Raw genomic sequence first — 121896 nt, forward strand, 5'->3', positions numbered from 1 at the left:
AGCAGGCTCTGGGGTTGACATGCCAGGCCTAGGAACCGGAGGGGCCAGAAGACCTCCGTCTGTCTGGCAGCCAACATGGGGCGGGCTCTACAGGCTGATGGGCTCTCAAGGCCCAGAGCCCTCAAGGCAGTTGGGCCCCGTACCTGTCGCACGATGGGGCGCAGCGCAGGAGCGTCACCACCACGTCATGGGGGTGCGCATGAGTCAGCTCCGCAAGGGCGTTGGGCAGCCTTTGCGTGGCAGACACATCCGTGTTGGATGTGAGCCACCGGTAGATGCACCTCACGACGCTCGGCACCTGGAGGAGACACGGCTGGGAGTTGAAGCTGTCTCCCCAGCTTCCCCCAAGAAGTGCTTCCCCTCCCACCACGCTGTGCTGGCCTAAAAGGCTGCTGGGTGCCCAGCGGACCCAACTCCAGGGGGCACACGGTCCCCAGGGGGCTTGAGCCCAGCCACAGGCTACGTACATGCTCCAAACTGGAGACATCACTTTCCGCCAGCAGAGCCTGCATGGCAGCACAAGCCTCCGCATCATAGGAGCCTGAGCCCGCCATGCCCTCAATGGCCGTAATGGTGGTGTCTTCAGGCTCAGTGGGCTTGAGGACACAGGTGGGCTCCTGCTCCTGCTGCTGCTCCTGCTCCTCTTCTGGCAGGTCCCTGTCTGGATGTGACAAAAGACCAAGCATAGGCAGAGCTGAGGGCCTGCAGGAGAGGCTGTTGAACACAGCCGAGCCCCGCGCTCCCCAGGCAGCGCCAGCCCCAGGACAGGGGCTGGTAGGGACACTACCCCCCACCTCCCCGGCTGCAGGTTGGGGCTGGGGGTGCCCAGTGGATGGAGCATGGCCGGAGCCCAGCCGTGGGAACCCTCCTCGGCCCCTCCTGCCCTGGGAATGCCCACAGGGGATGGGATGGGGCCAAGGCAGCTGCAGCCGCTAGCCCTGTGGCCCAGCTCAGCCACTCTCACGCCTGCAGCAGCTGAATCGCCTCCACCTCATCGGGCTGCCAAACCGGGGCAGCCCCAGTACCTTTGTCCTCCTCCTCCTCCCCCCCTGCCAGCCAGGCCAGCCTGGGCACACTGGGGGGTCTCTCCGCCATGCTGCTGAGGCCCGGCCTTGAGGGCTGCGGTCGCAGGGGTGGGAGACACGTCGGAAAAGCGTCGCAGGTGCGGTTCAGAAGGGACCGAGGTGGCTGCTCAGGGGCTCCCCGCAGCCCCACTCCGTCCTGTCCTGTCGCGTCGTCCGGGCGCTGTGGGGTGGCCGCGTCACCACCACTGCTCATATCAGGGCAGGTCACAAAGGGTCCTGTGACACGCCGCCACGTGCCATCCAATGGGCAGTGCCCATGTCACGGCGGGTCACCTGCTGACACATACCTGTCCCCTAGCGCCTCCAGATGCCCCGTCCCCTTAGGGCCTCCCACCAGCCCGTCCCTGGGGCAGCCCAGTTTTCAGGGCCACCCATCAGCAGCGCCTTGTTACAGGGCCACCGAGCTTGGGCAAGAAGGAGCTCCGAAGCCGCCTCGCAGCACAAACCCCCTTCTGGCTTCCACTAAAAAATATTTATTGTTGGGGTATTCATCAGTTTTCTATACAGAGTATTAATAATGCTTGTTCAGTGAGAGCAGTGCTATCGAATAGGCTTCATTCATGTCCATTTTGAGCATCTTGCTTTCATGCTCCGTGACGCAGCGATGCGCAGGTCCGGTTTGGGGTTCAGTGTATTTGGGTACCTGGTTTAATGGCCGCCGTCACTGGAAAAGTGTCCTCCCACAGACACGAAGCCAGCACGGATTTACTGAGGGCAAATCATGCCAGACTAGCCTGATCACCTCCTACGACAAAATCACATCTTCTCCTGAGACGGGGAGAGCAGTGGGCGTGGTTTACCTGGCCTTCAGGAAAGCATTTAACACTGTCTCCCACAGTCTCCAGCTGGGCAAGCTGGCAAGGTACAGACTGGATGGGTCGTCTGCGAGATGGGCGGGAAATTGGCTAACAGGTGACTCTCAGAGGCTTTTTCAGCATTGTTGCTGTATGCTTCTATGGGAGAACTTATCTTGGGCTGCATATCTCCGGGACACAGGGCCCTACCCACCCTGGGGACAGTGATGCACAGACATCAATATGATGGATACAAAATGTCCGTTTATTTAGCTGCGTCACACGCTTACATAGCTCTTGCGCTTCCTGTTCCTGCCACTCCTATGGGGAGGAGTCTATCTTTCCGTCACATCCCGTGATCTTCCGGTCGCCGATCCCTGTCTATTCCCCTACATCTCCCCCTCCCCATGCTACTAAAAGTTCTACAAAGCTACTTGCGTAAGCGGATACATATTGCGGTCAGGTCTATATTCATGTAACTCTTGCAGGCGCTCTTTGATTTGTCTTATAACACAGCATAACAATGGCAGCCCACAAGTAACCATTGTTACTACACACAACAAGATCCCCCCAATTATTACTATCCAGTCCCAGTTCATATCTCTCTTTTGCCGCCCTTTCCCAGTGTCGCTCTTGTTGCAATATTGCTTGCGATCTTGTCAAGGAGCTCATTTCTTTTCCCAATGGCACGGCTAGCATGAGGATCCATGTCAGCAGACCCTGCAAAGAGACAACTCAGAAAGGGATTATTCATTGTACATCCTTGCACAGTTCTGCTTTCACACACTTTGCAGGCACCCATTCTATGCGCCCTTCATTCTCAGCCGCAGCGTAGCCCGTCCCCAGGCATCTCAGTTTCCATCCTCTCTCCCATTGCTCACTGCCTGGGAACCTTACTCGTACCTGCGGATAGCGCTCGCCTGCTTGAGCTTTGCCAAAGTGCTTCTCCACTGCTGTAACTTGCTCCTGCCCGCGTATAAAATGATTAAGCGAATATAATGCACGCATTAAAATAGTTTGCTGAGCTGCTACGGGTATAGCTCCCTTATACCCCTCCCCCTCCCCAAGCTGTATTATTTTTGCTTTCAAGGTGCGATGAGCGCGTTCAACTATTGCCTGCCCCATGCTGTTGTAAGCAATGCCGTGTTTTAATACAATATTCCAACCTTTACACCATTCTTCGGTACTTTGAGCCCGAAAGCATGGTCCATTGTCTGTTTTTATCTCGGTGGGCTTTCCAAGCCACGCCATCACCGTGGTCCAATGCGCAGTCAAGTGCGTTGCAGTCTGCTTCCGATGTTGAGTAGCCATGATGACTCCACTATATGTATCAATTGTAATTGCCAGGTGCCGTCCGGGGGCCAACTGTGGACATTCAGTAAAGTCAGTCTGCCAGATAGCATTTGCTTCCAGTCCTCGAGGGTTGACTCCTGCCTCCCACAATGGCGAGTGCTGACAGTAAGGACAGGTGGCTACTACTTCTCTTGCTTCTCTTATTGAGATGCCACACTCCTTTGCCAAGGCTTTAGCACCCAGGTGCAGTTGTTCATGCAGTTTCTTTGCCTCCGTCAATGTCCAGACTCCTGCGGCTGCCTCATCAGCCATGCGATTCCCCTCAATCAGTGGTCCAGGCCCCGTCTGATGACTGCGAATGTGAATTACTGTCACAGTTGCTCCTCGCTGCGATAAAGCAACCTCTAGCATCAAGGCAATTTCCGTGTGTGGTACACCCTCTCGTTTCATGGACATGACTACTTTATACACATATAAGGAGTCCGTGCACACATTTATATGCCGATCTATATCCTTTCGCAGGGCCATCTCTAGCGCTTTCGCTTCTAGCCGCTGCACACTTTTACCCTGCTCCTCATACAGCTGGTGCATCCAACTATCCTCTTCTTTCCACACTACCGCCACTCTGTTCGTCTTCGAGGAAGCATCTGTGAAATATGTTGGTCCTGGGTGAGGGGTATCCAAAACTCTACTATCCACACTCAGATCCACCACTTTGGCTGTCTCGGCCCACCTCTGGACCGTGCCTGTGACGATTTTCCCTGGGTATGAGTATACTGCCAATTGTATATCCTCTTCTCTCTCTACCACCTTCCGCCATTTCTCCCCATTCCACGGCACTGGGAGCTTATCTGGCTCCTTCCCAAAGATTCCCTTGCTTTCCCGTTGCAGACGCCAAATCATTCCCCTGGCTACCTTGACTTTTGTGGAGAATGCATCCTTGGGAACCTTCTGATATACCCATCGCAGTGGCTTTTCTTCCCCTGTCCGTATTTGATATAGCAATCCTAATCCTCCACCGGCGGTCAGAATCCAACCTGCAATTAATTCCTCCTGGGGGTCCCACCGCCATACTCCTTCCTTTTGCATTCGACGTTCTATCATCTGTAACTGCTGGACTGCCTCAGGGTCTAAACTCCTGGGCTCCCATGGGTCGGTCCCTTTCAGCAACGCATAGAAAGGTTGCATCTCCTCACCGGTGACGCGCACGAATGTCCGCAACCACTGCAGTGCTCCTACCAGCTTCTGTACATCGTGTAAATTTTTAACCTTAGGTGTAAGTTTAATAGGCTGAGCTTGTATGCAATCCCCTTGTATTCGAGCACCCAGAAAGCCACACACTGGTCCTCGCTGTACCTTTGCCTCAGCTACCCTGAGGCCCTGTCCTGCAAGGCCCCTTTGGGTGTCTGAAAAGACTTGTTCACACAACGCCTTGGTGGGCGCAGCTATGACGACATCATCCATGAAGTGGATCATGTAGATTCTCTCCTGATACTGTTGCCTTACTTGCTGCAATGCAGAAGCCACATACCTCTGGCAGATCGCTGGAGAATTTTTCATCCCCTGCGGAAGTACTGTCCACTGCCATCTACTACCTGGTTCTGCGCGGTTCACCGCGGGCAGAGTAAAGGCAAATCTCTTTCTATCATCTGGATGTAGCGGAATACTGAAGAAGCAGTCTTTGATATCTAAAACAATGACTTGCCATCCTTTCGGGACAGCACTCAGATCTGGTAGGCCGGGTTGGAGAGGCCCCATGTCCTCCATTTGCTGATTTACTGCTCTAAGGTCATGCAGCATCCCCCATTGGTTTTTATCTTTCTTTTTTATAGCAAATATAGGGGTGTTCCACGGGCTCATCGAGGGCTCTAGGTGCCCTGCTTCGTGCTCTCGTTTTACTATAGCTCTTACAGCCTCTGTTTTCTCTGTTGTCAGGGGCCACTGCTCCACCCAGACGGGCTGTTCGGTTTTCCACACTAACTTGTGGTGACGAAGCCCCTCTGAGGCAGTGGCCCTTATGCTAAATTTTTCAACCCGATCCCCATCTGGGCAAGGGCGTCTCGCCCCAACAAGGGGCTTGCTACCCCATCTGCTACTAGTATGGTCACTACGGCCGTGAGGAGCTTCCCTGCCTCCTTGCCCATGACTTCGAGTTTTACAGGGCAAGTACTAGTCCTCGTTTGTTGTTCTCCGCCTACCCCTATTATACGTTTTCCCACGGCAAGGGGCCAAGTTGGTGGCCACCGTTCGAGTGGCATCACTGTGACATCTGCCCCGGTATCCACTAACATTCCCAGGCATATCCGTGCCGGGCAACTCGGCTCTTGCGGGGTAATCATCACCGCTGCCATGGGTCGCTCGTTACAGCCTATGACCAAGGCCACGCGGGGGCTGTAACCTGCAAATCTTGCTGGTTCTGCTCCCCTGCCTGAAGGTTCACTCCCCCTTGGCCCACTACAGTGGGCCAAGCTCCTGGCACTGGCACCATGATGGGGCCATTTGACTCACAGGAGGCGCGAATCCCCCTCGCTTCGCTCTCCTTTGGCCGTTTCCCGGCTTTGTGGTTGGACAATCTCTTGCCAGGTGTCCTGGCTTCCCACACACCCAGCACCTCCCTACTGGGTGCGCTCCTCCTCCATTACGTCCTCCCCTTTCCGCTAGCGGGCACCCAGCTTTAAAGTGCCCTAGCCGTCCACACAAGTGACATCTCGGCCCCACCCCGGCCGCTTGCACCATCACCCTTTCTTCGCTTCCACAGTCAGGGTTCTGGCAGATGTGTGCTCCCACACCGCCATGCTGATTCAACGCCTCCTGGCGCAAGACATGCCTGATGGTTTGACCCAATGATGCCCCCACCGCCAGGGTGCAGAGGACATCTTGTGTTTGCGGATTTGCTTGATTTCGGAGGCAATCCATAAGGACTGCCTCCTTGGCTGCCTGTGGCAATTCTGATTCTATAATAGCCTTCTGCAACCTGTCACAAAACGTTGTAAATGGCTCTGCTAGTCCTCGCTGTATCTTTTGCCAAGGTTCCGCTTTTTTTTTTTTCATACTTGCCCACTTGGCTATACGCTCTGCGGGAACTCTCCGTTACCGCTTGCAGCTCCCTGCCCCTCCTCCAGGAGCTATCCCGACAGGGAATATCCCGGGCATCTCTATCCTTACTCCATCGAGGCTACAATCTCTGGCTATCAGCCGCCAGTTAGGTAACTCGACTGACTGTCGCTGGGGCGCACCCTTCGTTAAGAGTCCTGCCTGCCGCCGAGTTACTCCCCCTAGTGCGCGCATAACCTGCTGCAGCTGCCGCAACACATCCTCCGCGGACCCCTCCGGAGCTGCAGCGCTCCGGACCTCCCCTTTTGGCGGTCCCTCTCCTCCCTCCTTCTGATTGGTCCTCCGAGTCCCTGCTGCCTTATGCCTCTTTTTTGCGCGCTGCAGGCAAGCTGCCCCCTCTTCCCACATGTGGGCATCGGTTTCTCCCCCAACTTCTGATTCGCTGCTACTCGAGGTTGATCTATACCCACCCTGTCCTCCCCTCCAGGCACTCCAATCCCCCTCCTCGTCCGACTCCCATCTCAAGGGTTGCCCCGGGAGCCAGTCTCGAGGGTCGGGCAGAGGGCGGTGCCGCTGCCGGCGCCGCTTCCGGCGCTGATCATCTTTCTCCTTCCGCTCCGTCACTCCCGCTGCGTCCGCTGCCACGTCACCCTCCCCGCGCGCAGGTACCCGCGCCTGCGCCAAATCGTCCCAGGGGTATGCAGGGGGGCATTCCAAAGGTCCTGCTGGCTCAACAGGGAACACCGCCGCTTCCCGATCCACCTCTTTGGGAGCCTCAGACTGAGTAGTTGGCTAGGCTACTCCGTCCGAACTCTCCGCTTCTTCCCCACCCCCCGCGATGCTTGCCCCTGTCTGGGTCCCCACTGCCGATCCTGGGTCTATTTCCGGGCTACTGTCGCCTGTAGCACCGTGCAGGCACAGCCGCGCCTGCCGCCACGTCTCCTGATCATCCCGAGCTTTCAATAGTAACCGGTGTATCTTTCCCCAGAGCTGTATGTACTGGGGTTTTCCCATCATAGCCCTTTCGGCTAACTCCTCTTTAATTCTCACCCAATTATCTGTATTAAATATGTCTGCGGGGCTCCGTATGAGCCCCTGCGTACTCATCCATTGGATGGCCTTTGAGCTAGGCGCCTTCGAAATCGAAGTACCGTATTCCTTCCCCAATCCTTTCAGTAGCTTTACGACTGATTCCATGGCGTGCCCGCCGACCTGCGGCTCCCCGTCCCGCCCCTGCGTGCCTCAAGCTATCTTTTCCCCCCGGCGAACTTGCCATGCCGCCCCGCCGATCACGTCGGGGTCACCACTTGTTGCTGTACGCTTCTATGGGAGAACTTATCTTGGGCCGCATATCTCCGGGACACAGGGCTCTACCCACCCTGGGAACAGTGATGCACAGACATCAATATGATGGATACAAAATGTCCGTTTATTTAGCTGCGTCACACGCTTACATAGCTCTTGCGCTTCCTGTTCCTGCCACTCCTATGGGGAGGAGTCTATCTTTCCGTCACATCCCGTGATCTTCCGGTCGCCGATCCCTGTCTATTCCCCTACACAGCATCTTCCTAAATAATCTGGACGATGGGATTGAAAGCACCCTCACCACGTGTGCTGATGACACCAAGCTGGGTGGTGAGGCGAACACACGAGAAGGGAGAGCCGTCTTACTGAGAGGCCTGGACAGGCTGGAAGAGCGGGCTAGCAAGAGCAGGATGAACTCGAACAAAGACAAGTGCAAACTCCTGTACCTGCAGTGACATAAGCAAAGAGCTCAGGACAGGCTGGGATCCGTGTGGCTGGGAAGCAACCTTGCTGAAAGGGACCTGGGTGTCCTGGTGGACAACAAGCTGCACGTGAGTCGGCAGTGCACCGCTGCGGCAACAAAGGCAAATCAGGTCCCGGGTTGCACCCACAGGGGCATTGCTAGCAGAGACCAAGACGTGATCATCCCACTCTACTCAGTGCTTGTCAGGCAGCGCCTGGAGTACTGCGTCCAGTTCCAGTCCCCACAATTCAAGAAAGATGCAGGCAGTCTGGGGAGGCCACAAAGATGATGAAAGGGCTGGAGAACCTGCCCAACAAAGAAAGACTGAAAGAGTTGGGTCTTTTCTCCCTAGAGAAGGGCAGGCTCAGGAGGAAGCCAATGGCACTATCCCGGTACTGGAAGGGCAGCTACAAAGAGGGTGGAGGCGCTCTGCTCAGAAGGAGCCACAAGGAGAAGACAAGGGTACAAGTGGCGCCGGAAGAGGTTTCCGCTCATCACAAGGGAGAAATCTTTTACAGTGAGAACAATCACCCCCTGGAACCACCTCCGCAGGGATGTGGTGGAGTCCCCATCGCTGGAGCTTTCTGAGACGTGACAAGGGGGCCCGGGTGCTAGGCTCCCTTTCCCGTGAAAGGTTGGACCAGATGATCTTCTGAGGTCCCGTCCAACCTGGGCTCTTCTATGATCCTGTGACTGAATTCCTTCTTTTGCTTCGCTTGCACGCGCAGCTTTTGCTTTACCTGCTAAACTGTCTTTACCTCAGCTCAACGAGTGTTCTCACTTCTAACCTGCTGATCCTCAGCCCCAGCCCTCTGGCGGGGAGGGAGTGATGGGCTGTGTAGGGCTGACCTGCCTACCGGCATTAACCCACCAGACGCTAGCAAAGGAAAGACGTGTTAAAGTAAGGGATGGCTTTTCCTTTGAAAGGGATGGCTGCTCACAAGAATGTACCAAATCCAAGCCGGATTGAAGTGTCCCCAGGACAGACCAGGACTGAGAAAAGCCCGTGCAGGGAGGCACCTCCGCTTTCTACTCTTGCAGAACCTGCACATCTGGGATTTTTCATGGCTGGGAATGGGGGGGATTACCTAGCTCTGAACAACACCCTGCTGTGTCTTTGCTGCAAGATTGTAAAAGCTGATGCATCCCACCTCAGACCAAGGGAGGCCATGGGCCTTCTGAATGACCCCCCATCGGCCCCTATTTTCAGCCATCTGGCCACTACGCTGGGGGACCAATTGATAAGCCAGAGCTTGTCACCGCTACCCATCCTGGGCCTTCACTGAGTCGCTTCTCAGTCACAGCTGGGACATGCTCTCCACGCACTTCTCCACAGGGCCGTCAGACAAAGACTCAGCCTGGCAGCAGGAAGCGGTCTCGCTGGATGCTGGTGGGTAATGTCTGGTGTTCAGGCAATGCTCGGCTCTGACAGCCCAGAAGAGGAGGACGGAACCCTTGTGGCCCTCCACAGCAATCTCTTCTTTCAAGACAATCTCTTGCTAGCGAGTGTGGATGCAAAGATTAAGCTGATGGGCTTGACTGAGATGGTTTTGCTCCCCAGCAGCAGGAGCTTGCAAGGCCTCTGCCTCATTGCTTGTGAAGAAGAGGCGGGTGGCACTAGGAGTGCGTTGAGAGCGCGCGGAGGCATTACTTACGGCCAGCTAAATACCCCATGGGCCAGGTGGGCATGAAACTCTCCAGCACACCATCTAGTAGTTGTGAGAATGAAGACAGGGACGTGAGGAGGTGGATGATCATCCGTCTCTGCTAGGGGAGTCACCAATTTCCGATCAGCCTATCCCCCGCATCACAACCACCTCCACGATGAAAAAAATGGCTTTTGAGGGGAACAGAGGGCCCAACCTGTGGACCAAGGCCACCCGCAGGAGTAAAGATTAACGGCTAGCAGGCACGTCCATGGCTCTGCTGCGTGGCATTGTAAGGCCTGGTGTTTCTTTTTAGATGGGATTAGAAGAAAGTGCCCGTGCATTTCCTTTCTCTCCTCTATAAAACTGAACCCCAAATGTTGCACCCCCAGCCCCCAGCACCTCGCTGGCCGGCTCCTGACATCCGTCTCAGCTCCCACTGCCCTTCCAAAATGGGTGCAACATGGGGCGGCTCTGCTGCTCCACCATACTCTCTCTCTGGACATGACAGCATTTTGAGGGGGCAGCCTCCTGGGGCAGGGGCAGCTTCCTCGCTCCTGGGGCCAACATCCCTCTCGGCTGCTGCACCTGGGTGCCCCACATGGCATGTTTTGCCCCGGGCTTCCTTCCCTGAGCGGTCCCACGTGCACCAAATGGGCCGCTGCAGACCACGGGGCCTCTTGGCTGTAGCGCTGGCGTTTGGGAGGCGGCAAAGCAACAGCCAGGATGTGGCTGTTTAAAGGAGGTGAAAGGCTGAGGGAGCATTCCTTTCCTGTCTGTGTTTCCCTGTGAGGGTCCGTGGGCATTTTTGGATTGAAGGGCTGGAGGGGGGTGTCCATGTTGTAAGGGAACAACCCCCACGTTGGAAAGAAGAGGCATTGCCTATGTCTAATTAGAGTGAATCTAAACTCCGTTTTGATCGAGCATTCCTTAAGTAGCGCTTGATGTTTTAATATTGAAGCAGCCGATGGCTGCTGGAAAGCGGGCACAGGTGGTCACCCTCTCCTGAGGGTCCTGGTTCCTTCAGGGCTGACTTTTCCTCCATTGTTCTTTTTCCACAAAGGAAAGACACGCAGGCTAGGAGGAGGGGCAGGACAGCAAGCTCGGTCCCAAAGAGTGGTGCTGAAGGGAGTTCAATCCAGTGGGCAGCCGGTCACAAGTGGTTGTTCCCCGGGGCTATTTGATGAGAGCTGTCCTGTGGGCAGGGAGAGGCCGGGAGCCACCCAGCCTTCCCCGCAGGCTCAGGCGGCCCCAGCACACAGAGCTCCCACGATCAGCTCTGCGCAGAGCTCCAGCAGCACAGCCAGCCACTGCCCCGGAGAGAAGGCCTTCTCCTCCATGCGCTGCGGAGGTGGTCGTACATCCCCAGCAGCCTGAAGCCGGTGGAAGAATTTCTCTCTGTGCCTCTTAGCAGGAACAGGGTTTGAGCTGCCAGGTTTGAGACGGAGATGCTGACATCATTTGTCATGCCTTGAAGGGCTGGAACAGAGAGGAACAGGGGCGCGGTCAGAACCTGGATCTGCGGAGACCCAGGAACCCCTCCTGCCAGGGCCACCCCACCCAGCGTTTCCCATGGCCAGGAGGGAGCAAGGGCCAACGGGATGAGCTGGAAGGCGCTGGCCACAAATACCCAACGTGCCCTTGAAATCTCTCTCCCCTCTGCCCATGTCGCCCCTCGTCCGTGCAGGGAGCACAGCCCTCTCCAGCCGGGGCAGGGATTGCAGCTCCCTGCTCAGGGACTTTCCTCCTCCCCACCAGACCCCGCTGACACCCCGCTGCCCTCACTCACCCTCGTAGATGACCTGCAGCTTCTGCTCCTGCTGACCCCTCACGGGCCGCCCAGCGAGCCCTGGGAGCACACAGCCCATCACAAATCCCGCTAGCCTCAGCAGCACAGCCTCCCCACACCAGCTCAGCTACACGCTTTCCTCCCCTCGGCAGGGCCGAGCCTGGGGCGATCCCCGAGGGTGATGCCCGAGGGCAGGGGTGGGAGAGGGCAGCAGGGAGCCCCGTGGGCACCCTTGACCCGGCATCAGGTAGTCGGGGCTCCACAGCCACCGGGGCAATTCCTGCTGCCGGTGCAGCAGCCGGGGCTGGGGCTAAGCTGCAGTGGGGCAGGGAGGGACCCCCGGGGGGTTGTGGCTCACCAATGAACCTGACGGCCGCCTCTCGCACGGACTCCTGTGGGCTCTGCAGGTACAGCAGAGACTGGCGCAGGTACTCATCTGCTCTGCTGCTGTGCTCTGCCAGCTGGAGAGAGCGGAAGGGGACGGAGGGAAGGGTTGGTGCAGAGCCTCCCCCTGCACCCAGGACTGGCCTTTGCTGCCAGGAGACCCGTCATGCCCAGGCAAGAGCCGGCTGGTGCCGGGGTTTGAGGGGAGCAGAGGGCTGGGTGCTCCCCGGGGAGCTGTGGTGCCGCTCTGCCGCCAAAGCGCAGCTGGGACAGGGCTCCGTCAGTACACTGGGCACTGGTGGCAGGGGGCTTGTCCAGGCTGGCTCTGGGTGCTTTGGGGCCATCCTTACCAGGCACTCGGCGACCGCCCATGTCTGCTCCATCTCCAGCAGCTGCCTGAGCTTCCCCTTATTCAGGAACTCGGTAGCTTGAAGCAAGGTTTCCCGAGAGGCCTGCAGAGCAGCAGAGACTGGGAGATGGCACCGCTGCCCAGGGCACAGGACCTGCGTCCTCTGCACCTGGCCAGGGTTAAGGGCCTTTCCTGGCCCCTGCTGGGAAGACGCAGCAGCTAGGGAATGCGTCCCTTGGCATCCCTTGGTTCAGTGCCTGGGCAGAGGAGTGGGTCAACCCCCGTTTCAGGCACCTGGTGCGGCCAGGGCAGCAGGACAGACGTCCTCCAGAGCTACCGCTCCGCGGCCAAGGCCGGGAGGAGACTAGCGCGGCAGCCCGCCAAGCGCCAGGGCAGAAGGCAGCTGAGCCCCCTCTCACAGGGACACCAGCAGGACAGAAATCCTCACCTCTGCCACGCGCTCGTTCTCATCGTGCAGGCGGCAGAGCAGGGGGATCAGGCTCTGGTAAATGTGTGCCCTCAGTGGCTTTTCTCCTGATTCCACTACAAACTCCATCACGTCTTGGAAGAGGCGAATGGAAAGCAGTTGCACATAGCTGGCATCCTGGTAGAAAGGAAGAGGGCAAGACCTCATCGCCAGCTGCTCCAGGCTCACCTGGGTACAAGCCTGAAAATCCACAGGGCACAAAGTTTCCCGGCAGCACCCAGCACCCGCGGTAGGGGGCACAAAGCCTTACGCTGTCAAAGAGTGGCAGGAGCCTCTCAGCCAGCTGCAGAGCAATGGGGCTGGCAAGGGGGAGGTCTCTGGCCTGGAGCACCTTCCTGAGCACACAGAGGGTCTTCCCGACCACCTCCCCATCCGCATCCCGCAGTAACTCTATGAGACGTGGCAGCAGGAAGGTCATTCTTTTGGCCTGCGTGGAACACAATGCTGTGTTGTGAAGCCATAAAAGGCTGCAGTGCCAAAACTGCTCTGGCAGTTCAAGCCCACACTGCTGCCTCAGGGCTCAGAAGCCAGAGGCTTGCCCCAAAGGACTCGAGCAGGTGAACCCCCGGGGAGGCAGGAGAGCTGGGAGCAGCTGCCACCGCTCCCAGAGCCCAGCCAAGGCCAAGCAACTGTGCTGCCCAGCACCCCTTACCCAGCCCCATACTGCCAGCATGGCTTTGGCTGGCTGCCCCCTTCTCACCATTAAGGGTCTATCGATGAGCAGGATGAAGCATCTGAGCACCAGGCGATGCATCTCTCTGCACTCACTCCGCAGGTACCTTGGGCTGAACTGCAGGACGTGGACACCCCATCCCCTTATGTCAGGGCAGGCGGTCAAGAGCTGAAAGACACAGAGCAGTGACAGGGGTACCTGGCCGGCAGGACCCCAGCACCGTGTAGGGCTGCGTCCAGCCAGCGGCGCAGGGCGTGGGCACCTCCCCAGGCAGCCAAGCCAGAAGGCGGCAACCGCCGGCAGAGAGCCCCTGGGCTCCCTGCCCTGTGCCGCGGGGCACACGGTGCAGGTCGCTCGCCCGCTCTGCTGTGCCCCCCAGGCCTCGGCAGCCTCTGATTCCTCGTCCTTCAAGGAGCCGTGATGGACGAAGGGTGAGAGCTGGCACAAGGGGGACACGAATTGCAGGGGTGGACATGTGTCACCCCAGCAGCAGGGCTAAAGGCACGCAGCGGAGCCGACCCTCTGCCCCAGCTCCACCGACAGGGCTCCCCTTGCAGCTGTGGCTACAGGAGGGCAGCGTGGTGGGAGGAAGGTCAGCGAGGCAGCACTCGCCATCACGCTCACCTCGAGAAAGAGCGCCATGGCAGGGACCTCCCAGCGTGGCTCCTTCCTGTTGAGCTGCTCGACCAGGTATCGTGCAATGCAGTAACGCAAGCACCTCGAGATACCACGCATTTCTCTGGCAGGGAGAAGAAAGCACCGTTGACCCTGAGCAGGGTGGCAACCTCACTTGAGACTGACTCACACAGGCCTGCTCTTTCCCCACCACTCCTCACCAAGGGAAAGGTAGTGGCCAACACCAGCAGGCTCCTTTTGTGGAGGAGACCGGAAAAATACCCTTCCTGCCCTGAAGCCTTTCCTTCTGAGGAGACCCCTTTCCTGCCTGGGGGAAACTCATGTCCCCCAGGCTCTGTCGCTGGCCTTCAGTGCTTCCTGCCCTGCCCCGGTGGGCTGCCCTGGCTGGGGCTGCCTGCAGACAGACCCCCCGCTCTGTGCCCTCAGCCCCTCAGGCCCCATGGGAGGGGATGCTGGCGCTTTGGGGACATGGCTGCTCCTGTGCACCCCTCTCGCAGGCTTTTCCAGTCTGCTGGGCCATCCCTTGGTGGACAAGGCCCTCTCAGCCGCGACCAACGGGACTGTGTGGAGGGCCCTGCCTGCAGGGGAGAAATGGCAGGGGGAGTGGGAAGAAGGGGGATCTCACCTGGCCAGCAGGCCCATGGCGTAGTGGTGGGTCTCAGCATTGAGAAGTGTGTCCCAGCCACGCTTACGTTCCACTTCAAACACCACATTCTCATACCCCAGACGGCAGAGCAGTGCTTTCATGGTCAGCACTGCAAAGCTGTGTGCAGAGCAAAGCCCAGGTCATGCCAGTTCCCTGGCCACCGCTCCGGGGCCATAGCAGGGACCGGCAGACTGGGATGGAGCACCTGTTGGGGTTGGTGGGAAGGCAGCCTTCCTGCTGGCATCCCCTCCAGAAGGTGTCAACCTCCTCTGGCATCTGCTCGGTGCTGAAGAAAATTTGGGAGAGTAGAGCCAGGAAGAGGCATGGGAAATGCACCTGCAGCCTCCGTGGGCACCCGGGTAGCCGGAGAATCTCCCACAGTGCCCTGGTTGCCTGCAGAAAAGAAAACACCCGGAGTTAGCGCTCAGTGCCAAGATGTCTCCATGGCAGGGCCTGAGCTGGGTGACAGAGGCTCAGGCGCTGCCCTGGGCCATGGGAGACGCAGGGGGAGCACCCAGCCTGGCTACCCCTGAACCTGCCCCTCAGCGAGGTTTGCAGCCCAGCGCGGGAGGCAAGGGCATGCAGTGGCGGGGGAGGATTGGGAGCCTCCTGGAGAGGCGACCCTGGGGGTGATCAAAGGCCATCTCCAGAAACTCACGGCCAGGGCAAAGACGTCCTTATTGTCCCCGTCGGAGGTGAACGTGCTGTGCAGCGGCCAGTCTGCCAGCACAGGGAGCAGCTCCAGTAGCACCTTGTCTGCAGTCCTCATTGTGGAGACCATCACCCTCCACATGGCCGCAGCAGCTCTGCAGACCCAGAGCTCTGTGTCAGCGGGGTCTCAGCCACAGCGCCGCAGCCTGGGCACCCCCGGGGTCCTGTGCTGGCTGCCAGCCCTGCCTCTGCCCACTGCCCCTTGCTGGCAGCAGCCAGCAGGCCTGCACCTGCGGGCAGCAGGTGGCCAAGCAACGGTGCCTCGAGGGGCAGGGAGGGAGCGTAGCAGCAGGCTCTGGGGTTGACATGCCAGGCCTAGGAACCGGAGGGGCCAGAAGACCTCCGTCTGTCTGGCAGCCAACATGGGGCGGGCTCTACAGGCTGATGGGCTCTCAAGGCCCAGAGCCCTCAAGGCAGTTGGGCCCCGTACCTGTCGCACGATGGGGCGCAGCGCAGGAGCGTCACCACCACGTCATGGGGGTGCGCATGAGTCAGCTCCGCAAGGGCGTTGGGCAGCCTTTGCGTGGCAGACACATCCGTGTTGGATGTGAGCCACCGGTAGATGCACCTCACGACGCTCGGCACCTGGAGGAGACACGGCTGGGAGTTGAAGTGCTGCCGGCGCCAGCTGTCTCCCCAGCTTCCCCCAAGAAGTGCTTCCCCTCCCACCACACTGTGCTGGCCTAAAAGGCTGCTGGGTGCCCAGCGGACCCAACTCCAGGGGGCACACGGTCCCCAGGGGGCTTGAGCCCAGCCACAGGCTACGTACATGCTCCAAACTGGAGACATCACTTTCCGCCAGCAGAGCCTGCATGGCAGCGCAAGCCTCCGCATCATAGGAGCCTGAGCCCGCCATGCCCTCAATGGCCGTAATGGTGGTGTCTTCAGGCTCAGTGGGCTTGAGGACACAGGTGGGCTCCTGCTCCTGCTGCTGCTCCTGCTCCTCTTCTGGCAGGTCCCTGTCTGGATGTGACAAAAGACCAAGCATAGGCAGAGCTGAGGGCCTGCAGGAGAGGCTGTTGAACACAGCCGAGCCCCGCGCTCCCCAGGCAGCGCCAGCCCCAGGACAGGGGCTGGTGGGGACACTACCCCCCACCTCCCCAGCTGCAGGTTGGGGCTGGGGGTGCCCGGTGGATGGAGCATGGCCGGAGCCCAGCCGTGGGAACCCTCCTCGGCCCCTCCTGCCCTGGGAATGCCCACAGGGGATGGGATGGGGCCAAGGCAGCTGCAGCCGCTAGCCCTGTGGCCCAGCTCAGCCACTCTCACGCCTGCAGCAGCTGAATCGCCTCCACCTCATCGGGCTGCCAAACCGGGGCAGCCCCAGTACCTTTGTCCTCCTCCTCCTCCCCCCCTGCCAGCCAGGCCAGCCTGGGCACACTGGGGGGTCTCTCCGCCATGCTGCTGAGGCCCGGCCTTGAGGGCTGCGGTCGCAGGGGTGGGAGACGCGTCGGAAAAGCGTCGCAGGTGCGGTTCAGAAGGGACCGAGGTGGCTGCTCAGGGGCTCCCCGCAGCCCCACTCCGTCCTGTCCCGTCCTGTCCTGTCGCGTCGTCCGGGCGCTGTGGGGTGGCCGCGTCACCACCACTGCTCATATCAGGGCAGGTCACAAAGGGTCCTGTGACACGCCGCCACGTGCCATCCAATGGGCAGTGCCCATGTCACGGCGGGTCACCTGCTGACACATACCTGTCCCCTAGCGCCTCCAGATGCCCCGTCCCCTTAGGGCCTCCCACCAGCCCGTCCCTGGGGCAGCCCAGTTTTCAGGGCCACCCATCAGCAGCGCCTTGTTACAGGGCCACCGAGCTTGGGCAAGAAGGAGCTCCGAAGCCGCCTCGCAGCACAAACCCCCTTCTGGCTTCCACTAAAAAATATTTATTGTTGGGGTATTCATCAGTTTTCTATACAGAGTATTAATAATGCTTGTTCAGTGAGAGCAGTGCTATCGAATAGGCTTCATTCATGTCCATTTTGAGCATCTTGCTTTCATGCTCCGTGACGCAGCGATGCGCAGGTCTGGTTTGGGGTTCAGTGTATTTGGGTACCTGGTTTAATGGCTGCCGTCACTGGAAAAGTGTCCTTCCGCAGATACGAAGGTCCAACTCCACTTGTAGTGTTTTGAGGGTGCGCTGAGGCATTACTTATGGCCATCTAAATACCCCATGGGCCTGGTGGGCATGAAACTCTTCAGCACACCATCTCGCAACTTTGCCAGTAGCCAGGAAAATTCTTTCTCGAACAGTAGCCAAGATTGTTGTTCTTCTGTATGTTTATAAGGACACCTGTAGCTGTGATTATGTTGAGAATAATTTTAAGTTTCCTTCCCATGGCTTCTTACGCAACAGGTATGGGACTCTGGAATGAGAATGACAAGGATGTAAGGGGGTGGATGATCATCCATCTATGCTATAGGAGTCACCAATTTCAGCTCATCCTACTCCTCACATCATGACCACTTCCATGAAGAAAAAAGTGGCTTTTGAGGGCAATAGATGGCGCAATCTGTGGACCAAAGCCACCCAGCTTTTAGGGAATTTTGCTGCCATCCGTGGGGCTCAGATTAAAGACGCTAGTAGGAATCTTCCTTGACCTGTAGTGCCCTAAGATTATTATCCACTGTTGCTTTTCTATGTGGGCACTAAGCAAGTCACTATGAGAAGTCCAAGGGTAATCAAAGAGACTTTAAGGCTGTGGGGAGATTGTTAAAAGTTTCAGGAGTGCAGGTAGTATTCTCCTCTATCCTCCAGTTGTAGGGAATGACATTGAAAGAAACAGACAGATCCAGTTTATCAATATCTGGCTCTGAGTCTGGTGTCACCAGCAGAATTCTGGTTTTTTTGATCATGGGATGGTCCATGCTACACCAGGTCTGCTAGGCCCAACAGCATTCACCTTTATCAGAGAGAATAATTGAATGAGGAAATAATTTTTTCTCATAAGTTAGCAGGGCTGATTGAAGGAGCTTTAAGCTAGATTTGGAGGTTATAAGTTATAAAATCAGGCTTACTAATGATAAGCTATGGGATGGCATGACAATGTTTGAGGCATGGTGTGCTAGTGAGGGCTTTCATGATGTACAAAGTACACTGGTGAGCATCTGAAATATTGTGCACTAATGTATGCAGTATGTGGAATAAACAAGAGGAACTAGAAGCTTTGGCTCAGTCTCAGAGCTACATCATCATTGGCATATGGGAGAGTTGGTGGGAAGGGGCCTGTGACTAGAGTGCTGTGATGGCTCTCCAGGAGAGATAGGCAAGTGAGGAGATAGCACTGTATGTAAAGGAGAGATTGGACTGTACAGCACTTGCAGTTGGGGACAACATGGTTGAGAGCCTCTGGGTAAGGATTAGGGACAAAGCTAATAAAGCAGATGTTGTTATGGGAGTCTACTATAGATCACTCAGCCAGGATAATGACACCGTTGTACTATTCTACAGGAATTAAGCAGAATCTCTAGATCAGTTGCCCTTGTCTTTATGGATGACTTAAACTTCCCAGATGTTAACTGGGACTATCATACCACAGACTTGAAACAGGTGTAGGAAATTAAAAGAGTTGTAGTAAACAGGGTAACATCTGGCTGGCAGCCAATCCCAAGCGGTGTTCCCTAGGGCTCAATGTTAGGGCCAGTTCTCTTCAATGTTTTTATCAATAACCAGGATGCAGGAGTTGAGTGCACACTACATTTGCCAATTATACTAAATTACGGGGAGCCATTGATTCCCTCGAGGGTAAAGAGGCCTTACAGAGAGATCTTGGCAGGTTAGTGCACTGGGTGACCACCAACTGTATGAAATTTACAAGGACAAATGCTGGATTCTGCGCCTGAGATGGCATGATCCTGAATGTACATATAGACTGGGGGACAAGAGGGTGGACTGCAGCCCTGCAGAAAGAGATTTAGGGGGTTTAATTGATGGTAAGCAAAATATAAGTCAACAATGTGCCTTGGTGGCTAAAAGGGCCAGCTGTGTCCTAGGACGCGTTAAGCACAGTACATCCAACCCATTGAAAGAAGTGATTGTTCCAGTATATGCAACATTTAGTGCAGTTTCACCCTGTGCAGTTTCAGGCTCCACAATATAAGGAGTATATAAAAATATTAGAGTATGTCCAAAGAAGGGCAACAAAGATGGGCATCACTTATGAGGAGCAGCTGAGGATACTAGGTTTGTTCAGCTTAGAGAAGAGTAGACTGAGGGGCAACTTCATCACTCTCTACACCTTCCTCATGAGGGGGAGTGGAAAGGAAAGTGCTGATTTGTTTTCTCCAGTGTCCAGGGATAGGACATCAGGGAATGACCTAAAGCTGCACAGGGGGAAGTTTAGATTTGGTATTAGGGAAAAATTCTTCACTGAAAGTATGGTCAAACACTGGAACATGCTCCTCAGGGAAGTGGTCATGGCTGGTTTGTGTTCAAGAAGTGTTTGGACTACATTCTTAGCTATATGGTTTAACTTTTAGATTGCCCTCTGTCAAGTCAGGAGTTGGACTCTATGATCTTTGTGGGTCCCTTCCAACTCAGAATGTCCTATAATTCTATGAACTTCAAATACTATTATTAAAGAAATTTCTGGCCTTGTAAGTGGGTGGTGAACAAACACCAGCAAAATTGCTGCAGCCTGATTTTGAGAATGGCTGCTGTATGAGAGAATACAACCCACCTCTTTTGGATGATCAGCAGCTGTTTGAAAGATCATATAGCCTGTTGGCTGACAGGGAGGAGTTTGCCCATGGATGTACCCCTGTTCACCTTTGACCTGTCTCCAGGCCAAGAATGTGCTTATCATTATTTGAATTATATGATGCCATAGGCATATGGTACCATTGCTATGTGTCAGAAGTACTGCAGCAGGAGTTACCTGAACCAATGGAGGCTGAACCTTGTAAGGAACTGGGCAAGTACAGCAGTGATCCAACCTGAGCTGGTTTCAGCACCTAACAGTCCAACACAACACACTGTCCTGAATGACCATCTCAACAGATGAAGCTCGAGTCACAGACCAAATTAACTAAACAGACATTTGAATGGACAGTTGAATAGGTGGTCCCATAGACTAAGGAAATTATACCTGTGTATATGACAAAGGACAGGGAAGGGGGTAATCATGGTTGATGAAAATGTATTGAATACTGTAGGACATGAGCATGATGCAAACAGTACAGAATAAGAGGTGGAGATTGTACTGGGTTTGGCTGGGATGGAGTTAATTTTCTTCACAGCAGCTGGTATGGTGGTGCATTGTAGATTTGTGACCAAAACAGTGTTGACAACACACCAATGTTTTGGCTATTGCTGAGCAGTGCCTGCACAGCATCAAGGCCTTCTCTGTTTCTCACTCTGCCCTCTGCAAGTAGGCTGAGAGTAGGTGAGAGGCTGGGAGGTAGCTCTGTGGTTTTGTTTGGATGATGAAGGAATAGGGGGCAATAAAATCATGATAATAGCTCTTTTCGCCAGGGGCTGCTTTGTAATACAAATGACATTTGTCCTGCCACTGACCAGTGGTCCTGGCTGAGCACTCTACAAGCTCCCCAGCTCACTGTGCTGCAGCAATCCACTCCCTGTTCCCGTACAGGCCTGATGCTGAAAGACACTCTCTTAATATGGTTCATTGTTGTGTTGTGTAATACAAATATCTAACAGTGGCCCTGCCAGAGGGTTTCCATCATTTCTGTGGCAGCATTTGATACAGCCATGGAAAAAGCACCCATTACCTTCAAAAGCCATTGGCACCTCATCGCTGACTGCACAGCCATCCAAGTATGATTCTACTTGGTATTCACCACCTTGTAAGGCATGACAGATTTCAATATTTTCAGCCATGTACATAAACCATTGAAGAGAGGTGGCTGAGCATCTTTTTAGTCTGAAAAAGATGGGAGAGAGGAGTGCAACCCTGCTAGGGTATAGGATCATTCACCAGCATGTGGCCATATGAGTAGAGGCCAGCACAGTGTACTGAGAGGTGCCTGTACAGCAACAAACCTTCACCTTTTTGCTGTCCTCTGTCTCTCAGAAAGTGTAATGGGTTATCATCGTAATCTCATTCCTGTATCCATAGCCTCCCTCAAAGCTTTTACCTCGTCAGCAAAAATAACTCAGAAGAACAAGTAACTTCCCCACTGCTCCTATGGCAGGATGAAGGCTCTCTCCTTCACATCTTTCTCCCATGTTGCCCACATGATGAACGCATGGCAGGGCTAACCAGTTCCTTTTTACCTGCACCAAGTGGCACATGGCAGGAGCCCAGAAACACAGCTGCTGCAATGTGGGGATGGGGAAAGCAGATAAAAATCCCCCCCAAGCCATGGCATGGGACACAGCAGCTCCATGTAGCAACATGCCAAACCCTGCAGATGGCTAACAGCGAGCTGCAGAGGCAGACCCAGCTCTGCTGGGTGGCAAATGCTGACCCAGCCTTTGCAGCACCAGCAAAATCACAGCTGCAAACTGAGCCCTGTCCCTGAGCTTGTGTCAGGCAACAAGCGGTGTTGGGGATGCTGTCTCACAGACAAGGGCTGACCAGGGACCCTCTCCCACACACTGTTGCCCTTCTGGGAACTCAAATGAGTTCCCATCTTGCCACTTTGAGGTTTAAAAAAAATTGCTCCAAAGGCTGTCTGCCACCAGAGCAGATGTCCCAGATGCCCATGGATGTGGCAGTGATGCTGCAAGCTGTCCACTTCAAATGCTGGTACACTTGCTAAGCTTGGTATGATGCTTCTCATGCATGGGAATATTTTTGCTTGTTTTCAGAAGGCATGCAACCGTTTCTGCATAGCACATAGAACAGTTGCCACCAGTAACTGTTGCTAGGAACCATTATCTTTATGTAAACAGCTCTAATGTGAGCATTAGCTAGTCCATGACATTTGGCAGATGGATATGTCCCAAACACTTTTGCTGTCATCATAAATACTGAATTTTCGCTGACATGCAAACTCATTGGGAAGCCTGATTGTTAAGCTGGAGAACACAATGACATTCAAACATGAAAAGCTTGACCTTGATGGTCAGTGGTTGCCTCCAAGGGTGGTAAGGAGTTTCCCTTACCTCTGGGTCCCACATCCCAGTTAGGCACCACCTTCCCAGGGCAGCAAGTGCAGCCCCTCCAGGCCCTGCCTGTCGGGGGGGGTCACACAGGTGGCCACTCTTGACCTCCAATCACTGAACCCAGGTGCATTTGCAAGCATCCCCACATGCATGCTCAGGAGACTGAGTTTCTGCTTACCACTTACCTTGAATTCTGTAAGGGAGCATGTGATGCTTCCTCTCTGTGCCATAGCCAGCACTTCTGTGAGACGCACATGCCCCGGCTGGGGCAGGGGCCAAGGGCTGCCATGGCCCTGGGGCTTTTACATGCCCCACTTCAGTGCAGGCTGTAGGTGGGACAGAATTTATATTTTTAGCAGCTAAGGTCACCAGGTCTCGGCTGATCTCTCATTGGGAAGAGCTGGGTCAGCAGCAGCATCAACAGTCTGTGCCTCTGTGTTCACACTGAGGCTGGGGCATGGGTGAGTCACAGTGATTCTGGCCATTTACGAAGCCTGGAAATGAAATTCAGAGCCTAGCTTTTTTATGAAGCTGCCATAGAGATGAGATAGGGAAGGAAACAGGAAAAAAAAAATCCATTAAAACATCCTATTATATCTGCAGACTGGTGCTTCCTATAATACACCAATGCACAAAAAGCTACTGATTCACCTCTCCCATAACCTTCCCATGTGCCTCATAAAGGAATTTGCCACAAGGCACTTATTTCCTAGACAAGAAAACCAAGTAAACATAGCTTCACCTTCAGGGAGAATGGCTTCTCCACCAGCCCTTCCTGCCTCCAGCTCCCACAGTCCTGCTTTCATCGTACAAGGAAACACCTCCGGAGGATATCACTGCCCTCCCCTAAGTACCTATCGCTGAGTCTGGTACAATAGGTCCCTGAGCCAAGATGGTCCCAGCAGGTGACAATGTCACCTGGCTGGATAAAGCCCAGTGTCACCAGGATGTGGGGAAACATGTCTTAGCCAGGAGCTGCTCTTGGGTCTGGCACCTCTTGACCTGGTGCCACTGGCTGAGCAGGGAGGACAGAAACAGATGCCAGGAGAAGGAATCTCTCTCCACTCACTGGCCTTGTCCGCTGGAGGGATGCAGCCCTGTTGTTACACGGCAGCTCAGTTGCTAGATCCAGCCAGCTCACTCATGCTCATGACAGTGGGCAAAAGTGCTTGCTCAAAACTCACGTCCTTCATCCACAAAGCTATTGCCTTTCTTGATGAAAGAGAAACAAGCCATGCCTCAGAGCAAACTGCCAGGAGCAGAGTGGGTGGGTTGCACAAAACCACCATTTTCCAAAAGCAGCAGCAGTCACACAGCCCTCCCACAGCCAGCCACAGGCCACTCATCTATGCTGGAGACCTGGCGCCTATTTTTGCATCTATGCTACAGACCTGTTGCATATTTTCTTGCCCTCCCCTCTCCCGTACTCTGGCCAACAACAACACCATACGTCACCCACGGTACCCAGGCCACAGGTCGGTGTCCCAGGGGCAGGGAGGGCAGCTCCCAACTCCAGAGCTTCCCATTTCCAGCTGCAGGGATCCACACATCCCAGGCGCTCCCACTTCCCCTCCAAGGTGGTGCCCTGCATTCCCAAGCGTGCAATCCCTCCCTCCCTTTCTCTTTGCAAAAGCTGCAATTTCAGAGATCAAGTTGGCAGCTTCAGAAATATACCCTCAGTGTACTTCCTCGGTAGCTCTTCAGGATGTAACCAAAACCACCGTTTTAAGGACATGCACAGTATTTTGTGGCATTTCGCTTATTTTTTTGCTGCCACTAGCTATAACAACATACAAAAACAATTATGAAACTTTTAGCAATTATATAGCTCTCTATATTTTCAAATCTGTGTACAAACATTTAACAAAGCAAGGTAGTATGCAGAACAGTCATTGCTTAGAATAATCAACCAATGCATTGTACTTCAGCAGTGACACTGGGAGAGGAACAAGTGTGCTGTAAGGAAAGCGACAAACCAGAGGTAAAATGAGGTTTCATCTTCAAACTTGGGATTATGAATGGAGAAAGTAAGCGCTGAGGACAGCATCTGAGAGTGTTCTTTAATATCCTTACATCAGGTAGGTAAAAAGCTAATGTATTCACACTTCTACACAGGAAGATTGGGGAAGAATAACTGCTTAATGCAACTACTATACAGCAATATGTATGTATGTATAAATGTATATTCACACACACATTTGATCTTAAATTTGTTAAAGATGTCTCAGCTGAACTACAACAAAAATTATATTGGTATGATAACAATGAAGATATTAAAAATGTAAATAACATTGCAGTGACCTCGACTGGGGATCTTTCCCTCTGGAGAACAGAAATTCTTTATATCATTACACCTGCGAGGCCAGCTGCCCTCAGTACTGACAACAAACACGACTCTTAATTCCTCTTCTCAGGAATGACTGAAGAAAACAAAACATAGCTACCCATAATACTAATTTCTGCATGTGCAAATGCTGTTGGCACAATTAACAGCCAATTTATTAATCAGCAACAGGACAGACCTTTGGCTGCAAAGATTCTGAAAAACACCATACGTTGACAGGATCCAAGGAGAAACTCAGGTCCTATCTGCTCTCCACCAGCTTTGATAGGTTCAGGATTTCAGCCACAGCTCATTTTTTGCAGCCCCCATAGGTTTGCATTGTTCCTACCACAACAAGCTCAATAGAAACAACGAAAGAAGTTTTATCAGAAGCACCTTAACAGCTTAGGCGTGTGACGCTAGAGGTTGTACTTAGGGGCCTTAGTTTTATCTGCCTGGGTATGTTTCTGGGACACTTGCCAGGTGATGAAACACCTTGCATCCTGCAGCTGTAAATACCCACCCTGCCCGCCACAGAGACCCACGCAACCTTCTTCCTCAGGGGTCAACCCAAAATTGTTTTGAATAGTCCAGACCAGTTGCTTCCATAAAGGGAATGGTGGCAAGCCCAATGCACCCTAAAAGCCTCAGATTTGCACACGTCTGGGGCCCACCTGTGCTGGGACGTCTCTGGGGAAGGCCGTGGCTATGAAGCGCCTGCTGCTGAACAGACAATTCATTTAGCTCATGCTCCTTATCTCCTGCCCAAGAGCCTCTCCAGCAGACATCCCATCCCAAGCCATTGTTTTGCTTTAGGAACTAGAGAAAGCAGCAATTTCTCTCTCCTCCTCCTGCTTCAGTCAGATGTCAACCCAGCAACAACTGCAGCACATCAGACTGAGCCACCAGCAGGACAGGGATCAAGCCCAGGCCACCGCACCAGGGTGCAGCGGGGACCTGCCCCTGCAGCAGTCCTCTCCCAGCTCTGCAGCAGAGACCAGTGTCCCCTCCAAAATCTACTTCATGTCCCTTTCAAAACCTGTGGCTCTGTTAGCTCAAGGTAACCCTGGGATAAACACCAACTCCTCTCCACACAGGAGCATGCTAAGCAAAGATGTAATCTTTTAAACTCAACTGAAATCACTTGGTGTTAGAAAAAAAACCCACAAAACAACCCAAAAATAAAAAACACATGGCGATTCTGAGACAGGATAATTACATTTTATACATTTTATTTCTCAGGATTCTTAGGTTTTAAGTAACATTAGACATTTTTGTTCTGTGTACCTGAATTGCAGCTCTTCTTCTTTTCCATTAAACTGTGGGATAATTTTTACAGTGGACATTTTATGATGATAAAAATGCGAAGAACTGAAAGTGCAGCTTCTCTGTAAGTATGAGCCTGCCAAGCGTTAAAGCCTAATTTAAGGAACAGCAATAATCTTCGCTATTTAGAAAACCATTGATATTTAAAAAAAAAACCAAACCACCCCCACAAAAAACAAACACAATTACATGGTGAACATGACCAAGCAATTCTTAGAATTGATTCCCAATTTGTGGTTGGTTATTTTTTAAAGCCAGCTTGGTTTCGAAAGGCAGCACTGCTCTTCCATGAGACACATGCTCTGCTTTGTGCTACCAAGCGCTCTGAACCAACAGCTTTATTTCATGCATGTTTTCACTGAGAGCTGGATCCTATTTATTTTTTTCCCCTTGGGTCAACAGCACAGAACCAGACTGATGAAATGCAACACCAGCTCCGAGATCCTTAGACTTCCAGCTGCAAGTTATTGTAGATCTAGAGGCTGTACAGAGTAATAGCACACAAGTGTCTTCTACGCCTGAGTTTCCTACGCAGTAACCAGTCATGAAAAGATTTCTCTGAGAAGATCAAAATTGCCAACTGTACAGAAACAGTACAGTTTCTGCTGTACATTCCTAAGTATGCAGTGTCATGATTACCATTACTAGCTACTTGAGGGTGAGTTGGGGCCGTGAGTGCGACATCCATGACACTGGGGAAGAACGGTTGCTGACAAGCTCCTACACACGATATGTTTCACACACAAGTGGTAAGAAATAATCTATAGTTATTACCAGGTCCTGAGTACAGCCACAACCAATATCTCAAGTGCTAACCTTTAGGCCCAAATTTTCTTAAAATAACTCTGCAGAACTTATATATTTCAAACATCTATATTTAAAATTATCTATCTTACTAACTTCTGAACTTTATTATAGCTAGACTGCCATCTGGAGAAAAACACCTTAAATTAGATTTCAAGTATTCAAACATTTAAGTTGCTACTCTTTATTTTAAGTCCTTTGAAGATCCTGAGATGAACACTCATATTCAATCAAAAATAAGAAAAGAAAACAATTAAAAGAACTGAGGCAGATCCCAGAGCAGCATTGCAAGTCCCTGTGTAGGCCAGCACCCATCCATCCACCCCAGGCTTTTCAGACAAGACCACTCAGCCTCCCAACCCAGCAGGGAGACTCACAGTTCCTGACAGAAAGGTCAGCCACAAAATTCTGCAGCTGCCGGAAGCTGAGTTGTCTTATCTTTTGCAGTCGCTTGAAATTATATACATTGCTATCCATTCTTGCTCGGTGATGGTGATTTGTGAGGAATACGGGAGCATCAGCAATCACAACTCTGCCTCCCAACTTCTGTCCAGGTATTAACTGCACAAAAAGGAACAAGCAAGTGAAGGAAGCCACGCAGTATTTTATTGACTCCTAGAAGATAGATATGGATTGCATACAACCCTGGAAAACTTACTTTTTAAAATCCCAGAATTATAAACAAGAGAACTCATTCCTCATAAATAACCTGACACCATTCCTTCATCAAAAGGTTTTGGCATGGAACATATTTCCTTTACAGTTTAATTTTAATCATTCATTTGAACAGCTTAAAAAACTATGTCTATAATAATACTTAAATATATTGCTCATATTTGTGACTTCATAAAAAAAATAGTTTGAGCTAATACTTTCCTAGTCATCAAAAAAATCCAGAGACACCAACTTTTGAATGAGCACTTCAGAAAGATGGGTAAAAATAATTTGCTGGAAATTATCAACGGACTTCATTTATCAATAGACTGAGCCCCTTAAAAATGTGCATTTCATCTAATAGCAGTACTGATCTCAAGAAAATGCACACAGTGCAACCAGCTTTCCCTTGATCCTGCAGAAACATATACACGTATTCAACTACAGCCACAATGGAATTTCTGCAACATGAATGAAACAAGGTTGATCTCAAAAGGCAGCTGCCCGAGTGCTTGCAAAATCTGACCACATATGATTAAGTTTCTTCTAGTTTTAGAAGAGGTCAGTCTAATCCTTAGTCGGATGACAACTGCAAAAGCCTTCTTGGGATGGTGGAGGCCATGGGAGCACTCTTGGTTTTAATGAGAAGTGGACAGGATAGCTTAAGTCACCAATGAAGCTGAATTAACACAGCCTGTCTATTGCAGCTTGTAACATTTCTTCCTCTGGCATCTGGAAAAGGCAGCAACCTCTGGAAGCATCACAGTCTTTTCTGAGGCAATTGCTAGGACACAGAATTGCTCACCTTCCCACAGCAGTGCTTGCTATTATCCATAATACTGCCAAAAATGCATTGTTTGCACCTCAGTGCATTACTTCCAAGACACTAACCCAGAGGCTTCAACTCATGCACAAGTCATTTTCAGGCTTGATCATTTTTTGAAGTTGAACATGGGCTCCTACTTGAGCAATCACAAAGTAGTACGTCTCCTTGGCATTCACGATTGGCCAGAAGTGGTTTTTCATCAAAGTCTCCAACGCCCCAAGTATTTGCTAACCCCCCAGAGATGGCTGGGGCTGAAGTACAGTAACTCCAGTTACAGCTTCATGATACAGGCTTTGGCTGTGAAGCTGGCTGAAGGGATCCACGCTCCACTCCACTGCCTCTGCAGATGAGCCAGCACAACTCTAAACTGGATCTCTGACCCAATGTGGGTCTAAAAGTAATACTTGACTTCAAAGCATGGACCAGCCCACTGATCTGATGTCCCATACGGCACAGGCAAGGGGTGGTGGAGTGGAGGGACAGGAACCAACAGCTGGAAAAGTGGGTCCACCGATTTGGTTTTGTCAGGCGAACTCCCATGTCATGAAGCATCACCTTCATCACTTGCAAAGGGAACACAGAGGATCTCCGAGATGGTCTTCAGAAAGCACAGGTGACACCTGGATGGGTATGAGCCAAGGGATGTGTTTGGACACACACCATGTGAGCAGATAAGCGATACTGGACACTGTCTCCTCGCTCCTAAACATCAGGTACTAAAAAGTGTTTTTAAAAATGCCTTCTATACACCAGTTAATCAAAGATTTCACAATATTTCCCCTATATCTCACATTTTTACATAAAGCAGAAGAGTCTACACCTTTAGGAAAAACACCTTTCTAAGTAATAGTCAAAGCAAACAAAAGCACATTTGAGAGCGACTTACCTAATTAGCTTCATGAACACATGTTAAGCCAAAAGGCAATGAAATCTCAGAGACACAACAACTTGGGTGAAAGCAGGTATAACTCACAGGAAAGAAGTTTTAGCAACTTTTTGCCTGTACAGGAGCTTAGAGGAGAACAATCAATACCCAGCAAGTGACTGGTTTTGGCAATTCAGGCTTAGTGCCCTTAAAATCAGCATTTTTTTTTTTTAAGTTGTCATATTACTGTTATAGTTACAATTGTATTCTGATGAGTTCCTGGGATATACAAATCACCTACTTCTAAACAGGTTTCTGCACACTGTAGTCTAAACTTCTTAAGTTACAAATAATTATTTTGCTGTTTCCAGTTTACAATGGTAAAAAAATGAAGACTTCACAATGTGTGTAAATGGGAGGTAAATGTATTTTTAAAAACAGAATTAAAAGCTGCATGTTAAAAACTGGGTCACAGACTAATAAATACATACATCAAAGACATGAAATTTTCAGCAGCTGGTTTTAAAGAGCAAGGAAGTGGGGAGAAACTAGCTGTCCAGACTCCATTCTGGCTCTGTGGTCTATATGCTAGAAATATCTGCAGTTCAAAAACAAGTTAACAGAGGAGTAGAATCAACTTTGTCACCTATTTTCTTTTTAAAAAATTAAGCTACTTCCTAAAAGTGTGGTGTAAAACCTAGAGAAACTTTCATTTCTTCATGCACTTGATGACATTCAATTAAAAAAACCAAATTATTTTAACCCAGAAAAAATGAGTCATTGTATACTGTAAGGACAGCCTTACTGCAAGTTTTCTACAGTAAAAGTATTTCTAGAAATACAGCAGAAATTACTTTCCCATAACAAAATATACAATTATGTGCCAGATCATCACTGAGTTTCAAAACTTAGGCCAAACAAAAACAGTTACCATGAAGTTTAAAAAAAAAAAGGGAAAAAAAACAACTCCAAGCAGTAAAAAGATGCTTTGATGGCTGTGGAGATGCCAGAAAGCAATGCTGGACATCAGGAATTCCCCTTTTCAAAATGATGTGCAGTCTGTGAATCAGACCGTCAGAGAAAACTGATCCTGTTCTATGGGCTTCTCCACCCAGGCTCCAAGTCCTGCCTTCAGGAATGCTTTAAACAAACACTCTTTGGCAGTTTGATACTCAGTGGCTCCTTGCTTGGTTTCATGGTACAGGTTAGGCTTGAGGATCTTTGCACGCAAGCTGGAGGAAAGCTGTGTGGATTACAGACAAGAAAACAACTGTTATTAAAAGTTATTAAAAAAAGGTAATCAACTACTAAACCAAACGTTCAGGCAAAGGCAGACAAGTACACAGTACTGCTCCTTCCAGCCGTCATGGCTCTGTACCCAGCTTCACTGCACCCAACTGTAACATTTGCCTCTTGCAAACCGAGCCCTTCTGCAGCACCACACCACAGCACACCACGGCAGAGACACTCTTTGGACTAGCCTCACCCCAGCGAGCCTGCCTTTTGCTCTCTCTGGATTATTAACTTCCGTTGATGGAAGAAATCTAGACACTGAAAAGCCACTGACAGATACTTTCTTGAAGTTCTTCATTCTAAAATGACTGAGTGAAACCTCAGAAGGTTCAGCTGCAGGGAAATGGGATTATCCTTCCAAATAAATCAAAATGAGAAGGCAAACTCAAAGGAAATACCACCCTTTGTTTACTTAGCTATAAACCAAGGATTATTAGATCCTTGCACATGTTTTGGACCTTTCACCATCAAATTCAAAAAATAAGCTAAACAAAGGTATTGCTCTTTTCCATTACTACATGGAGCAGTAACTAACATCAGGCTCAGCTTAAAACAGGCTCAGCAAGCGCCTTCTGAATACGGAAAGCAACACCCACGATATTCCATTAAGAATTAAGAAGTGGAAAATTTAGCACTCTGGAAGATATACCTTTGCATGAATACGCATCCAGCGGCTGTAAAAAGCATGCTTACAAAGGCGAGATGCACGACCCATTTCATCTTTGCCAGTTGTGGCATTAATAACTTCAAGACCAGTGTCTCCTACTGTCCAGTTCACGCTGAAGTTTGGTGCTTTCCCTGGTTGACGGGCTTCTGCATTGCTAATGCCTGAAAGAAAAGCAATGTTTAATGACAACAGCAAATACTAACTCTTGATTATTTTTGGTTTTTTACTGGGGAGTAAATGATACAGCAGAGCTACTGAAATCACATCACTAAGCAGTCTTACAAGTGGATCTTTTATTCTCCTGCAGATTTTTCACTGACTTACAGAGATATCGCCATGCACATTTCATTCTCATCCTGGCTAAAGCACTCTCTCCTTCTGTCCTTCCTAGCAGGGCAAATGGCATTGCTGGAGCTGCAAGAAACCAGCCTCCTCAGCAGAGTGGTCTGTGGAGAGGTCTGTGGCAAGGGTCCATGTGGACAGTACTGTGAGTGCCTTGCCACATCCATCTCAGGAGGATCTGGTATTGCTTACAGGGCAAACCAACGAATTATTAACCTGCACATAATTATGAAACAGAAAAAGAAGTTGCTCTGCTCCTGCACAAGGAACTGCTGCTCTCAAAGCCCACTCAGGAGTGGAATGAGCTGAGTGTAGGAAGAAGAAGATACTGTGAGGTTTTGACAGTTATAACTCTCCAGTCAATTCCCTTTCACTCTTCTGTTGTAAAAACTCAGGTGCATGTTGCTTATGTAATTTCAAAACTGGTGTGAAACTATGAACCCTGGTCACGTTTCAACAGTTACAATTAAGCTAGCTATGTTGTACTGCAGCCCTATTCAGAGTGGTCGTGCTCATGCCTAAGTGCCTACAATGTACTTTTTCACTTTCCCTCATAAAAATGGAGTTAGGTCAGTGACATGGGATGGCAGGATGCCTTGCAAACCAAGGCATGAAGGTGCCCACATTTCAGTAGCTGTTGAGCGCATTTCATTAAAAGTTACCAATCTATTTCCTCCTTCTTATGGACTACACCAGGGCATGGCGTGACTAGCACAGGCAGCAGCACTGACACTATGGGCATCTGAGTTAGACAACGTGAGCACCATCCTCAGCATCCTTCACAGAAAGGCAAACTGGCAGACATTTGAATCTTTCAGCATAAATATGGCTGTGCTTCAGCTGCCTCCCCACTTAACATGCCCATCACTACTTACAATGCCCAAAACAGCGAAATGCAGGACTCGAGAGAACACAGATAGTTTTGCTCAGAAGTTAAACTGTGTGACACCTCTCAACCTCAGCTTCATGTCTACTCATGGAGAAACAAAGCCACCAGAAGTCTAACCCAGGTGTGAAGCTAGGCCAGTTGCCTGCCCAGGGCAGGATTCATTCCCGCACGGCACCCCAATGCTGCAGAGATGCACTGTATATAATGACCACAGTACTGTGCTTGAAGATCATGGCAGCTGCTGCCATTCACATGCAACTCCTCTCCCGCATGTGCAGCACGGCAGCGCTCGGTGATTGTAAGTAGCAGCCAGGGCCACGAGTTTGGGTTGTGCATGCTATGGAAAAGCTGAGGAGCACATCGCTTTTGATCCTGTGGACATTACAGGGGTGGCAAAACCCTGCCTTTAAGATGCCTCAGCTGTCTCACCAGGAGTGAATAAACAAATGGGATTTTTTTCTTCCTAATAAGAAATATCCCATTTTTACTTTAAAACAACTTTCACCAAGAGCCTATTTTAAAGGTACTCCAAGATTACGCTAGGTCCTACAATTTATAAAATCTAGTGAATTTGTATAAATTGAACATAAGTATTGCAGCAGGATGCACTTCTTGCTGATATTTGAAACACAATCTAATAAACAACAGTAAGCCAACCTCAGGCAGCCGAGCACAGGGCTGGCTCACTTGGCCCAGGTCTCATGGCACCTCTGGGCCCAGTGCTGAAAGCGTGCAAGACCTACAAGGTCTGAACAACACGGCAAAATTCAGTTTGCTTACTGTAATCAATTCATCATTTACTAAATAAACAAACATTCTGGAATATCCATTATATTGAACTTCCTGAAGCTGTTGTATTTTTATGCTTGGTTTATGTCAACCTGGTCATTATGACAGATAACCAGTAATTAAGTGAATAATAATAAAAAATTACCTTACCATTCCCCCTTTTCTTAAAATATAAGCTGAAAAAACTGAGAATTGGAACAACAGTTTCCTGAAGAGCTCTTCTCTGATTTCTTCTAGGAGACATGCATCCAAGATCTAAAAAGCAGCAGGATGCCATGGATCTACACCCACCTATCTGTAAATCAGTGGGCAGGGATATAGGACCCACATACTGACCTACCTGGGAGGGTGGACAACAGTCCCTGCTGAACAGGTACCACCAAGAATATCATACAAGCAATACTTGAGGAAGACCCAGCAAAAAGAAGGCTTTATGACAAGACGACAGTTGGGAAGGCCTCATCACAACTTCTGTGGTCCTTCTGAGCAGATGGCAATGAACACGTGCATCACGCCTCCTGAAAACTGGAGGTGACCACGTGCAATGCCTGTGTGTGTCCTGTGCCACTGAAGTCCAAACACTGGAGAGCAAACACTGCCGCTCCATGAGTAACACAACACAAGGCCTGCACCTAAACACCTAATAAATGGTAAATTTTGAGTGCAGACGGAACAAATCTCAGCTCAGTCTCTAAATGCATATAAATTCAGGCTGCTTTTTGTAAAGCTTATGTGTAACAGACCTACGCTGACAAACCTCAATCAAAAACTGGTTTTACCAAAACTACTGAGGTAAGAGGGCTAAGAAATTGCCACCACATGACAAGTAGGTCAGTCATATTTTTTCTTTAATTTAATGATATCTATTACTTTTGCTTTTGTTCCAGACACTGTGGAACAACTACAGCAATAAAGACAGTGTTCGTCAAGTACTGCAGAACACCATTTGCTCCTTGAACCTGCTCCTGCTCGCTCAGCTACTCAGCCACCAATGATATCACAAGCACCTGCACAAGCAAATCTAATAAAAATGAGGACGCTGAATATCCCATATGCACTACATTTCCACAGCAATTATACAATTGCATTCCTTAGGTTATCTGATGAATTAAATTAATTAAAAAAAAAAAGACTCCGAATTACAAATAGACTTAAATAACAGCACCCTATTCAGCTGCTTAATTATCCGCACAAACCCTGGAGAGATGACAAAGGAGTCCCTGCAGGTGGATCACAGCACAGACAGGGAATAAAGGTCACCTCAAAAGCAAAGTGTCTGATAACACGTTAGGTGGATCATACCTTCCCCCTCAAAATCTAGACATGAACACAGCACAATAAGCTTGAAACCAGTAATGGGACAGTAAGCTAAGAAAGAAAGTAAAATATTTTATTCTCCTTTGAAAACTGATACAACTAAGCTATTTAGAGAACTGCTCAGAGCCTATCATTGAATATTATTACAATGGGGTATAATAAGCAAAAGCAAAGGTCACAGCTCTTTATGTAGTGCTTATATAAATAATAAAGCTTGACAGTTCTGTGAGGACAGAGCTCAAAAAAGCTTAATTAAAAAGGAGACAGAGAGCTGAAAAACACCAGTGTGAATGGGAGGATAAGGTACCAAGGAAACAGCCAACAAAATCACCAAAGGTTCTGCTGAAGGATTTATTTTTTGTTGATGTCATGGTTTTAGCTGGGATAGAGTTAATTTTCTTCACTGCAGCTGGCACAGTGCTGTGCCTTGGACATAGTATGAAAACAATGTTGATTACACAGATGTTTGGGTTGTTGATGGGTAGTGCCTGTACTAGTCAAGGACTCTTCTAGCTTCCCATGCTCTGCCAGGTGCACAAGAAGCTGGGAGGGGAGGGGGCACAGCTAAGAGAGCAGATTCAAACTGGCCAAAGGGATATTCCATATCATGTAACGTCATGCCCAGTATGTTAACTGGGAGGAGCTGGCTGGGGTAGGGAGGCAGCAGTTGCGGCTCGGGAACAGGCAGCGTTGGTGGGCAGGTGGTGAGCGGTTGTATCGTTTGTGTTTGCTTTTTTTTCCTTTTCCTTTTTATTATATTATCATTATTGTTATCATAATAATTATTTTATTGTAATTATCAAACTGCTTATCTCAACCCACAAGTTCTTTTGCTCTTCCGATTCCCTCCCCTGTCCAACAGGGGTGGGAGGAGTGAGCGAGCAGCTGCGTGGTGTTTAGTTGCCGACTGAGGCTGAACCATGACAGTTAAAGGCAAATGTAGACAGCAGTTAGAGGAGTGAACATTTATAATAACCACTCTTGCTGTGGTGGCTGAAGTCTTCTTGTGTACAAAACTCAAATTAATGTTTTGCAAAAAGGGTGGGTGGGTTTCCAGGCCAGAGCCCCTCTTCACGGGCAACGTGCCAGAGGAACCTTCTCAAACTGAGGTGCCAGTAAATATAGTTCTAGGATATGCATATGAAGTAAGTAAACACTGGTTACGGTACCCAGACAATATTCAATTGTGTTCAAGGAAATTAAAGATGAGGCAACAGGAACAGCAGTCATGGCACATAACCTCTCATCACAAAGCACACACATTCTCCAGGCTGAAAGGTGGCCAATGCGACTCCAGTTTTTAAGGTGTTTTAGAGGCATGCCAGGGTACTACCAGTCAATACACAACATCTGCACCAGGAAGGCTGCAGGAGCTACAATACCACCCTACTGGGCACAGATGTTAATACAATAATATTGGGAAAGACTCAACAAAAAACTGCCTTAGTAACTGAAGACTGGATGCCCAGTGTGACACTAATTCTTAGAGATCCCAGGGAGTAGAAGGCCCATCTGTTCGATGCCTATCTTAGAAACAGACTTAATGGAGACCTGGATGAAGATGGTCTTTCCTGGAAAGCGATAACACAGCTGGACACCCTCAAGCTCTGTGCAGACCTGGGAAGTACGTGTGTGTGGTAAAAATGAGGTGAATAAGATTGGTGATGATACCAAATTATTTAAGAAGGTAAATAAGAGTATCAATTTCAAAGAGTAGCAGAAAAAAGCTCACAACATCAGGTGACTGGGCAATAAAAAGGCAGATGAAATTCCTCACAGATAAATACTAGGTAATACATATGTGGAAAAAAAATGAGCAATTTTGCCTATGGAGTACGGGACTTAAAGCTGCATTCAGGAATGAGATTTTAGTTTCTAATATTCATTTCTACCAATAGGTTAGGTCAACGATCAACAGTAATCAAGGAAAGCAAAGTGAACGTTAGGAATTATTACTGAAGGATCACGGAACTGAACAGAATATCATGATGTCACCATATAAACCAATACTGCTGCTTTATCTTGAGTCTCAGATGCTGCTCTGGTCTTATTAGCTCAAAAAAGTGATTGCAAAATGGCAGGCATGATCCTTACATGGAAGGGTCTCTATGCAAGGAACAACAAAGCAGACTAAGACTTTTCAGCTTGCAAAAAATAGGACTTACGTAGGAATATCACAGAGGTATAGAAAACATGACAAAAGTGCCATGACAACTGCGTATAGCCTGTATCATACAGAGCACAGAGGAGCATCTAATTAAACTAGCAGAAAGGAAATTCCATTGCACAAATCTTTACAAGTCATACAGCCCTCCTTACTAAAGGAGGCTGCAGATGGTAAAAGTTTAAACCAGTTCAAAAACCAAAACCAGGAGTTCATGAATGAAAGATCCATTAAGGATTTCTAAACACAAAGATTCTCAATACCTGATTCACAGATTACTGCTGCAATTCTCAGAAGGCATCTGCAGAGGCTTACTATTTCCTTTTGCTTTTCACTACCTAACTACCTGTGGAAAAGAGTACTGGGCTAGATGGATCGTACCTTAAGATCTTGGTCTTACCTAAGACAGTCATTACGCTGGTGACAAGATAATCAGCAAATGTGACACTGCTCCAGGATATTTCAGCCAAGAAGCAAAATAGGAAATACCTGTCAGCAGCACCACGAGGAACAGGTCAAAACCACCAAGAATGTAATTTCTGACAATAATCTAGTAAAAGACAGGAAGCTCTACAGAAACTAAAGCATAAGAAACTATTAACTGACCAGACATCAAAACAGGGAAAGCTTTGCCTGTATTAATATTATAACCACAGCTAAGAAAAAAGGCATTGTCCATAAAAGCAAACACTGCTGCAGGGTTCAGGGTTCAGCTGAGTAGCCATCATGGACAGGAAAGCGCATTGGGGCCCAGCCTGCCATCTCATTTGTAGTCATAGCACCAGTGGATGCCATTAGCAGGTCCTTGGGCATCTGAGGCACACCTACCAGCAACAGGAACCATAAGGGCAGATGTCTGATGAAATTTGGTTCACACTAGTTGCCTCCAGTGATGCAAAGCTTGACTTTTATATGTAACAGGCTCTCTTATATTTGATGACTTCTGCTCCCAACGATTTTCAAGGGCTGATTCTCTGGCTGCTGAGCTCTGCCAACCTACTTCCACCTAGGGTGAACTCCTTCGTGCCCACCTCCCACAATGGCTCCAAAAAGAGTCTGCACAGATTACTGTGCAGACTGGCACTTTGTTATTGGCTGTTTTATACAATCATCCTCATTCTATTTGATTGAGAAATCGATCCTTTTTCAGATTATTCTAGAAATTCACAAGACTCAAAACTGCCTTCTCTTCAGGTGAGCTGGACAATTCTCAGTGACAGCTTGTGTGCCCTCAGTGCTGCGGTGCTTTTAAAGGCATCCTGAAAGACTGGTTCCTGCAACCAAGGCTTCCAAAAGTCAGCAGGGGGTTGAAGCTTTCTACCAACATACGGGTTTCCTGCATCCCCTAGCTGAAAACCAGCTACTCTGATATGCATGTTTGCATTTAACTTGCTGGCAAAAGGAGGTGTAAGTAGAAAATCTCCTATGAGGATAGAAAAATTATGAAAAGACAACTTTTAGCAGTAGATAAAAATAACTCAGTCTGACTTTGACTTAATGCAATTGTCCCTTCAGACATAAAACTTGTTTTATGAGAGGAAAAAAACCAGTTTTTACAGTACTTTCTCAGCTCAACAGGTGAGACAGTGGAGAAAGTTTCTCTTTTCGTTCAGCCCTCTGATAGAAAAGAGTCACGATCACAATTTTTTGTGTGTGTTACCAGGAGGAATGTAGAATTGGGGCAGGTATTTCTGTGGTGCATATTCCAGGTGAGAATACACTGTAAAATGGGTGAATCAAAGAGCAGATGGGTAGCTACACAAATGCCCCAGCTGAATCCAACAGCATGGGTCAGAAGACTAGCTTTCAAGACTGAACCAGTAGAAGAAAATCCATCAACACAGTTCTCTGCCCAACCTCCCAAACCAGCTTCCTGTATATTTTTGAGGTGTATTTTCATGAAAACTTAACAGCTGAGAACATTTCGGAAGCCTCTCTACTGCTCAGCAAGTCCCAGCTGAACTGTTTAAACAGATGGTGCTATTTCATAGCAAATAGATGATAATATGTCAGAAAGATAATTTTTAAAGATGACAAGTTACTATTACATGTTCTGAAAAGGGTAACAAAAACTCTTCCCACCCCATCCCAAACCTGCTGTCTTGAAGAAATGATAAAAATTCCCCCAAATCAGGCAGAAACCATCCATACATCAGCTGCTATACCCATACAACAATTTAATATTTGGTACTGTGAGTGCTGTAACTGTTCCTTGCTAATATAAGGACAAATAGGTTACTTAACATTTTAATACAACCTAGTTCAGGGAATCTTTATTAATTACCTTTCTTGCTGGTTGTTCAATATGCTCTTTTCCCCACTCCCTCCCTAAATCTATTTTAAAAATTAATGTCAAACTTTAAACAGGCTTTAAAATAGTGAGCTTTTTTATTAGCCTGGAAAATAAACAGACACATGCCAAAAGCTGAGCTCTACAGAACACAGCAATGAACACAATGAGAGGGAGGATAAGAGTTTTCTGTTTTAAAGCTTTCACAGCATTACTGTAACTAGCAATTTTAGAATTTAAGACTCTTCAGAACTTTCCTTTGAAAGTCACAGCTCAGTTAGAAATTGCCACCTGTTAATTCAAATACTGCCATTCCTGTTAGCCCCACTAGAGGCTAGGATCAGCGCAAAGCCAAAGAACATTACTTAAATGTTCAAGAGCAGCTGCAAGACAACCACTAACTACACTGGCTGGGGCTTGCCATATTGCTGTCTACCAGATATGTTTAACACTCTATTAAAAATATTCCCAAAGAACGTGACACAGGGCCCTGAATGCAGCATTTGTGCATTAACATACAAAGTGGAAATTGAAATATAATGATTACTGAGTCCTGCAAACAAGTTGGGTGCCATGATAACTGAAGCCAATGCTGCATCCAACAGATATTGATGACAAAACCAAAATACAACCAGTGACAGCTGAGATGTTCTCTCCCTCCATTTTTAGTGGGTTACTGATCTAGAAACTGTGAACCAAATGTGTCTGTCTTGGCATACTGATTAACGACGTGGCTGTTCAACAAGTATCTGCAATGTCAAGAGAAGCGACAGCGAGAGCTAACACAATGTTTCATGGGTGGGAAGAGGTTTCACTAAGCTGGGGCCTTCAACTTGCCTCACGTATTTATTAGGGCACGCTCCAGACAGCAATTATCTGAAACTGCATCCAAAGATTCACACCCCAGTTCTTTCCACCTTTTAATTCATGAAGAGTCCTTGCTATGGTATTTCTGACCAAGCATCTATATGAGGTTTAGACCATAACTTCTCTATTGTAACCAGAAAGCAGTTTACTCACAGTACATAATTTGCAAGGTTTTGAGAACTGCAAAATCACATTGCTACTGGAACAGACTTAGTTACCGGCACGGCCTTCTCCATTAGATACTTGCCACTAAGTAAAGGTCTGTTGAGTGTATAAAGAGGTGGTAGATCTTCTATCTCTGCTATCCTCTGGTATACGGCTCTGGATAGATGATCCCCATGATATAAACTCCCCAAGATGATGCTAGAGAAGTAAATTGGCTCCACAAAGAGGCTAAGTAAGGCTCCTTGAATACCCAATACGTTCCACCTAAGAGGGAGGGAGAAACAAAACAAAACAAAAAAAAAACTTTCTTTTTAATGGAACAAGTAATATCTACCAGATATAATAGCAGTCAATCACAATGGACCAAACTTTTAACTCTTCCTCTTGACCAGCACATGACTATGGTAGCATAGCTGTGACACCTGCCAGAATTTCAGAGATCAGATTATGGTATGCTCAACAAAATCCTGAGTAAGATGACCTATAGCAACAGGTCTACTGTCAGCATCCACTTCAAGAGCAGACTCCAAGACTTTACTTCCCCACTAACATGTCTGGTGATGAATTTTCCAGCACCCTAATGCCAGAGGATCATTTAATCAGAGAAAGCCAGATTGTGAGATCCTCAGTCAGAAACAGTAGCAGACGACTCCAAAAGACACTGGGCAGTAGGCGAACCACCCTTTCCAGAATGCAAGAAGAATTGTGTCTGCAAGACCTCAGCACCATAAGGGAAAGATTGTCCTTGACCCCCTAGCCAAACAGTCCACATCCTGCTGCCAGAAAGGACATATGTAGTTGCTTGCAATATCCATGGACACAGAGAAAACAAAGTATGCGAAGAGTGCGTATACTTTTTGCTCAGTTTAGCTGCTTCATAGACTCCAACAATAAATCCCTGTCTGCACCACTGTGACCTACACTGGATCAGGTCCAGCGGAGGGATATAGCATGCCTAGGAGCAAAATACTGAAGTTTTTGTGTAGCTGTGCTCATTTGATCAAGTTTTGTCTCTCGATATGCATGTAACAGTCATACAAAGTACTTTTTAAAACCTCAAAGTCTCCTGCAGAGTATTTTCGCTGTCCTTGTCTCTGAGGTATACTTGCAAACAGCTTGGCACTATTAAAATAGCATACTTTAGTACAACTGCAACACCCAGACACATGCAGCAGGAAAGTTTCTTTTGGTGCTTGAATAAAACAGATGAGCACAATGGGAGTTCTCATGCTCATATAGGATGGTTGTCCTTTTTAAAAGGCCTATTCTAAACCAGGTTGCCGGTTTCCCCTAGGAAAACAGAGAACTTGGAGGTTGCTAACAGCATTTCCTGCAGCTTGTGCTGGGATGGCATGGGTATACATCATCCTTTCAGGCTAGAAACTATATAGCACAACTGCTTCACTACTGCAAAAACTGAACTACACGACTGCTACAAGACTTAAAAAATGTTTTTTTAAAAAAAGGGTAAAACAAAAATCGCAATACACGGAAACAACTACTCTTTCCTGAGAATGAAAATGGAGGCAACATGCATTAGCTTACTCACCTGTCATTAAAAAAGCTGGCCCTAATGAATGAGTAAAAATACTGTGCTAATAAAAAATAAGGCATATTTTACATCAAATAAAGGCATATTTTGTGTAACAGTGAAAATGCAATCAGCAACGAAATGTCACAGTAAAGATATTAAGTGAAAATTATTGCTTCCCAGGGCCTAGATGCCTTTCTAAGGACCTTACCATGACTAGAATTTTGTAAGCACAGAGGTATTTCAAATGCCAAATGAATCACAATTGTATTTTCTTGTTATTTGCAGTATTACCTACATCAAGCATAGAAAGTATATGGACTGCTACAGACACAGATAATATTAAGGAAGAAACATCTAGAAAGAATTCAAGACTAAGCATTGGAAACTGGGGTCTTACAATTGTATCTGAAACTTGCAGACCGACAAACCAAGCTTCCGTCAGTGAAGCACATCACATTTTACCTTTTGAGTGACATTTTACCAGTACTTGAGTGACAGATGGACATTTTGAAAAAGGCCAAAGCATTCCTCTGGCAAGCCCTAGCTCCCTAAATAAAACCTTTGCCAGACCCTTTTCCATGCTTCAGTTCTCAGTAATTCCAGAGCTTGTGTTTTGCTGCATCCTCCCACATTTGGAGACCTTCTCCCGTCACAGAAAATGAAAGCTGAAGTTTGTCTTGTTCAACTTCTTTTGATTAAAAGAAGAGGAGGAGCATGGACACCTGAACAAGCTTCTGCAAGGTGAACTGTATGCACTGGTATTACAAGAACTACTCTATGACTGCCCACAAACCTGTTTTTTTGCTGGGGTGTGCTGTACCATGTTTACCACCGCGATACATGCTCATGAGCACTGGATTTGGAGCAGCTGGCTTGCTGCAGAAACCATTCATACAACCAAAGCCTCAAGCTCTTAATATTGATTAGGCAGGGTTGGATGGTGTTTATATTTATAAAACTAGCTTTAAATTTCAATTTTTATAATAAAAGAACATATAATTTTCTAGAGAAACATATACTTGCATCAGAAACTGGCAGTAATGCAAAGATAAACAGGAAACCCAAATCAAGCTCTGCAGAAATTTTCTACAGAATTGTAAGAGTCAGAAGGAAGGATTGCAGAGAGACTTCCTTTTTCTTTTTTTTATACTGTACTTCTTTCTGTCAAACAGTAATTTCTCACTTCTATTAGCACATACACTAAAAACAACCTTTATAGATATAAACTGAGAAGACGTTACACTAATACCACGCATCAGTTTTCAAAAGGCCACAGGCATTACCTCCTGAAATGGTAAAACTGCCTCGTCCTTCCCATTTACAAGCACGAATTGTCAGAATACATGCCACCAAATTCTGTCAATCTAAATACTAAAGTTTAATGAAACCACAACTTCTTTTGAAGTTAATGGGCCAAATTCTGTATTTCACTACAACAGTGATGTGCAGAGCAGAAAGCGCAATATTTATTACAGAAAACTATTAAAGTAAGTGTTGCCTTTCCAGTGAAACAATTAAACAAAGGATTTTTTCTTTGCATTAAAAATAGTATTGGAAAAGCTTTAAGTAACTGAAGCAACTTAATACTAGTTTACAAACTCAAACCTTCCAAGGCTTCAATGTAGTTTATTGTTGTGGTTTAGCCAGCAACTCAGCCCCACACAGCCGCTCGCTCACTCCTCCACCGGTGGGATGGGGGAGAGAATCAGAAGGGTAAAGCTCATGGGTTGAGGTAAGAACAGTTTAATAATTAAAATAAAAAAACCCACAACAAAAAAAAAAGCAATGAAAAGGAAAACAACAAGAGGCGCAAAACCCTGGGGGAGGGGGGAAGGGAAGGAACCACCACAACAACCCGCACGTGACACAGCCACAACCAGCACGTGACACGCCCACACAGGTGGGCGGTGGCCCACCGACCTGACGCCACCAGTCACCAAGCCGCAACTGCCCCCATTAATAGACTGGTCATGGTGTCACAAGGTATGGAATGAACATCCCATTGGTCAGTCGGGGTCAGCCACCCTGGCCGTGGCCCCGCCCCTCCCGGCCTCCCATCGACTCGGCAGAGAGCAGGAAGCTGGAAAGGTCCCTGACACCCACAGGCACCACAGTGAAGAGAATTAACCCCTTCTCAGCCAAAACCAGCACATTCTCCACCCCTTATTCCATACAGTTTACACTGTGACCAGATCCCACACGATCCAATACAACCTTACCAACCACCACCCCTCCCCTTCCCATCATTTACATAATACACAGACATCATTCCCTTAGTTCATGGACCTTCCCTGTAAAAAGTCCATTAAAATGTCCGTTGAATTCACCCAGTCCATGACTCTGGGTACCATCTGTCGTATCAGTCTTTCAGGGTGGGAGAGATTGTGTGTGGCGTTGGGTTGCTGCATACCAAGTCAGTCATCATTCCATCACTGCTGCACTTTGCTTCTTTCATCAAAGTCCATCTTCCATGGATTGGGAGGTTTGTACTATGATATCATCAATACAACACAGAGGTGACACACAGTATTATATAGCAGTTCACATTGTGCCATTCAGTTCATTGGTTGTTTTTCGCCCAAAATCAAATCCCCTTGAGGCACACATCGGATTTCTCCATCCTCCCGCATCACCCACCAAGTGCACCCAGGTCCTCAAGCAAAAGCAATCCCACGAATGGGTTTGCCTTTGCCTGAGGCAGGAAGAACCCAGACTGGTTTGCCCAGCATATTTTTTACGTGCACTACAGGGACTCTATCCCCTTCCACAGTATGTAGGATTTCTGACTGGGCAGGGCCAGCTCAATTGGCAGATCCCCTTGTGTTAACTAACCACGTGGCTTTTGCTAAATGTGTATCCCAGGGCTTGAATGTTCCACCCCACAAGGCTCTTAGAGTAGTTTTTAACAGTCCATTGCACCGTTCAATTTTCAAAGAGGCTGGTGCGTGATAGGGGATGTGATACACCCACTCAATACCGTGCTGTTTGGCCCAAGTGTCTACAAGGTTATTTCAGAAATGAGTCCCGTTGCCCGACTCAATGCTCTTTGGGGTGCCATGTCACCACAGGACTTGTTTTTCAAGACCCAGGATAGTGTTCCGGGCAGTGGTGTGGGGAACAGGATATGTTTCCAGCCAGCCAGTCATTGTTTCTACCATTGTAAGCACATGGCGCTTGCCTTGGCAGGTTTGTGGGAGTGTAATATAGCCAATTTGCCAGGCCCCCCATATTTATATTTCAGCCATTGTCCCCCATACCACAGAGGCTTTACCCGCTTCGCTTGCTTGATTGCAGCGCATGTGTCACATTCATGGATAACCTGCACAATAGCATCCATGGTCAAGTCCACTCCTCGATCACAAGCCCACCTGTACGTTGCATCTCTCCCTTGATGGCCTAAGGTGTCATGGGCCCACAGAGCTAGAAATAGTTCACCCTTATGTTGCTAGTCCAGATCCACCTCAGCCACTTCAATCTTGGCAGCTTGATCCAGCTGCTGGTTGTTTCAGTGCTCTTCTGTGGCCCGGCTTTTGGGGACATGAGCATCCCCAAGACGAACTCTCACAACCAGGTTCTCTACCCAGGCAGCAATATCTTGCCACAATGTGGTGGCCCAGATGGGTTTGCCTCTGCGCTGCCAGTTGCTTTGCTTCCACTGCTGCAGCCAGCCCCACAAGGCATTTGCCACCATCCAGGAGTCAGTATAAAAATAGAGCACTGGCCACTTTTCCCGTTCAGCAATGTCTAAGGCCAGCTGGATGGCCTTCACCTCTGCAAACTGGCTCGATCCTCCTTCAGCAGTTTCTGTGACTTGTCACATAAGACTCCATACAGCAGCCTTCCACCTACAGTGCTTTCCCACAAGGTGACAGGACCCATCAGTAAACAGGGCATACTGCTTTTCATCTTCTGGCAGTTTGTTATAGAGTGGGGCTTCTTCAGCACGTGTCACCTCCTCCTCTGGTGATATTCCAAAGTGTTTGCCTTCTGGCCAGTCCATAATCACTTCCAAGATTCCTGGGCAGCTGGGGTTTCCTACTCAAGCCCGCTGGGTGATCAGTGCAACCCATTTACTCCACGTAGCATCAGTTGCATGGTGTGTAGAGGGGATGTTTCCTTTGAACATCCAGCCCAGCACCGGCAGTCGGGGTGCCAGGAGCAACTGTGCTTCAGTACCAACCACTTCTGAAGCAGCTCGAACCCCTTCATATGCTGCCAATATCTCTTTTTCAGTTGGAGTATAGCGGGCTTCGGACCCTCTGTATCCCCGACTCCAAAACCCTAGGGGTCGACCTCGGGTCTCCCCATATCCTTTCTGCCACAGGCTCCAGGTAGGGCCATTCTCCCTGGCTGTGGTGTAGAGCACATTTTACATCTTGTCCCACCTGGACTGGCCCAAGGCCTACTGCATGAATTTTTTCCTGTTTAATTTGTTCAAAGGCTGTTGTTGCTCAGGGTCCCATTTGAAATCATTCTTCTTCCGGGTCACTTGATAGAGAGGGCTTATGATCAGACTGTAATTTGGAATATGCATTCTCCAAAAACCCACAACACCCATGAAAGCTTGTGTTTCCTTTTTGCTAGTTGGTGGAGACAGGGCTGCTATTTTGTTGATCACATCCACTGGGATCTGACAACGTCCATCTTGCCATTTGATTCCTAAGAACTGGATCTCTTGTGCGGGTCACTTCACCTTACTTTATGGCAAAACCAGCCTTCAGAAGGATTTGGACTATTTTCTTTCCTTTCTCAAAAACTACTTCTGCTGTGTTGCCCCACACGATGATGTCATCAATGTATTGAAGGTGTTCTGGAGCTTCTCCCTGTTCCAGTACAGTCTGAATCAGTCCATGGCAAATGGTAGGACTGTGTTTCCACCCCTGGGGCAGTCGATTCCAGGTGTACTGGACACCCCTCCAAGTGAAAGCAAACTGTGACCTGCACTCTGCTGCCAGAGGGATTGAGAAGAATGCATTAGCGATATCAGTTGTGGCATACCACTTGTCTGCCTTTGACTCCAGTTCATAGTGAAGTTCTAGCATGTCTGGCACAACAGCACTCAATAGTGGAGTGACTTCATTCAGACCACAATAGTCTGCTGTTAGCCTCCACTCTCCATTGGACTTCCACACTGGCCATATGGGACTGCTGAAAGGTGAGTAAGTCTTGCTGATCACTTCTTGGCTCTCCAGTCGGTGAATGAGCTCATGGATGGGAATCAGGGAGTCTCGGTTGGTGTGATATTGCCACCAGTGTGCTGTTGTGGTGGCAGTCGGTACCTGTTGTTCTTTGACCCTCAGCAACCCCACAACAGAAGGGTCCTTCACAAGGACAGGCAAGGTAGACAGCTGTTTAATTCTCTCCGTCTCCAAGGCAGCTACACCAAAAGCCCACCTGTACCTTTTGGGTCCTTGAAATACCCTCTCCTCAGGTAGTCTATGCTGAGGATGCACGGAGCCTCTGGGCCAGTCACAATGGGGTGCTTTTACCTCTCATTCCCTGTTAGGCTCACTTTGGCCTCCAATACAGTTCGCTCTTGGGATCCCCCTGTCACTCCAGCAATGCTGATGGGTTCTGCCCCTTTATAGTTTGATGGCATTAAGGTGCACTGTGCACCAGTGTCCACTAAAGCTTTATACCCATGTGGGTCAGATGTGCCAGGCCATTGGATCCACAGTCCAGTAAACCCAGTTATCCCTTTCCCCCACCTGGCTGGAGGCAGGGCCCTTCTAGTCCTGATCATGGCATTTGCAACTCACTTCCTGTAAATGGGAATCAAGAATCTCTCTATTAAGCTCAGAAATAAAATCAGCACTTTTACTCCTCTGTCTGGGGACCTGCTCACTGGCAACTGGAGCAGCAGCTTTCCTGGAAGAACCTTCCTGAGTGATTGTTCTTCCTCACAGTTCACGTACCCATGCCTCTAGGGTCAAGATAGGCTTGCCATCCCACCTCATCATGTCCTCTCTGTGGTCATGCAGGTAGAACCTTAGGGTGGCCTGTGGTGTGTTTCCTCTCCTTTGAGCAAAAGGACTCTTATTCCTAACAGCTGAGACACTACTCTGTAGAAGTGGGGAGCAGGACATATCTCCCTGAGTTGCTGAACGTCTTGGGATAGTTTCTCCACAGCAGAGACTAGTGAGGAAGATATATTTGCTTCATACTCCCAGCGTCTATCAATCACCTCTGTTACTGTTGGTGCCTCGTCCTCTCTCCTGGACATTACTGCCAATGCGTTTGCATACGAGGATGGTGCGCTCCGTACAACTTTCTGCCACGTGGGTCATGTGCACTCGGCTTCATCTGGATCTTTGGATGACTGTTGATCATCCAGGTCACCATAAATCACCTCAAGCACAGCTAATTCCTTAGATACTGGATGCCCTTCTCCATGGTTGTCCATTTTCCTAGGCGATAGGTAACACCTTCTTTGAAGGGATACCTTTCCTTCACTCCGGACAGGAGTCGCCTCCAGAGGCTGAGGGCTTGTGTTCTTCTCCCAGTTGCTTTGTCAACACCCCCTTCCCCAGAAAAGGAACCCAGTTGTTTGGCTTCTTTTCCCTCTAATTCCAGGCTACTGGCCCCATTATCCAGCATCGGAGCAGCCAGGTGACAACGTGCTCACCTGAACTACGACTGAAATCTTTTCGCATATCTCAACTCACTCAAGGACAGGGATTGGGTGGTCTCCGTTTCATTTATGACTTCCTCCTCCTCTCCTCGTGACAGCCCTGCTTCTTCATCATCCCATTCTAAACGAGTTGATGTCTGCTTCCAGTATTTCTTCTTGTGTATGGGGGCAACTGATACTGGTACGGGTTTATTTTCTGAGCTAGCTCCGGTACTTGTTGTGGGGGTTTGAGTGGCTGCAGTGCCTGTCGTCAGGGCTGGATTGTCTACAGTGCCAGTCACTTTGCATTTCAATCCAGAGACATTCTCTTCCCCTTGGGAGCACTGAATACTGTCGAGCAGGGCTCGGTACGCATGGGCCAGACCCCAGTACGTTGCAGTTATCTATGTCTTTCTGGAGTTCCCAGCGGAACAACATACTTTCTCCAAATATTCTACTAGTTTTTTAGGATTCTGCACTTGTTCGGGAGTGAAACTCCAAAACACTGGGGGTGCCCACTGCCCTAGGTATTTCCCATGCTGTCCCCACCTGCCCTGCCACTCATAACTATCAAGCCTCGGGGCAGATTTCTGGGTGATATTCTTAAGTTGCTTAGTCAAAACCAAAACAACACGCCCAAAACCTAACAATAAGTATATCTTAACTACCAAAGGATGTTCAAGATACAAAAACATTGTTGTAATAAAGGCGAAGACATCATAGAAGAAAGTTGCAAAGATACCATTCTGTATTTCCTCCATATAAAATCTCTCAGAGGAGGAGGTATAATTGCTAATTGCCTCAACAAGGTGGTATCCAAAGTACAGTAACAGTTTCAGCAAAAAAAACCCAAATACCAGATAAAACTGAAACCATTGTTCGCATAACAAATCTCATAGGCAAAACATCACTAATCACAGCAGAACACAGCAGACTAAACAAACCAACACCAATTTTTAACACCAACTGCAAAAATAAAAACATGGTGCTGTGACCAGCAGCTGTTATTACTCCAGCCCTTGAGCCCCATGTTGGGCACCAAAAAGACTGTCGTGGTTTAGCCGGCAGCTCAGCCCCACACAGTGGCTCGCTCACTCCCCCACCAGTGGGATGGGGGAGAGAATCAGAAGGGTAAAGCTCGTGGGTTGAGGTAAGAACAGTTTAATAATTAAAATTAAAAATCAACAACAAAAATGCAATGAAAAGGAAAACAACAAGAGGCATGAAACCTGGGGGGCGGTGTGGGAAGGGCGTCACAAGGTATGGAATGAACATACCATTGGTCAGTCAGGGTCAGCTGCCCCGGCCGTGGCCCTGCCCCTCCCAGCCTCCTCCCCACATGGCAGAGGATGGGAAGCTGGAAAGGTTCCTGACCCCCACAGGCACTACAGTGAAGATAATTAACCCCTTCTCAGCCAAAACCAGCACATTTATAGTACAGGAATGAACCTTTCCATACTGCAGTAGAGCGGACATAGACCCCAGCGGCAGCACAGTACCCATTTAGGAGCATTCAATGGCTCAGGAAAGTGCTAATGGAAGACAACTCTTCCATCAATAATTTAGTAGTTTAAATCTCTTCTGCACCAACCATGGACAAAAATGCAAAGCTCCCATGTAAAATGACCTGATCTTGGATCCAGCCTTACTGGGCAGATCACAGAGCAAGTGGACCCACGCAGTACCTTTTCTAACCATTAAAGCAGGAAAATGGCACCATGTTTGCAACAGAGAAAAGCACAAGCGTAAACAGAATACAGAAATGCTGCATCATGTCAATGGTGATACTGAAATGCCTAAAGTAAAGCATGTAGACAAGAGATTTGCCGAACAGGAAGACCACCTCAGCAGGCAGGGAGACACACTCCAACGTAAAACATCCCACTGGAAAAGTCCAAGACGCTTGTCTCAGCTGAGCATAAAACCAATGCCTCTTATGACATTTTACATGTTCTGACTGTTCTAGTTTTAAGCTACTACAAAAATTTTCCTTCACAATCTTTATAAAACTGCAAAATAAAACTGACACTTGAAATGCAAGCTTTTATACTGATATAAAGCACAAGCCACAGGATTGAGGTCTGGACTGCCAGCACTGACATACAGGTGCCTTGATTTAAGCTGGGTGTCTAGATCTCATTACAGTTAATGGTGGTTTACTCAGCAGCCAAGTATGACCACAGTTCTTGGGCTGGACAGCTCTCCATCAATGAGTCGGCCGTCTAATGCCAGAGATGCTGGGGCACCTGGTGCAGATGGGGATACCTGCAGCCAAATGCCAGCTGTGTACACAGCAGCATGCAATACTCTTTCAGCTTCAATTCTGCAGTTCTGCAAGTGATGCACAGCACAAGGAAAGGCAACCTGATACGGTGCCACAAAGTTCCAACAAAGGCATATTTACTCAACCTGAACTGGTCTTTTGCTTCTGAGCTGCCTTTTGTGAGAAAGAAGATCAGTCACTGAACAGTTTGGTTCGCTCTCTACCAGGGGCTCATCGAGGCGATGATTAAGCCCTACCATGTTTCACAAGGCAACAGAATTTCTAAAGCTCTTCTAGCAGTAATTAGAAAAGTACTTCAGCATGAGAAGGGAAACAAAAGCTGGAAATCAAAACCACAGCTCTCCTTTTTCCCCAGACACACCAGCCAACACACCGCAATGGCCCGACACACCACAACGGCGCCTGGATTAGCAGGTTCCCTGTTCCCATCACTACATATATGAGCTACTGCTGCTTTTCTGGGACAAGGAAAAAGAAATAACTTCATCTGACTATTTGGCCACTGAGCAGCTCCAAACAGTTGAAAAAAATATGAGGATGACAGTCGAAGCTGAATCTGCTGCTGTATTAAGTTGCACCCCGTCATTCCCCCAGCTCTAAGCCTGACTGAGGAGGACTCTGCCTATCATCACCTTGATCCTTCTCAGCCTGCTGATTTTATTACTCATATGGTTCTCCACAAAGTCAGTTCAGTGATATGACTCAAGCTTTTTTAAAATAAAAAACAAACCAAAACAAAACACCAAACAAACCCAAAACACAGTGACAGAAAAAAAAAAATCCTGGCCTTGTATTTTGAAGAGGCAGTTTCTCTAGTCCAGTTTACAGCACAGCACCACAAACAACTGTGGGACCACTACTGAAAGGCAGCAAGATGCAGCACACAGGAAGGATGCAGCACTTGGGCATGGGTGCTGGTAGTCTCCCAAAACATGTTCTCCATCAGAGAATACACTACCAAAAGCACACTGCCAAACCCAGCTGAAAGTTGGCTTGCTTTTAGAAGGGAAATAGGCACTGGACAAATTATGGTTTTTTCCTGCAGACACTTATTGATTTCAGCAGGGCCACTCTGCTGAGCAAAATGATGCAAGATGGAGCAAACTGTGTGAGGAGCAACAAATTACATCTGGTCGGCGCAACATATAACATGTTATCCTTTTAGTAACCTCTTATTATTCCTCTCTAAACTCCATTTTATTTCATATATTCATACATTCACTGTTTGCTATGAGGAAGAAAATGCATAATTACATACAGCTCTCAATTGGTATTAGGTTTATTATTTTGAGAAAGTCCCACCAAAGTTGTACCAGCAGATCATCTTTTTTGATGAAGTCTTTTTCTTTTATAAAAAGTCTGCTTTCCACTGAGTATTTTTGTTTAGTATGAAAAATTCATCCACCTGAAAAATTTCAGATGTGAACCAAAAAGTTCTGCAACTCAGAAATGCTGCTGAGATGTCCCTCTGGGAGTATTAGCTTGGGGTGCCTTGTATCCCCCCTACTTTACTCTACAGGTCAAAGTTCCCCATGCACACTTAGCTACAGTGAGACCAAAAGACCAAATTTTCCCTGTCACCAGGATTTTTCCATGTCCTCTATCTCACCTACAAAGTAATCTTGTGCCCAAGCATCCAGAGAAATGCTCTTTCAAACCATGACTTCTCACCACCTTTACACATTAGACCCCAACAGTGGCCTTTGCAGATCTGTGCACAACAACTGTATTCAGCTCCTGACTACTTACACAGAGGATACTCTCTGTGTAGTGTGCTCTCCTGAGGTTTTATAGACAAGCACCACACTGGGGAAATCTGAATTTACAAATTTACCACACTGGCTGGTTTCCTTATTCTATATTCACCACTTAGATCCCACTGGTAACAACCTGGAGGATGGATGCACTTTCTCAACCTTTTTGCTGTTCTCAATCACAGTACATTAAAAAAGAGGTCAGAGAAACCAGAGAAACCAGACAGGACAGAGTCCTCTCTTCCTTGCTGTCAACATTTCTGCTTTATACTACCATGTGCTCAGAGGCAACAATATCTGCATTGGATCCCAAAAAAGGGCTATTGATTTCTTCATGACAGAACTAATTTTACAACTCCTAATACATAAAAAGGTAAGTAAAATTTTACTCTACAGCAACATTTTCACAGAGTATGCTAGTGCAGCTCTTGCAAAAAAAACCCCAGGTTGAAAAAAATACATGCTTCAGGTAAAAACTCTCCTCTGAACTTTCCAAACCCAAACTGCATAGAAATTCTGTTATTTGAACTATTTCATGAAAAACAGAAATAAGGGGAGTGTAACAGCAGTAAACAATAAAGCTTGACATTAATATCAAACGTCTTAGCATCACTCTCAATTTTTACAGAGCCAACAGTATGGAGGAGGTGAGTCACCACGTGCTACATTTACAATGGTACGTGGAACTGGTGTCAGAATTAATTGTAGGAAAATGAATAGTCTCCTGCAACTACCAAAATGAGAGTTTACTGTTGAAAAAATGAAGTTATATTTATGATAGAGTGCAAAACCTGACAAAAACAAGTGTTTACAATTCAAAGTGCTGCTCTTAGTATAATTTATAAACAGCAATGACTATGAACAAAGGAGGATTACTTAGTAGGCATTTTGTTTATGACAATCTTTTACTCGCAACAGATGACACGGGAGAGAAGGTGTCAACATGTGAGACGTCAGACTGTCCTCAGAAAGCATTTTGCCTCCTCACGTACATCTGTCCCCCTCCATGACAAAGGTTCACAGCTCAGACAGCAGCTGTCTCCAGGAGTAATTGCAAAGGCAAGCTTGGCTTACCATACCAACAAGATTCCAAGGTCTTTTAAATTGCAACGTGAACCATGAACTCCCCATGGCCACTGTGCCTTTAAGGTATGTGGCAACTCAATTCTTACCATGAAGACGTTGGAAGCTGCAGACCATGGGGCTCCTGCTAGCTCTGTATGGAAGGCACTCGTGTTTGCAGTAGCTCTGCCTATGGGTTTTCCTGCACATTTCTGTTTTCCAAGACTGCTGTGATCAGTCTGCCAAGTTTGAGGCCAGCAGCATCCCCAGGGTTGCTTGCAGAAGAGCCCTGTGGTGGCCTTCACCTCTGAGGTGACACCATTTGTTTGTCTTTGCAACCATGTTGCTGTGGTTCATCACTCTTGTGAAGGGACACTTCTGCTCCTCAGTCTCAACGCAGACCCACACTGGCAGGTCATTATCTGCTTCCTGTGGACACCCATCTAGCTGGGCTTTACTCTCATCACCTGGTATAATGAACGGTTAGAGCTGACTTCATTCATCTAACTGCAATCTGGTTTCTCTTCTGATTTAAAATCTGATTTCTCCTTGTTTCCTTAAGAGATTAACTCAATCTCTATGACCAGCCCATGCCTTTCATAAGCCACAGCATAAACAGGCAGCAACATCTTTAGATGGAGTCAGAGCTTCTTTTACATCAAGTGGCTTGGTCAGCAGCCCACACTATAAATCAGTAAGTGCAAGAAGTCCAAGGTCTTTGACAGCAGCACTTCTCACAAACATCTTTTTATTTATCCTGAGGTCAGATCTGCAATTACAGACAAGAGAATCTGTTCTCCCTTGTAGCTGTACCTAGGCTGGCAACCGCACAGCTCTGACTTGTCCCAGGTTTTCTGGTGTTGCCTGGACTTGCTGCATACCAGTGAGCCTGGGTCAAGACTCAGGTCACTGCTTTGAGAGGTTACATGATGCTACATATGGTCATTAAGATGCTACACCTGCTACATATGGTCATTAAGATGCTACACCTTGGGTAATGGTTTCCTACTACTTTCCCCCAGGTTTTTTACCTAGGTGTCACACAGCCACCACATATCAAAGTGAATACATTCACGTTGGCCACTGACACTGGGGTTAAGAACTGGTGAGGAGAACTGCTTGTTCTATTGCTGTTCAGAAATCACACATCTCCGTCATGAAGCTTGACACTTAGAAATAACTCTCAAAGAGAGACGGATGGGCATGGACATAGATGCAGAACATGCAGCATTTAGCGAGCATGCTTAGGATTTTAAGATGTGTTTGTGCAACTTCATCAGTCCCAAAAAACTAGGTGGTAGGGTCAAGAAGACAAAGCCATTGGGGAAATAAAGAAAGATTAAGTTACAAACTTCCATTTGGACTTCCCATTCTGAACAAGCACAAAATGAGGCCAGTGCATAGGCACATGATGTTCTTTCACACAAAAGATTATGAGAAATAATATTTCCCTTTAGAATAGAAGACACTTCCCCTCCAACAACTCAATCTAACGCTAAAGCTCTTCACAATTCTGACAGCCTTCCTACCAATGAAATGGGGTAAATTTTGCTATTCTCAGCAAGACATTAGCCACAACAGGAATGTTGCATGAGAAGGTAAGAAATTATTTGAAGCTGCAAAACTTAAAATGAATGTGGGAGGAAAAACACATTAGAAGTAGAATGACAAAAATAGACATCATAAAGTACCATGGAACAAGGTTAGGATACATTTAAAACAAATGCATGTATATTAATGTTCCAAAACAGTTACTCTGGTCACAGAAACCACCCTAACACCATACTGCAGTGCCACCAGGCACTAACACACTATGACAATCCTGTTCTAATGGTTCTGGCCCAAATGGGATTACACTCATGGCCTTTCCATGTTTCTCACTATTTTTCTTGGGGTTCCTACCAGGTTTGGGAGGGTACTAGACAGTGCACTGTAACAAAGCACTCAGAAGCTGGAAATAGCAGCTTGGATTATATAGTCCACACAGATGAGGCTGTTCAGATACAATGAGTTTCCCTTCTTGTGCAATCCTGCATCCCGAATTTATCCATGTCTCTTCCAGGCTGGGACTGTGAACCTTTGGGAAAGCTCAGTGGAAATTCAAAGGGCTCAAGCACACTGGAGGACTGACTGCTGGACACTAGAGAGTAATGCATTCTTTCAAATATAAGTGGACAAAACATGGTCATAAGTGTCAGGGAAATGTGAAAAAATAAGAAAAAAAAGAATATGAAAATTTGGGCCTCCTTACCCGTCATACAGTCTTTGTTCTGTGTCAAGGGATTCTATTTGCTTCCTTCACTGGCACAAACAAAATTATTCCCATTAGCCCCAGGGAGAGGTGACAGCTATCTACGCAAGCGAGAGATGGATTCTGTTCTGCATTACACAAAACCAACAAAACAGTCAAACGTGTTCTAGCTCAACAACTGTCTTCATTTTTTTTTTTATTTGCACTAACAGCAATGATGATATGATAAAAGAAGTCAAATGAATGTGGCACGATTACCATGTCAGGTGGCTGACAGAAGTCCCTAGCATGAAGCTGGGGAATTTATTTGGTGAATTTTATTGAAAACATTATAAAATAAACTGAAATGTCATTTTTGTAGAATTACCTTTCAACAACCCAATGTCCTAGCTTCTGAAAGGCCCTATCCATTTATGTTAGGGTGATTTAAATCAAAGTAAAACATCTTCCTTCAGTAGAGATGCTGATTACTTGAGACAAGACTAGAGAACAAAGTGATTACATAACCTTCCTCCTGTATTTTTGATTTAGCATACGCAGTTCACAAGAATAGTTCCAACATAATACACTTAATAGATTTTGAATCAGGCTAACTGTGACTGACAAAACAGCAGAGCTATTTTAACTAAAAAAAACCTGAAGTATTATCAGCTGAAAAACTTGGCATTTCCATCTATTTTGCAAGAACACAGAGGCTGCAAACACAGACTCATTTCAAAAAATTATGTTGCAACTCTCCCATACTTCTGACACTTGTTAGAGGATACTGCTGCTAAATTTTTTTGGGGGTAATTATTTGTCCATTTATGAACAAAAAAGATATCTTTCAATCTTTGTCAAAAAGGACACTAAAGAAGGAATTGGATAAAATATAAATAAAAGCACTAGTACTGGAAATAAAATAATTACAGTAAATATATTAAACTAAAATTAAAATAATTTTCAAGGTAGAAATTAGAAGTGCCCATCAATTAAGATTTTTTTAACTGGAACACTTTTCCCCTGTATAAAATAATGCAAATCTGAATCTATCCTTGGAAAACATATGTGTCTTTGATATCATACAGTCATAGAATGGTTTGGGTTGGAAGGGACCTTTAAATTCCATCTGGGTCCAAGCCTCGCTGCCATGGGCAGGGACATCTTCAACTAGATCAGGTTGCTTAAAGCCCTGTGCAACCTAACTCCGAACATTTCCAGTGATGGGGCAAGGAAGTATATCATCAGAGGAAGTTATCTAAATATAAGTAATGCAATATATTTATTGCACAGTTTTGCTAATGCTGTAGTACTTTAGGGGAAAAAAATGAACCAAACAAAAACATTCTTCTGCTATTTCCCAGTGATATAAATACAAAACAAAGCTGTCATGACTTGAAGTGGCTGGAATGATAGATAGTGATTTCACCTTGCCTCTGAAGCCAGCAGAAGGTCTGACATCAATTGCAGATGAAGAGTCAGAGCTTTATCACTGGAGTTACAGCCAGCCACCCCCACGCTACATCTAAGCAATGAAATAAGCCAATCAATAACCTGCATGTTGACTGCAGGTGTCATGCAACCCTCCTTTCTTCTTCAGCAATAGCAAACAAATCAATCATTTGATATCTCACCTTGCTATCTTGTCACTGCATGACATGGTAAGTAGCCTTTCTCCTTGCAATACACCATCCCACGTCTGGATAGTGGTAGTAGAGCGCACAGGGATGGTCCCTTCCCCAGATTCTATTTTTGTCCGTAGCTGTCCTCTTGCTTTGCGGTTTGGATGCCTGTCCCCTTGATCTAAATGACAGAAATCACTTACAATCAGCTGAGAAACATTCTCAGAGTGCTTTACAGATAGCATTACAATAAGAATAGTCAATTAAAGGCATTTGTCTGCATAACCGCTGGCTTGCATAACAATTTCTATTGCTCCTTGCAAATTACTACAGCATCAGGCATCTCTCACAAATACTGTCTTCTAAAATACACTTGCAATTAAAGCAAGCTTCCTGTGAAGGAGCAGTATGCAGCAGGTAGCTCTTAAGTTCTGTTCTGCATGTTATAGCGTTAGAATGAAGTTAATAGACAGATCAAGAAAGGGGAAGGCAAACAACCACCATTAAAAGATGGAAACAGTGAAACAGTTCAGTTAGTTCTGTACAAATACTTGCTGACTCACTGGCTTATCTCAGCTAGCATTCGGCCTCTTCAAGACCACATGGTGGATCAGTCTATACTTAACTTCCACCAGACAGGAAGAACAGCTCAGATTTTTTTTGAAGGATCTTTGTCTAACACACACCTATACTAAAAGGAAAGAAGACACCTAAATTTTAACTGTGCCACTTGTACATGCTTAAAGAATACTTTAAACTTGCTTGCTTCAGTAGGACTACTGTCATACCCTCTTGCGCTGCTTCGTGTGGTGAAAAAATCCTAGCATCGCCACAAGGAGATGTGCTGATATAGAGATGAAACTGCACATTCTCCTTCAGCTTAAACCCGCCTCGCTCCGATTTGATAAAAATGGATTTTTGCTGATCATCTTTATTGCTGAAACAGAGAACAAAGCTAGAGTCAAAACTGACATTAACACCTGAATAACCATAAGCTGGGCAGTCTTAATAGGCATTAAAACCAAACACAAAACGTCTGGCAATTTTATAGTATAAATCTAACAATTGTTATTATTGTTATTACAATTAACAAAACTAAAAGACCATTGAGACAAGAAATCGAGAGCCCTTGACATCCCCAGACGTCAAGAACTTTCAGGCACTTACCAACAAATGAAAAATCACCACCTTGTAGCCCACTTGAGATCGTTTTGATTTACACGTTTACAGTTTACAAAATGATTCACAATTATTTTTTCTGTCCTCCCCTCTCATGATTGACACCTAACTGAATACATGTTTTGTTAAAGTCAAACTTTAGGGAAAAGGACCTGAGTTCTAAATTAAACATCCTAATGCACCAGGACAAGTGTTTCACATTGAAATAATTAAGACAAATGTTTTACACAGGCACCTTTTCAGCTCCATGTGATCAGCTCATCTTGGTTTTCCTCCAGCTTACCTTAGATAAAGCTCAAGTTGCGTATACAGAAATTTAAGCAGGCACCGGCGAGATATAATTTCCGCATGGCAATCATTTAATGCAAATCCACGATCACTCATATATTCACCGTTGATGCATTTTGTTCCTGTAGAAACACTTATGACCAGGGCATCTTTCACATCTGTACCTGATGAACAAAATTTCAGGAAGAAGATGCAATTAAAATCACAAATAATCTAGCAAGTGATCTTCTTGCAGAAACCAAACAAAGCTCCTTTTTTTCCTGTTGCTTGTTTTTTTTTTAAAAAAGATTTTTCTTCTGATACTTTCTTTAAAGCAAAAGCTTCACTCGGCCATACCCTCCCTGTACCAGTCCGGTCTATGGTTCTTTGTGAGTTCTTCATGCTGGACTTCAGACAAGTTAAAAATTGAAACCTGTAGGGAAAAATTGCTGCTTCAGGAAGAGTTATAAAAGCCTGAGCTCCAGAGATGGTGCTTTCTTCCTGAGACCCAGGCAGCCAGCTAGATTCCAGCATATCCCTCTGGCCACCTATGCAGATATTCACAGCATTCTTTAGAAATATGAAAGGCACTGATTTATTAAAACAGCAACATGTTATGGAAGGGTATTAAGGCAACAACAGGAAGGTAAGACTAGGAAATGAAGAAGTTTAAATGCTTAAACCACTGTAACACTTATCAGCAGTATGATGCTTCTAGAAGTAGTTCTTGGTATTAAGTAATTCTGTACAATAGAATTAAAATATTTTGGGTGATTTTCTATACAGAGAACTATCATACAGACACAAAAAAGGGTCAGCTGCATGAAGAGTTCAGAAAGACAGGTCAAAATGTTACATCCCTCTATCAAAACACTCAGCACAAAAAGCCCCAACAAGCCACACTACTAATTCCTCTGGAGCTCTTGAGGCCTTGCCAGCAGAGGCAGATAGTAGCCAAGCCCTGCCATAAGCCTTCTGCCCTCTTCCCCCCACAGAATAGTTACTGCAGTATGGAAAAGAAGAAAAAACATTTTCAACACACCCCAAACACCTAGAGTTGAGGATCCTCCCATAACCACCTGCCTGAAAGACAATGGCAGTGTGGATATAAGGGCTGTAACTAGTAATTAGCAAGAGAATTGGTATTTGAGTAATTAAAAAGGTGATTGAGATGTGGACTGTCTGAGCTCTCACTCCTCACGAAATATACACCCTTAAAAAAAATTAACCTGACCCCAACTGCCCCCTCCTGCACACAGAGTTGGAGGAAAAGACCATGGAGGAGAAGCAGGGAGCTGCTTCACTCTACAACACAAGGCTGTGCAATGGGGTCATCTAATGCCAGGGGTTCCCCAGACACATATCCATGCAAAGATGCCTTCTAATTCTGTGTAAAGCTATTTCTTCAATTAATCAAAATGCATTTGCATGTTAATTAAGTTTTAATTCTTTGCTCACATGGCTCTTCTGGGAATTGAGGACATAGGACTGTAATTACAATAAAACTTGTTAAATATCACAAAATATATTAAACTACAGCATGTTCCTTCACAGTGCTTTGGATTTGGGGCTAAATTGGTGTTGATACCACACACCTGTTTTGGCTGTCACAGAGCAGCATTTGAAGAGTGCCAAGGCTTTCCCTCCAAACCTCTCAAAAGCCAGGGAGGTGTGCTAGGGGCAGGGGATGGGCAAGAGACTCTGAGGGGACACAGCCAGGACAGCTGAGCAGCAGTGATCAAGGGATATCTCACACCGTAAGCATTGTGCTCAGCAGCAAGAACTCAGGGAAAGGAAGAGAGGAGGTTCAAGGTTACGGTGTTTGTCTACCCACAAGTCTTCTTGCCCTCCTTCCATTTTCTCACCATGCCCCAGGAGAGCGTAGAGAGCAAGAGGCTGAGTGGGCATTCAACTGTTGGCCAGGGTCAGCCTATCACAGATGTCTTGTGTCAGAGTCTGGGCCGCATTGTCCCCTTGTCACATTCCACTGTCCCTACAGCATGCAGTTATCACCTACTCTAACCAGCACCCTCAGACCTTTCTGCTCTGTGGAGGGGGCCCCTACAAACATCCCCACAGGAGGAAAGGGCTCGCTGCACATTTATCACCCATATCTGACTCGTTCAATTAATAGGGGACATTTCATGACAGGCCCAAAATGAATGTCCCATCAAGGGTTCAGATGGATTGAAGACCAAGATAAATCTTAGCTTGAGGAAAACTCAGCAGCAGCACGGTCACAGGTGAGCCTATTGCAGAACTTCACTGTTTTGGGTGATCTGGCAGAGCACAGATCTTGTGCCAGCAATCAGAAAACCACGACTTTACTGCTGCTTGCACATGCACGCCAGTGTCAGCTGCCAAAACATAAGCTGTTTTCTTCAGAAGTTTTTACTAAAATGACTGAGACACAAAAAACTAACAATAAAATATAGCAAGAATAACTAACAAAGTGCAAAACCTTAAAAACCTGGGAAGCCAGCATAATTTCTTACATAATATACCAAAAACCAAGAATGCCATCTTTGTGACTGATGCAGTGAATTTTATTTTAGATTTTCTTTCAGAAAGTTGCACGATTAATTTTAAAAGGTACACATATTTTGTAGACCGTGAGCTCTCAGACGTCTCAGTCAGGCAGAAGGCAGGAACTCTATGGAAACAGAAGTATTTGCTGGTCTAATTTTCCTGTAATTATCTTTAGCCAACATTTAATTGCTACATTTAGCACACCCTGAAGATTAAACAGCAAAAATACATTTCAGTACTGCTTGACTGAAGATAGTTTCCTAGAATGCAGACAGAGCTCTCATATTTAAGCCGTTAAAATAGTACTTTTTTTTTTCCTTTACCTGTTGTCATGACAATTCCAGCAAGGACTTTTCTACGTGCATGTGGAGATGTGAAATTTTCTGTCAAATCACTGAATTTATCTACAACCAAGCGTGCAACAGCATCAGCTAAAACCTGTAGGATCACACAGAAATGCACATTAGAAAATTAAATAATTTTAAAATTACAGCAGCATTAGGATATAAAGATTTGCCCTTTTATAATATTTGAGACAATAAATGAGTTCTTACTGTTCACTTTAAAAATGGACACTGAAGCATCAGCAGTATGTCAAGGAGGTGGCTGGGTCCAATTTTCAGGCATACTGAGCAGCTCTAAGTGGAAGCAGAGCTCTGTGTGCTCCACATCTATTAAAACAGGCTCAGACAGCCCTAAGCCAAGCATCGAAGTACCTAATGTCCATGATTGTTATGAACATTTGAGGCTTAGGAGAACAACTGCATAGACAAACAAGGCTACACTTTCATGCTCAAACCTCAAAATGCATCATTTCAGTATCCTTGACATTGGACCTGACAAGAAGATTGAAGTGCAAAAAACAGGCTCCTCAAAACAACATGTAAACCTTTTGTAACAATCAAATATATTGTCTAGCTATTACATAAATAAGAACAAAGCTGTTTTCAGCACTAGTTAAACACTTTCTATTTCTTATTTTTACAAGGCATACAAATTCAGGAATAGACAATGTCAATGTATAACCCAAAATAAGCTATCTCAAAACTAGGAAGGATTTAACTCTTTCACTGTCAGGAAAACTTGAACACTAACAGTCACAGCCTTGTTGTACGTTGCCAGCAGGGTTAACAAGCAACTTCGGTCAGGCTGTAAGGGGGACTAACTTCTAATATTAAGGAAAACTTCAAAATACCAGTCCTGCTCCTGTTGAACGACATTTCAGTTCAATACTGCAGCTAATCTCACCTGCTCTTTTTAAAGCAGCTGGAACCATAACAGCTAGAAGAGATGAGTCAATATCAAATCCTTGAATTTTCATCTGAAAAGAAACTGAAAACTAGGGCAATCTGTGCAACAGCGTCACTAGCACAGCTGGTTGCTCCCAAGGGAGCAGCTGAGAAAGGCAAGTTACCTGCTAGACAGCCTGATGAGCAGTTCCCAGGCTAGCAGGAGAGAGAGGGCAGCCCATTCCCATCCATCTTCCACCAGCACCGGGACTGGCAGCCGGAGAGGAGTGGACAGCTGGGAAGGGAGCTCAGGTCCCTATCTCAGAGCTCCAGACGTAAAGAACTTGATCTGCTGTCAGTGTGTTGGCAGCCAGCAGTATCCAAGATGTTCTGGGGTAACCAGCTGGTCCACAGGTTGACCCAGCAGAAGGACACAGGTCCTGCGTCATACCTGCCAGTGCCATGCAGATGTCTTAGATACCCAAGAGCATCCAACATGGTGCTAAACACACATGTAAGCAGCTACACCAAGCCCAAAAGGATGCTTGTGGCTGAGAGTCTTCTGCTTACAGACTGTCTTTGGGCTCTCAGTAATGGAAGGAGGTCACCACGTTCACCCCTCCAGAGGGCCCAAGGCAAATCTACAGGGCTGATGGGCAGAGTATATAAAGCTTGGGGGCACCCACTTGAAACAGTACAAACTCTTGAACACAATCAGAAGGGTGGGGGAAGGAGGGGGGGAAACAGAAAAAAGATGTGAAGACTGCCAGCCTGATTCACCACCATTTTCTTAACAACGCTCATGAGAACCGACAGCATAGAAATAACATAGAGGAGCTCTCAATGTTAACTTCCTTCTGGAAAAGCTTTAGCAGCCAAAGAAGCAATAATTAAAGCTCATGTGTCACGATTTCAGAGCTTGACAGCTTTTTCCAGAATCTAACTGGAGACAGTGACCAGCAGTCAGTGGTGACTGAGGTCACATCTGCACCAAGCTTTGGTCAATGTTTTGCAATTGCACAACATGTAGAGTCAGAAGACTCTTGACATTGCAAATACAAGTTTTCTCAATGCATTTGAATGGACTGCAGCTTAGAAACTTATCAACAGATGGAGAAATTTTTCAGGAACACAACTTTGCTCAGAGGCTATGAACATGTCTGGTCAGGCACTGATTTTCAAACAAGGTCTTTCTGCTGCTGTACCCAAAACTGTGTTACAAACTGTGCTCTGACAGCATCGTGACCATGCTGCACAAAACCTGCATTTAATTGTGCTAGTACTTACTAATGGAGAAAACTGAACTTTAAGGTAAATGCACAAAAGAAACTGTCACAAAAGAGTGACAGTTTGATTATGTCCCTGGTTTTTGAAACAGAAAATTAATACATAAAAGGCTTGAATTATTAACCTCCCTGCAGCCACACAGGCAGATCACTGCAGGGACAAGAAACAGAGTCCCATTCCAGTCTTTTATCCATAGCTCCACTGCAGAATTACAGACACTGCTTCCCAGCTGCAAGTTTTATATTCTCATTTCTGTAATATATATATTTTTCTGCTCTACCTTACATCATGACATGCTGGACAGAAAAACACAGCTGGCAGCTCACAAGCTACCAGGCAATGTAAAATCATGCTAAATGACATTATGATGGAATATATAATGAAACAAACTTTTCCAAACAGGGATAAACCTGATCCACAGAGAGAATATATGCTTCAGACAGGCTCCAAACCCTGCCAGAAAGGCTTGCCATCCAGGTACTAAACAATATTGGTCACCCTTTCTCCAAAGAGAGACTGGTAACTGGAAGAGCCTTCTCCAATGTTGAGCTACACAAAACCACAAAGTTGACATACCAGAAATGGTTATTCCAAAATGCCGAACCAAAACTGACCAGTTGCCAAGGGTGAACATTGGGGAACACTTCTTCTGGGATGATCAAACACAGGTAACTCACTACACAGATCCTCAGCCTACCCAGCCAAACAGAGGCTGATCTACACAGGCATGCAATTGCCCATTCCGTAGGGGAACCAGGGCTAGCTTGAGGAGGTTCTCATCAAGAGGTGGGAACTGAAACTGCCAGGCATTTCTAGGAAGAAACCCATGGCCAAATTACCTGACAATACTGCTGACAAAAAGGCTACTTGAACAGCCATTGGGTAGGACGCTTGCATACAGGGTAGACACAGTAGCTTTTTTTCCAAAAAGATTATTTTTTCACATAATAAGCAAAGCAGAGGAAACTGCAGTGTTGGTATGCGAGTGAGAACACTGAGTCCCTCTGCGAAGATGTAAGCAGGCACAGAAGGATGGGATGTGGTTGCACCTCAAACAGCATGGAACTAAGCTGCTGACAAGGAAACCTAAAAACGCCTGAATGAACATGGAGCCAGACACTGGGGAGGGCTGGTAAGAAGGAAAAAGCAGAACTCAAGCAAAACAAAATGACCACTAGCGATGCAAACAATGCAGAGGGAACTGTAGGGGAGTGGGGTAGAAATCACTGTCAGAAAACAGGAAGACATATTAAAGACTTTTTATTCTATTTGATACTCAAGTTGCATGACAACAGGTGGGTGGTGAGGAATAAACACTATTAAATGACTACAGATTTAGTTACTACAGTTTTGGTCTTTTATAAGAATACTCATCCAATAAATTAGAAGAATTTTCCTTTTCTCCCAGGTGGTCTATTACATTAACATAGTTAAGAGTCACTGAGAGCATGGAAGAGATGGGAATAAGGCAGGCTATGAACAGACCACTACAGTGCCAGGAACAAGACATACTAGCCTAAAATGGTGTCCTTGCTGTCCCCATCTCAAAACCAAGGACTTGAAGCTGTCTCCACATCAGGCCCAGGCCACTGACCAGCCTGGGTTGGGATCTTTCACTTCTCATGCTGACTCCAATCCCTTTCATATAAATAAATATTAATTGGAACAGAAACTGAACTCGTATCTCACCTTCCCAGTGAGTGCCCTAACATCTGACACACAGTTTCTCTACCCCTGCTCCTGCATTATATCATTATTCAAAGTTGGGTAATTCAAAAAAAGGAAAGACCTAAAATAGCTGACAGTTTGCTCATTAAAGCATGTGAGCTCAAAGCTATTTTGGGTGCGTTGTTCCTTTCCCTGATGAAGTTACAATGAATCCACTTTTCTACACATACAGACTGATTTGGGTTAATATATGTCTTGCAGCAATGTTGTAGTGGAACCTCCCTGACCATCCATGTTTTAAAATACTCTGAACCTGATGAAATTCAGGTCTGTCTGGATTTGAAGGAAGACCCTGGCAGGCCACAGAGACCACGCCAGATGAATGCTGGTGAGCACCTGCGTGGTGGAACCAAAGGCAGCAGGAGCAGTGGCACTGCGTGGGCTGACAGCACCCAGCTCTCACTGGGGACCTGACCCAAGACCTCCCAAGATTTTGCGCTCTCCTCAGATCTCCAGAGATGCTTCTCAAGCACAAATGTTCTCTCTCAGCTTTATTTCTTCTTACCTTCACAGCTTAGGGCTTATGTGAACTTTCACAAGCTGACGAGCAGTGGCAGTGCCCACAGCAGCTAAAATCAAGGTCCATTATCTCTCTTTTGACAGTGACCAGTACACACAGTTCAGAGAAGGTGCAAATATATCTACACTAATAAAACAGGGTAAATATTTTCTAGTGTTCCAAACTTTCCTGTATTTACTTAAAAGGAACTGCTACCTGGCAGTAAATTCTCTCCCTGCTTATGCAAATGTATCTTCTACATTCCTGCCAATTTGACAGCAATTATTCCAACATATTACTCATTAATTCCCATAAACACATTCACTATTATCTTTTTGCTAGGTTTGAATCTGTTACATTCTCATTCTACTGTATACACTAAACAAGGTATTCAATAAACTGCTTAGAGCTCCTCAGTACCTCTGCAGAAGCAGCTTTCCCAGTTCTCTGATCATTTTCATAATTAATTTGTATTTCTTTCCTATATTTGAATACTACTTTTATAGTTTCCCCCTGCCTCAGGTTGAACCAGGATTAACACAGCACTTCAAGTAAAAGTAGCCATTGCAGCTCATGGGTCTCACTCCATTTCTCCTGCTTAATGTTTTGTTTCAATGTCTGTCCACAGCAATATGCAGGATAAATTGAATTTGCAACACAATTAAGTGAATGATTAAAAGTGTTTCCTCTAGTGGATTTTTAGAAATTAATTTCATCTGCAGCTACACCACTTATTTGTCTAGCGCAAGTTGCTTTCTCTCACAATAGTCCAGCTTTCACTAATCTAAATAACTCTATTTTTAAGCTTCAATATTTACAAGTCCAATTCTCTAATTTCCACCTTTTTGCATGCTGACTAATCAGCTATCTTTTTAAGCAACCAGTTTGAGGAAATCTGGGAAATAACATTATAAAGTTTATATGGAGGTTTTCCTAACAGAGGCCACCCATGGCCTAAAGAAGATACCTCCACCAGCAGGTTCTTACCATGTGATGGAAACCATTTCCATCAGTAATGCTGGCAGCCTGGACCAGCAGACTTTACTGAAAGTCACCAAGTGCCCTAGGGCACACCAGGATGCATGCCGCACATTCAAAACAAACAAGGTGAGATTCTTCCTCCTGCAATATGTACTTAAACAGTGGAATTTATTGCTACAAGGTGCTGTGGAAGCTAGAAGATTACAGAAGTTCAAGAAAGGGTTGAAATTCATGAGGGAAACAATAATCCGTCAAGGACACTCAGCTGGAAAGACACCATTTCTGGCTGAGAAAATCCTTGAAACACAAAATGCTGAAGGTTAGAAGCACACATTGGGGAAGTACTGCTACAAATACACCCTTTTCTTAGTTTCTTTCCAAGGCATTTGGTACTGGCCTGAGTACTGCTTTAGGGACAGCACCATCCCACCTTTGACCGAGGTGTGAGACCCCTCACAGCCTTCCTTGGGAAGCAGGGAGCATCTAAAGGGAAAAGAAAAAGAGAAAACTAGTGATCTCTGGGAGAATTCTCTCTGGGTGATAAAGAAATCAAAAATTACAAAATAGGGAAGTCTAACAGAGCATCCACTGCTCCTGAGATGTCCAAGGATGTCCTCGTCCCATTTCCTGAGATGTTCTTGTCCTGTCTCCCGAGATATCTAAGGAGCTGCTCAGCGGCAGGACTGACTCTGCAGGTGGAGACAGCCTCAGCCGGCACCAGCATCGCCTGCAAACCTCCCGCTTCCCAGTGCTGGGGCTGCTGGCATGGATGTGGCACTGGGGATGGGATGATGTGTGAGAAGGAGCTTTTGCTTGGCCTGGCATGGCTCTTCCTGTGGTCAAGTGCTCAAATATACTCCTTTTCCCAGAAATCAGATTTGGACTTTGCACTAACAGTTTTCAAAAACCTGGTCACATCGACTCCCACGCTTCATCTATAAACGAACGACTCCTTTGTTTTCAGAAGTGATTTTAAAAGACTGTTCACATTTTGCTGTCTTCTCCAGTTCTCATCACCTACTAACTCTGCAGACCTATGACAAGCCATGCACTTAAACTTTTTAATGATATTAATCTATGTATGCTGAAACATGCAGTTTCCTTCCATGGAAAAGAATAAAATTTGAAGGAAAGACATTTTAGAGCCCTTGGTATGTCCTGTGGCTTATTGCAGAATACAGGTCACCCCCTTACATCAAGGGGTAGGAGGTAAAGTGAGGATGGCTATCAATTTACAAAGTGTAGCTAACCATAAAAATATTTTCTTTGTTTTGGAGAGGCAAGTCCCTAAAATGCAAGACTGACAATCTCTTTTATTTTAACACACTCACTGCCAAGGTAACGTATGTGCGAGAGCTGAGTTTTTCAGCAGGGCATTTTCATCTGCTCTGAGGCACATATTGAGTGACTTACTGGCTTTAACTCACTTTCCCAGCAAATAAATTTTCCTCACCACAAGCAACATTGCTTTGTCCCTCACAAAAGGTCAAGCTGTAAGCAAGCAGATAAGCTTACTTTGCAGAGACTGGTGTTAAATATATTAAACCATGGGATCAGCAGCTCAATAACCCACTTTACAGATCATAAGATTATACCGATGCCCATTTCATAAGCTGATTTCTGATGTCAACTGCCATTCTGTACCATTTGATAGCTTGCATGTGTATTTCCACATTTAATTTCCCCCAGAGCACCTGCAGCTATCAGGTGGTGTTGGATCATGGATATGCATTTCAGCCAATACACACGACCACCTCCGGAACAGGGATCAACTCTTCTCTCCTCTCGATTCTCTCCGCTTTCACTTTTACTCACGAGGCACCACAAATTAACACACCAGCTACAGACAGGTACAGGCAGTCAATTCCATCATCTTCATCAGCACAACCACACTGTACTATTATTTCCACTGAGCACTTGGTATTTGGACTTTTCCTGCCCTTGCATGTTTCTAGCTTCCTTTTTTTTTTCCAACCCAATCAGCATGTTATTTGGTCTATGCGTTATAACAAATATTGTCCTCATTTACATTGTTCCTGTACTCTCCAATATTTGTCACTTCATCCGCTTTAGGATTATCACCAAATTTAGCAACTCTACACATCCTGAGTAAACATACTCTGTAAAAGTAAACAACTCAGTCAAAAAAAACCCAAAAAGAAATACAGCAGGATCTGAAAATCACAAATGCTTAAATGCCTTATTAATCATTAATAGATACCAGACTAAAATCACTAATATCTAATGACATAATAATATAATATGTTCCAATAACTTGACAGCTAATTAAAAGCAGGGACTACAACACAGTGAAGTGCAGAAAGGCGTACGACATCCTGATCACAAGCTGATCAAAAACCTCTGAATAAATAACTGACTTTGAACTGGGTCTACACGAGACAGTACCAGCAACCTCCCCTTTCCCACCCAGTGTATTTGGCAGTACTCCTAAAGCCCACCAGGTTCTCCTCCACACTGGAGCAGCCTTTTTTGGTGCACACCTCTAAGACAGATGAAACACAAGCTATCCCTGGGGCATGCTTTGTTGTACACAATATGGGTATCAAGGTCAGCATAGGAACACTGGAAAAATCAAAAATACTGTTTGCATAGGTTGCTTTTTTGTTACTTAACACCATACCCCTAGGCTCGAATGCCCTGATCATCCAAAAAACTCTGGGCCAGCTATCTGGGACTCAGTCAAAACCTGACAAAGGTAAGGAGCTCAGAAAAACCCATCACTGCCCAGAGTTCCATCAAAGTCCGTTAAGGAAAAGAGGCTGCGTAAGCTGTTATACGCTGGGCTGAGAAACAACTTTTACCCTCTTAAAATGACACTTCTTTCATATCTCACCTCATGCTCTTTCCCACTTCCCTATTCCAGTTCCAATTTTTACCAATTTAGTGATTCAAAAACTAATAACACAAATTACTGGCAGTGATCTTTTTTTCCTTGGGACAAATCTATTTTTAAAAGCACAGCAGAGAATGTAGTCTGAAATTACTGAATCTACTGAAGAAATCATAACTACCTGAAATAGCATGATCCTAGATTTGAAAATGAAGGAGACAATTAAAATAGTCGCATCACCTACTTAATCTCTTCAACCTCACATTATCAAATCAGACCAGTATCTTACAGTTTTAATGAAAGCTAACATGTTTTTGTCTGTCTCAACGTTTTTGAGAAATCCTCATAATAAACAGACAGAAAGTTGCAAAAAAGTCACAGGTAAGTATTTGAATTTAGACAGGCATATAATATAATTAAAAAGACCCAAGAGATGCAGTAGAAAGAGTGTAGTTGAACAATCATTACTGTAGCTTGACTGGGGAGAAACAAAAGCAAGCAAATCAGGGAGAATGTTTCTTCGTTAAAAAAATAAATAATGACTCCATTCTAGCTACTTTAAATCAAATAATTAATGAATTAGGGAAAGTATCAAACATACCAGACATAGACCAGAAATTTAAACTACTACTCATCCAGATTTACTTGCCTAAGGAACATACATATACTTATTAACTAATTTGATTAGAGCACACTCCTTAGATGACAGCTATTTAACCACATCTCTTGGATACATGCACTGCAAATGCGTCATTTGTTTAGACCCTGGAGATCTGTAGCAACTGCATGAGCCTCATTTTATCTGTCTTTGGCTTCCATTATTCAGCTCTATTAATGCCAACAATTTCAGTTTGCAGAAAAGAACGATTTTCTTCTCTGCTCAAAACTTGTATCAAAAAATAATTTTATTTAAAGCAGGAATTCTGACTTGAACTGCATCTACGTCTTGCTGCCTACGACAAGCAAGACACAATTCAATCTTCAATCTTCACTCACAGCACAAACCATAACCCAAGCTGGCACTGCACTGGGCTTGGCACTCTCTTAGATGACATGATCAAGGCTGAAAGCATCAGCAACAAAGCCTCCTCTCCATTCAACAGAACACAAAGAGTTCAATGCAATTGTCAGAAGCCAGAAGTGGATAAACCACCCAATACGAATATGCATATATATATGCACACACACATCTACAGAAGCAGAATAAACAGCAGAAATGCTGTTCACGCTGACTTAATATGCATGACTTGGCTACTCTTGGTCATTACCCAAAGACATCAACAAAACCCAAAGGGCTTCTCACCTGTGGCAAGTGTAACTGGAGCCCCTCGCTGGGAATGGGCTGTCGAGATGGGGTCTGGTCCAGCTGCATGTTAAACAAGGATGCCAGGGCCGACTGAGCTGCCCGAGCCTTTGCCAGCTTTTTATTCCTTCCCGAGCCTTCAAAAGTCTGACCGTCCACTGCCACAGCCATGACAAAGTTTTTGGCATGGCTCTCCCCGCTCTCTGAGAGAAACTCGTACTTCAGCCCCGGCCGCAGCTCGTTGAGGATCATGACAGGGTTCTTCCCGCTGGTGGCGGGGTAGGGGGATGGCACGGGGTGAGGCGACTGGGAAAGGCTGCTGGCTACAGCAGATGACGGCAAACCGTAGTCCCCGCTAGAGCTAAAGGACCCGTCCCCATTGGAACCTAGGTAAAAGGAAGCATCGGAAGGGACAGGCGTTTCGAACCCGTTGAAAAGGGTGTCAGGGAAGTCCGCTTGGTCAGAGGTGAAGTCCGTGTTGACTGACAGAGTCCTCCCCATTGCCAGATGGGCTTCTGAGGCATTTGGAAACTGGACGAAAGACCGCAGAGCCTTCTCAGCAGCATAAAGCTTGGCTTTCTTTTTCGTTGGGCCAGATCCCTCAAATACCTGCCCGTTTACTTCCACTGCCATCACAAACATGGGGGCATGCACCGGCCCTGTCTGGGAGAGGAGTTTGTACTGTAAACCAGGTTTAATCTCATTAAGTTGCATCAGGGCATTCTTTGGCAGAACGGGGCCAGGTGTTTTCTTCCTCTTCTTTGGGCGAAATTTGGAGTGGCCATTGTTGCCCTCCTCCAAAGGACGCTTTCTGCTGCTGCTGCCACCGCCGTTGGAGAGCTGCATTCCCTCCCCGGTGCCTTGCCCACCACCATCCTTGGGGGGAACGTTGTCCACGTTGCGGTTTTCTTTAACATCAGTGCTGCTCAAACCTGCGGTGCCCAGAAAGAGTAACTTACAATGCCTTCGTTGCAGGATCTTGTAAATGCAAAATTTATAGATTCCTTTATCTCTCTTTGTAACTGGTTAAGTGATGTGTGCTCACAAGTTAATGTTTTGCAATACAAAGATAATAATAATGCAACACAACCACTCGATAATTCAAGAAATAACACTCAAGGATGATTTTCAAACTACGCATTTGATACAACCATATAGCAAAAAACACTGGTCGTTTTTTTTCTCATTTAAATCATGCTGGAACAAAACTTTTACTCCTAAATTATGTTTGGCTTGAAAACGCTTTAAACCAGGAATATAAGTTATAGTAGCATATGCCTATAAATCAAAGAACTACCATTAGTACAATAAAAATGCATGCTTAAGACCAGTATTAGGAGATGGATATTTATTTCTACTTTATTCTTATTTTAGTCATGTTAGATTTTCTTTTCTCAGTGATTTTAGTTGCTCAAATTGAGAAATGACATAAATACAACCTGAAAAACATGAAAAAATACACAGCTCCTTGGTAGGCGCTGTGACTGAAGAGTATGTGAATGCTTTTGTTTCTCTTTAACTATTCCATATTCTCTGAATTAAATTCTTTTTTACGCCTTTCCTAGATGTTTATTTCATCTCACCTCAATTTGGTCAGGAACTACAGCTGCCTGCTGTGCCAGCATGACCAGAAGACTACTTTATATATTTCCACACAGCCTTCTATTAAGAAACCTTATATTTGTCATTTACTAGCTATTTTGTAATCCCTTGTAAAGTAAGAAAACTGCTGTCACAGAGTTACAAACCCAAAAATCTTGATAAAGATCCTCTCTTAAGACTATGCAGAATACAAGAAGTGTGACAAAAGCTGCACAATCACAATGATGATATTCTAATGGGGGGAGGGTGTGCGTGCAGGAAGACATTGTAGTATTAATTTAATGATTTATTTTCTAAAGTAGAAAGTTGAGGTAATGACATCAGAGGTATATTTAAAGAATTATATTTGTTATAACTGCAAAGACCTCCTTTTTACCCTGATAAAGAAATTAAGGGAATTAATAAATTGTGCCTTATATTGGCATTTATGAATGAAAAAGCAAATATAGTAGGTCAAGTATTTCTAACTCTTCTGTTCCAAAACTTCAAAAGATCTATATTACATCTACACTGATACTAGGTGATAAACATTAATTGAAATGAGAGCAAACCAAGGTGGAAGCTCTCTTTCACAGTGACAAATTTCAGCCACGCTGTAAGTCTTCCCTAAGAATCCCCTACCATGCACACATCACTTCACCCAGGTTACAAAGCTGATGGAATGGTTACTAAATTTTCATTTATAACATCCTCCAGCAAAAGCTCGATAGGTTACTCCTTTCGGTGCTCAAAGAGAAAAAAGAAGAAGAAAAAAGATCAAAAAGAAAAGCCAAAATAGGAACACATTTTGTTAAATCACAGTAGCACAACAAAGAATTGTACAGTACTGAATATTAAATTCCAGCCAATTAAATTCAGCCAAGAATGAAACACTACTCTGAAAAATATATTCTGAAGCATTTTATTATTAAATTTAGCAGATTTCTAGCAAAGTATCTCTTGTTCAGCCACAAATTATATTGCCTGCAGAATGTGTGCTATAGGGCCACAAATGTTCATACACAGTGTTCATGCGTATATATTCTTTATATATATATATACACACACACACACAAAATCTAAGGACAACAGAGCGAATTCTGAAATCCTTCCTTACAGTAAGTTTCTTACCTGAAACTGTAATCTCCAAAAAATACATCTCATCTAGAACACCATTTCTGGAACATTGCTCTTACTAGCAGCACCAGGAATTTGCTATCAACCAATATGGCTTTTAGGCTAAACAGAAATCATTTAGTTAACACTAATCAATGGCCTCTGTTTTCATCTTTCTTTTTATATGAAGACTACTACTAGTGCTTGTGGAAACCTCAGAAGAAAAATATGAGGTGAGTAGACTCCAGCTGAATGAAAAAAAAAAACAAACCACTCCAAAAAAAAAAACTTTTGCATGTAAGTACAGCAGCTGGAGGAACTTCTTAATCTACCTCATGACACAGGTAGGGGAAACAATGCCCTGACAGAAAGGGGGACTTGTAGGAAGCAGGAAAGAAACCTGCATGCTTACCTTGTCTCAATAAGAAAGAAGGGAAAAAAACTACTCCTTCCCTGACAGATACTAGGCTTGCTAGCTTTGCAGAACCTGCAAGGTGGAAGAAACTAGGAAAGAAAGCAAGCAGGGACCTAGCAGCCCATGTCAAATCCAGAGACCATGAAAGTAGGCAAGTTTCTACATTGTGGAGGCAATCCAAATCCAAGCCTTGCACGTGATGGAAAGGAAAAAACTTTCCATTTGAACCAGAAGGGCCCAGGTTTGTTTCTACCCACAGAGTCACTGGACTGCAAGAAAGAGCAACTGCTTCTCAGGCTAAGGGTGAACACGTGCTTTCGATCCTTTCCTTTAGCCTGTCCTGCCAGCAGTGGTAAGGTCCTCTAGTTACCTTAGGGCTGGAGATGTGACAGATTAGTCAAAAAGTAAGATTAGCTATCATCACCTGTTAAAGTCAGAGAAGTAATCTCATTTAATTTTGTCCATATTCAGACATGGAGTAACTCCTCCAGCCCAGCTTCTCCCCACCGTTCAGAAATAGCTCTCTGTTTTCCAGGCATCTCACCTTGTTAGAGAAGTTAAGAATGGCCTACTAGCTCATCCTCAACTTCGCGCAGCTCCCTGCCTGCGACAAGGCCACCAGCAGACCCCAAGAGAGGGCATCAAACCAGAGCAAGGACACAGCAGCCCTTCCCCAGGGCAGCCTCTTAGCCTGCAGGGAGCCACAGCTGTGGGCTGTCCTAGAGAGTATGGCAGAGAACCACTGATGGGTTTTTCGCCCCCCAGAAATTTTTTTAATTGCTTTTAAAGGCCTCATAAATCCTTGGTATCCACAACATCCTGGGCAATGCATTTCACAGCTTCATTGCACATTGCATTAAAACATCTCCCATTGCTTGCTTTGAACCCCCATCTGCTAGTCTCGCTTAATGCATCTCTTAGTTTTTATTTGCCTTTTTTTTTTTTTCTATTTGATGATTCTAATATTAAAGACACTGCTGCACATGATTTTACAGAGATCTCTAGTATTTCAACCTTGTCAACCCTCCTTTACACTGCAGGGCTGTAACAGTTGCCCCTTGTCCTGAGGTCATCCTCCTCTTCTCAGAGCAACTCCTTATATCCCTTGCATGCTTGCTGACACAGGAGCAGACCCACTGCTGGATGCACTGCCTATTTGCTTTTCTCGCTCTATTCTGCAGTCTTTTTCATTCTGGTAATACGCTGTTCTAGATACCATAAGACTTCGGGGAGTCTCTCACTCATTCCAAAGTAAATGATAGAGGACATCTTCACGCCCTGAAAGCTCTGTCTGGTTCAGGATCCCATCATAGCTCAAACTGGGAGCATCAGTACTCAAAAGGAGCAAAATACTGTTGCTCTAAAGCAAAGGCCATGGCAGACATGGACCACCACTCCATGCATGTTCTAAAAACCAGAAAAATCAAGAGGTTTAAAAACAGCCTAATCCTAGATTTCAAATATACTTTCAAATCTATACGCTTTCCAGTCTTTAAATAAGTTTTCAAGGAATTAATGCTTTAGAGAGCCCTTTGAGGTCCATCACGGTTACTGTGTATTCAACACTTTACAGTAGCATTAATACAAACACTTTATAGTGGGATCCTGTTTTCTTAAACATTAATACTACCCATGATTTAAGAATAAGACATTTTTCATAAGACTAGCTTATTTTCTAGTCACTAAAAATAGTTGGCAGCTTTGACTAGACATTTGACTGACGTCTGTGGAAGCTGCATGATAAAAATCATAGCTGACAGTATCACATGCCAACTACTTCAGTGGAAGAAAAGTCCTGCCCCTGAAATCTTGTTTGAGAAACTTCCATTACCTGCTTTCTGAGACACAACACTCTCCCTGCTCTGCCTGATCTGGAGCACACTTAATTAAATTTAGATGACTCTTAGCTGAACCAAAAGATGTTTCTAGCTACCCCTTATACTGCTGCTCATTTACTGGCCTGATGAAATTCTAAATAAGTCACTTTTTCAGAAAAAAAACATGTGATCTCTTCTGAGCATCTCTGTAGAAAAAGGGTGAAAATTATCAAAGAGAAAGGTCAGAACACCCACATGCTAATGTCCCAAGTGTTCTGCAAAATGCCCCACTTCTTCCTTCTCTGTAAGGTAATCAGTAAGGAGAGGCAACAGGGTGAATTTACACCTAGCAAATTATTTATTTCTATTGTACTGATGCTTCTTCAGGGTCTCTGGTTTGATGCTAAAATACTATGCATATGGGCTTCTGGCACAAATTCCTGGGGGGTTCAGTGCTGCAGACATACCCTCCATGCAAAGCAACAGAAAACCAAATGAAAGCATTTAAAAAAAACAAACAAAGAAAACAACCAAACAAATCTTTCCCCAAATCTCTTGTAACATCTCCTCTATGTCCAACAGATAAAGGAGGAAGACCTTAAAACCTGAAGTCTGAAACACTGTATTTTGTCAGGGATATTAATGTAACTTCATCAACCACCTTACATTTCAGCTGAACCAATACAATTTTAATTCCAGTTTCTGCCGAGCAATTCTAGTTATACAACTGCAAGCTACAAATATTGCATATGCCCACCTTCCTTTCTTGCAAGATAATTCCCCAAAAAGGAGTATATAAAATAATGAAAAATTTAATAGGCAACTTCAGATATCACACTTCACAATCTTAAGAGATATAAAAATACAGAAAGCTAAAAAATTTTAAAACAAAAAGCTTTCCATGAGTCAAGGTGAAGAACTTACGAATTTGAACTTTGATCTCTCCCCCTCAAATCTGCTCATTTAACATTTCAAATTCATGATGTTTGCATGGGCATAGAGATGCAGGAAGGTCTTCTTGCATCTTCTATTAACTGAGCTTATCCAAGTAGACATAGTTATCTGTTGCTTCCTTTCAAGAACATGGTACAGACATCTCAAAACATACTTCTGTGAGACAACTGCAGTTATACAAATGCATGCCCAAACCTACAACTCCTCCATGGAGCCAATCTCCTGACAAGACAGAAAGTTCAGTGAATGGTTTCCCATATTGATGCATTAACACACACACACAAAAAAAAAAACCCAAAACCCAGATGCAGACAAAACTTGAGGATTTTGCTGAAGGACACTTACAGAACACTCCTGTAAAGAGACAATATTTTCTTCAGCTCAGGAAGGCACCTTTTATTCATGCTCAGATATACTCCTTATTATGATAAGGGGATGTTTTATCCAAAAAGTTACTTTACATGAATTATCCAATTACAATTCTTACTTTTTTTAAGTCCTCCATAGGGAGACCACTTTTAGAAATAGCTAAAGCATCCATCTGAAGTAATTTCTTTTATACCAAGGAAAAGAAAGCATTAGCAAGCATATTCCAGTTGAGTTCACTGTTTCAGTCAAAGATAAAAGATGCATTCTAGTCCAGATAATATTTTTAGGGGTTGGGGGCGGGGAGGTGTGTATGGGGTTTTTTGTTTGTTTGGGTTGTGTTTTTTTTGTTTTATTGTTTTGGGTTTTTTGGTTTTGTTTTTGTTTTTTCGTTTAACATGATGATCCAACTTCTTTATCTCCCAATAAAAATATTCTGTAACTCCTTTAGACTGAACTACAACTCTTCTGCTCCAAACCCTCCGACACTGCTGAGCTTTGTCAGCTTTACCAGAGATGCACCATCTAGCCATTGTCACTTAGGGGAAAAATAAGCATATTTGTTATATCATATACAATTACTTACAGTCAGACACAGCAGCAATAGAACATTCCTCTCATTCACAAAAAAGGATAGTTGAAAGGTCAACAGCAGCAAAAATATTTTTATAATGGTTTAATGACAGCACTTTTCTTCACAGGTTATCAGATCTTAATTATACAACAGAGTTAGCAACCGTGCAGCCCTTTGTATCAAGTGATTACTATATTTGACTTTTTTTGAGTTTAAATACACTTTAATTCAGTAGCTCAGGGTTGGAACAACAGCATAACGACAATATTCAGTCATGCAAGACCTGCAGGGAGCTCTTCTAGCTCCTCCTTTTGCTTTCCCTTCCTCCATTTCTGTTTTCCCTCACTTATTTTATATGCTTCAAGTCCATCTCTTTTGTCTCACCCCTCCCTTCTGACTGGTCCCTAACCCTCAGCAACAGCAGCACCGGTATTCTCCCTCTCTTCTTCATTGCTGGTTCAAAACAGGAAAATATTTAATTTGATTAGTCAGTTGTTGGAAAAAAAAATATTAGACACAAGGTATAACTAGAGTAGCATATAACCATGTGTACTTATAACACTTTTAATGCGAAAGTTCTGATGCACTCTTCTATACTGTATTTTAAAACATGTAAAGAAATAATTTTAATTTGTGCTTCTGAAGTTTCTAAGTTTCTTTGCAGTCGTCCCTGTGCTTGTGAGAAAAAGTCACCTTCAGAAACTATTATTACTGTGTAAATAAGCGTTTCTTACTCATGTTTTCTTCATCATCTACATCCATTGTGAAATATTTTTGCTGGTTTCTTGGCTGGCGGAGACTGCTTCTGTCTGGAAAACAGAGAGTGGGATATTTAAGCTTTAAGGTACCTGCATACAAAGTAAAGCATTAAATCTCCTTTAAATGCAGCAGCCTGGGCACTTTGGCTTTGCTTTGGGCCATCCATGGGTTTTGTTCAATCCTCACATAGTATTTCCCCAGAATACCTATTTCTGTAGCTGCCATACAGCCTGTGGAACTGCAAAATTCGACAAGGTTTGCAAGAATTTGGGGGTTTGTATGACGAGCTACAATATTTTTTATCTGAAAGAGTACGTAAACTACTTTATGTCACTACAATTTTTTTTAACTCCAAAATAACGTCAAAACCACTCTGCAGGTTACTACACAGACAATTTAAGCAGTCAGAATGTTGAAGATGCAGTGTTTTTACTCAGCACCAAACTGATGAATGTCTGGGTTGGTAAAATCCTGACCCAAGATCCCTCCTAAAACTGAGATGAACATCACCAACCAGAAGATGAAGCCCCATATCAGGCAAAGGACAGAGTAGGCAATGTAACCCCCTCTCCTGGATGTGGATTTTCTTATGAACTGAAATGTTCAGATGGTATTACATATAGGTTATCTGGCTGTGGCAAAATAGATTTTATTAACCACACGGACTTTTGTTTCAAGAGAGACTTACCTAAAGGTGATTACAAGCATCTGACATGCGAAATATGTAATCTACCTAGCAGTTGGTTTGAAAGAAGGCACCACTTTTATCCAAATCAAAAGCACTAACTTAAGGGTGATGGGTTTGTAGTTTTGTTTAGTTTTGTTTTTTTCATTATCCCAGTTTGGAGCAATTACCTAGAAACCAACAGATATTATGAACTGGATTAGGAAGAACCAATCTCATACTGTCACGAGTGTTCCAACAAGAAGGACTGAACGCCAAAACCACGCAGGGACTTACACTTTTAACTAAAGATCCGTTATTACAGTGAGGAAAAAGTAGTGGAGCATTAATGGGCTCTGCATTCTTACAGTGGAGTGGATCAAACCATGGGAATTTGTCTTGTACTTGTCAATCTGTTGTGCATCTGCCTCTCAGCTTTCCTGAAGAAAGTGCAATTCTTAGTTGTTAATGCTACATACTGCATTGCAATTTTTTTAATATAATGCATTCATTTTCTGCTGATTCTTTACCACAATTAAATGTTTGTAAAGTACCCAAAGAGAGTAAAGCCCAGTACTAGTGCAAAATCATTCTGTGATAATCTAGTCTTGTGTAACATTTGTAAACTTTGATTCCTTTTGCTGACAATCAGATTAAATTAAGATTGAAGTCTTAACTTTTAAGTGCATCTTTTACCCTACTCCAAAACTATGAGTAGTCCACAGAAATCACAGGGCAAAATGTCAACCTTCTGTAATTATTTTCAATAATTCAACAATTATCCCCCAGCAGAGTTTCAGTATTTTACTTAGATGACTTTTACCATGGACATTATCAATTCTAATTACCCGTGGACATTTTACTTACGCTGTACATATCTTAGAAGTTAACAACTGCATGGATACTTTTGGATAACTGTTCAGGATACTGAGGACTTGGCAGAACAAGCAATACCCAATTCAGCCCAAGGCTGTGGTCACATATGCCAGATCAGATGAGGGAACTGATTCTCACCACCAGTACATCCCTGCTGGTACCAGCAAAAATACCTGGGTGCTGTGGCTAGGAAGAAGAGACGCATGGTGATGTCTTAAGAGGATACTGCCAGGAATGGTAATGCCTTGTGAAATCAAGGGCTGAGGCTGCAGCTGGATGGACGGGGAGAACAGGGTGGGAAGCAGAGGTCGTTTGTGCCTTTAAAAGCTTGGCAACACTGGAAGGTAGGTGGCATAAAAGATGATGCTTGGTTTCACACTGCTGTATGGGCTTGCACAATTTACAGGACTAACGTATTTGCTCTATTATACTAAGTTTTGCCCTTCCCTCAGTGAGGACACATCTGTCTCTCATACAGCTGCCAACGTCAGATATTGAGGAACTTCAATGCTCTGAGACTTCTTTAAGTGTCAGCACTGACAGAAATCAGACAACAGAGTCAAAAGTTATCAAGAAGAGGAACTATATAAACCAACATGGCCACCTGATAAGGTTGACACAATAAAATCAACACTCATTTTAATGTAGCCAAATGCCTGCTCCATAACAATGAATTTGTTCCATCTCTCTTCCCACCTCTTGTGGGAAAATCTAGCTTTAATTCCACTCTATATTAAAACTGCTTTAGCTAGTAAACGAAAGGCAGAACTCTGTACTGATGATGTTCTTAATGCACAGTTTGCATACTACAGTAATCCCAGTGCATAATATGTATTTACCAAGTTTTGCAAAAAGAAACTAGCCATTCCACCCCTATTTATTATTTTAGTAGACACTTCATGCAAAGCATGCAAAAGCATGGTGCAAATCCAGAGTCCAGGTCTAAACACCAAATAAAATGAACTGCATTGTTCCGTTGCTCTTTTTAAAGTCAATTTGGTTTTATCTTCGCTAGCATAAGAAGGAAAAGAAAATCTCACAAAAAATTCCATCCAAGAATGAAAGATAATATGTAGGGATACAGAAACAAATGCTGCTAATTGCTTGACTGTAGTATAACCCACAGGGATGATGCACGTGCAGTCCTCCTCCAGCACCACAGCCAAAGAAGCAGCGCTAATCACCCCTGTAGTCCAAACAGCTGGCTGAACCATTGATCAACACACTCAAACTTCACCACTGATCTGCCAGATGATGACTTCAGGACAAAATAACTGCATGACTTACCCAGTGAAACTGTCACTCCAAAAACATGATTCTGTGATACAGGTTTTTGTAAAACTGCAACCACTTGCACATACTTGATTAAAATGTAAACGTTAAATGTGTATATCAGAAACATCAAGAAACTTGTAGTCCAAAAATAAATATCAGATACTGAGAAATGAAGAATGATGTTAAAATATACACATAGATGTGTAAGTTTGCAACTTTAACATCCCTGCTAAATATTGTTATTCAGTAATTTAAAACAATGAAATCTGTTTATCTTCAACTAAACAAATCCTCAGGATACTATTATTAGCGATCTTCATAGCTTATTTTTCACAGCAGGAGCTAAACAGCCCTTACTGAAAATGAAGACTGCCTTTAGCAATCATTACACTAAACAATGCTATGTCTCTAATAGTAGAATGCTATGTCACCATTTCACATGCTGTTTCACAAAGCCCACATGCCTGCAGATATTCTGAATTTCCTACCACCACCACAAAACGTTTATGATCATCCCTGTTTGTGACCTGAACAAGTGTCTTTGCTCAGGCAAGATGATTCCTTTTCACTCCCCAGCCCTGTCTGGAAAAGACACCAATTTAAGTAACTAAGAGGATTCTGCACAAACAGGGAGGAAAGGCAGTGACAAAAGATGCAAAACCATACTTCTGAGCCCAACAAAGGTGCTCAGATGCCCCACTAGCCAGACAGCATAAACTCAAGCAGATCTTAAAAATATGACACGACAAGCATTAAAACTCCCCGCTAATTTTGTCACCAGCAATGCAGAATTTCAAGGGGCACAGAGCTAAAATACTTGACCCATGCATACTGTGTCTCCCGGGAATCCCAGGAGCATCTAAAACAAATCACGGAATTTCCACAATTTTTTTTTTTAATCCACACACTATGTACAAAATGACTATGTAAACTCCATCTTACATGCATCAAAGCTTTAGGCAAACTCTTTTTCAGAGCAGCAATCCCTCTTCCATGTCCCTGTCATCATTCACCTTGTGTACTACAACCTCCCCTCTGGTCTGTAACAAATCCTGTTTTCCAGGTAACATGCGCATATGCAAAGAGCTTCTTAGACCAGCCTGGTCTCTACCAGCCTGGGTACATGTACACATACTCATCCTCTATGCAGCAGGTTACCCTCCTTCCTCCATCCCTATCGCTTCGCAGAAAACTTGAGCAGTCCTTCACACTCAGCCCAGCCCAGCTCCATCACCACTCCCATATGGCTGGGAGGCCAATTTGAACTTCATGCCACAAAGACATCAGCCACGGCTGTCCCACCAGGCTTTTGTGTGAGCAATATCACACCAGGAATGAGCTCTCTGTAAGTACCCAGAAAGCTGTAATATTATCCTCTCAAATGTACCCCAAAGCTCTCTCCTGCTGCAATGCCCAACGGTCCTAGAAACTGCTACCCACAGCAGGGCTGTGAGCCCACATCACATTGCTGACCTTGCAAACACCTTTTAACATACCATTTATGCTTCCTGCCATGCCACTAAAACTGATAGGCTTCACCCCTTAAGATGCTCATGCTTCACTTGACACAGTACGAGACAGCTCCAACCCCAATGCCCATCCCTTTAGCATCAGAGGACCACTGACATACTGCAGGCTGGCTGTTCCTCTTCTGAGCCAAAATACTCATGATGACCTGAGGGGAGTGAAGAGCTTCCCATCATGTTTTATCCCAGAAGCAGGCTACAGCAGCCACAGTCCTAGCTACTTTACTTCAGTCCCTGTCTCATGACAGCATCTGTCCCAGTGCAATAATGGGGGAACAAAGAAACCAGTAACTAAAGTTCCCATAAACAGGCGTGTTTTACTAAGCAGAGTAAAACAAACAAGTCGCCTCAATCACTCTTCATTTACATACAGTTTAGGAGCCAGAAAAGCCTTTCAAACATACAAGTGGGAGTTGATCAGAGTTCTCTTCCTGACTTCAACACCTTCTGGATTTCATCCATACACCAAAACACACCCCACTGTGCTGAACGGGGCAGCAGAGCCACCTCTATTGCTTAGTACCAAAAGAATTACAAGCCTTTTCACTGCAGGTGATTGTGTTGCTACGCTAGTGTGTTATGCTGAGCAAGAAATTGCAAATGCATGTATTATTTAACTTTGGCAAGTGCATGTTTTATTGGCTTTCTCACAGTACCACCTGTCTCTAGACCCACCGTCACTGGGGACTGGAACAGCAATGCTTGCATCAATGCCAAGTACACAAGTGCCAGCAATAACCAACGAACAACAGAAATATTTATTGAGGAAGAAGGGATGAGTGAGAGAACTGGGAAGAGAAAACAGTTACTTTCCAGAGAAAGCCAAAAGAATTGCCCACAGCTGGGAAACAACTACTATCATGTAGGATGTGCATGCCCGACAGCACAGCGGGAGGAAAGGACAGGACACCAGGTGCCTTACTTTGCTTTTTGCTGGAGTCCTGCACAAAGGAAGAGCCAGAGACACCAAGCTGCTGAGATTTCCCCAGTCGCAGCTGGGAATCAACAGACTTTGGAAAGAAGACACCACTTCAGAAAAATCTGACCCATGCTCATGTTCAGAGTAGACACTAGGACCACACATTCGAGAGGACCTCTGCCATCAGCCAGGCTCCCTGCAATGCAACAGCTCAAGGCAGGCTACCGTCAGGTGAGCAAGACCACGCCCCTGTCTGATCCAGGTCCTCATAAGACCTGGAAATGCCTGGCTCATTAGTTTTTAATGACAAAGCGCACCATGCTTCCTCTGTGGCAGCACCAGCTTGGGCATTCCTCTCACACCTGATCACTGTCCTTACTAAAGCAGATGGCCAGAGAGAGGGGAGAGGTTCTCACAAATCACATAAGCCTTTCTGCCTTAAAGAGATTAGAAATTCAAGCAGAACTTTTGCTGAACAGGCTACTTCTATTTTTTCTATAAAAGCTGCTTAAATTTGCTTTCCTATTACCTTAGAGAAAGCCTGATTCCAATCCTAATTAACTCTGTACTATCAATGAGGCTATAACTTTTGGCATACTAGTATTACCATCAACCCAATTATTTATTATGTATATTATGGACAGTAGTATGCAGTTATTTATAGCAGTTAAGAGGAAACATTTCTCTACAGTAACACAAGCAGTGACCCTCATTCTGTGTAGATACACAGATCATATACTACAGCCAACATCTATTAAAAATCCAGCTGTATTGAAAAAGTATAAAAATGGTGTCTACAAGAGGTGAAATTTTTTCTGTGGGCTACAAAAATAATGTTTATGCATTATCATGAAAGCACCAGTATTTTACTTCATCGTGATGACACATATTTCATGACAACCAAGCATGGACCAATGAGGCATTTCGGAATCAGAATCAAACTCCAACACCTCCATAGTGTTACCAGCCTGTTTTACATCATGCTGAATTTGGGAAAGGGATGCTCGCTTGTTTTCAGACTACCCCTGCCAGTGCTTGTACATTATACGTTGTACAGGGTACATTATGTAAACTATATGTACTTCCTAACCACATTTGGGGTTTTAAAACATAAAACTGAAGCAAGCATGAAGACTTAATACACCTTCCTTTGAACTGATTAGCAAAGACAACAAAAACAAAGTGATAAATAATATTTTTTAACTGAAGAAACCAGAGCATATTTACTGTTTGAAAAGCAAGCATTTCAAATATGTTTGAAAAAAGGTAAGATGCTTCTAAAAGTACTGTGTTGCAAAAGGTGTTGTTTTCCATGCGTGAGTACCAGTTCAGAATAAATTTTCCTTTAAAATAGTTAATTATTAGAGAAAGGACCTAGAAGACTGTTGAAAAAATAATCTTCCTTTTGAGTAAAGATTCTTTCCAGAATTATTTGTTTCAGTGTGTATGAAACAGTAAAATAAAATACTCCCAAGACAACAAAACACTTTAAAGGCTTTAGGCAGTTGAGGTATTCCTAAAGACCACAGGTAGCTTCACTTCAATTTTAAAAAGTCCGCACTTCCACCACATAACTGAATAAAGATTGAAAGAAGAAGGTGGGTGGGAAACTCTTATCTGTGACCAGAGTTAAGTACAATTATCACTGTGCCAGGCCAGCAAGGTTTTCGTAGAGTGAGAGCTGACGCAAGTTTCAGGTCAAGGCCAAATTAGAAGAAAAATAGGAAGAAATTACCTCTCCTTTTCATTTATCACCCTCTAAAGCGTGATGCCCAGCGGTGTTCATCCCTCACAGACCACAGAGTGTCACCACTGTCCTAACAAACAGTTTTCGAAACTCACATTTGCTGCTGCCCAAACTCAGAGGGTAGGAAAACAAGCCAAGTCTGCAGCACAGACTGGGCAGCAGGCACAGCAGCTGCTTTGGTCTGTGCTGTTACTCAGAAGCTCCTTAAAGCTTAAGTGTTTATTAATACTTGGCTGTTGACTGAACACAAGTCTTGGTGCTTTGCTAGGTAGGCTCAGACCTGGCTTAATTTTTCCATTAGTTTTAGCCTTGGTGACAAAACCAACAAATCACCGATGTTCTTACTGAAGCACTAGAGCTGCTAAGGAAACATTTCTCTATAGTGCCACATTTGCAGTACATAGCATCAGCGTAACTCCAGTGTAACAAGAGGAAATTAGTTTACTGTAATCAACAGGACTTGTAAATAATTGTCACCTTATTTAGCGCATCAAACTGACTCCAGTTGCTCCTGCAGCACCACAGCTTGCTCAAGGACAAGAGACTTGGACAATTCATGTTTGAATTACTACAGAGGTGATCAGCAAGCTACCTGAGTGGAGCCAGAAGTGAGATACACTGGACAGCTGCCTCTCGCTGCAGTATGAGGGATAAACAATCCTGAAGAGCTGGGTTATTGGTCGAGGCTCAGCACCACATCCCCACAGCTGAACATGCTGTTCCTCCAGCTTGAAGTAGAGGAAAAGCAAGCTCCTGTCTGCTGAAAGCATAGGTAAACAGGAACTCCAGTTGCATAAATATTTGTATAAATTAATGCAGACTGTTGGTGGCATTACTGAAGTTTATAAGAAACAGAATTTTCACAGATTGATTTTTTTTTTTAAATTAAATAAGTGTGCTAAACAGATTTTGGAAGCATCCAGTAAGATGAACAGTCAGGAAAGACAGCTGACAGAGGACCTGTAAGGCACATAAGAGATGTGATGCTAGACTAATAAATAATGCAGCTGAATGACACAAAGCTGTCTGTCCACATTTTTTAATGAAGGGTTTGCATCCTTTTAAGGTTTAGCCATATGTGTTTAAGAGTTAGGCTAACTATATTCTTGGTGTGTAACGACCACATTTTTTCCCAATCCTTGCCTTATGAAAAAAAATACACCTGAGAAAAATGAGCAGTGCTCAGCACCTCCCTCTAGCACCCAGGACTGCAACAGCACATTACTCCTGTGTTGCTCTCCTCACTGACCTGCTCTTTTGCCAAAGTCACCTAGCACAGACCCCAGACTAGTAAGCTTGGCTGAATTGGCTGACTGCCTACCAAGCTTGCGTCTCCAGCCCATACTTTCCCATGCTTTGGTTCCCTAGACGTCATGCTGCAGGCACCGAAACTCACCTGTATGGAGCAGGAAGGGTTCAGGAGAGTGTATCAGCTTGGATTGTGCCACCTACATGATCCCATCTCGTAGTTTCAACTCAACAACGCACATTTGTGCTGTGTACAAAGCCGTGTGTACACCACCTTCCCAAGCAGGGAAGAGATGAAAAAAGAACTACTAACATATATATAATATTTCACTACATTAACAGATAGAGATTCTTGGTTCACGGACTCCACAAGCATTCCTAGATTCCTCCCTCTGCTTGGCAAACAACTGCGCAACTTATCTAGACTGACCCTATTCAGCCCTACTCTAAAACCATCCTATCAAGGCTAGGCTTCAATTTTTGACATCTAAAGCAAGGAATAAAGTACATCTGAAGTCTCTTTTAGAGCACCATGGGTGGGAAGCTATGCTGGGAAGCTGTGTATTTTTCATTATGGCTCCCCTATCCCAGGCACATCACTGCAGCAAGGAGCCTGCATTTTTTAAGAAGTAACACATTGCTGATTTCCATTACAACTAGCTTCTAACAACCACCCTCTTGAAGTCAAAAATACTTTGAAGATAATGAAGTAGATGTAATTATTAATGAAGACCAAATAACATCTACTTTTCCTAGCGAGTAATATTCCAACAGTACGTATAACATGTAGGAGACGGTACTTAGCTGGGGGGCAGAGAATGAACTTCTCAGCACTTTTTGTACACATATTAATTAGGAGACTAATATTCCAAATTTGCTCTGACTGTAGCCCATGGATTCTTTTTTTATTTTTCACCTGGCTTCCAGAGGTACAGGAGAACGTAATTTTAAAAAATCATTTAAAAGCCCATCCACATAAACAGGGCCCACATATGCTTTCAGAAACGGGAGTAAATTTTTTCAGAAAAAGGACTCAGAACCCAGGCTGCCCAATACAGAAAAGAACTTCCTCTCCTGCCAGGGCATGCTTGATTACTTCTGAAACAATTAGTAATTCAGTTATCATTTCGCTATGAAGAAGGAACAGCCTTTTTGATTTCTTTGACTTCCAAACTTTTATTCGAGCGGCTTTCATAATGCAGTAAAACTGCAATAATAAACTCATTCACTGCCTGTAAATAATCCATTTAGCAACAGACATCCAGAAATCTCTCAGGTCCTACAGGTGCAAAGTCTCCGCACTGCTTCAGCATCGAGGTTTGGTAACTGCCAGTGGCATCTGAGCAAGGACAGCTTCCAGGAGGACTCCACTGAAGCCATGCATTTGCCTCGGACAGCAGGCATCAGCAAACTCTCACACTTAATTCCTAAAAACCTGCTCTGGGGTAAGTGACACAACTAGAGTAACGCTCTCAGAGCGCTGGAAAAACTTTACTTTTGGGGAAAAAAACAGAATAAAGGAAAAAGCTTAATTGTCGCTCAGAGATTTACAGAGCTTTCAAAAATAAAAAGAATAAGTTACATAAATAATAGTTAACTTATTTGGGTCAGTGCATATACAGCATTTTGTATGATGAATAGGACTGTAGAGAAAGCCAGCTTCTTGGCTGCATGAACTGTTTTCTCTCAGGTATACTGCTAAAATAAATTCAGGTTTCAACTGTACTATGCTGGTGTAGTAGAGGGGATTTTTGCTTTTAACATGGAGATACAAACCAAAATCCAGCTGTTAGCTAAAGACACTCATCAAAGCCAAGTAATTCTGCATAGCAGCACACCCTGCAATATTTAGACCACAGCAGCACTACAAAAAGCTTTCCCTTTCTAAATGCATTACATGCCAGCCACGTCAAACAGCACAAAACCATCTAAATGGAATAATGAAGTACAGTATATTTACAATTCTCTCTCCTGTCTCTGAAATCTCTATTTCCCATAGAGTCTTCCTATCTTTGGAAATAACACCAGAAGTACTTCAAAATGTACTAGCCAACACAATACTATTTGCTTTTATTTCCCCAAGAGACAACTTGAAAGATTAACTAAATGTTGGCTATAGCAAGTACCTAAGACATGAGTAAAAAGAGAGATATAACTTGCATTTCTTTTGTTTGAATATTCTGTGTATTCACTATGCAAAACAAAAAAAAAAAAAAAAAAAAAAGAGTTGTGAAGGACTCTTAACCACTACCTTGGTTTATCCTCATCATTGAGGAAAAACTAGATACCCCTTGTACGGAAAATTTAGTGGCTACCCCATGTTTTATGTTAAGAGAGAATGTCATATATACAAAAAACCATAACCTGACAGAGGAAACAAAACTATTATTAGGAGGAAGTAGAAGTCAGAAAGCTGCAGCTTTAGAGAAGTTTCTTATTTGTCAAAATGTACTCTCCTTCCAAACTTTGAAAGCTAAGTGCAATAAAATGCTGAGAATTTTTGAAGGATTCTGTCCAAAACATTCTTTTTACTCTATAAATCCAAATAGAACACAGGGAAGTCGCACTTAGCAATGAAGGTTCAAACCTCACCTGAAAACTTGTACTTTTATGACACACACACACAGCACTTTGTTTTGACTGTACAGCAATTAAAACACTACCTTTCTGCTCTGACCGTTTCTTCCTCCTCCGTTTACAGCGCCGCCAAACTGCGCTGAAGAGGGTCCCCATGCCGAGAGCCATGGCTAGAAGAGATGCCATGCACACACCTGCAGCTGGCCACCACCAGCACAGCTTGTCAGCCTGCTGCACCCCCTCGTTCCCTCCTAACAAGGCAGCGATGTATTCCCGAAAGGAGGGTTACCCCTGTGTTGCCTTGCACTCGTCACCTAGCTGAGGCCCCTTCCCTCAAACCGCAGGATGTGCCGCACAATCCAATGAACAAAGACGAACAAATGCTGCAGCTCATCCCTACCTGCCGCAAGAGGCACATGTGACAATTAACCCTTTAGTAAGTGAAAGGGGCAAGGAAGGACAGCTTTCTCAGAAGGACAGTATTGAAGATTCCTCACTACAGGCTGTGGAAAGGCAAATTTATTTTTGTTATTGGAAAAGGAGCGCAACTCATGTATAAGGCTGAGGCCAGACCAAAATCTCAGAAATAAGCGACTTAAGCAAGGGAATGTTTATATATCCTAGTGCATGAAAACAAGATGCCTTCAGCATCCTTTATAATTGCTTCTTGCCTTCTTAGTTGTGTATTTCATACATTGCCGAGAAATGCAAAAACATATTTGTGAGTAGCAGGAATACACAAATACGCAAATCTCAAAGCGCAAAGTTTTAGTGGCATATTTTCCATATGACAGTTTATATGCCAAGTCCTATTGAGAAACTTCCCAATGTCAACACTAACTGTAGCATTTTCCAGCCTTTTTATGAACACAAAAGCAACATGTGACATTACAGGATACTGTGATATTATACTGTTTCCCCAATTTGAGCAACCACCTGAACACATGTTCAACCTGTGGGTCCTGTGGAACAGCAGCACAGACAGGGGGTTGCAGCTATCTTTTAATCCTGCCTGCAGATTAAACCTCACAGGACAAAAAACATCTTCCAGCAGGGGATGTTTCCAGGTGCAAGCTCCACAGATTTCTTCAGTGTGTTCCTGAGTTCAGGAGACTGGAATCTGGGGGTGTTACTCAACAGCCAGCTGGACATGAGCCAGCAGTGTGCCCAGGTGGCCAAGAAGGCCAACAACATCCTGGCTTGTGTCAGGAATAGTGTGGCCAGCAGGAGTAGGGAAGTGATCGCGCCCTGTACTCGGCACCAGTGAGGCTGTGCCTCGAGTACTGTGTTCTGTTTTTGGCCCTTCAGTACAAGAAAGGCATTGAGCTGCTGGAGTGTGTCCAGAGAAGGGCAACAAAGTTGGTGAAATGGCCTCAAGTTGCACCAGAGAAGGTTTAGATTGGATATTAGGAAAAATTTCGCCACGGAAAGGGTTGTCAGCCATTGGAACAGGCTGCCCAGGGAAGTGGTTGAGTCACCATCTCTGGAGGTATTTAAGAGGCGTGCAGACATGGCGCTTAGGGACATGGTTTAGTGGTGGACTTGGCAGTAGTAGGTGAACGGTTGGACTTGATGATCTTAAAGGTCTTTTCCAACCTAAACAATCCTGTGATTCTATTTCAGTAAACAGCATACTTTGTAAGAAGCAAAAAAGCAGCCTGTGAAACCACTGAGTTCTTTACCATAATTATTCCAGCTGTTGAAACTTTCACCACCTTGTTCTCACCACAGTGTGTATTTCTTCTTCTCTTTCTGGAAAGAGTTGCTGCATTAGGTATTGAAAGTTCAAAAGCTATTTTGCCTTCTTCAACAACTAATTTATCTGCCCTAAACTGACAGAGATTTGGTTTACAGGACTTGGTGTAAAGACTGAAAAACAGGCTCCACCAGCTCACCCCTGCAGCTCTCCTCTCCAAAGCAGCTCCTACACTACTGACCACTGCTCTCCCCAAAGCAAAGTGCCTCTAGGGTATGAGAATCAGGAGGAAGACCTGAGATAATTTTAGCTTGAAGAATGACAGTTTTCAATACAGAAAAAAAGTCTCTAAAATCTGACTACTGACTAAGGAACATACACAATGCAGCTGGGAGAGAAACTTAGTGACCCACTACATTCATTTGCAGTTGGCACATTAACAACAGTTTTAGGAAATAAAAAATATGCAATCTGTAATATACATAAGATTCAATATTCAATATCCAAAAATATTGAGTCTGCAATATTAGAACGAAGCAGGTTAAAAGCTGAATGCAAGGAGGCAAATGCGACATGCCAGAAAAAAAAAAGTGTGGCATTCAATTCTAACATGCACCTGGGAAGCAGTAAATCCTGGAACATCTTGTATTTCACAAATGCGACACCCATAGAGGCATCACGGAGAAACTGGATTACATTATCTCCAAAGAAAAAACAATTCCCAGGGGGATGTCGGTTACGTACCTACACATTTCAAATACTTCCATCTCACCTGCATCACTGAATTAGGAACCCAGAGACACTAAACAACTAAGGTGTCCTCCATCAAAACCCCAGAGGTAACCTAACCCAAGTGAAACCAGAGGCTACACAGCAAGACTGATGGAAAAGTTCGGTAGCTTCTCAATTCTCTCCTCTACCACCTAGACCACTGGAACAAAGCCAGCCTAGGTTTCTGTGGATTTAAGGCTTGCAAATACTGAGTGACAAAACCCTGTCTATCGCAAGTTCCACCTGCAGACCCTGTAGCTGTGGCACCTACAGCCCCTTCCTGTTTAGTTTCCCTAGCACCACGGGGCTCGAGGCCATGCTGCAGTCCATCTGCCAGACACAGCACTTAGCAAGTGTCTCCTTCACCCAGCACTCTTCTCAAAACTCATACAAATAATTATCACATCTTTAGGTACCCACCAGACTCACTTCAAATCAGAAAAGCTGGAAAGCTGCTAAGGAAAGGAGAAAAAGGACAAAAATAGTTTTATCACTGAACACAAAATAAAACTATTACTTTTTTTAAATATATTGCATGAACATCTCTATGCACCAAAAATACCCTTGCGAATCTCATTTACTTACAGATTTGACCATTCTTATCAACTGACTTTATACACTCTTTGAAGAGTCACACATTGTATTTTGTAAGCACTTAGTGATTTTTTTTTTCCCCACATGCAATTCATGTACTTTTCAAGCATGAGCATGGCATTACAAGACAACAGCAAGTTTTCCTTTAAGTTTTGTGTGCTGCAAGAACGAATATAAATTAGCAGCAACCACTTGAATTTGCACAGGCTAATTACAGACTGAGCATTTGCTCAGCACAGCAAATCTCAAAACACAAAGCTGCTGGCTGCACACCAGGAACCCCAAGAGCTCTGATACCATATGCCTCAGCTTGCAGTTCAACTCCTCAGGTGATTAAATCCTCCAAGAGCACCATCTACTGTTACACTATATAAATAATTGATTCTACATCTGTTGCTCCCTTGACCAAGGAAGTCTAAAGCCCAGCTCCAAATTAGAAATAACTTATAATTTTTGCAGATTTATTCTACAGTAAACTATTTTGGAACATGTATTTGTTATGAAGTTTTGTACCCTTTGCCTCTATTGTTCTTACTGGCTTATTTTGAGGATCGAACATCTAATTTTTAATCTACATTACTTCTGAAGGACTCCTCAAATACCCATGGCTGTCAGAAATGTATTTAAGATGTGCTTCCAAGAAAAAAGTGGTAACCATTCAGAGAAGAACACTGAGCAGCCTAGATCTCCCAGTAACATCAGTATTTTCATCATCATTTAAAATAATAGATGCAGCTACCCAGTGGTCGTAAGGAAAATAATAGCTAATTGAAAAAAAATCTAAAATAGTTTTAAAGGAGGTTAAAAAGTCTCAAAAATCTTGAAGTTCTTTTATAAAAAGAAGAGTCATGCAGGTAGGTTAATGTTTGGCATTAGGAGACAGACTTGTAAATTGGACATATTTCCTCCTTTCCCACCACAATCCGTTACCAATCTCAGCTCAAACCCTCAAACTCTCAAGTCCTACATACCAGCCTGGCATATTTATGTTATTAATATGGATTGGATACAAGTTTGTGGCCAGAAGGATAAGTAACTTTTTGTAATGTGTACATCGACTTGATACAGTTTGACATTTCTTAACAATATTTTCTCTATTTTCAAACTGAAGATACTTTCTACTTTCAAAATACCTTTTGAGGGGTTTAGTGTACAAACATAAATTATAGTTATATATAAAATAATAAAGTTTTAAATGACTCCTTAAATACATTAAGATGAATTGTCTCCTCCACATTATGATCTGAATGAATCAATCTGAAAACAAAGAATCTTGCTAGATATTTGCAAATATGGCCTGCTTACCTTTTTAACTAATAGAGACACATGCTGATTCTGCAACCTGCAAGAAGAGGAAACACAGTTAGTATTTTTTCTCTTTTACAAATTTAAGTACATTATAAATGTCAACTCCTGACCTTAAAAGGGACAAAATTCTGATTCTGTGAAAACAAAATAGTCCATACTGTATATACACATAGAGCCAACTCTGGTGTAAACCCAGCAAAGGGAGGAGGATAAAACAATTATGGATATTCCTGGTGGGGAGGAAAAAAAATTTCAAGACTGAAGCTGCTTGGTACCCGGGGCCAGGAGAAACATCCCAGAGGCACAAGCAGCTACTTAGCAGAACCCAGTCTGCAACCTCTGCACCTTCTAGCAGAAAGGGTCAGCAAAAAGTTTGGCCAATGGTGGCTTGAAACTAAAATCAACTTCTGTGTTATCACACCCGACTTATCCTGCAAACAAATCTAAAGTTGTCATCTTGTTAGACTCTTTTATAAATTTAGATCTTAAATTTTATTTTTAGTGGTTTATTTTAGTCCACATAAACACCACCTCACACTACAACCCCCTTTTCAAACACTAGTTTTCTTGATACTACTGGCATCAGCTTCCATCCTCCTGAAGTGCCTGTAAAACTGGAAAATCCCTCAACTACCAGCAGTGGGGTAGGAAAAAAATGGGTAAGAAGGAATCAGGATAACAGGAAGGACTAACGCTACAAGAAATTTTCTTTTATTTCCATAAATACATATAAACTGCACAGCTGTTCCATCATGAACGGATGGTTTTACTTTTACAGATAGTCTCCTAGTTATAAGAAACTATTTATGTGACTTTATCAATGTGAAGATACACTATTCTAAAATAGTTCAGCAAATCACAGAAGCTATTTCCAAAGCAACAGAGTATTTCAGTTGAGTGGCTATGTTCTACAAAAACACACATACAGTCCAGCAGTTGATCAGAGTGGAGACACCACCTGTACCTGCAAAAGATTTTGATATTTGCACCCTGAAAAGAAAAATTCTCTGCTGTTACACTGCCCACAAGAGGGTGCTGGCACCCTACAAAAGCCTTCACTAAATTTTAGTTATACAGCATGCACAGCACAGCTATGTACAATACAAACTGATGGACGCAGATATATCTTAAACTGTTTTAGTCAAGTTAGACAACAAGGGATCTGACACACTATTTAAAGTCTATATACTAGAAGATTGCATTAATTCAACCTTGGGTTTTTTTCAAAGACATTTCAATTTCCCAACACTTCCTGGTGGCGTTTTCCAATAATCCAGAAAAATATGCCAATAATATATTGGTCTTAGCATGAAGTAGTAAAAATGCCTAGAACAACACAGTGTCAGCTGAAGTCAGCTTCCCATGCTGCAAGCCCAACAAATGGGGATACAGCACTTACAGCATGATGATTTACCATTTCCCTTAATATTTTCCCAACCTAGCAGCCTCACATCCACAGTAAAAACTCTTCCAAACCTTTGGGATATGAACTGTGTGTGACATGAAATTCCAGTAATTGAGGCAACATCCAAAAAACTTTTTTTAAAAATTAGTTTTTGATAATTCCCATTCTACCTGAGCATTGCTTTATTTGAAGTTATAATTAATCCTGAGACAACACAACTGCTAGTATTTTTTAACTAAGTTTTTACATTAGTATAACCTCAAGTTGTTTTAGAAATTGCATTCCTTATATGCCGTATTACCCCAGTTGGTAATTCCTCAAGTTTCAAACAAACTAAACAAACATAATTCATGAGGTTTGAGACTTAAAATAAGTTTATATAAGGATTTTTTTGTACTTCATGATATTGACAGCTGCGGACAGTTTTACAGGGTTAAGAACCAGCCCACAGGCATGGCACATATGGAACAGTTTTACAGTACTAAAGAACGTATCTACAGTGAAAATCCAAACATTTATCTTCTAACTCTTAGTTTTCTAGCTGGCAAGCCGCAGCAGTCCAAGTCTGCACTGAAGCAGGTAAGCAGCAGCCGACAGGGTGCGCAGGGAGGACAGGCGGGGCCAGCTCGCCGGGACGGTGCTGGGTGCTGCTTCTGCAGGGCATGGCCACGCTGGCACCACAGCGCCTCCGCCCACACCCAAGGCACTATATTCATCTGCCCACCATCAGGAAAAAAACGCCTTTTTTTTGTTTTGAATAAAGCATTTTTAGTCTCAATCAAACTAGGCACACCATGCCATTTGCGCTGTTTTTTTTGCAGGGGGCAGAGCCACACGTGCAGACACCTGGGGCTGCAAGGGCGTTCACTCAGCAGAGGGTCGCTTTGCCCTAAGGTTTCCTCCTGCGCCTAAGTCAGCAGAAAAGGCCCCTGCAAGCCAGTCTCCAGCCCCGAGCTCGCGGTCCGGCTCTAACCCTCTCCACAGCAAGCACGGGCTGACAAAGACAGCTTTGCTGCTGAAGGACTGTGAGCAGTACAGAGAGGCAGAGGAAAGTGAGACTTGTAACACCTTAAACCAGTAAAGATGCTAAATGGGGAAGAAAGGGAAATGCCACTACGTTGTAAAAACCAGGAACAGTCCTCTCTTCTACACATTCTACTTGGCTCTGGCAGGTGGCAGGTGGAGACCTCATGGCTTGCTCAAGCCATAACAGGCTTCCCCACCACCTTTTGCAGATTATGTTTATCATTTATTCTGAAACACTCAAAGATTCAAACCAGTTCAGGAACAAATACAGACATAAATTATTTTTTCAAACATTCTCTCACCAAAAACAGCTTCACGTATTCACACAGTATGTTTCATTTCTGATTTTTTATTTTGTGATCCCCTACGTTTGAAAAAAATATATTAACAATGTGTTGATGTACTGGTTATTTATGAAGTATGAAGTCTGAATATAAAATTTCTATACTGAAACAACATTATTTCAAAATCAAAGATTAATGCCCCTCCTCCCTTTTACAGGATCACGACATCCCATGTATAAGAGCAGTTACCTTAGAAGAGAATGCAACGGAAGCCAAAGGAATTATTCACGTGAGCAAAATTACCATAAATGCCTTCAGGGGAATCTAGGCTTTGATCTTGTGTATCATTATTTCACTATAGCTAATGTTTAAATATTTACATTACTCATTTAGCTGTTTTAAACATTAATCAAATTTAAATAGTACAATAGTGCAATCTAAAGACTAAGCAGCAACTTCTGAAAGACAAAGGAATTTGAGAAATCAATTGAAAGTAAATTTCTCTGTTCCATATTAGTACTTTTTAGACAACAGCTTCTCACCCCTCCTGAGTTGATGGACCACAACATGGGCACTAGAGGGGTAAAGCCCCTCCCACTCTAAGGGAAGATCAGGTTCATGACCACCTGAGGAACCTGGACATACACAAGTCTATGGAACCAGATGAGATGCAGCCCAGAGCCCTGAGGTAATCGGCAGATGAAGTTGCCAAGCCACTCTCCATGATATTTGAAAAGTCACGGCAGTCAGGTGAATTCCCCCCAGTGACTGGAAAAAGGGAAACATTGTGCCCATCTTTAAAGAGGGTAAAAAGCAGGACCCAGGGAACTACTGACCTGTCAGCCTCACCTCCGTACCTGGGGAAATCATGGAACAGACCCTCCTAGAAGCTATGCTAAAGCACATGGAGGACAGGGAGGTGATTTGAGACAGCCAGCATGGCTTCAAAGAGCAAGTCCTGCCTGACCAACCTAGTGGCTTTCTATGATGGAGTGACTACATCAGTGGACAAGAGAAGAGCTACAGATGTCATCTATCTGGGCTTCTGTAAGGCCACTGACATGGTCCCCTGGAGCATCCTTTTCTCTAAATTGGGGTGATACAGATTTGATGGGTGCACTATTCGGTGGGTAGGAAATTGGTTGGACAGTCTCATCCAGAGGGTAATGGTCAATGGCTCAATGTCGAGATGACAAATGGTGTCCCTCAGGGGTCTGTACTGGGACCAGTGCTGTTCAATATTTTCATCAATGACAGACAGTGAGATCGTGCCCACCTTCAGCAAGTATGCAGATTACATCAAGCTGAGTGGTACAGTTGATATGCCAGAAGGACAGGATGTCATCCAAAGAGACCTGGACAAGCTGAGGAAGTGGGCCTGTGAGAAACTCATGAGGTTCAACAAGGCCAGGTACAAGGTCTTACACCTGGGTAAGGGCAGCCCCCTTATCAATACAGGCTGGGGGATGAAGGGATGTAGAGCGGCCCTGCAGAGAAGGACTTGGGGGTACTGGTGGATGAAAAGCTGGACATGAGGCAGGACTGTGTGCTTGCAGCCCAGAAGGCCAACCATATCCTAGGCTGCACCAAAAGCAGCGTGGCCAGCAGGTCGACGGAGGTGATTCTGCCCCTCTGCTCTGGTGAGACCCCACCTGCAGTGCTGCATCCAGCTCTGGGGTCATCAGCATAGGAAGGACATGGACCTGTTGGAGCAGGTCCAGAGGAGGGCCACAAAAAGAGAGGGCTGGGGCACCTCTCTTATGAGGACAGGCTGAGAGAGTTGGGGTTGATCTGCCTAGAGAAGAGAAGGCTGTGGGGAGACCGTATTGTAGCCTTTCAGTACTTAAAGGGGAAACTATAGGAAAGATGGGGACAATATTTTTAGTAGGGCCTGTTGTGACAGGACAAGGGGTAATGGTTTCAAACTAAAGGAGGGTAGATTTAGACTGGATATAAGGAAAAAAATTTTGTCAATGAGGGTGGTGAAGCACTGGAACGGGTTGCCCAGAGAGGTAGTAGAGGCCCCATCCCTGGAAACATTCAAGGTCAGGTTGTATGGGGCTCTGAGCAACCTGATCTACTTAGGGATGTCCCTGCTCACTGCAGGGGGGTTGGACTAGGTGACCTTTAAGAGTCCCTTCCAACCCAAACCATTCTACGATTCTATGATTCTAAGAAAAAGATTAGTCTGGACCACAAACTGCAGATGAGCACCTAGGCTAGAGGGCTGGCGAGGACTGGACAACCCACCCTTCCCAGCTGTCATGACCCATTCTGGTTCTAGAAGATGCTCCACTAAGACATGGACATTCCTGCACCAACCAAGAATACTGCTGAAAGCTGTTGTCTCTGCTACCGTGAGCAACCTGTGGTTTCTGCTTAACACATCCTAAAAAAACACACCTCTAAAACCTCCTGCATGCTTGTTCTACATATGTTCAGCGTATACTAGAAGACTGCAAATCTTTCTTCATTAGAACACCAACAATGTTTATAAGACTTCAGAGCAAGGCAGGCTATTTATTTTCGTTCTTGCTTCCTCCCTAAGATAAGATCCACATGAGCTACATGGACATTTTGTACCTTAACATTAGACATCAGAAAAATGCCTCAGAAATCAATGTTTAGTAAAAAGATGCAAAATACTTATGACTCATTCTAACAGTGTTCAAAACCATGAGATTATGTCCTGCATTAAGGATGTATGAGTATCTTCTCTGGCCTTTACTGTGGGAAGTCACTCCCCACGGCCCTTAAATATTAAGTTTACTGCTTCAGAACCACTGAAACAACGCACCTTATTCACAGACTTCTACTTCTAAACACAGGACAGGAAGACCAACCTGCTGCCAGGCAGAAAAACAAACCGCTGCCATCAGCTGCTTCCAGCCACCGGTGTAACAAATGGCTGCTGACAAAGCTAGGAGACAGACCAGCAATTAGCAAAAGTGAGGTGAAGTATGACCATGCCAAGCAGTACCTGGTAACAAGACGCACCTCACCAGGACCTCCTAGACCACTTCTGCAGCCTGAAGAATCAATACGATTTATTGCTGGATTTAAAAGCAAAGCACTGAATGACACTAGGGTTACCTATCTACACCTGGCAGAGGACAAGTGACATGAAGGAGATTAAAAACCCCTCCTCTTGACAAGATCCAAGGGGCACAGATGTATTCACACACACAAATGACTGCAGAAAAAAACATCTCATGCAGCCCAGCCAGAGTTTCATTAATTTTATCAGTAAGATTAGAAGGCAACTTGATCACAGTTTATAGCGCCTATATGAAGATAAAACAGCAGAAGAGGGTACTGCAGCTTCAATAAAAAGGGTACACCAAGATAGAGGCTGGAAACACAGATATTGTTTGTGCATGTTTCAGGCTTAGCCTTTCACATGAATCACAATGCTAACCATTCTCCATCAGCTTGCAGCTCACCAGCAGCTTCCCCCACCAGGGGAAACAGCATGAAACTGCAACCACTTTGCACAAAAAGCCAGGAAGCACAAACTAAATCAGGGAAACAAAAATTATGAATTGCACGTGTGTACTACCAAAAGCCAGGGCACCCAACAGCAGCAACGGGACTCTGTCATCCCAGCAATCATCCTACTCAAGCAGGCAGGTTGTGGTCACTGCCAGTGCATGCTTTGTTATTATTATTTTTTAAATGATATTTTGTATTTAACATGGGAGGATGTCAGAGCTCTTTAATCCGTTGGCTTTAACTTGCACACTACAGGAACTCCATGCACAGGGAGTTCTAACTAAAAGACTGCAGAAGAAACCTGAATCATGCTGTTTTCCCCGAACAAGGACTGGGGTGTGATTAGCTGGAGATCACGTTTCCAGGTCAGTTGTTTTTCTCACTGCTTCCCTATTTATGCATATATACCCATTTTGTGCTCTGGGCAGAGCTGAAGACTGCAGGAGAGAGCAACACAGGGACAGGAGAGGGGCTAAGCTCCAAAGGAGCTGGGAAGTGGAAGAGTAGCCAAAGGCTGCAGAGAGCTGTAACTTTTGCCCTTCTCTTGCATAGGGGAATGCTCACACCTTAGTGCGCTCAGGTGTCCCCCACCATCCCAGTCCGGCTGCAGCCATTTTCACAGCACAACCCTGGCGATGGACCACGAGCAAGGACTCTGACCTCCCTGCAGGCATCTTGCGGCCCTTGCCCTACCACACAAGGTGAGAAAAGGGGAATCACACAAACTGCCTCGATGCAGTAGGGAGCCAAAAAAGCAGCTCCTGCATCTTATATTGGGTTTTCTTCCCCACAGATGCCTGCTCTCAGGCTGTCACAGCACATGGGGAGAGCGCACAACGACAGCAGCCTCAGCAAGCCAAACTCAAAGCACCCCATGTTTGTAACTCAAGTCTGACCAACAGTCTGCATTTCCATGGTGGCAGCTTCCAGGATTTTTGCATGTATGTCTCATCACTGCAATGTTTCTGGAAGAACCAGCTGAGGGACTTCCAAGAATATGAAAGTGTTACCTTTCATTTCTAAAAAAATCTCATTTATGCTTTCCCCCCACTACAAATATGAGCAGATTTGAAGAACTTCAAGCTAACTTTTGAAGGGCTCAACTCCCAGTCAGTCCTCCAGGTTTCTGGAAGCCTTCCTCATGACCTGGCAGCTACAGCTGGCTATCGGGGATGTCCTAACACAAGACTGACTGAAACTGTCCCTTCCAGAGTAGTTCCTTGTGTTATTCAGTATTAAATATCTGTATGTTTAAAAAAAGAAAAACAACCAACCACACTTATGGTGTAAAATCTGACTTCCATCATCACTCTGGTGCGTGGGCAGAGTGTTTGCCATCACAGAACATTAGACATTTTACAGCCACATTGTGCAGAAATGGTACTTACCACCTTCTTACTCCAGAAATTGTAATACAACACTGAGTTCGAAAAGACCAGCAAGGGAAATGCCGGGTAGAGTTTGGATAGGGCAAGAGGAGAGAGAGAGAGAGGGAAGATAATGGCATGGCCCAGGCACAGGTCAGGATGGGATGTCCTTGGTTTGCATTACTTGCATACAGAAAAAGGTTTGAGAAGTCTTGTGAGTTGTGATTCAAACCACAGCTGAGCGCAAATGGACCCAAACCTGTGAGTGTACCAAGACAGAGACTCAATACTACAGAAGACAATTTTGATGCATTACCTCCATAGGCTGAGTTGTCAGTAGGTAACAATATACTCATTTTCATTAGTCTTTCTGAGTTCAGATAAAGTTTGATAAATAGATTTTTAGACAATATAACATCTCTTGAGTATTAAAAGTTGCTCCTGATAGCCAAAGAAAATTAGGCCAATGAGAGCAGAAATACTTATGCCTACTTTATCTACTAAATTATACAAAGACAAAGAGGCCCCAAAGAATCTCCTAGCAAGACAAATCTGAAACTACATATATTTAAGAGAGGGAGAAGTAATCGGTCAGTAATGAAAGTTCCAGACACAGACAAAATTTTTATCTTACCTTTTGTGTGTTTGAAAAGTTCCATTAAAAAAAAAAAATTTTAAATACTAGGGCTGAAAATATTTGGTTAAAGGACTGTAACCTTGCATAGAAACACAGATGTTCAAAACGCAGTGAGCTGAAACAATTCACTGTACTGGTCCATAGGAAATACAAAATGCTTTTCCAACTTACACCGAAAAAACCACCTCACTCAGCGTTTGTGGGCTGTTGAGCCACATGGCTTCCCAGAGCACAGAGATTCCCATATTGCTTGTGCTTTTTTTCCAGGAGCATCCCAACCAGCTCAGCTTTACCCAGCTGTGACACCTGCTATAGCTGTACACCAGGAGCTTCACCACATCTCAAGCTGCTGCAGCTCCCAGTGCAGCCACAGCCAGGCTGATGCTCAGGGGGGCACTTACTGAGTTGGCAGAAGTGGCGATACAGCACCCTTAACCATCAGGCTGTGCTGTTCCCTTCCCGGTGGGGTGAAAGCTGGCTTATATTTCAAACTACTAATATTCAGGTCATTCCAACAAAAACAGAGGGAAACATAAAATACAATGTTTAAGACAGAATGCAAAGCTCAGCACCTGCTGAAGTTAAAGTTACAATTCATGGCTAGCAGATTTTATGTCTACAACATTCAGCAAAAACCCCAAATACAGGATCCAGATGATCCCAAAAATCAAAACAATCAAATGGCAGGGCATGAAGGCAAGTATTTCTCTGCAAAAGCTGGATGATTTGCTTCTCCAAAGTACCAATCTTTTATAAACTCATGGGAACTTTGGAGTTGACTCTCTCCTCGATCAACAGAGGAAATACCACTTCTCTGATTTAACTACCACAGGTCTCAGCAAGTGCCATTTTCCGCTATAAAAAGGTTCCTAGCTAGCTAATCCATTGGTTCTTATGCCAAAAGCTGCCCTCTTCCATTTATTTTTTTGGGGGGGTGGTTTCTCCACCCTTTGTGCATTTATAGACACAAGTCCTTTCCAAATTCATTAGTTTTCCTTGAAAGCGAGGGTTAGTTACTTAAACGGTGGTTGCTCACAAATCTATGCTACGGTAATAACAGCTGCCAGTTACTCTGTGTAGTAAAACTTATTTTCTAAGTTAGAAAAGAGGGGTGAAGAAATTTTGGTCTTAAAAAAAGGGACAAAATATAAGTCACGTGGTTTTTTACCCCCATGAGTTAACCAAATCTAAGTCTTAATAATGGGTGAGAGAAATGGTATTTCAGTTACACATATTGACCTTCAGATATTATTTTTAATATAATTTAGAGTAATTACAACATCTTGGGTTTTTTGTTGTTCCCACATTGGTTCCTCAGCTTTGGTACTGCCATGTATATTTTCATCTCTGCTGCTGTATCTATATACCCAAGGTTGTGTGAAGTCTATACTGCTGCTACTGCTGTTTTCTTGGATGGATCTTCATTTTGAATCCACAAAAGCATTTTCCTGATTCATAAGCAATACAGCCTTTTAACTGTGATAACTGCGAAAGCTGGACAAATATTTATATGGTGGAAGATGCAAAAAATATTTTTAGAAGAAAAAAACCACACTTTGAATGGGAATTAATTCCTCTATATATTAGCTGAGCCAACTGTTGAGTAAGACTGGCCAAAAAGAAAGTCTTGCTGAGCAAGAGCAGAAGGAAATGCTTCAGAGAGGATCACATACCCCATGGGTCTGCAGCGGTCAAACTGTGCATTATTGAGCGCATCCATGAAGCACTGGTTAGAAGCAGGCGTACTGACCCAGATTTTCAGATGGTTTTTCCCAGTGTACCCCCTCTCAAGAAACTGCACATTTTTTGTAACAGTCACCATCACCAGTCAGATGCGGACATGACAGAGTTGGAGTTAATACCACTCATATCAATAAAAATAAATCAATATGGTATTTGATAGAACACCACAATACTTAACTAGTTCTGCAGAGATGCTAGCAACTTCCAGAATGAGAGTGCTTAAAGAGAGATAGGACAGAGATCTGCCAGAGCATACATTTTGTTGAGGAAAATTTACCAATACAACAGAATTATTTCTATCAGGAATTTATCATTCCACAAGGCATGGCAAAATTGCATACAGGACCCTGCCCATCTTTGCCACCTCTTGCAAACCGACATCGTTTCAAAGCAGAAGGCAAATAGGAGAGGACTGCAAGGTGATATATGGCCTAGGGAGTTCAAGGGAAGTCTCCCAAGAGCTGCTCAGTCTAAGAGAATAAATCAGAGTACAACTGTACCAAATACAGGGGCTAGAGGAAAAAAGGAGAAGCAATTATCTGTCCTGGAAGGGAGCAGTGTACAGAACCAAATGAGGTTTTTGTATGAAGGCAAAAAATAATCAATGCTTTTCAGGCAGAACTGATACATGCTGCAGATGACAGCAGAGGAAGGACTACACTGGATTAGCCAGAAGCGCCGTCATTGTTCTACACCCTTTCAGAAAGCATTTCCAGGTGGCCCCAGGAGGAGGAGAGCTACCAGCATCCCACACGTGACAGCGAAGGGCAGCAGCTGAGCAGTACCCAGGAAGGATGCGTAAGCTGAGGGAAGCCAGCCTTCACCTGGGGCACAAGGGTCACCTCCCCATGATTTTGCTGGAAACCAGAGTGCCATGTCTCTTCTTAGGCCTGCTTGGTTGCATCTCCACTCCAGTCAAAACCCAGTAACTGTGGTGCCATCCAAGGTGCCTACTGTGGTACAGGATGCTACTGCCATCCCACCTCATGGGGCATGTACATACCCATACCGCCACCACATCCCTCCTCCACCTCTGGCACTTCCCACACATACACCAACACACACATAAGGTCTAAAGATCACCCCATCACAGGTCCCCAGGAATTTAAAAAACAGCAAGAGATTAACAGAGGGATGAGCACTGCTTCTGTACAGACTATGCTACATCACCTCCTGTAACTGTGGAAATTCCCCACTCCCTTGGCACACAGACAACAGGGAGGCAAATAACTCAAGATGTAAAATTTGTTTCAGGTTCACTCCAACAGAATTACAGAGTGAAAGATCCATTTAACGCAATCAAGACTACCTAAGTGATCTCAGCCACCGAAGCAAGGAGTACATCAGTTCATATGTGAAGAAATCATGTTGCTGAGTGGAATTTAGATTGTGCTACTGTAGTGCCCTTTTACTGTACCTAAATTATTTTTAGACTGAAATTTTTATTCTGGACAAAGTACTGAACATAAAATATGCATATATTTCATATATATACACCTATACAGCACACATTTTCTGTGAAAAGGAAGCTATTCATTAAGAAATATAGGGAGTTGGCTGTTCTCTTGTTTAGCTGCACTAAACAAGAAACTAAGACTCTAGCTCTGTGAGATGAAAAACCCCGATTTTAGGAGGCAGCAGCCTCCTAACACAGATCCAAAAGTCATCTATTTGAAAGTATCCCACCACACACACATTAAAGTAGTATTCACTGCCAATGCTGCCTGAAGTCCAGCAGATTGCTGGAGCAAGAGCAGTTTGTATGTATCTTAAGTACCAGTGGATGCAAAAACACACATTTATACTCACTTTCCCGGACTCTGCACATCTAGGGGATCCTGCTGTTTTCAGACTTCTCAGAGGGAACTGCTGTTTCCATGTTTCACAGGACAACCACCATACCTCCCTATCAGAGGAACCCATACCATTGGTGCTGAGAGAAGCTGCATATGTTTATAACAGGGCCGGCAAAACCGGCTTCAGAAGTATCATGGTTCACCTTCCCACCTGCTGGCTGTTAAACCCGACTGAACCCAACATGAAAAGCAAGCAGTTTTGCCTAAAGAAAAAGTGCATGAGAAGGTCAAAGGAAATGGAAAATGACCAGTGGAGTTGGGAATACCGTCTAATACTGCTGAGTATTACCTGGGCTACAAAAAAGCTAGCCATCGTGATCTGAAATGCGGGGGGGTGGTGGAGGAGAAGAATGTACAGACTAGTAGTAACAGCGGTTATATTAAGGTACATTATATTTACTCCACCTCCAGGAAACATGACCATGGCCTGACATTCCAAGTGTGTATTATTTCTAGCGTGCTGAAGCTGAATACAGCGACAGCGCACACTTTGTACTTTTGGCAAGCTGGGGTGAGCAGCCCACATCCGACACAACACACCTCCTGCCCTGCTCCCAGGCCGTGGGCCCAGCACCGGAGCAGGCCGATCTCGGCAGGGCAGACTCGAAGCCTCCGTGCAGGAGGCGGGATTCCCCGCCGGCCACTGCCGCGGGGCCGCCGGGGGTGGCCGGGAGAGACGGGGCGGCCCCGCTCGGCACCACGGAGAGCTCCCTCTCTCCCTCCGTGGGGACCCGCAGCCGCCCACGCCGGCCGCCGGAGCAGCACGGCCCGTGGAGCAGCGAGACAAAACCCCTGGCAACCCGCCCCCCCCCAACCCCCGCTTCAGCCCTGAGGCGGGGGCGTGTGACACTCCTACACGAGGAGACTGACAGATGTCAATCACCACCTGGGGGTTTTCAAGTCGATCACCCCTCCTAAAAGAGAAAATAGTTTGCCACGAGACAGACTTTTTACTTTCAAAGCAGGTACAAAAGAAAAAACCCCACCCAAATAACATTCCACAGACCACATCTAAGGAATTTGTACACAGAAACATTGCCCTCATCAGCACCAAAGAAACAAGGGGGGCGGGGGGGGGGAACACAGAAGAATCACAGATTCATTAAGGTTGGAAAAGACCTCTAGGATCATCAAGTCCAACCGCCAATCCAACACCCCCATGCCTCCTAAACCATGCCCCCAGGTGCCACGGCTACATGTTTTTTGAACACCTCCAGGGATGGTGACTCCACCACCTCTCCGGGCAGCCTGTTCCAATGCCTGACCACTCCTTCAGTACAGAAATTTTTTCTAGTATCCCATCTAAACCTCCCCTGATGCAGCTTGAGGCTGTTTCCTCTCGACCTGTCACTAGCAATTTGGGAGCAGAGACCAACCCCCACTTTGCTACAACCTCCTTTCAGTAGTTGTAGAGACCGATAAGGTCTCCCCTTGGACTCCTCCAGGCTAAACAACCCCACTTCCCTCAGCCGCTCCTCACCAGACTTATTCTCCAGTCCCTTCACCAGCTTCACTGCCCTTCTTTGGACACCCTCCAGCAACTCCATGTCCTACATGAAGTACACAAAGACTGATGCTATCTCCCAAAAATATAAATAAATGATGACCTAGGCAATAAATACAAGCCAAAGACCAAAATAACTTCTTTCTTCCAGGCAAGTTCATTCATAGATCTTATTAACAGTGAACCTGGTTCCTTTATGAACTCAGGGGCAGCAGGAGGAAAAGCATAAGAAGATTAGGTTAATACTATATTTAAGCATATGTAAGGACAGTGAATGAAATACTGATTATCCACTCACTTAATTTGAAAAAACCCAACTACTTACTAAGAATAGTTTTCAGGGGATAAGAGAAGAGAAACTAGGCTGCACTAGGAAAAAAAAACAGACACAGCTACAGTAGTACTCACTATCCCTCATTATCCGCATTCATCAGTGCTGAGGTCTATGGAAATCAACTTTGATACAAAAGCATCAATGGGAATAAACCCAAAGGCTTTCAGACTAATGCACCCTTTGCACAGATGGGAATTATTCCCAACTCATTATCATTGTCATGGAAAATGGCAGAGCTGGGTTTAACGTAACTTCCCAGATTTTTGCAAAGAGGTTCAAAGACACAGGGGGGAGGGGTTGAGGAATCAGACTTCAGACTTTACTACGACGGAAGGACCTGAAAGTCCTCATGGAAGAGAGGGCAAGCACCCGAACTCAAGCTCCCATTGGTTCGAGCACAAAAGGTAGGCTTCAGTGTTAGGGGAGGATTTTCTGAAAAAAATAAGAGAGCTTTCTTGAAAGCTCTTTAGTCTTGGAGACTTTTGCCCCTTCACCTGTACTTTGTCAAAAGCACAGGCACATGTGCTCCCAACCAGACCTCCACACTTTTGCTCAAGTCAGCTGTACTTTTCTGCTTCACATTCTTAAGAGCTACTAACTCAGCGGGTCCCAGTTTAGCTTCTGATTAATCAAAGGCTCATTAGCAATTGAGGCAATCACAAACTTACAGGCAGCAGACATGCCCTGATAGATCAACTCCACTCTTGCCATCCTCCAAAGGATGCCTGGGCATGGGCTCCCACCTCATGCCTCTGTGCAAGCTGAAGCACAGAGGTGGAGACGAGCAGGAGACCATTAAAAGCACGTTCCCGGTGCAAAAATGCTAGCATACACACCCAACACACAACTGCCAGGATCACTGGTTCAAGTTAAGCATTAATTTCCAGCTCCGCTGTGTTATCAAAACACAGTATCACGCAACATCAAACTGCAGAATACCACTTGGCACTGGTAAGCAGCAGGAGATAAAAGGCATCTGTAAAAATACGACTACAAGAATGTCTGTATAATACACATTAAATCCCAGGAAAGCACACCTGCTCTCAGCACTTGAATGACGACTTCTCCAGCTGTAGGAGTGCTTCTAACCAAGAGAGGAGCTGCAGCTCCAGAGAGCACATCAAAGCCAACGCTGCTGAGAAAATGGAAGCATAGTGCCACACAGCTGCTCTGAAAAGCTTCAGGAGAAAAAAAAAATGGGAACACGATTTAGCCCAGTTGAAAAAGATGACTCTGGTTTAACATGGACTATGACCATAATTCACAGTTGCCTGTGGCTCCACACCTTCAAAATGGCACCCAGACTTTGTGCAGACTCCACAGGCAACAGATCCAAGGGGCTGCAAACCTACACAGTCAGTGTCCGAAAGGGAACATTCAACCAAATTAAAAGTTTCAGCTATCAAAATTACCAAAACTTAAGTGAGGAAATAACACTATTTCTCATACAGATTAAGCAGCTATCATGAAGGAGATCTCTCCTCTCTCTTCATTAAAGCCCTTGCTAATTTCCATAGTGTGGAAAACACATAAAACTCAAGTGCTACAAAGTTCTTTCTGGGGTGTAAGCTTGACCAAAGGCTATCTGGATTAAAAAATTGGTAAGCACTTGACAAAAGAGAAGTTATCGCCTCCTCCTTTGGTCTCCCAATGTGAACTACTTGTGTGTGTTGAGAGCAAGCTTTAAAACTTAGGCAGCGGAGGATGTATATAAATCCGGTTCCCCCATGGAGCTAACTTTATTTCAAGTTTCTCACAAACGAAGCACAGTTCAGCCATTGGCTTATGTTCATTCTTCTCATTTTTCAGAGACTTAAATATACCAGTACTGATCCTCTCTTCTTAGATGTGAAAAGCGTGGCAAGTCTAAGGACAAAAGCAGCATTGAAACGTGTTATCTTAGTCTGGTTTTGATCAGTATACATTTTTTCCTTACTGTCCTAACAGCATCCAGGGTGGGTCACACTAAGGCTCCATCATCTCAAGGGCTATACTCGTCTCTCAGCACTGCTGCAAGAATGGGGCAAACCTGCAGAGATACTTTTCTTCCATACTCTCCCAAGTCCCCGGTAATTTCTGCTGCACAAATTTCCTGATTTACGGTCCATACCTTGTGTTTATATTACCCCTAGCTGGAGTCTTCTGCTAGGGTTGTCCACATTTATTTTCCAGCTAGTCTGCACGCATGTGCAAACTTTATTAATGAAAACATAGGCCTGATGGAGCTTTTCAATTAAAGATCCTACTATGCTCTTACTGGGAGTCATATAAAGTCTTTATCATTATTATTAAGTACTCAGTACCTGTGCTCAATATTTGAGGTGAAAAATAAAAACTAATTTTGATTCAGAATGGGCTTTGTAAACAAAGTTTTATAAAAACTGCATTTAAAGTAAGAAGTTACAGATATTTTTCCCCTCCAATAGCTTCCCAGACTGCGACCAAATATTAGAGTATAATTAAGCAAGGAAAAAGGCGGTGACAGTTTAAACGTAAAGACTCATTTGCTAATAAAGATGAGGAGCTGAGTAAATCAACCTAAATAAAAATCAACCTCATTTTAGACGTACTGAATGCTTTCAGTAGAAGCCCTTCAGAACTGAAGGGGCAGGTACTAATTATCTCCGCAAATCACAGAACTTAAACAGATTAAACGGGAAAAAAAGCACTTCTAGTTGAGGCTGACTCACAATCCCTATGTAAAAACTTCATTTCCACATGCTACATCTGACAAAAGAAAGTAATGTTTTCCATACTTGCCTGTTCTCATTTTGATCAAATTTTAAACAGTTCTTCTCTTCCCAGAGTCGATACGACTAAATTAATAGCAGAAAGGGGAGGGAGAGCTATTGGGACATTAACAGTGCTAGCACACACAGAGTTTGGAACAATGATAAATTGGCATCAGTATAGTCATCAAGCCTAATATTACCAAAGGCCCATCACAAAATTGTTTATGCTACTTAAAGCATTATAGTAACAAAAGCAACAGACAACTAGGTAATCAGACAGTACATCCTGACGTGCAGCGCCAAACTCATCACCAAATCACAAGGATTTCTATTTTCCTTTAAATTCAAAATACAGTATATTCCTCCCACATTTTCTCTGAATGAGAATACTCAGGATGCTCAGCATCTTACCCGAAAGATGCAAGATATGGGTCCAAGAGCAGCATTCTGTTAGAATCTCTTTAAACTAAAAAATAAATTTGAAAAAAATTTTCTGGTTTCAGCATGCCTCACAAAGGAAAAGTCTCAGAAATCAAAATGGAAAAGAACATCAGTATAAATCTCAAATTCATGCTGATGCAAACAGGAAAAAGGCGGTACTCTTCAACCCCCTGAGCAGTTCTTTCTTTTGCATCTCAGCCAAAAGCACTCTGCGCAGAAAAACCCCAGACCTGAGAGGTTATGTGGCACCTATAAAAGAACATTTTCCTGGACAACTATAAAAGCCTTTACAGTGAAATCTACAGCCTTCGCTCACCTCCCTCCCCCTTCAGCCCCAAGGGGCAGGATGAAGGACGGTTCTCAAAACTTTTGTCTTCTTCTGTCACCTATGACAATATAAGACTGCTCGTCAGATCACTCCTCACCACCTTCACAAAGGAGAATAAGGATACACAGCTTCTACTGGAACTACTTATAAAACTCGATTTCCTGTTTGTCTCCCTACCACAAAGATCATCTGATGTCTAATAATATATTTGAACTCAGGCAACAGCCTTTCTTCCAGAGGAGCACTAATCCGAGAACTTCCTCCACGCAGATTCTTGGACACACACAACTTCGACACTTACCTTTGACACCTCTACCCTCTTGACAAATTGGATGGACTTTTCAATGCATTCACCAATTTCATTCAGGGGCACTGACAGCGTGATGCTTATGCAATGAGAAATCGAAACATATGAGGGTGGCAGGATAACACCTGGTGATAAACACACTTGTTCATGAGGCAATCCTCAATTTAATAGACAGAAACGCAAACAGGCCTAACCCTACAGCATTAGGGAAGAAATGTCTCCCCAAGGAAAACAAAGCACCATTCCTCTTCAAGCACATAAATTAAAACCAAAAATATTTAAAATGAAATAAAATAAGATTTTAAAACCAACACAACCCAGAAAGATATGAAACCATAACACCGTGCTATCAAGTACAAAGGAAAGAAGCTTCTGGCCTCTGAGCTTCCTGGTACTTTCACAGATGCTTGGTACAGCATATAAAAGCTCAGTAACAACGGGCTTCCGCCAAAACATATATCATTACCAAAAGCAGCCCAACATTCCCAGATCCCTCTAACCAGTAGATACCCACAGAGGATGCTTCTGTAATCAGGTTATTCCCTGGCTGTGTTGGCAGCAGAATGGACATGCATTCGAGGGGACAGCACTGAGTCACAGCCCTCAGCAGCCTGCGCTGACTCAGCCCCATGCTCTCTGCTGGCAAAGGAGGGTCAAGGTAACTTGCACAGCTTTTGTGGAGGCACCGAAGTCCCTTTGCACAGGGATGGAACAACGCCGCAGTTGACCCAGAGGCAGAGCACATAAAAACGATCCCAATTCCCTTTGCAACCAGATATCCTTAAGACAATGGCTGTCCAGGGCATCATTCCAACACAAGCTCGGCTCCCAGAGTAGTATCAGTTACATGGTTTGTTTTTTTTAAAATTATTTTTTAAATACACAGGTGTGCTGCAGCTTTGGGCAGCTACAGACCCTGGTACTCACAGCTGGCTCCTGCCAGCTCCCAGAGCCTGCTGACAGCCTCTTCAAGGATTCAAATTGGGAAAACAAATATTTATCATACCTACCACATGAAAGACAATCACTAGAAGGACTGAAAAAATGCACTCTGTTGTTAAATGGTAGGAAAGAGCAAAAACCAGACACACTGTATGCAAACAGGAAAGAAGCTTGCTTTAAAATGTCATTTCATTTGCTAACATAATCACTTGCCAAGGTTTTTTTTTTTTGGTCATGCAACATTTAGACTATAAAGGTATTTCCTTTAAAACCAAGGTACATAAATAACAGCCTCTACTGATAAATACAGTCCAAAACCACAGTTTTAATCTTTGGTACTTAAACTGAAATCCATAGTATGGCAGCTGGATGGCCCGAGTTTCAAAGGTGCCAAGCACTTACTGGTTTCAGAAGATGCAGAACCAGCAAGTGCCACACACCTCTCTTCAGACCATGCCCTTCAATGTTCAAAGATACTCACCTAACGTGTCAGGGTCCTGCACCCACTGAACTGACTTCAAATGCAAGAGGCATCAACTTGACAAGCCACACTCACTGCCAGCACCTGGAGACAGCCTGTTTCAGCCTTGCCTAAAATCGTCCTGGCACAGAGAAGCACTACTCATTCAGCCCCTGAAGTCGGTGAAGTGTTCCTTGCCGGGCGCACACTCACCACTGCCATCCCCAAAACTTCAAGTCACAGATGACATCCCAAAAACACCAAGGCCGAGTTCCTCGGAGGGCATGTTATATTGCTGGTCTGTCCCACAGCTCTCCAACAGGAGTGGTTGCTATCACCCTGTTTAACAGGAACGCTTTGCTCCCACGCAGGATCTCTGACCAGGTGACTGCAAGCAACCGAAGGCACCGGCGTGGGATACACTGAGTGCAGAGATGAGTTTGCTGGAGGGCAGCAGAGCCTGACCTGGTTGCAGTCCAAAACTGCGATGATGCCCTGTCTGAGCTAATAAGCCCAGCCATTTAGCTTTTGCTCACTTAAGTCAAAACACAGTTGGCTTTTAAAAGAGAAAAAAGTCCCATTTGCTTATAATAAACAAGGTAAACGTACTCTAGAAGACTTATGTGCTCACAGCAAGCAAGAGGCCTGCCACTGAAGGCCTACAGCACCATGTTTCCATTCCCAAAGCGCATACAGCCCACAAAAGGGTACTAAACTTTCATCAGAGCAAATGAATCTGAATAAGCTCAGGGGAGCAAATATAAAAATGGCCTGAGGTCCATGACTGCAGTGTGGGCAAAGCTACAAGACACAAGACACCTCCCACTTGAAACACTAAGCACAATGTCCTCTACAAAGTCTTCTCAGAAGACATATCTTCATAACGCAACTTCTCCTCCTGCTGAAAAAGCTGGGCTACTCTCCCTTGAGCCATGGAGCTGATGCTTTCGCACACAAGCCACGTCGGAGAAGACTTGGCCAGCACACTGCCTGCTGAAAAGAAACTTTAAAAAGCACATGTGCGTGAGAGGTTAGGGCCACACCTCATCTGTTATGCTCCGTTAAACTGTACAGCAAGATGTTGGGAAAATTGCTTTTTCTTAATTACTGAAAGCAAGAATCGCACGTTCATGCAGCCATGCCTTGGCAAGCTTGGGGACAGATCCTGGGAGGCCAGCCTCACGAAGCCAAGCACTGTGACAAAGAGACTGGTGCGGCGCGAGCACACCAGCGCAAGCAGCATGACCACAATCACACCTGAGCTGCTCTCTCCTCTTCGCACAAAAACTGTGTACTCCCCAGCAGAGACAAACCCTAGCCGACGGAGCTCTGCGCTTAATTAACTGAGAACAGTGCGTCAAAGCAAAAGCAATGCACCTGTCAAAGCTAACTGCTGGCCACATATCTGCGAATGTGGCAGCGTACAGAGCACGAATTTCGTGGAAAAGATAGGACTGTTCGACCGTGGGCTGCCAGAGGAGCAGTGAGAAGCTTTCTGTCCTGCTGTGCCAGCCCCAAACGGCGAGGGTTACTAAGCTTCTCCTCTGGTCATTGCACGACTATACACTGTAAGGGCCAAGAACCATATTATTCGCTGCAGAAAAAAATACTCAAATGGACAGAGGATTTGGCAAAATCCCCAAAAGCATCTATCTTAGACATCCTATACGTAACAACAGTCATTCAAGATGTGACTGTTTATGCTACGAGACTCATTACACAGGAGGCCTGCCTATTTTTAGAGGTACATATCACTACAATCAAGTGCTAGATAAACCCAAACAATTATTTTAAAAGGGTATTCCATCACTAATTATTCTAAACATCTTCTGCACTCTGTGGCTTGGCCTGCTGCCACTCTCAAGCATAACAGCTCAGAGAATGATGCTACGACTTCACTTGCACGACGCTCAAACAGCAGTGACAGATAACTCAAACAGAGCAAGTGGCATGTCCATACGAGTCCAACAGCCAGGGCAAGCTCGTCACCACTTCTGCACGCCAAAAAAAAAAAAAAAAAAAGAGACCACAATCTTGTTTATGTTACAAAAATCCAGGAAGTTTTAGTTTACCACTGAAAACGATTCTCTGAGGAATAAATGTGCTACAAAGAGTGGTGAAAGCCCTTGAGCAGCAGCAACATGTTCAGAGCCCCATGATTTGAATTTGATACAGTGCAACATAGAAACACCAACCGTGGTTTGTTGCTGCTTGAAAGAACCTACTGGAGATGAAAAAAACAAAAAAATAGAAGAGGTTAGGCTCCTTGCATGCAGATATATCTGCCCAAAGCACTAAATAAAAGCCCAGACCAAGCATGTTTCTAAGGACCAGCCTGGCTGCTGCTGGCTACATTGCTCCTCAATCTGTTTTGCTGTTTCCTCAGACAGAGTCCAGGCTCCCCAGCGGTTTGCAGCCTCCCCTCCAGACAAGCGCCACCAGCGCTCCCTCCGAGTTTTGAGGCATGCAAGGTGAAGACACAGGCAGAAAGCAGGGCTGGCCCAGGCCGGCAGCTGCCCCTCGGCCACGGGCCAGCCGGGCACCCTTCGGGGGCACCCAGTGCACCTCAAAACGCGTGCAAACGTTTCTTTAAACAAATCCGACTTCTTGCTCAATAACAGGTATTGCAACCACGTTTTTTTTCCAGCGCAGCCTAAATCCAAGCAAATCCAGGAGGAACCACGAAACCCAAACCCACCCAGGGACAAAGCAAAATAAAAAAAAAAAAGGGGGTTAGAGGGTGTTTTTGCCAGCCAGGAAGGAGGGACGGTGCGAGGCGAAGCCGCATTTCACGCCCGAGCTCCCCCGGCAAGGACGCGCCCGCCTTCCCGGCTGCAGCGGGCGGGCGGCGGTGCCGGGGGGGCGGCCAGCCCCGGGGCGGGGTGGGGGGGGAGCGGGCCAGCCGCGGAAAGCGGCGGGGGAATAGGGAGAGCAGGGGAGGAGAGGAGACGGCAGGGCGGCCCGGCCGCCACCACCGCCACCGCTCACCTCCCCGGCCGGCACCGGAGCACCGGAGCGCAGCGGGCACCCACCTCCAAGGAGGGGGCGGAAGGTGACGCCGGGCTCGGCTGCCGGCTCCGCCGGGTGGTTCCCCCGGGGCGAAACTTCCCGCCGCACCGCCACCCCCTCAAAATGGCTCCCCCGCCGCGGCGGTCGCTGGCCGGGTGAGGCCGCGCGGGACCGGGATCAGGATCCCGCCCCCGCCCCGCCGCCGGGCACGGCCGGGCACCGCGCCGCACTGCACCGCGCCCCGCCCCGCCTAACAGGTGCGGGCGGCCGAGTCCGCCGCCGGCACCTGCCGCCGCGTCAGGACCTGGACAGGTCCCGCGGGGCACTCCCACCGCCGCCACACCCGGACCTCACCTCACCTCCCCCGGCGCCTCGCCACTGCCCGGGCCCCGCCGCCGCTGTCGCCGCTCCGCCATCCGCAGCCCCGGCCGAGCCCAGCGGCGGCCCCCGCTGCGCCGCCGCCGCCGCCACCGGCTCCGTGCGCGCCTGCGCGCCACCGGGACGACCGGCCGCGCGCGCCCCCGCCGACGTGCTGGCGGCGCCCGACCCGCCGGCGGCGCGAGCCCCGCGGGAGGGGCGGGGCCGGGGCGGGGCCGTCATTCCCGATTGGCCAGCTCCGGGCGGGGCGGGGGCGCGAGGAGAGCGCGCCCGGGGCCCGGCAACGGGGAGGGAGGTGGGGCCAGTTGAAGGGTGAGTCGGCGCTGATTGGGCGAGTGCCGCGAGGCGGGGCAAGGGGCGGTGTCAGGGGCGGGGCCAGCGCCCGGCTGGGGGCGGGGCTTGTGGTAGGGGCAGGAGGTGTGCCGCGGCTAGATTGTGGGCCTCTGCTTACGCCCGGGTCTTGGCCTAGGCTTGGGGCAGGGCCGCGCCTGTTGTAGCCTAGCGTGGCCCTGCCTGCCACCGAGCACATCTTTGCCTGCATGGGTCGGTCCCTAGTGGGCAGGCGGCCGAAGGCTGGGCCAGCAGGGCTAAGCGAGGCCTGCCACTCCCCAGCCAAGCCCTGTGCCAGGCCTCAGAAGGCAGGTGACAACGGGGTGGCGCAGCGAGCCCTGTGAGCTGTGCTGGGCTGGGTGCCCACAGCAGCCTGTGCAGCATGGTGGGCGCCAGCACCAGCTTCTGCAGGGGTCGGTGCTGGGGACGGTGACTCAGCCAGTCCAGGGCCACCCAGCACCCCCAGCCTGGCCAGGGCAGCCTACAGGGGTAAAACAGGCTCCCACTGAGTGCACAGGGACAGCTGCGAGTGAGATGCCTACAAAAAATATTTCCAGGAAAGCAGAAAAATGAATATAGTTTAAGTCATTAAAGTGCCTTTAGCACATGGAAAAGGACTTTGTGGTATTAAAACTCTCATACAGGGACCCTACGGAACACGCATGTGACGCCCAGCTTGCGGCAGCACCTGTGGTTGAGGGCACCTAGATGCTACTTGGAGGCCCATCAAGATGGTCATCATCACCAGGAGCACAAATGCCACTGAGGAGCTCCTCACCCATTGACTTCATTTGCCTTTTAGACCCAAATGCCTTCATTTTGTTCTTCAACAGTCACTTTTCATCAAGAGGCCCAGAGATGCCAGTGTTGGTTCAAAAGAGGGAAAGAAAAAAAAGACCAAGTCCCCACATCCTCCATGCTTAACCCCAGGGACTTGTGACTTGCCTCAGAGCCAGCAGGGCCCAAGGACTGAGCCTCTGCATTTCCAGAATCATCTCAGATGCTATGTCTCTGTCCACGTGGATCCCACCATGCCAAGATGAGAAGGCCTAACTGTTTTCCAGCAAACAGTGAGCGATCTCCACTCAAACACCAGCAGCAAAGTTCACCTGTACTTCTACCGTGTGTATCATATGGCTCGTTATGTAAATTATGGCTTCAGCCTCTCACAGAACAGGGCATTTGAAAAGGTTTAAATAATTACTTTAAAGCCTGGCTCTTGCACGGTCTGCCTGTGATGGCAGGCTTATGGCGAAAGCACACAGTTGCTTTGAGGAGCGGGTTTCTGAGCAATGACTTGCATTTTGCTCTTGACATCTGCAGGGCTCAAAACAACCCCAGCCTATGGGATGCAGCAGGACACAGCAGGACACAGTGCTGGCCTCATTCTTTTCAGCTTTGGTGGCTTTTCAGGCTTACAGCCCATTACCACTCCTCCCCTGTCCCTCAGAGCACTCGTCATGTCCCAGAATCTCATTCCCAGCCACAGCTGACTACAGACATTGAACTGGTTGAGCAGAAATCTTACTTTCCCAGCTTTCTGTCCCTTTGAGGGTACTGAATGAACACAAATAGTTATTAAATAAGACATCAGCTTATTTAATTTGCCCTCAGCTAATACTTTTCCATCTAAGAAGCCATGCTGAACATTATATACCTTTTTGCCTGGAGCACCGTTTCCAGAGCCAAGTGACAGAGCAATCCATCACACATAGAGGGGGACAGTGGACACCCCCTGCCCCAGCTTTGTGTGGTGGGAGATTTCAGGGTGGAGGTGTGTCCAGTGAGAAGAGCAAGGTGTTAAGTGTAAACTCAGTGAAACACAGAATATATGCGGGAAGTATCTTCAGAAGAAGCTTCCTCCAGGGGAGCAATGGGACAGGTGGCCATGGGGTGCACCAGCCCCAGGACTCTCTGCAGTGGGCCAAAGCAGAGCAAAGATACAGAAAGCACCAGAGGTACCATGGGGAACTGGAGCACTTCCCCCAGCCTGCTGCCCCACCAAAGCAGAGCCGGGTTTCCCCACCCAGCACAACGTCTGGCCATGGATAGAGCCCAAAGCCCCTGGCTGCTGTTGCCGCTAAGACACAAGCAAAACCCAGGAACCACCGACCTTTGCATGGAGGAGAGGAATATCCAGAATTGCAACAGCTGAAACCAAGGTGCTGTGAATTCAGGTGGGACCTTGCCTGCAGGGCCTCTCCTGGAAGACCACTCCTGACATCCATCCTCCTGCAGCTGCCCACAGACCCATGGGTAGCAGCCAGTTTGGTGGCCACCAGGAAAAGAAACTTAATTAAAGTAATTAGGATCCAAAAGGAGGGGACATTTAAAGATAAGACATTTAAAGGTGATATTTAAAGAAAACCATATGATTTTTCTAAGTCTTTGACCCACGGGCATGCTGGTGGGAAGAATCTCCAGTGAGAAGCACCTCTGGCATCTTCCAAGCGTGCCCAGCCATCACAGGAGCTCTGTGTATAAATCAATCAGACAAAAATGACACATACTGTGGCATCAACCACCTCAGTCTTATTCAAACCTTGTACTGAGAGCTTAACGTGCTTTCTCACCCATTTCTCTAGAGCACTTGGGTGGTGGCATCTGTATCACCACTTTGCATTGCGCTCCCTTCAGTGCCCACTGCGGGCTCCAGACGCAGCTCCATTTGTCCCTGGCTGGGTAAGGATCCATACACATGCTCGCAGGGAGGGTGAAGAGGACCAGCGTGAAAGCCCATGGTGGAAACAACAGTCTATTTTTATACTTCCTCCCTCGCAGAGACAATCATCTGTCTCTGCCCTGCTTGGGAGTGGCGACACCCGCAGGTGGGTAGCTCTTGGCTGGCGAAGCCTTCACCTCCGGGAATGCCTGTCTGTGTTTCCTTATCGTACTTTATTTTCAGCTCAAGGAGTTTAACACTAACTACTACTTTCCCCCACCCCCTTCGGCTCAGCAGTGAAGCCAGCAAGAATGAAACAGTGTTATTCAATTCCACCTCTGTGTTGTGGCCGAAGCGGTTGTGTCCCGCCAGAATGCTGGGGAAGCTGCTATGAGGGCAGGAATGGGAGAACAAGGCTGAGAATTAATTACCTTGCCTGGTACCACTGGCAATGATAAAGATCACAGCACTCAGCAGAGTGAGTGCTCCCAGCAGTGGACTGGAGGAGACTGGGGAGGTGCTGGCCCTGGGACAACTGTTTCCTCCAGGGACGTCTGGATGTCCCCCCCAGGACAGCCAGAAATGCACCCAGGGATGTCCCTTTTGGCCCTTCTGGAGTCCAAGGGACAAGGAAGGGGTCTCTGCGAGCTCCGGCTCTGATTGGAGAGAGGAAAGTTGCTGCTGGGGCCCCCGCAAGGGCTCATGTTAGGCAGACGGTGCAGGGGGAGGCACAGTGTTCTCCCAGGCTCCTCATCCCGCTCAATGGCCAGCCTGACTCCACCACAGATCAACTTGGTTCACTGCCACTGCAAGGACGAAAAGGGCTCCCTCCCCAAAAAGCGCTGGCCTTACCAAGCTGCGCTGGTGTAACACAGTTGCTGGTGCTTTGAAACGTCACAGTTTTCCAGATTATTTGCTCTTTTGCTTCCTAATCTTCATCCAAATCCTCTTTTTTTTTTCTTGGTTTGTTCTCCTTAAAGTTACTTTAAAAAATGAATGGCTTTTTAACAATGGCTTTTTCATCAAAGTCCTGGGAAATTGGAAATATTAGGCTGTTGCTCATAAAATCAAGTGAAGCACATTTCCAGTGTCACCAGCCAAAAGCAGCTTTACAGTTTCCACTCTCTGAAATGGTTTTGTGCCCTCGGGCAGCTTGATTTGCAACCTGGCTTCACTCCTTGGGGGCCCTACACCCCAGGACACATCACAGGGCTCAGTTAGTACCAGTGGGAGCAGGGCTGTGCCCGGCACAAGGCTTTGCACAGGCTGATGGTCCCTCAGCATTCCCCAGCCATGGCTAATTTGCCAGCCAGTGTCACCAGCAAGGCTTGTGCAGTGCTGGAGGTCCCTGCGGAAAGCAGGGTTTCAAGAGCTGAGATGACTGTGGCCTTGCCAGAGCCACAGATTTCAGAAGTGACTGACTGTTCCCAGAAGTGTCACGTGAGATTTCAGGGAATTTTGTCTTGAAATCTTGCCTCACTGCCATGTCTGACCAGCTGAATCCTCCTGCTGCTTTTTAATGGATCTGTCTGCATGTGCCCTCCATGTCATGCATATTCTGCAGGTGACTTGCCTGTAAGCTCTGACCTAGAGAGCGGAGTCCAAGGTGAAGGACCCATGTTTTGGCATCCTGATGGCTTTCAGGACAGGTGCTGAACACAGCCCTGCATGCTGGTCTTGCCATCCTAGTGCATAGCTCTTGCCATGCAGTTTCATCCCACACCCACTGTGCTGGAGCCACACCTTGCACTGGGCATGCTGATTCATCCAGACCTGCTTTTAGAGTCCTTGCCCTCACCTGAGGGATGTGGTGAATGCAGTGCCATACCCGTTGCCTCCTCCATCCCATGCCACCAACCCAACAGGAACTGCATCCCCGGAAAGCACTAGCAGCAGATCTAAGCTTGGTAGTTTGCCCCTGCTGTTGGCATATGATTCTCAGTGGAGCAGCAGCCAAGCCTGGGGAACTTGCTTCCAAGGCAATGCTGCAAAAAGAAGGAGCAGGGATGTTTAACACAGACCTTGTAGAAGGTGGCAAGTTGGCTGCCCTATGAAAGGGCAACAGCATCTTTGCCGGGGTGGTGGCTGCCTGCTGGAGGACACCTGGGAAGCACAGATGCCTCCTTCAGGATTTAGCTGCTTGCTGATAGCAATCCTTCTTAGAAAGTAGACAGGGCTGGGAGAAACGCCATGGTAGGCAGGTCCTCACCAGAGTGCCCTGGGCACATTGCCCAGCTCCCTGCACACCCAGCACATCCCACCCCTCCTGCCCAAGGCCCCAGCTACCCTGCAGACACCTATTTGCCTGCCTATCCACCTGTGCGGAGCCTGCCACACTCCCAGACCCTTCCCACCATGATGCTGACTCTTGCCCCATGCCAGACAAGCTTGCAAGCATTAGCCATGTATATCTGAGCAGAGGTCGCTACAGAGCATGTAATTTAACTCTCTCATAAAACTCATCACTGCGTCAATTATTCAGCACACTCACCCCACTGCCCAAGCTCACTTGCTGATGTTTCCATGCTATTGAGATACCATGTTGTTTGCTGTATAATTGGTGTTGGTCGCCAAGACCCAGCTCCTACTTCGTAACACGCATATGCCTGTATTCCTACCACCTTGTTTATGTGTGATGGATTTTATGCATGTGCAGATGCCAGTACACGATACAGCTGCTTTGTAGACAGTCTCTAACATGAATTTCTGAGGCCAGCGCATGATTCTACATGGTTTGGCAGCTCCACTTGCAGTAATCTGCTTGTGCAGACCCTTGAACAATGCTGAGATGCCTACCTGTGCCTACACCGTGCCCTGCGCTGGGTCTGCAGGCAGGATGGTGATGCCAGACTGGCACATGCCCATGAGCACCCAGATTGGGTGCTGGCTGCTGGCCCAAGCAGGGTGCCCTGCCTGCTGTCATCCAAGGGGAGAGCTGGCAGCAGGACATTCCTGAGGCTGAGGGGCTCCCACACCAG

At 45.6% G+C, this 121896-nt stretch overlaps 2 protein-coding genes across 4 annotated transcripts in view; both read right to left on the minus strand.

The window, feature by feature from the left end:
- LOC142057033 (maestro heat-like repeat-containing protein family member 7) overlaps positions 1–1278 on the minus strand; it is a 9085-nt gene extending 7807 nt beyond the window's left edge. The window contains exons 1-3 of the mRNA XM_075092513.1: positions 1026–1278; positions 468–661; positions 144–313 (exon numbers count right to left, since the gene is read on the minus strand). Of these exons, the coding sequence (XP_074948614.1) occupies positions 144–313; positions 468–661; positions 1026–1278 (617 nt within the window). The remainder of the gene's footprint in view (positions 1–143; positions 314–467; positions 662–1025) is intronic.
- Positions 1279–27405: 26127 nt separating this feature from the next.
- Positions 27406–116028, minus strand: ADARB1 (adenosine deaminase RNA specific B1). 3 transcript variants are annotated; one of them, XM_075094210.1, is made up of 11 exons: positions 115903–116028; positions 93679–93715; positions 78456–78530; positions 70899–71830; positions 61344–61458; positions 58508–58676; positions 57834–57982; positions 57058–57226; positions 40032–40213; positions 31109–31287; positions 27406–30409 (listed from the first exon to the last, which is right to left on the minus strand). In XM_075094210.1, the coding sequence occupies exons 3-11, from the start codon at positions 78481–78483 to the stop codon at positions 30233–30235; spliced, it is 2100 nt and encodes a 699-aa protein (XP_074950311.1). In that variant the 5' UTR covers positions 78484–78530; positions 93679–93715; positions 115903–116028; the 3' UTR covers positions 27406–30232. The 3 variants fall into 3 exon arrangements, with proteins under 3 accessions (XP_074950311.1, XP_074950313.1, XP_074950312.1); XM_075094212.1 differs by having other exon boundaries at positions 115908–116003; XM_075094211.1 differs by lacking the exon at positions 115903–116028 and adding an exon at positions 115572–115687.
- Between the last annotated feature and the right edge of the window lie 5868 nt (positions 116029–121896).

The sequence above is a fragment of the Phalacrocorax aristotelis genome, chromosome 5, assembly GCF_949628215.1.
Source record: "Phalacrocorax aristotelis chromosome 5, bGulAri2.1, whole genome shotgun sequence".
NCBI classification, from domain to species: domain Eukaryota; kingdom Metazoa; phylum Chordata; class Aves; order Suliformes; family Phalacrocoracidae; genus Phalacrocorax; species Phalacrocorax aristotelis.

What these genes read in the sequence shown, in the direction of transcription:
- ADARB1 (XM_075094210.1), bottom strand. Translation starts at nt 78,483, where the DNA reads ATGGATGTAGATGATGAAGAAAACATGA. An exon ending in ACACGAAGCAGCGCAAGAGG is followed by an intron (nt 57,227 to 57,833) that starts GTATGACAGTAG and finishes TCTGTCATTTAG; the next exon opens with ATCAAGGGGACAGGCATCCA. An exon ending in GGATGCGTATTCATGCAAAG is followed by an intron (nt 30,410 to 31,108) that starts GTATATCTTCCA and finishes TAATCCACACAG; the next exon opens with CTTTCCTCCAGCTTGCGTGC.